General features: G+C 37.6%; 1 protein-coding gene across 11 annotated transcripts; it reads right to left on the reverse strand.

Annotated features, from left to right (window-relative positions):
* Positions 1-10119: 10119 nt before the first annotated feature.
* NRIP1 (nuclear receptor interacting protein 1) lies at positions 10120-109475 on the reverse strand. Of its 11 annotated transcripts, none has more exons than XM_032630551.1 (4): positions 106425-109475; positions 86556-86635; positions 61594-61717; positions 10120-17394 (listed from the first exon to the last, which is right to left on the reverse strand). In XM_032630551.1, the coding sequence occupies exon 4, from the start codon at positions 17043-17045 to the stop codon at positions 13578-13580; it is 3468 nt and encodes a 1155-aa protein (XP_032486442.1). In that variant the 5' UTR covers positions 17046-17394; positions 61594-61717; positions 86556-86635; positions 106425-109475; the 3' UTR covers positions 10120-13577. The 11 variants fall into 11 exon arrangements, with proteins under 11 accessions (XP_032486442.1, XP_032486439.1, XP_032486438.1 ...); XM_032630548.1 differs by having other exon boundaries at positions 106287-109475; XM_032630547.1 differs by lacking the exon at positions 106425-109475 and adding an exon at positions 105427-105640.
* Positions 109476-144179: the final 34704 nt, after the last annotated feature.

The raw sequence follows: 144179 nt of genomic DNA on the forward strand, positions 1-144179 counted from the left end.
CCTGTTGCCTATAGGCTCAAATAGCGCAGGTAGGGACTGGCTATCTCTTGATCTTTACCACGTGATGCTGAGACAAGATGCGTGAGAAAAAATGAAGCAGGGCTGACTTTCCCAAGGACATTAGTTTCCATAAGAAAGAGGAGAAGTTTCTGGGGATGGACTAGTAAAGGAGTAAGTACTTAGTTCTAAGAGCTGATCATAAATAACTAAAGGATTTTCATAAAGTGGGTGCTAGTAACCCAAATTCCCAGCAAATCTGGGAAAAGAAGGGTGTCTAGTTAGCTAAAGGAATCAAGAGCAATTAAATGAATTTGAAATGACCTCAACCAAAATTGTCTTCTCAGTTGAAATTTGTTTCAAGATGTGTTTAGGTTCAAATGGAATATCCAACTTTGGAAAGAGAAGAAAAGCTTTAATCACATAAACAAACTAAAACAATAAAACCAATAAATGTATATGGATATAGTTATGGTGTCTGGTTCTGACACCACGACTGAACATCTCTCTATTGTTATACTGAGCTTACGTGAGACGCACTCATCGTCATTGGTTTTGAATCCTTCAGTGTCAGTGGTGCCAACTCTCCAGCATGTACTAGACTTCACGCTCAACTCCATCATCTTCCTTAGAGTAACCCTGTAGAGCTTGTGGCAAACCTAAGCTTTTTCCTTAGTATTAGTAGATATCATTTGAATCCTTAAGTTTTGTTAATTTTAGCTTCTAGTCCATAGTGTGAAGAGGAAAGGCAAACATTAAAATATAATCAAATTAAATTTAGTGATCAAAAGAACATTGTTCTATGCTCAGGCAAATTCTATATTAAAAGTAGATATTACTGAATGTTCACCAATGCTTCTGGTTCTTCTTTTTCCAGGTATACCACGTACATAGTTAAACTTCCTACCATCTTGAAGCTAAGCAGACCAGTGCTTTGGTTGGTGTAATGTGAGGAGGTGTTGAGTCTTTTAACTTTGGTGCTCAATTCGCCATGTTCTTTTCTCTCTGCCAAGGCAACCAGTGACACTCCCAGACAGTGGAGGCACCATCACCCTGGATGAGCGTGACCATAAGCAGAGCCCGCTGCCAACTCAAGTTGGACATGTAGCAAGAATATGAAATAAACCTTTGTGGTTTTCAGTCACTGAGAGTTTAGGGTTGTTTGATACTGCAACATAACGTAGCTTAACCTGGTTGGTACATCCAGTGAAACTGATAGGCTTGGAATTGATGATTAAGCATTTTTTAAGCGCAGGAGTTGTGGGAAATTTGAATTATTGGGAAGGTCAGCTCTGCCCTCTTAAAACACACATCAAAAAAGAAAAAGGAAGAAAGAAAAATGAAAGAAAAAAATATAAAAATATATCAGAAATAATAAAAATCCCCCCAAGTTTAAAAAAATTTAATAAAAGAAAAAACTTGAAAAACGTCCACATAAAAGCCCTCACAGCAGCTCTATTCATAACTGTCGAAACCTGAAAGCCACCAAGATGTCCTTCAATAGGTAAATGGATAAACAAAATGTGATATATATACATACAATAGAATATCATTCAGTGATTAAATGAACTTAAGCTACAAAGGGACATAAACCTTAAAATTGTATTGCTAAGTGAAAGAAGCCAATCTGAAAAGACTACATACTATATGGTTCCAGTTATATGACATTTTGGAAAGGGAAAAACTATGGAGACAAAGTGATCAGTGGTTGCCAGGCCCTGGAAAGAGGTGGGAGTGGGCGCAGGAGTGCATGGGAGGGATGAATAGGTAGAATTTAGGGAATTTTTAGGGCAGTGAAACTGTGATGATACTCAAATTGTGGGTACTTGTGATTATACATTTGTCAAAACCCATAGAGTATATAATACAAAGAGTGAACTTTGTATTAAAAATACAAAGTCTACAAAGAATGAACTTTATATTAAAAATACAAAGTCCTATACAAAGTCCAATATAAACCAAGGACTTCAATTAAAATAATGTATCAATATTGGTTCATCAATTGTAACAAATGAACGGCACTAATACAAGATGTTAATAATAAGGGAAACAGAGGGGGTAGCAGTGTGGAGGTATATGGGGGAGCTCTGTTCTTTCTGCTCAATTTTTCTATAAACCTGAAACTGCTCAAAAAATCAATTTAAAAAAAAGCGTAAGAAAAAAAACCAAAGAATAATTTTCCTGAGTTAAATACCAAAGAGCATTTAAATGATTACAAATTGAATATGAAAGTGGTGGCCGTTTGTTGCATTGAGTTTGGTCTGTTGGGTTCAACTGTGGAGCATTTGATGGCAGGAAGAGTTATGAATCGGAATATTATCCAAGGGAGGACGTGAAAAAAAATTAAATGAAATTCTCGGAAAAAAGAAAATAGATTTAAGTAAATTATGTTTAATAGGAGGTAAGAAAAGAGTCTTTCAAAATAGCAGGGGATTTAGTCCTCAGGGCCAGAAATGTGTCATCCTATGGGTAGAAATAATGCTGCAGTACAACATTGCTTAAGTAGGTTACCCTGGAGGAATGCGGCTTTGAGTCCATTTATTTGTTGATGAGAAATAAGGTAAGTAAGAGGGACCCACTTTGGGAATGGCAGCCTGAGGGGCTCTGCAAACCCGTTCTCCAGCAAAACAACGTAACTGGTAAAATTATTTTTAAAAAATACTCTGAAAATTTTCCTAAAGGAACACATCAAATGAGGAACATTAGGTAAGAAAATCTCTTAAATCTTGCTAAGAACATTTGATTCATGACCTAACCTACTCCTTCTCCCTCACCGCAGCTTTGTGTGATGGAAGATCCACTCAAGCTGGGTGTGGCCGAGAAAATGAGGGTCCCTCTCTCCAGCTCCAGTTAAGGGTGTCAATATCTCCTTGGAAGGGCCAGGTGACCAGCATTTCTCATCCTCCGCAAAACTCTGGGTTACACAGGCTACTGTCGACTGAAAAACAATGCATAACCTAAACATTGAAAATTATGTTTTATTCAGTGGACTTCCTGGGGACTCAAGCCCAGGAAGCAAGCAGCCTCTCAGCTCTGAGGAACTGCTCCGAAGAGGTAAGGGATGAGCCAGGATATATAGGAGTTTTTGCAAAAAAAAAAACACCAGGGAGTCAGAACATCAAAAGATTACTTACTATTAATTAAAGAAAAACCAGACATCTCAAGTTAATGCATTCAGTGTTTTTCTATGTACCTGAAGATGCAAGAATCTGGGGTCATTGACATCATTCCTTTGATATGCACCTGACTATCTAGGCCCAGCATCCTGTTTTTCTCCATCCTGAATCCCCTCAGGGTACACAGTCAGCTGCAGTGGCTGCTGGTTTGATGGCTGTAACATCCTTTGTTTACTGATATGGCAGGTGACATTTTTTGTCAACACTACCTTCCAGGTGAGTGCCACCGAAAGTCAAGGGCTTTCTTCCTCTACCGAGCTTCTTCTCTAAGGGCAGACAATCTATCTTAAATGTGGCAGGGAAGAATAAGGGGCTGTAATTGCCCTAGGCCCAGCTCATTCATAGGGTAGAGCTTCCCCACTGGGAGTGGCGAACTGAGAAGACCCAAAGCTATCATGCTCACCCAGCATCCAATTCGTAAAAACAGGGATGTTACTCAGAGAGAAACAGGCCACTATCTGTCTTTAGCAATGTCACAGTGGCTCAGAAATTTTGACCAGGGGTTGAGACAAGCCATAAAAACAGAGAGCTCTGAAGCTCTCCCTTCATTTAGAACAGAGTGTGAGAAACTTCAAGCCTAAAATATTCTTGAAAACAACAAAGATCTTCGTAGTAAGCAATTGAGAGGAGGCTGTTAGCTCTATGAGAATAGTAAGCTAAACCACAGGTCAGCTAGTTTACCAGAGGGAATCAGGAAAAGAGACAGCTAAGAAGAGCCCTCTGGGAACGGAACAAATCTCAAAGACCTGCCTCAAAAACCACACTTGCAAAAGGGCCCAAATGTAATTGGGTCAGACAGTGGAGGTATTTATGGCCAGGGCATTGTCAAAAAAAAAAAAAAATAGTAATATATATATATATATATATATATATACACACATATACATATACACACACACACACACATACATACAGAGAGAGAGAGTAATGAGAGGACAATTAGTGGAGCCTAACAGCTGGGTGTGACACCAAAAGAGGCAGACAGCAGAGAGATCAGGGAAAGAGCCAACTAGGACCCTGCTAAAACCAACGTCATCCCAGGGTGACTCTGTTGGAAAACATCAAAGAAGACCTAAATATGTGGGAAGACACTCTATGTTCACAGATTGGAAGATTTAATTTTGTTAAAACGGCAATACCCCGTAAATGATCTGCACAGATTCAACACAATCCCTATCAAAATCTCAGCTACCATTTTTGCAGAAATTGACAGTTTTATCCTAAGAGTCATATGTAAATGTAAGAAACCAACAACAGCCAGAATAATCTTGAAAAAGAAAAACAGATTTAGAAGACTGACACTCCCTGATTTCAAAAATGCCTACAAAACTCTAGTGATCAAGATGGTGTGGTATTGGCATAGGATAATCACATAAAACAGTGGAAGAGGACTGAGAGTCCAGAAATGAACCCCTACATTTACAGTCAATTGACTTCATACCCTCATACTTCATGGGTGGCAATATCCAAACCAAATGTTGATTGGCTGTCCATCCTGCTTTTCATGAGTGACTACAACAACAAAGTTCACAGCAAAAATATTCATAATAGCTAAAAAAGAAAACCACCCAAATGTCCATCAACTGATAAAATTACATATACATACAATAGGAAATTATTCAGCAATAAAAGAGGAAAGTACTGATACATGCTATAACATGGATGAACCTTGAAAACACTAAGCTAAGGTGAATAAAGCCATTCAGAAAAGGTCACGTATTGTACGATACCACTTATGTGAAACGTCCAGAACATCTAACTCTGTAGACAGAAACGATATTAGTTATCTAGTGACTCCATGAATATACTAAAAATCATTGAATTGTACACTTTAAATGGGTAAATTGTACAGTATATCAATTACATCTCCTTAAATCTATTCCATTAAAAAGAAAAAGAAAAAGAAAAAAAGGGAGAACGAGAGAGAGAAAGAGAGGAAAGAGAAAAAGGAAGGAAGGGAGGAAGGAAATAAGGAAGCAAGCAAGCAATCTGCTAAGTTGGATGATGTGTTTGAGCTCTGGCCTGTATTCCTGCTTCAGTAAGATTTCACTTGGTGATGATCAGAAACAGCCTCTAAGTACTATATGGTCCCATTAATCTAGTGGCATCAATGTCACTGTTATTTTTGAAAGTTGCACTTTGACTATTCACTTTGAAAGCTGCACTTTGGCTTCTGGGAACCTTTCTTGCACTACTATCAGTTAACAATTTGGAGCAAAACTGAGTCCTGGAATACAGCTTTTAGCATGATCACCTCACCCTTAATCCTGTTTTGCTCATTAAGGCCAGTTGGATAAATACGCATGATGCTTTGATGGTTGTTAGGTTGCTGTCTGGTTTGGTTTTAGGGGAAATGTTAAGTTCATAAGCTTCTTATCACTCTTTTCCCTGGTCTCATATCCCAGTCCTGCAAGTCTACAACCTTACCCAAGTATGAAGAGATGCTGGGGGAGAAAAAATAAAACCAAAAACAATGCAAAAAATCCCCACCTGATTTTAAGTATCCAGACTCACAAGAAACTCCTTACCTTTGATGAGAGGATGAGTATGATTATTTTCTATTAATATGGTTAAGATTAGAAGCCTTCTTGATTCGCTTAAGCTAGAATGGAGCTCATAGGAAGAGAACAGCTTAGGGAGCGGGACCCCTCTTCCTTAGAAAACTAGGGACACTGTGCTTCCAACTTCTCTGTCCTCTAAATATGTCTAGCTCTTTCCACTATCTCTCTAATTACATAAAACATCCACTTAAAAATGTCCCCTTTGAGACAGAGGTTTCCATCTGTTTCTTCCCCATGGCCTAATATCAGGTAGAAATCATGAGTCATCAGTCCTTGGCTAGGGAAAGGGGACTATTTCATCTCCACTGAAAGCCAATCTTCTCCTCCTGAATATGCTCTATATTTGGATTTTCCACTGCCATTTGGACATATGATAAGAGCAATTTCATCTAAGACTTTATTCTTTCTCTTGGGGTTCGGGAACACGAAATGTGGTTTCTCTGGACAAATAAAATGCAGCAGTTAAAAAAAGTTTATTAATTTTCTGTTATCAGAATGAAAGGACATTAACATCTCTCAGTCCACCTCCACACATACGAAAGAGATGAGCTTCTGCTGTCACAGTGATTTAGCACACCTTTCTTAAGCACCTGCTGCTTCACCGAACATTTGTATTACTTTTCTGATACTCTTAGAACCTGTTGACGTGGCTTTCTAGGTAATTTGCCACTGTCAAAGCCCTCTGACGAATGTGAACACGTGTGCTAGTGGACTAGTTCGTATGTGGCACTGGTCTCTTGCATTTCCACAACTGTAGGGACTCAGATTTCCTTGAGGATCTGAAATAGCCTAATGCTAAATCCAGATCCTACCCTGGTGAGGGTCTTACCATCAAGGAGTTAGTTGCACCACACCCACCAAGAGAGCATGTTCTGCCTGGGTTTGATTCTCGATAGTTCAGGAGAGGGTAGCCCTGTGCATCACGAACTTATTCACGATTGGCAGGAGAGGCCACGGATTCTTCCCTCAGGCCTATCTCAGTGTGGTGTTTGGAAGCTTCCCTGCTAAAGGCAAAAATTCTAAGATGCTCACTGCCGTTTGTAAGAAGATATGGTACAACAGGTAATTAGACCTACATTGGCAAAAACCCTAAAGTTCCCGTCCCATTCTCCAGAACCGGCTCCTCTTGTTAGGAATTTCTCAGCTGATAGCATCTTTGCAGATTAGAGAGGACAGAAGAAAGAATGCCTGGCTTGGCCTACAGAGATCGTGAGCCCTAGGGCTAGAGGTAGCCTGGGAGACTGAGCATTGCTTCAGGGAAATGGATGCATCCCAACCTTGTAAATTACTTTGTTTCCCAGCCCAGGGAGGGGGAGGCAGCCTTTCAGTTTTTGTGTGGGGAGAAATCAACCTTCTTTCATTCTTTGACTGGTCACACATTTACTGAGTTAACTGTTACATATCAGGATTTGGACACACTTCTCACTTCTTGCCTTTAGAAGGAATACAAAGTATGTTGTTAACCACTCTAATGAGTGAAATTAAAAGAGGTCCACACAAAGCATTACGGGACTGCAGAGGGCTGAGGAACACACTGCCTGAAGGAACTACAGTGGGTTCTTTGAGCGGGCAATATTTGTTAGGTTTTGAAGATAAATACAAATTTACAAGGCTGCAGATGGGGAGGAGAGGGCAAAAGAAGGAGGTATTTTAGGCAGAGAGTGTCACATGATTGAAGGTGATGCCAAGAAGGCATCTTCTTGATGCCAGGAAGGCAGATGTGCTCAGGAAACTGAATTCCTACTGGGAAGGTTTTGAACACTAGAATGATTGGTGGCGATGGGCAGAAAGGTGTTAGATGGTGGGAGAATGAGTTGAAAATGTGAAAATGCAGGCAGGGCCACAAGTCCAAGGGCACTCTACCAGATGCAGCAAGGCCAGCTAGCACATCCAACTGGGTGCTGTGAGTCTTATAAGGATTTGCAGCTTATGGAAAGATTAGCTACAATGGCTGCTAGGGGCAACCTGGGAGAAATCTATAGTTTTCTAATTATAGTGAAGTCATCTCACTGTTCTATCCTTAAATTACCATTTCAAATCAATTAGTTAAGGGAAAATACAATCTCAGAAAACATACCAACACCAAAGCTCTACTCTGGGGCCCCGCTGGTGCAGCTTTCAAAAGCTAAGGGCTGGGCTTCCCTGGTGGCGCAGTGGTTGAGAGTCCGCCTGCCGATGCAGGGGACACGGGTTCGTGCCCCGGTCTGGGAAGATCCCACATGCCGCGGAGCGGCTGGGCCTCTGAGCCATGGCCACTGAGCCTGCGCGTCCGGAGCCTGTGCTCCGCAACGGGAGAGGCCACGACAGTGAGAGGCCTGCATACCGCAAAACAAACAAACAAACAAAACCACCGGCTATGAAACCCATACAATGTTAGGCCATTTCCTTTTCCAGATGTGCTCGGAGGTGAATGCGTATCAGCAAAAAAGAGCAAAATGAACAGTCCAAAAGGATTGTAAACTTTTCTTAAAGCTCAGAGCATCTACCCAATGACGTTTGGTAAAAGCAAAGGCTAGACGGTAGAAGGCTGTCTAGGTCTTTGTCGGTAAAAAGGCTGTAAAAGGACTGTTTGGAACGGCTGAAAAATCCTCTTCTGACTACAGAAGTGTACTATTGGTATTTTAAAATTTGGCTATCATGCTGGAAGGGTTTATGTATTTACCTTTAGACACTCAAATGAGGGCATCATAAGTGCAGCAGCACTTCTCCAGGACTGAAGTTTATGGGATTTGAATTTTATTTCCAATTATTCTGTTACCAACTAAAGAGTACATTAACTCTGGCTTTTTAGAGCAAGGGTCTTTAATTTGCCTACGAGGACGGCATCTTTAAAATGTTTTAAGTATTATCATGCCAACCATTTAGAGAAATGTAGCAGTAAATTAACGCTAAAAGGTGCCAACAGATTCCTCCACCAACCCTTACAAGGTGCTAGAGTCAGATACTTCTTAAGTTTGATGGAATAAATGAAAAATGTCATGCTTAACATTTAAAATCTATTTTCTGTAAACAAATAGGTCACAGTTTAGTGACAGTAGTGGTAGGAGAAAAGTTGTTCAAAATTATTTCTTTGTAAAGGAGTTTTCCACATTAACAAACTTGAAACAGAACTTGGCACAGAGTGGGTGATCATAATCTGATTAGATTATGAAAGACTTTCCATATTAAAGTCATTGGCGCTAACATAGTCAAGAGGAGTTACTAACTGGGGTGGTTTTCTTCTTAAAAATCCCTCAATTTATTACATGATGAGCTCGTTATGCCTTTTTACCGTATAAATCAATAAACAAAACAAAATGTGGCTGTGCATCTCTGGTTCCGATGACAGTGTCTGTACAGACGGCAAAGCATAACTTTTCGACATTTTAATCATGTAGAACAGCTGTATGTATTTCTATTACCTGGATATTTTTTTAGACAGTGTTTATAAACTTGTTCGGGAGAAGGTGCAAAATTTTCAGATTTTAATAGGCCTATGTTAGTGTCAGAAAACAGAAACTGATCTTCGGGAAAATGCCTTCCTCTTAAATTACTATTAATATATTTGTAAAAATAATGCCCTCCCCACCCCAGATCATCAGTTCACAAGTATAGTTCTTTTTCCTTTTTCTAAATAAATTGGTCTCTATTACTTATTACATGAGGACATTGCTTATTATTCTCAACTCTCATTACCTATACACATACAGTATACATACACGTGTGCAAGCGCACACATTCATTTTTGCAAAACGTTTGGAGACTTTTTAAAAAAATAAATTTAGGGCTTCCCTGTGGCGCAGCGGTTGAGAGTCTGCCTGCCGATGCAGGGGACACGGGTTCGTGCCCCGGTCCGGGAGGATCCCACATGCCGTGGAGCGGCTGGGCCCGTGAGCCGTGGCCGCTGAGCCTGCGCTCTGCAACGGGAGAGGCCGCAACAGTGAGAGGCCCGCGTACCGCAAAAAAAAAAAAAAAAAAAACAACCACCAAAAAACACCCCAAAATGAACACCCGTTGAAACTTGGATAAAAACCTAATAAAATCCTATCTTAAAACAAGTTTATATCAAATCAACTTTATTTTTGAACACTGTACAAACTTCTTCCCACTTCAAAAATCCATGATGACCATCCAGTTACACACCAAGCAATAGCATCAAGGCTGGGCAGAAGAGGCTATATAGGCTGATTGTCTTTCTGAGCTATGCTTCAATTGCCCTGTCTCTAGATATACTAACTCGCAGGCCACCTTCTTTTTTTTCCCTTTATTTTTCTGAGAAGGGCAAAGCATTCTTGAAGACTTGTTATTTTCATGACCAGAGACTTTTATGCTTATGGAAAACCTGAAAATCGGAGACAGCCCAGAAAATAACAATCATTTCAAACCAGAGACAATGCATTTTTTTTCCTCATTTATTCAAATTCACTGCAGGAAGTAAACACTAAAAGATTAAAAAACACAACAAAAAGTTCACACTGCAGTATGTACAGTTTCATGACATCACATGAAGAAATTAAATTTCTAATAAAAATGACAAATTATATTACTGAGCATATCGCATCAAAATTGGTTGTGTAAACCCCAGAATTCATACCATGAATGGTAATGTGCCTGTACTCCAGTACACTGGAATACTCCTGGTATATTATTATGCTTCCAATGGGATTAAAAAATTCATGAAAGTAGTTGTGTGAATTCTTTATGTTGAGAAGTGGTTGACTTGATTTAAAAAGTTTTAAGACCCTTGGATTCAAAGCACATTCTTTCACAAAGCTTAAACCACGGAAGTCATGTCCAGAAATGGAATACTGTTATGTTGGGATGAGTATCTGATCTGACTGCTTAAGACATTTTGCCAAATGCACAGATGCACAGGGTCCCCCATGCACTTTTCATGCAGCAGGTAATCACAACTTAAATAAAAGGCTTACTCTATACATTTGTCCAGACTTGCAACTGTATACACACATGCACAATTTTTAAACCTGTCCGATTATATTTACACTTATACATGGAATATACAGAAACCAAAGAGATTAAAAGGCTTTTCTGTTGTATTAGAACAATACAAAATATGTATTTTTCATTAAGGAAATCACTATTTACATCACCTTTAAAAACCAATTTTAACATCTTCATGTAACAAGTCAATATATATATATATACATATTATATATATATATATATATATATATAAAATATATACTCTCACCAGTTTACTCTTCTGTAAGATGCAGCAGAGAATAAACAGGTAATGCTACCTTACTGATGTCAATGAGAGCTGTAGTACCCTTTCACAAATGACTTTATTAGGAAGAAATTGTCTAGATGTCTAAAATAGTCCTTGAAAATGTGTATATGTGCATCCTTGTATCTACATATGCATAAATGAACTGCATTTATGGATGTAGGCCCTTTCTCACCGCTCTTCTTTAAAATCATACTAAACTCAAATTGGGGACACTCTAGTAAATCAGAACAGGTTTCTTTGTGGTCATGTTTATTTATATATGACATACCTTCGTTTCTTTGACTGCTGACAACAGTAACAACAACAACAAAACAAATGACCAACCAAAGAAACAAACAAAAAAAGCAAAGCTGGCCCTTGACGTTCTTTTTCCTGACCTAAGTTTCGCCCCCTTGTAAAAGCCCATTTTCCCCTAACCAAGGGGGAATATCAATATTTTTTTCTAGCATACTTCTAAGGCTCCAGACCTTTCACAATGGCAGAAAAAAATGACTTGGTTAAAAGCTTATTTATACAGTGTAGACAATAAGATTGTCACAGAATAAAGATGGGATGGAGTTGGATATCTTCACTGGCCAGTGGAATTTTCATGATGTAGCATAATATTCGCTCCTATTATTTTATAATATATCCAGTAACTATTTACAAATTATTTTGAGAAAAAAATAATCATTTAGGGTTTTAGATCATATTAGGAAATAACGCCCATTTTTAATATAAAAATCTTAGAAACAACCTCAAGTAGAACAATTTCAAATAGATTTCCTTCTAATTAACAGTCGATTGTATAACAATTTTTTGATAGGTCAGTTGCTAACTCAGCTCACAATTAAACCCAAAAATATCTGGTGAAAGAATTGTGGATTGTAAAAACTGAACTGAAAAGCATGGACTTGTTTCAAGATAGAAACCCCATGCGGCTCGATAATACATTAAGTTCTTCCAAGAAAACATCAATGTTTACTTTTAATCACTATTTTAAAATAACAGATCCGATGGAGTGACTGTGTACAAATCTGTCATGTGTATGTGCCCTTTGTACTTTTTTGTTTAGTCAATCTGAGTCTAGTGCCCTTCTTGGGTTTGAAATAAATGTTTTCATCTTTGTCAGCACTGTTCTTAGGACAATGGTTTTAATAGAAGTTAAGGATGTATTCAGGAGGAGTTGCCAAACCATCCTGGAATCACCTGAGTTTGGTAAGTGGCCCTGTTATTCCATCCCTAAGGCTAATTAAGTAGATGTTACTCATTAGAACACACAAATAATCACAGATTTTCCTGAGATGTTGAGCCAAATATGAAAGTTGTCCCCTCCACCCGATTTTTTTTTTGTCATAAAAAGTATTCTGAACCCGATTTCCAAAGACATAGCAGTAATATATGAAGTATAATATTGCAAATTTTGAGTTGATGTGTGACTGTACTGGGGAAAATACAGGCATCAAATAGTTTGTTCACAATCCTGTGTTGAGAGAAGTCATAGGCAATGGTTTCGATTTTCAAAATTCAAATTTCAGTGTGCAGAAGAAACACCTAGGGAGTATTATTAAGATGCAGAAGGAAGATTCCCAGGTCCACTTAGCAGAGATTCTTGTTCTGTAGATCTGAGATGCTGCCTAGGAATCTGCATTTTAAAACAAGTGCTCCAGATGATTCTAATGCAGGTGGTCTGAGTCCAACTTTAAGAAACCCTGGTCATAAGACTCACAGGTACCACAGAAACGGTGAGAAGTAGCTTTTACAAGAGATGGTGAAAACTGTCCAAAGAAAAGCCATTTTGCTTGTTAAAAACAACTTCTTATTTCAACTATTCAGGAAACCACCTGAAGATACATGTTAACTTTCCTATTCTGTAAAAGGAGGAATATGAATTTAGTAAAGTAGTTAAAATACAAAAATGGAAATCTGTCTTTTTTTTAAAGATCTATCAAACTTCCATCAATTGTAATCAATGTTTACTAAGTAGTACAAGGTTTAAAGAAATACAGTATATTGAAAAGGATTGGGGTGGGGCAGACACATTGAGGAACCACAAAACCCCTTCCAAGAATTAAAAATAAATGTGTTTTCTTTCTTTTTTTTTTTTTTTAGCAAAAGTGAAAAATGTAATCATATTTTTTTCTAATTTGTTTTTGAACTGAAAAAATGAATTAGTATTAGGTTTTTTGATTCAATAATTATCCTTTAAGGAGTTATTATTTAACAATTTGGACTTTAAAAAAACGTGTTATGTATGCTGACTTCTGAAAAGCAAAATAAAGTACCCTAATAAAGGCAGCAATGCATTAATCCACTGTGGGTGGAGATTCACATTTTAATTTATGCCTATTATTTACGATTAAAAAAGAATATCATTCATGGGCTACTCACAGTTGTTGTCTGATGCATAAGAAGGTGTTAAACAACCAATTGCTAGTTCAGCAGCTTCCTCATGACATCTAATGTAAAGCAAGAAGTAGTATGCATATTTAAACATCACAGTAACCAATTCTTTTCAAAATGAAAAAGTTTCAGTTACACCATGCTTTTCTCAAATCATGCGCTTATTTATACAGATCTCAAGTTCATACTAGTTAGTTTTAAAAAGATCCAAAGATGGATGGCAGGTACATTTTATTCTGATTCTTTTTTTATTGTTAGCACGTTTCCCAGAAGTCCATAAACTTCTCCATTTGCACTGTGTGGGCGAGAGGCATTATTTCCCATATGGCTATTGTAAGTGCTTCTCAAATTAAAGAAAGAAGCTTTAGTTTCTGCAGCAGGAAGTAACTCCTCTTTGATTGTAACCTGTGAGATACTTTCAGCAGATGAAGGCTCCCTCCAAATGTCCTTGTCCTGTGTTTCTCGACTGGTAACAGAACTGCCTCCTTTCTGGAGCATGTAATACAGTATTGGGTTAGTTTTGGTCAGTCTCGGAGAGTCTTTCTCATACTCATTCTTATCCACATCTGTGATAACCCACTTGATGGGTCCCTTCTCACTGGGCACGGAACACCCATTCACAAGCCCAGATTCTGGTCTAGACCCTGCGCAGCCCAGGTGCTCAGGGAAAGGAGGGCTCACAGGAGGCTTTCCTACACCGGGGTATGGAAATGTCCTGTGGCCCATGCAGCTGTTGGGCTGAGCTGCACTGTACATCAGTCCGTTCAAAGAAGAAATGCTGAATTCAGGCTTGCTATTGGTCACAGTGCTTCTGTGTCCTTTTTTTTTACTGTCGATGACAGAATTACTCCTGTGCTGAGACAAATCTCTCACACAGTTTTCTGAGAGAAGCAGCTGTTTCAGAACGTTGAAGCTTTTGCTCTCTCTGGCCCAATTCCTGTGTTCGCTGTCACTCGCTGAACCGTGGCTGGCAGGATATTTAAACTCAAGATCATTTCTGCTAAGCTTCAGCTCTTGCTGGTTAAGCAAGGACCCATACAGCACCTTCGGAGCACTGGGACTGTTTGCAGCATCGACTATGTTATTTCTCATCTTTTTAAATGGATTTTCTAACGGCTCAGTGTGAAGCTTCCTTTTTTTAGGGACCATGCAAAGATTCTTTGAGTCTACAAGTGTCAGTTCACTATTTCTGTGACTGCTGTCCAGGTCATCAGCCGGGTGACTCTCTTGGTTTTGTCTCAGCAGTCGACTTAGCAGACCGTTCTTAGAGAAAGAAAAATCCTGAGGTGAGACCGGCTCCGATTTGAAGTCCTTGGACGCTGGTAAGACAGCTGTGCTTCCCTGCAAGGCAGGAGCCACGCCTAAGAAGGGGGCACCCTGAGCATCGTGGCTCAAGGGCACATTTGTGGTATGCGTATGCAAGTCATCGCAAGGCTCAGATTTTATTTTCACCATCAATATTTGTTCACTTAAAGCTCTATCTGTATGTTCCTGAGTACTTTCATCTCTTAAGGGCATCTTCTCTTTCTTTTCGGGCTTCCCTTTGTTGGGGTTTCCCAGCAGCAACTGGAGGACGGTGCGCCTTTCAAGCAGATTTTCTATTTCAGAACCAGAAAGTCCTGGTTCAGGACCTGTTGCGTGACTGCCGAATGCTTTATTTTCTTCAACTGCATTTGTTTTATTTGAGAGCAGAGGGCTATTTAGTCTATCAGTCATACCTGTAGGCTTCTCTGTGTTTACACTCAGCAGCTGTTTACTGGGTCTCTGCTCTTCCCCTGACACAGAAGACTGCATTCCACATTGCGCTAAATTTTGTAACAGTTTACTGGCACTGAAAGTGGCAGAGTTTTGTGTGCCTTCATTTTGGACTGGTTTCTCCCCTTGCGATTCTTTGCTTTTTGTAAGGTCCATCAGGTGGTTTGATGTGGTATTCGTTGGCTTTTCAGACTGAGGGCCACAGGCATACAGTGGGGAATTCCATTTGATGACCAGAGAGTGTTGGGAAAGGTTGATGGGAGACTCGGCTTTGGTGGATGCAAGTAATGGTGGAGTGCTCACTGGAGTAGTCCTGCTGGTACTAGGGCTTTCTATGACAGAAGTCCGCGTGTAATTATGTGTGCTGAACTTTGTCCCATCACTGTGTGGTTCCTGAGGGCTGTTGTTTCTTTCTACGTTTTCTTCATTCTTATGGCCAAGTAGCAACTGAAGCAGGGTTACTTTCTGGTGCGAATTTAGCTTAGAATTCTTTGAGGTATCTTGATCTTCTTTGATATCTACTTCGGGGACTTTGGGATCCCAAGTGTTTAGCAAGGATTGAGTTAAGTTATCCAGAGAAACAGGCTGGTCAGGTTCTGGTTTTTCGATTCGGTGTTTGCAAGACAAGTCTATGGGAACACAGTTGGAATATGAACTTTCATCACCACTGCTATCATCTGTAAAACTAGGATTGTTATCTGAGTATTCATCAATAGTTGTAGGTGTACTGCTCTCCTCAAAAAGGCTTCCTTTCTCACTATGACTGTGTCCGTTCATTGGCTTAGGTATGGTCTGGCTTTTAAGGAGATGTAAAAGCAAACTGTTATTAGCAGCTTGTTTTGCATTGCTTCTTTCCAGTGAGTTCTTATAGCCTGCATTTTTGGGGGAAGAAGGAACAATACCCATCGGAGTCTGAAATGTACTTTTGCTAGCCATTAGTTTGTTTGATGATGTTCTTGCCTGACCATTAAGATGGCTTGACATTCCTTTTGAGAACTGGAAACTGCCCACATCCTTTTGGCCATTTTCTTGTAATCTGGCCATAGCAGCAAGTCTTTCACTTGCCGCCTGATTTGCATTTTGTGTCTTTAAAGCGTGTTCTCGAGAATACTGCTGTAAATGGGCTTCGCTTGAAAGGAGTAATGCTAACTGGCTACAAGCAACACTTGGCTTGGGTGAAGTGGCAGGACTAGCCCTTTTTTCCACCATGCTCGCGACAGCCTGTAACCTCGCAGCACATGACAAGGGTTCACTCATGACCTTCGTGCCACTCTGTCCAACGTGATGAGGTGACTCTACGAACCTATCTCTGATGAGGTTTTTAGTTGCGTCAGGGAGACTGGTATCGGGCTTTTGATCTTTAGCTTTACTTTTCTTCAGCAAAGTTTTTAAGTGACTTGATGCGACACCGTAGCACCTTAAATCCTTCTCCACTTTTAAAGAATTATGACTGAGGGCGTACCCTTGCTCCTTGAGGCTCTGCCTGATCTGCTGTGACAGAGCAACGGTCTGCAGCCTAGAGCTGAACGACTGAAGCAAAGAGGCCAGTACCGTGTTATCCTGTTTGCCTTTAGGCACACTGTCAGCCATGCCAGCCAGCAAAGCTTCCTTCTTTACGTTTAAATTTACGATGGAATCAGACAGCCTCTTCCGCTTCGCTGCATTCCAGTCCTCAGAAGACTGCAAGAGTCTGGCTTTTTTGAGATGCAGCATGCCAGATCCCTGATATGTATGTGTATTGAGAACTGGACCATTACTCTGACAGGTGGGAAATGCATTACCAGAAATGTTAAAGTTCTGATCTTCTTCATTACAGCCAGCAGACTTTTTGTCGATGGCAGTACCTGATCCCTCTGCTGCCTGATGCATTAGTAATCCTTCTAGGTAAGTTAAAACAATAGAATCCTGGTGCACATCAGAGCCAAGCTCTTCTCCATGAGTCATGTTCAATAGAAGTGTTCACAAAGGCTTGGTTTCTATTCACTTTGAAGAATGGTTTTCTGTGGGTGAGTGAGATGTAACTTCAATTAGTGAATGTCGGTTTCTCACCTTCCATAGTAATTAGACAGAGGTGTACTGTTCCGTTCCGACCGGGATTGGTCTGCTGGTTGGCAATGACGAGACAAAAGGCAGGCAGGCTCCCAATGCAGCCTGACTGCAGAGTTGATAACTCCCAAGCAAGAAGCAGCAGCAGAATTCCTCAACACACAGGTCTGCAGCAGCAAGCAGATAGAATCCTTAGTGAATATACTGCTCCTCCTTTTGTTCCACAATAAATGCAAATATCAGTGTTCTATAAAATAAATAAATAAAAATAGTTAAGGAGGTGAAGCATTAGAATTATGCTGTGATACCTGTAAGCAGAAAAATACAGCACTTGTCAGTTTCTAAGTGTATATGTACAATATACATATATATGCATTGTAGTCACTTCTTCAGTAATTTATGTTACTGTTATTCCTATTAAATTGGAAACCTCTACTGGAAATCCTATGGATTAATCCATATTGTTAAAATGATCCAATCAGAAGAGAAAATACTTTAATGTTACATAACTGTCTTCAAAAGTCCACCAAGTTTCTGAATTTTCATAAACACCTTTCTGCAAAGTGATGTGAATGCTAAGTCTTTTCTGTAGCACCACAGCTCTATGAGGGGCTAGAACGAGCTTCCTTATGTTATGAAGAGCTTAGGAAGGAACAAGAGAAGTATCGAAAAAGGAAAAGAGATCCACGTGACATGGACTCAATCTAACGAGTGTGATGTGAGGTTGAGGCCGACACAACGGATTCACTTCTGGTATCATCCCCCAAACATCAGACATCCCATAAGTAACCTGGAGCATTTCCGTTTTCAAAGACTTGGAAGCCCTAACAAGTATAAGATTCTTTTGTAGGCCTGTGCAAATTGTGAGTCTTAGTGGTACAAACGTTTACATATCATCACAAGCTTATTCACCCCTAGTTCTTACCACAACTTATTAAAAACAGAAGAGTGATCCTTCAGATGCTCATTCAGGTCTATCAAAGGCTTAACGTATCTGTTTTAAAATCCCCACACATGTGCTCCATGAAGAATTTTTAAAATGAGGTCTATTCCTAGCAGATGCAGAATACAGGTTACAGGTGAATCTATAGCCGTAAGTTTCTAGAATGTTCCTAATATATAATAAAATACTCCTCCTCCCTACCCATGCTATCTCTTTGTGTGTGACACTGTTATCAATAAGGATAAAATGTTACATGTGATTTAAAAGATTTTTTTAGAAGACTTAAAAATTAAAGTCATTATTTAAAAAAAATGTATTAGGGTACCTGCACCAATTTTTAGTTTAGAAAATGTGGTTACTGTAACACATAAAAGTATAACTATGTGTTTACACTAAGCTATCACATCATCCTGTAGAAGAGTGGGCAAGAAACAAATTTACAATAGACCTGAAGGAAAGAGGAATAATCGTTCTCAGAAAATTCTAAGTTAAAGTGGTTATTTTTCATTAATTTCTTTGAAAAGAAAATTCTATAAACAGCATCAATTACATGAACAAGAAGAAAAAGAGCTTTGCATAGAAACCTGTTTTTTTAAAACTTTTTAAGGTTAAAATTGTTTGATTTAAAGCTAGTATTATTAACCTGACTCATTTTCTTTCACTGGAAAGGCAACCAACCACATTATTTTTGAATCACCGACAGTTGGCTTACTTGATTTTACATACATATTACTTAAGAATGCTGCCAAGTGTGAACACTACCTGAGTACGGTCAGTTACAAATACCTAAATGTCAACACACATTTAAAAATTAGGCTTTTTTGGAGATTTGCAAGCAATATATTTAACAACTGGAATATTTTACAAAATACTGTGATTCATTAGCTTGTCAGTGGATCTACTGGTTTATTTATTTATTTTTTTTAATTTTTTTGCGGTACGCAGGCCTCTCACCGTTGTGGCCTCTCCCGTTGCGGAGCACAGGCTCTGGATGCGCAGGCTCAGCGGCCATGGCTCATGGGCCCAGCCGTTCCGCGGCATGTGGGATCTTCCCAGACCAGGCCACGAACCCGTGTCCCCTGCATCGGCAGGCCGACTCTCAACTACTGCGCCACCAGGGAAGCCCCCTACTGGTTTATTTTTAACTTCAACAATGATTTTAAATATTAGAGCTTGTATACATGTCTATTTAAAAATATTCCATACTCTCTTCATAAACAAAATAAGGAAGAGACTTGACTTGTACAGCAAACACTTGTTAAAGTGATTTCTGCGGAAAGGGAAAAAGAATTATCCAAAATATTTGGTTTATGGAAGGTAAGAAGGACCAAAGGGAGTAAAAGTACTGAGGGGGCAGAAAAAAAAAAGAATAGGAAAAAGAATTCAAATGAAGGTCTCACAAATTTTGCAACTCTCATGAGGTTTAGAAGGAAAAATTCATCTTAGAAACTAAAATACATTAATAGCCTGTCTTTAAACATTAGGTTCGTAGGCATGATAGGCAAAATGAAGAAAGATTTCTTTAATGAACACTAAAAATACATATATATATATATATATATGTGTGTGTGTGTGTGTGTGTGTGTGTGTGCGTGTGTGAATGGGAAAAAAATAAAACCTACCCAGTGATAAATTAAAAGCTGACTGAACAATGTCTATTTCAACTTAGCTGTCATTTTTATAGGGTGATTCCATAAAATTTTTAGAAAAAGATTTTCTGGTTTTAACAAAAAATTTAGTGTAACATTTATTATACCAAGAAATGACTTAATTTTGATTTTGGAATTATCAGTCTAAATCAAAATCAGCTCTTTATAATTTTAATGAATTCATTTAACCCTCAGTATACCAAGAAAAACAGTCATCACCATTTACCATCTGGGTCCAATGAACATTTCATCACTACTTAGGTCAACTTATGAATAAGTTACAGAAGAATAAAGAGATAATGTAAAACAACTTTGTTAGAATTTTTAATAAGAATTTACACATGGCAAACCCAGTTCTTAATTCTATATTTTCCTGGTTTTGAAGGATAACATATCTGAAATGGGCAAGGCACTTGGGAACTGATAGCTCAACTACTGTCATGCACGAACCTGGAAACACCCTGTAAATACCAATTCCAGATTTCAAATACATGTCTAAAAGGTTCTAGCTTAATCATCACTTCTGAGTCTTCTTCTTGTACTTGTAGAATTCAAAATGTGTTACTTTGGAAAACTTGGACAGCTCAAAATTATACTGAGGAAAGAGGGACAGAAATCTTCCTTGTTATGTAATTGCAAAATATTTTTTTTATTTTTTAGATTTATTAATACCAATTACAGTGATCAATCCAAAGAATTATGTCATTTTCATGTCATCTACTTCCTTCCAATCTCTTGTCACACACCAGCCGTGTGTATTCGTACACTTCTGTTTCAAAAAATGTGGGTGTGTCAACATCATAAAAGAACCAAGATAGGGCAGGCAAGGTTCTTGTCACAAAATACTGAATGAAGTCCTTCCTAATAAGCAACTAACTGGAGGAAAACACTGTTATTTCCTTTTTGTCTTTAGGACTATATTGTTATGGTAACTATGTGAAGTGATGGATATGTCAACTAACCTCACTTTGGTAATCATGTGCATATCAAATCATCACATTACACACCTTATAAAATATGGTATGTCAATTATATCTCAATTAAGCTGGGGTGAAAAAGAACTACCTCTTCACTCATTGATCCTTGAGTTTGAGAAAATTCATCTTGGATACTGTCATCTGAAGACAACAGTCCGAGATGTTGCTTATACACTCAATGTCACCATCATGAATCATGTATAGAATGGTACTATCAGTCTCTTCACACTCATCCAGTGACTCATCTAATTGAAGCATCTTCCTATGCCAACTTTCTTCTCTTTAACATTAGGGATGGAAAATAAAAAATACTGAATTCTCAACTATACTTACTACAAATTTAAAACAAAATAGAAAGACTACAAAGATAATCTCTGAACATTTTTTTACACTCTTGAAAGATAATACAGTATTAACAGGCTATGCTATTAGAAAACTGAAGATGATACAATAATGATGACATATTTCACTACTGCATCATCTTTCTAGGCACTTTCATTAACTTCCTTTGGCTTATAATCTTAGTCTTTATATCATACAGTCGGAAGTAAATGATGAATTAATTTCCAAAATGATAAAAGGGCAAAATGATTAAAGATACAGGAAAAATAAGATCACTAAGATTCCATAATGTATGTTTGAGTTATAAAAAGTTCCAATGGATACACATGGTAATAACAAGATATAATTTTTTTTCCTATTGAAAACACATTCATTGAAACATTAAAAAAGAATAAAAGTCATATAACACAATCCTTCCTACCAAACAAACAACTTCAAACTAAAACTGGGTTCAAAGAACCCTGACTGTATACCAAGGGTTAATGCATTTCAAGATCATTTAATAAAATTCATGTATAACCATTTTACAGTGTTAAAATTATAAATGAAATCCTTTTATTAATATAAAATTGTTTATAAGCATAAAAATATCTTTAAATTTAATAAAATTGAGATTTTATTGGTCCACTAGCATGCAGCGAAAAGAATTATTGTTGTGGCAGGACAGAATTATTAAAAATAAAAATAAAATCAAACTAAACCATAAATGAATTTCAAGCAGTCTTGGCCATATGCATAGATAGATTTTGGCAAAGATCCAAGTTTCAATATGCAGACTAGTTTAATGAAATATCTAGTAAAATGCTTGAATTCAAAGTACGTTTTTCTAAAAAGCTACATTTAAAAAAAAGAACTTGAAAAATAAGACTCAACATAATGTAACTTTTTTCTTAGCGCTTTAGTTCATAAAAGACAGTTGTAAATAATTTGCATATTAACAATTCCTAACTAGGCGTTATACTGATTCTCTAAAGCAAAATATTTCCATTGCACTCTTTTACATTTTCTATTTGGAAATGGTTTATTAATAAGCAAAGGGAAAATTCACTGAATATTTAAACACTTTTATAAATGGTAAAGTCCAAGTAAAAAGATTTTACTTGGATAAATGAAGGACGCATCTAATAGGATTCTTATACGTGGGACTACTTTTGGTTGAAAGTACATGAGAAAGGTCTTTCTCTGGCTGTATTTAAGGAAAGGATTCAGTATCTCACTAGTAATCAAATTCTCCATTAAAAACACATTTCAATGATTAAACATCTATGAAGTCACTTTGCATGCTATTTAAATGACGTCTAATGAACACTTCACGACTTCCAATTGTTTCCATGAAATCTCCAATTTCTTCTGCATTATCAAGTAACACCTGTTTGAGTATTGAATTCAAAGGTATTTCTGCAATGCCACTTTAATGAGCATTTGGATTCTTGGCTCTGGGGTTCCTTAAAATGCAGAAGGAACTGAGAGGCTACTCCTATTGGACAATATTACCTAAGTTTCACTGTAGAGTACTTTGGGGATGCAATTTTATGCACAAGGAAAGACAAACATTAAGATGTTTCAGTAAGCATTAGAAGAAAAATATGTAAGTACTAAGAAGATTCAAAAGTCCTAATTATTGAAACTTTTACTTAAGCAATACAAATCCAGGTAAATGATTCAGAGAACTCTTGGTGGTCTCCAAGGTGAGACTTTGAAAGAAAGTTTTAGGAGCTGAACAGGAAAAACAAAACAAAACCCAAGAAAAATGTATCAAGAAGATGTAACACCAAACATTTTATGCAAATAGATGAGATTAGCTTTCTAAACCAAGGGCCGATGAAAAGTTAGAATATATAAAACCCAACACTTAATGTCATAGAACAATAAAGGAAAGTAAAATTTCAGATAATGGTCCTGGACTTCACTGAAAAGTGAAGAATATAGTGAATCCTCTATTATAAATTAAAAGTTAGTTTTTGAAAGAAAGTTAAGAAAAATAATAAAAGAAATGTTCAATTGTTGCCATTTTACAGCTGGGAATAATAATGGGCATCGTAAAGGAGGAGGCCTCGTATTTCATTTATTAGAATATACTTCTAATTTTTTGAAAAATAAATCAGAATTAGTGTATGTCCTTCCATATAATTTAAATTCCAAGACAATTTTCGTTGTAGCATTATCTATCAAAAGATGTTCAACCTGATGGGTGTCAAGAAAATACTTACCTGGAAACATTTTGCTCAACTGAGGGCCTTAACATTTAAAATTAGACCACAAGAGCTTCTGGCCCTGTCCCAGGGGTTCTCATTTTAGGTGTAAATACTCTTCAGAGATTGGTAACAGAAGCTACTGACACTGTAGTGAGTAAAACAGCTGCCCAGATTGCTCTCCATTGCAACCTGAGGGACTTACATATTTTTGCCCAAGGGCAAATTTGCTCCTACCTTCCAGGCCCATCAGCTTTAACTTGCTGTCAGCTGCTTCCACAGGAGTAAAATAGTGTCACTCACTTTCCCTATTAAGAGACTCACTAGGAGACGTTAGTGCTTGACTGACTTGAGTGTTCAACAGAAGGACATATGTATCTGAGGACCTCTTCAACTCTAAAATTTTATTTCTATGATTCCAAGTAATGTATCAAACTGTAGTTGATAAAAATGACAAGCATTTTCACCAGTAAGATGACAAGGTGTCATAAAAGTTGTGGAAATAGCCCTGACCAGTATGTTCTATCGTCTTTTCAGTGAATTCTAGGGGAAGGAAATGATTTTGAAACAGCCATACACCCTACCCATTCAATCCCCCAGTTGTTTATCTTCACTACTTTCTTTACTGGGGCACAGAATTTCAAACAGATGTTTATTTAAAAGCTAAATATGAGCTTATATTCAAACTGGAGCTTCTGCTTATCTCTCAATGACTATATACTGAATAAAATGCAATAGTAAAGATTTAAGACCCTTGATGACATAGACAAACGCATGAGAGAGGTAAAAAACATTATCCTGGAGACAGAAACATGTATCCCCTATAAATGATACAGTGAAATAAAGAAGATCTTCTTTGTTCTGAATTATTCTCAGAAGGCTTATGTCTATGAATCAGATTCAGTAAGTCCACTATCCATTTTATTCTGCCTGTGTAGTTTACATAAAAATTTAATTTATAATCAAAGTTAAGAGTATAAAGTTTGAGATTGTACATTAAAAAAGCTCACAGAATCAAAGGAGCTAGAGACAGAGCTTAACTGCCAAACAATTTCTACTCCAAAATGGAACACCTTCATGGATGCTGTGCTGCATTATCTTGAAAACACAGAAACTAGAATATTTTTAAATAAAATTAAATTCTAAGTGTAATTTTTAAAAATCCAGGAAGAGAATTATTATATGATAAAGAATACCTGTGATACTCAGCATTAACATTAATGTCTGTTCACTGCCTTCAGTTAAACAATAGTTTCTCTGAAGAAACACAAAATAACTATTAACAAATTATTTGGTGGCACGTAAGTGTGGAAAAAAGGGTTTAAAATATAAAACTAACAGGGTAGAGCTTCTCCTTACCTTTTCCAATAGCCCTTCAAAGTAACTGGTGCTTTCTATCAGATTTGAAAAGCATAATAATTTCCAATGTCTATCAAAATATGAAATATAATGGAAAATGGTGCTTTCTTCTCCTGGAATTGTTTAAGTGTTTATAGTATGTGTGTGTATATATATAGATATATACATATCTCTATATCTATATACACGTTACATATATATGTGTATGTATATATGTGTGCGTGTATGTGTATGTATATATATATGTGTATATATATATATACACAAATATATATATATGAACATCCTTTGAGACTGGAGCATAAATCCTATTAAACTCAACTATAGTTTCCCTAGCCCTAAGATGGATTTGACATACAGACATAAACACAAGGTCAAGGTCATAGATCAGTAAGAAAGATTACCAACAAAACTGATGTAACAGCTGGCATTGATCCTGGGGCTTTTAGTACACTTACCAGACACTCTGCATTTACTCACAGGGGTACACTCTGTTTTAAAAATGTTCCCCATCTTTGAAGACAAGATCCTTATGTGCTTTTTGTTATAAAGTATGTTCTACTAAAAATGTTGTACTGGATCACAGAGTAAGAAAAGAGAGTAGTGTATGTATGTTTCAGAATCATGAGTTTTTACATGTGTGTATGTATATGTGTAGGTATTCTTGGGTATTTATTTATTCATTTGTTATAACTGATCCTTGCCACGTGACAACTTTGAAACTGATTTTACAGGTTCCTGAATCGACCATGCTCCCCGACACCTCTAAGCCTTTGTACCAGCTAAAATGCAAACTGTCTTATTTCTCAACGTCTTGGGTCACTTCTTCCCTAATACACAGATCTAATTGCTAAAAATTGGTTCAACCAGAAAAACTTTCTGGTTGAACCAATTTTTAGCAATTAGAAAAACAATCTGTCCATAGTCTTCCATGATAATTTCCAAATTATACATACATGAAGGAACTTTGGTTATCAACAGCAGGAATGGAAGTGACTCTTAATGGAGTATATTACTGGACAGTATAATTATCTAACAAAACCATGCCTTTTGTTTCAGCTGCTCAAACAAGATAATTTATCTTAAATTACATTTATGAAACCAAGAGTTATGTGATGAATGTTCTTACTGAAGCATTCTGACCAAGAAATTATTTTTAAGAATGCATAATGCTGTTGGGGTAAATTTATAATATAAAAGCTTTCCTTGTTAAATTAAGCATCACCTGCTGTAACTTGATTAACTTGCAAATTATGATACATGAACATGTAAATGTTCTTGATTATCAGTTTTTTATTTTGCAAAATTATTTTTGATGAATTAAGTAGGTTGGAATGAAAATACCAGAATTATCCTATCCTAGAAGGTCTGCTAGTTTCTCAATAACAAAGGAAAAAGGAAAAAAAAAATCAAATTAAATACCACTGAAAATGGAACTTCCTTTACCAGGCAGAAGCAGACCAAGGGTATATCAAAATTACCAGTAATGGACACCCATTTGTACATCAAACTTTGATCACAAAATCTATTGACATATTTTCTAGTTTAAAACAAACAGAATTCCTTGTAAAATATACTATATTAAAGTCTATTTAGAGGAATCACTTACCAATGAATAAATATGTTCTGGGTGAAAGTGCCGCCTTGCTGTGTGAACTCTGACTTGATTTTCCAGAAATAATAAAAACATTATGACACCACGCTTGCCCATAATGGCCCAGAACACAAGGCTTTCTAGATTGAGGGCTTTAGCCAGTCTGTGGCAGAGAAGTATCGCTGCAGACACAATCCACGGACAGAGAGACATTGTGGTGATATGTGTAAAGGGAAGAAAGAGGCCAATGAACTTAACAGGCTCCCACCCCAGGGGATCAGTGAGCAAAACAACAAGAATACGCACAATGTACCCGGAGAATTTCTATGTCTTTAAATACTGACAGGTAACGTTAATAATAACAGGTAACGTGCTAAAATACGTTCTTCAACTACGGAGATAAAGCTACTGGCACACCGTCAGTAGGCTATTTATTTTAAGTGGTTTCATTTTGACTGAGAAACTACCACCCATACCTTTCCACAACGTCTCTCTTGCTCATCAGTACACAGAAGCAAACGTCTGAAGTAATAATCTTAGGAGCTATGGCCAGTGGCTGACAACCTGAGACCTGCTACCCAGGTGTCAGGCACGTTCAGTCCATGAGCAGGGACAGTCTGCATGGCCCTGGCCATGGCACCTGACACTCAGCTATAGACTGGAGTGTGGGTAGTGAGGAGGCTTTAGAAGAGGCTCCTACGAGCTGGAGAAGAAGCAGGAAGACCAGTCTAGGTCACATAGGTCTGTGCCTTCCTGACTTCACTTACTGGACCAAAAATATTTCAGAAACAATTACTACTATCTACTATAAGCATTATTTAATAAAATTATTTTAACAGCAAAAAATGAAATACTTTAGCTTTGTGAGAATCTCTATCATATACATCATTTTTCTTGTTTTCTTTCTTTTTATTCTGGTGGAGATAGAATGATGACACATGGGCTGGCACGTATATACCATACTGAAACTTCTCTGTTCAGTACTTTGTTCAACTCCAGTATCAATTATTTAAATTCTTATGTCAGTATTTCCTCTATTTATATTTTGCTTTATTGGTTTGGTAGTTATCACGCTTTCAATTGTAGCACTTAATATAAAATGAATAATTTGTTTCATATTTAAATTCTTGCCATTACCCATGAGGAGATGAGTAAGACGTAACGGTGGGAAAAATAATTGTGATGCAGAAAAAAAAGAAAAGAATCTTCTGCTCAGTGCCCTTCCCTACCTCTTCACCCACACAATCCCTACCACCATCATCATTTGATGAAATATATCAGAATTAAAAGATGTTCCACTTACCCACAATCAAGCTAAAGGAATAAGATATCTTTTCTATTCTGTAAGTCTCAGCTGAGGGCTATACCCCCCTCCCTCCTCCATGGGCAGCCTTCCCTGAACTATACAGGCTGAGGGCAGTTTCTCATCTCTGGGACTCCACAGCACTCAGTAGATCTTTCAATCATCTCATCACAAAACTGTAGTTTGCATTGTTTATGCACGGCCCTCAACTAGAATGTAAACTCCTTCTGGGCAAGGATTACGTCTTTGTCACCGTACATCCCAGCACCTGGCAGAGACAGCATTTCCAGTAGAACATGCAACAAGTCAAACTCCTTGAGCCTCAGACTATAAAACATGGGGTGTACCATAATTCTAAGGTACCTTAAGATTTGAAACGATGTAATAATGGTAGTTATAATGTTTGGTTTCAAATTCAAGACATCATCCCCCTCTCTGAATATAAATTAACCAAAAAAATTAAAAAATTAAAGAGCAATAAAGTACTTTATTCTATGAAGGAAGTTCCGTGGGTTTGGAGAACATATGTGACTAGTATTCTGCTAGAAAAATACAAGATTTAAATATTTATGAGGGTCTTTAACATCTGTTCATAAAAAAATGATCATATTCATTCAGTTTCCTTTAACCAGTGTCTTCCTGGCTAAGGTTTGTAAGACATAACATGCCCACAGACTACAGACAAGAATGAGCAAATGTTTTAAAATTCTGGTATCATAAAGCTTTTCACCATTTTCCCCTCTCAAACTACTCACTTCACAGGAAGTTGAATAAAATCTATTTACACTAAAATATTTCATTGTTAAATTTTCTTACAATGGAGACGTATTTAAGAAATGAAGTATCACATTGAAAGATTTAATCCCTAAAATCAGACAAATCAAACTCTTCCTAAAAAAGAGCTATAATGAAATGGGGAAAGAAAGCCTTTATGAATTAACTTTGTATCACATATTAACCACAAATGAGAAATTATTTCTCTTTGTCCATTTGAAAAATCAATCACTGAAGTATATAATACTTATATACCAAACAACTTGAACCCTTTAAATTGTGCAATAAAGATGAACTCAAATTGGTCAAAGCTATTCTTAGGACGATCTTTTTCATTTGAACCTGTATTTGCTGAAGAGCTTCAAGCATGAGCTTTTACTGTGGCTGGCTAAATAAAAACAATATCCTGCCATAAAGTGATTCAATTAGAATATGTGAAAGTGATCAAATTACTTTAAAAAGACTATACCTGAAAATCTAAAAACCAATTCAACAAAAACAAACATTATCCAAGCAGGTCTGGAATACTGATGCAAGAAGAGTCAACATGTCATTGCCCCGCCTCTCCTACTTCTTCCACATCTGCATGCTGCTCTTAGCAGCAATGTAAAATCAAGGCAATTCACTCCTTTGACCTGTACTGAAGGGGTAAGCTTCAGGTCCCCACTTGCTTCATGGTAGGGTATCAAACCTAAATGACGTTTCTCAGGTCTGTGGAGGCTAAGAAGTCATGTAGGTCCAGAAAATATCTAACTTTGATGTAGATGGATACAAGTTTGAAAACACATTTTTCTAAAATGTACAATAAGATACTCTTTAATATATATTAAAAACAAAATATATCATACTATACTCCAAAAGCTATTTAGGCATTTGTTTTAAAGTAATTACACTATCAATTCAAACTTCCTTGTCTATCATAAAATATTGTAGGGTTTTTGGGCAGACACTTTATTCACTTGGACTAATGACTTGTTTTTAAAGCTAAACTGACAAATATTCTAGCCTCCATAATACTGGGAATACAAATTTATGGAAGTTGTATAACAATGGCAGAGCAGCTAATTTTTATGAAGAGAAACCTATTTTCCTATGATGGCTCTACCACTAGCTATCATTTTCCTAACAGCAAATAGATTCTACAAACATAATGAATGAGACCAATTTAAAAGTTAGGAGACAGTTGAAAGGTCATCTGCCTAGTCAGTCATCCCATCCAATGCTTAAACACCTTTAATAATCTATTTGCTAACACTGGTTGTCTAGTTTACTTCTGAAAACTTCTAGCGACCATGGATTGTATTCCAAAGTGGTATCTTTTGGAGTCAGATGGCTCTGGGTTCAGTTTCTGGCTCTTCCATTTGCCAGCTGTTTGACCTCCTCGGGCAAGTTTAACTACTCTTGAAAGTTTTATTTTTAAGTGTGAAAAAACCAATACCTATTTCACAGAGCCACTGTAAGGAATAAATCTGACAATGCTCATCCAGTGCTCAGCACGGTGCCTGGGCACAACGCAGGTACTCAACAAGGATTTTCCATTATTCAGAGAACTCATTCCGTATTTGCACAACTGCAACAGTATGATATTCTTCCCTGCCCTGGGCTATAATCTGTCTCCTTTACTCTGATCATTAGTCCTTTGCGGGGCCACAGAAAACAAGGCTAATCCTTCAATTATCCTTCAAACATTAGAAACATTATTCCACTGACTAAGTCCATCACCTTGTTAAGGTCTAGATAAGACAGTTAAATTCCACTGTTGAAGGAGTCTAGCAAAGGACAAACAAAGGAAGACACATGCACCTGGGTGCCAGTCTGCAAAGATGCAATTCTTTATAAATTCTTGACTGGCCAAAGTAGAGTATAAATGTTCCTGGGAGTTCTCCACCACAGGCTGTTGACTCCTACTGAGTTTACTATACATTAAAAAAGCCCTGCTTCTCCCCAAGTGCTTTAAGCCATACCTCCTCCTCAAATGAAATGCCAACATATGTTTTCTTTGATTTTTCTCCTGGGGTTGGTTAATATTATATTACCTTCATTTGCATTTTAACAAACAAGCAACTGAGTGATCGGTTAATTGGCCAATAAGTGGCTCATCCAAAATTAATTTACGGAGACTTCCCTGGTGGCGCAGTGGTTAAGAATCTGCCTGCCAATGCAGGGGACACAGGTTCGAGCCTTGGTCCGGGAAGATCCCACATGCCGCGGAGCAACTAAGCCCGTGCGCCACAACTACTGAGCCTGAGCTCTAGAGCTCGTGAGCCACAACTACTGAAGCCCGCACGCCTAGAGCCCATGCTCGGCAAGAAGAGAAGCCACCGCAATGAGAAGCCTACATGCCACAATGAAGACTAGCCCCCGCAGCCAAAAATAAGTAAATAAATTTATTAAAAAAAAATTAATTTAGGGTCTTCTGAGTTCCAGCTTTCCCTATTAAATCGCCACAGACTATAACAATGGTGAATTTGAAAGCATTTGGTAAAGCAAATGACTCTGTAGCACCTGGAGAACTTTGGATTACTTTTCCTACTCTAAAATCTGTGTCTGTTGTTGTCTCTTGTTTTTATTAGAAAGGCCACAAAGCACAGTAGTTAAGAGAACACTCTTTGGATTCCTCACTCTGCCATTTGTCAAGTGGGTGACTCTAGTCAAGTTACCTATCCATTCTGGGGCTCCGTTTCTTTAGCTGTAAAATTAGAATCATAATAGTACCTACCTCATCAAGATGTTCTATTACACGAAATATGCCTGGCATTTTCTAAGCATTAGATTAACGTTACGTTATTCTATGGACGGAGCTCCAGACTAGAGGACTTTCTCAAAAAAACTTTCTTCACTTTCACCCCACATAAAGCTCCTTGAGAGGTGGGACTGTCTTTGGCATTTGTATCTCCATGCCTGATATTTTCTGTTAAGTGCTTGAACATATTCTATATATATCCTGTAAAACTAAAAAAATACTTTGGATCTGTAATTTAGTAACCTAGCTAATTAATTCCTTAATTTTGTAAGACATGTTTACTTAAACCAAAGAGTCATTCATTTCATGCACAAAAGATACCTATCATTTTTCCTTCCCTAGACTTTTCTTCATAAGGAACCAGGGGAATGGACTATGTTGGGAATGTGACTAAACTGGACCAATCCGTTTCCTCTCTTGGGATATGTAATGCAAAGTGACTGAAAACCTTCATTTTGGGGTTGCTTTAATAGGCCACATTTCACAGATTAGTATACAGAGGAGTCAGGATGCTGAGAGAAAAGAACGAAGTAGGTGCAGAGAGAGAAGCAGAGATGAGGAAGGCAAAAAGGAAGAGAGAGAGAGAAGAGACAGCAAGGAGTTGATGAATGGTTTTCCAGTTTCAAGAAAGTGCAATGCACTCCTATCACTGGGTTCCTGAAGAGCCTGCTACATGCCTCTAATAAATCTCCCTGTACTTGAGCTTTGTTGAGTAGGCTTCTGTTCTATGCAATTGCAGCATCCCTAAGATACGGCAGTAGTACTATGTAAGAAAAACTACACCTTTAAATCCGTGGTTTAAAGACCTCTGCACATATCAACGCTCCTTTCCCTCACTTTTCCTACAGTACCTCTACCTCATGTATGGTCTACCTCCAACACGTATCTCCGATTTTCAAATGGGGACAGCCAATGACAAAAAGAGGTAAATAAGATGTTCAAGGTCACACTGAGAGTTTGTAGGGACAGAGCTGATAAAAGAATTTCAGATTTTTTATGCCCAGGGGCCTGAACTAACCAACAAACCAGCTGCCTCCCTTGATGGAACTAAAGTATGCCAATTATCCAAACTGTGTAGGAAACACTGACCAAAACAGGGGTTAATTGGACATTGGTTGTTTTAGTTCCATAAGCAGCTCTTTCCCTGAGCTATCCTGGGAGTGAATAACATACCTTTTGCAGGGATGGGAAGGAGGCCAGCACAGGCCATCTGGCTGAACGTGTCCTTTCGTCAAGTTATCCCTGCAGCGGTGTGAAACTTACTGATGTTGAAGAACTTTACAGTTTAATTTGTTTTATCATTTTCCCTACTCCATTGAATTTAAAAGTAGATAAGTCTTTATTTTCATATGAGCCAAGCAGTTTAACTGACTCTGAAGTTACTGAATCTACATGAGTGTATATATTCATGAACAATTCACTTAGACCATGGCCACTAGTAAAGAAATGAAGACTCATTTTTCTTTTCACATGAAAAGTAGAGCAAAATATTGATCCTCCTCTCAATCAAGGAAAAGAAGGAACCATGAAAGAACACAGGCAGACTATTTCCTTGTCCATTTTCCTGACTTCCTCCCCTTTGTCATTTTTGCTAAGATGACAACAAATCTGGACTATTCAATTCAAGAGCGCTTCCTAAGACCTCAGAGTCAGAACCCATCAATTGGTTTCAACTCATGACTCTAGTACCACTAGCCAAGGGCATAGTCAAGAGCTGTTCCAGCCCTGAAACATGTACTTTTTTTCCTCCATCCCTTCTTTCTTCCTGCCTTCTTCTACCCCTCCCAACCTCTCAAATGGTCTACTTTCTCTAATTCTTCTTTCCATCTTTTAATTCCCAAGTGTTAAATTAATTCTACCTGACTTACTCATGGTGCTGCTGGCGTTCAGAACTACAAAGGCTCCCGATACTGACGTGAAGACCATATTCCCTATGTTGGGAAATGTGTATGAGGTGGGATGGGGTGGGTTATTAATACTTAATAATGCAAGTATTAATGTCCAACTGTGGGTCAGACCAGGGTTGTCCAAGCCCTAAATGATGAGCCCTGAGCAACCTGCAAGGCCTTGAGAATGAATGGATGAAAAACAGGCAAGCTTAGGGGGAATGCCTTAATCTAATACACAGCCTAGGTACTATGCCTATTAGCTAGAAGACGGTAAGGGTCCATGCCAGGGAGCTATAGCACGAACCAGATAAGAGGTAATAAAATCTTAAGGGAGATGCTGGTATTCAAGCTGTATGTATGAGCTGACTGGAAAGTGAATTCTTAAAGTGGAACCTAGCACAAAGGCAGGTGGATGGGTTATACTGAAGTTGGCAAGGAAATAAAGACCAGATGGTTCTTGCTCAGAGGGCCAAACAGTAAAATATCACATAAGGGGGCTCTTGGTTCAGCCACCTCTACCATCTCTAGCAAAACATGCCCATAAACGGTCATGGCATCTAACAGCGAGCAGCATCACACTCTTATAGTGCCCGCAGTCAAAGTTCATTAGTGAAGGTGGGTGGGTGGGAAGCAGGGTTACCCTGGGTCAGGCAAGGCCAGGTTATACCTAGGGATTCCAGGTACTTCTTTAATTTCATTTGCTGCTGTAAACTACGGGGTTTCCACCTGTCTCCAATTCTTCTTAAATAAACTTTGGTGGGGCCCTAGATAACAGCCTTGGCCCCAGATGTTTCAACAACAATTGCCCAAAGGTAGGAGTCAGAAATAACAACTACTCCATGGTGGAATAAACAAGAAGAAGAGGCAGAAGGTTCCACTGCTACAGTTCTCCAACTATGTCTCACTCAATTTCTTCCTGTATATCAGGTAAAATGCTTCTTCCTTTCAACAGGACCTGTGTGGGATCAACACAGGGAAGACACTGAATCCGGCCAGACGGACCAACTCCTGGAACTCTGGGGCTATGAGAGACAGTGAAGAAAGAAAAAGTGACCAAGTGTTGTCATCTTTTTGGGCCTCACTTTACTCATTTAAAAGCACTAGGCTCAACAAGATCCTCTTTAAGATTCTACTGCATCTCCCCGGCTCTAGTTATTTTAGCTCCATATTTTGAAGTCCTTGAGAATGTTCTCAATACAGCTAAGAATAATCACTTTGCCTTTCTTTTTCTTCTGCATCATTTAGGACTGATGCTCCTTTCGGGGCTAAGTATGTGTTTCCACTCTAGATAGAATAAAATGCTTTCTTTCATCCTCCCTCTTACCCACAGAAGGGAGATGTTTATACGTGTTACTCCAATTTTTTTGCAGTCGAGCTTTAGAGACAATTTCATGGATATCAGAAGGAAATAAAAAGACTTGCATAAATGATACCAATTTTCAAAAAGTAAACAGAATAAAGAAACTAATGTGCTCTTTTATGAGAAGAAAGAAGTCAGAAGAAACATGGCCTTGTTCCATTTACTTTCCTCCACAGCAATCTTAGAGCCCAGGCATATGACAAGAATTTGCCCATATACTCCCAGCATTAAAGTAGAAGATGACTACAAATGTTGTCCATTTATATCTGAGATGGTCAGAAATCTCATCCAGAATTAAAAGGCGGTTTTTCCTTTAAGACTTTCTGCCACTGCTCTGACCACTGTTTTCGCCTCTACTCTGAATACTCAAGGAACTCAGCCTATTTTTAAATAAATTACAGAGGCAAGGATATCACTTAAACAATTTAACCTACAAATTAAGTTTGACTGAGTTTTGTGGTTTTTGATATAGTAATAGAAATGGTTTATAAGTTTCTGTATTATACTTACATAAGAGAATACCATTCAAACTTTCCAAACCAAAAAACGTAGTATTCCCCCCCCCCCCCCCAAATCTAACTGTAAACACAAGTTTGCTACAAAACTATCACTGAAGTTGATTTACCAGGTAAGGTGTCTCCTCCGCCTACCCCCTCACAAGTACATACACTGCAGGAATACTCAGAAGAGTGACACAAAGGGGAGAGAAAAAAACTCTTTCAATCTATTAAAAATATCTACAGTGTACTAAAAAAAAAAAGTCCCCAAATTTGTCAATATTTTTGTTCTAAATATATTATTCAGTAGCATAAACACTGTGCAGTAGAAACGGCTGGAACACATGTTCAGAGTAAAAGGGCTACGTCGAGTTCTGTATAACCAGCAAAATGGAAGAACAAAATTATACACTGAAAACTGCATAATGGAACAAAACTAAGTGAGGACGTGCCTTGAATCTCTACTATATAATCAAGAAAAATGGTCATCAGATAGTTGATACCAGTCAAATCTTATTTGTAAAAATTATGTCTGAGAAGGGATAGAAATGGTTAAACCTTCTTAAAAATCTCTGTTCAATAATCGCTTTTTACTTATTTAGAAAGAATTCCAATAGGAAGAGCACTTCTACGATTAGAGAGGGTAAGTTTTGCAGCATTAAGTATTTAGACCTGTGTGTTATCAGTGATGGACCCGGGGACAAAAGACGACTGGAAAAAACCAACTAAAATCGAGAACAGTAACAACAAAAAAAATCAGGACTCAGAAACTCAACTTCATAAACTATTTTACAGTCCTATATTGGCTACTGACAGGACTAGACACCATTCCAATCCACCAGCTGTCAATCTTAACAATTGAAGATGAAGAAACTCTTAGAGTCAAATTTTCCACAGCTTACTTCTGAAAGACCTTCTTTTATACCTTCCAACAATATGTATAATAAAAAATTCCTTCCAGTTTTCATTTCTAAAAGATACCATGAGCTTTAAAAACAAAAACACTGGGGCTCATCCACTAGCTCTGTAACTAGGTAAATCGGTTTGAGTCTCAGTTTAATGTGTATGATACCAACTTATCTAATAGGACAGTTGTGAAAATTAGATAACATATATAAAACATCCAATAAAGCAAGTCCTCAAGAAATGCTACCTTTTCCCTCTTTATGCTCCTTATATCTCTAATAGATATTGCTAATAATTTACATAAATGCTTTTTTAAATGATAGCTTACTCTTTTTTTCTTTCTTTATTTATTTTTGGCTGCATTGGGTCTTCGTTCCATTCTATGAATCTAACGACACTAACTTGTCCATTTCACTATTACTGGACGTTTAAGCAGTTTCTAACAGTTTGTATTATGAATAGCATTGCTGTGAACAACTTGTTCACATTTCTGAGTTTTTTTTTAGGATAAGGACTCACTAGGTCAGAAAGTATAATACTCTTTTTTTCTAATTTTGAAAAATTTTTTGCTGCGTTGGGTCTTTGCTGCTGCGTGTAGGCTTTCTCTAGTTGCAGCGAGCGGCGGCTACTCTTTGCTGCGACGCACGGGCTTCTCATTGCGTGGCTTCTATTGTTGTGGAGCACGGGCTCTAGGCGCGCGGGCTTCAGTAGTTGTAGTGCACGGGCTCAGCAGCTGTGGCTCGTGGGCCCTAGAGTGCAGGCTCAGTAGCTGCGACGCATGGGCTTTGCTGCTCCGCGGCATGTGGGATCTTCTGGGACCAGGGCTCGAACCCACGTCCCCTGCATTGGCAGGTGGATTCCTAACCACGGTACCACCAGGGAAGTCCTACAGAATTGTTTTAATATAATTTTATACTAATTAGGCAAAATCTATCCTTTCCAAAATTAAACAGTATAATGGAAACTAAAGTAGTACCACATTGCAAATGTTTTGGATACTCTGGTATATTAAACTATCTTTTTGTAAAATAGTACTACAAACCAAGAATCTGCCATTTCTAATTCCTAGCTACCAGAATCTGCAATTTAAAGTAGACCCATACATAGGTATTTTACTATGACTTAATACTTTAAAATATGTGACACTGTTAGTGATAACATACCTATTGATTCCACTATCCCACTGTTTATAAGATCACGCATTCAAAGCTAACTGCCACAAAAACAGAAATATAGGTCAATGGAACAGGATAGAAAGCCCAGAGATAAACGCACACACATATGGTCACCTTACTTTTGATAAAGGAGGCAAGAATATACAATGGAGAAAAGACAACCTCTTCAATAAGTGGTGCTGGGAAAACTGGACAGCTACACGTAAAAGAATGAAATCAGAACACTCCCTAACACCATACATGAAAATAAACTCAAAATGGATTAAAGACCTAAGTGTAAGGCCAGACACTATAAAACTCTTAGAGGAACACATAGGCAGAACACTCTATGACATAAATCACAGCAAGATCCTTTTTGACCCACCTCCTAGAGAAATGGAAATAAAACCAAAAATAAACAAATGAGATCTAATGAAATTTAAAAGCTTTTGCATAACAAAGGAAACCATAAACAAGATGAAAAGACAACCCTCAGAATGGGAGAAAATTTGCAAATGAAGCAACTGACAAAGGATTAATCTCCAAAATACACAAGCAGCTCATGCAGCTCAACATCAAAAAAACAAACAACCCAACCTAAAACTGGGCAGAGAATAACTGAGGCAGAAGATAGGATAAGTGAACTGGAAGAAAAAATAGTGGAAATAACTACTGCAGAGCAGAATAAAGAAAAAAGAATGAAAAGAAATGAGTACAGCGTCAGAGACCTCTGGGACAACATTAAACGCACCAACATTCGAATTATAGGGGTCCCAGAAGAAGAAGAGAAAAAGAAAGGGACTGAGAAAATATTTGAAGAGATTATAGTTGAAAACGTCCCTAACATGGGAAAGGAAATAGTTAATCAAGTCCAGGAAGCACAGAGAGTCCCATACAGGATAAATCCAAGGAGAAACACGCCAAGACACATATTAATCAAACTATCAAAAATTAAATACAAAGAAAACGTATTAAAAGCAGCAAGGGAAAAAAAAACAAACAACAGAAAAGGGAATCCCCATAAGGTTAACATACACCACGATCAAGTGGGGTTTATTCCAGGAATGCAAGGATCCTTCAATATACACAAATCAATCAACGTGATACACCATATTAACAAATTGAAGGATAAAAACCATATGATCATCTCAATAGATGCAGAGAAAGCTTTCGACAAAATTCAACACCTATTTATGATAAAAAACCTGCTGAAAGTAGGCATAGAGGGAACTTTCCTCAGCATAATAAAGGCCATATACAACAAACCCACAGCCAACATCGACCTCAATGGTGAAAAACTGAAACCATTTCCACTAAGATCAGGAATAAGACAAGGCTGCCCACTCTCACCACTCTTATTCAACATAGTTTTGGAAGTTTTAGCCACAGCAATCAGAGAAGAAAAGGAAATAAACGGAATCCAAATCGGAAAAGAAGTAAAGCTGTCACTGTCTGCTATGACATGATACTATACATAGAGAATCCTAAAGATGCTACCAGAAAACTACTACAGCTAATCAATGAATTTGGTAAAGTAGCAGGATACAAAATGAATGCACAGAAATCTCTGGCATTCCTATACACTAATGATGAAAAATCTGAAAGTGAAATCAAGAAAACCCTCCCATTTACCAGTGCAACATAGAGAATAAAATTTCTAGGGATAAACCTACCTAAAGAGACAGAAGACCTGTATGCAGAAAATTATAAGACACTGATGAAAGAAATTAAAGATGATACAAATAGATGGAGAGATATACCATGTTCTTGGATTGATAGAATCAACATTATGAAAATGACTCTAGCACCCAAAGCAATCTACGGATTCAATGCAATCCCTATCAAACTATCACTGGCATTTTTCACAGAACTAGAACAAAAAATTTCACAATTTGTATGGAAACACAAAAGACCCCGAATAGCCAAAGCAATCTTGAGAACGAAAAACTGAGCTGGAGGAATCAGGCTCCCTGACTTCATACTACACTACAAAGCTACAGTAATCAAGACAGTATGGTACTGGCACAAAAACAGAAAGATAGATTAATGGAACAGGATAGAAAGCCCAGAGATAAACGCACAAACATATGGTCACCTTGTCTTTGATAAAGGAGGCAGGAATGTACAGTGGAGAAAGGACAGCCTCTTCAATAAGTGGTGCTGGGAAAACTGGACAGGCGGATGTAAAAGTATGAGATTAGAACACTCCCTAACACCATACACAAAAATAAGCTCAAAATGGATTAAAGACCTAAATGTAAGGCCAGAAACTATCAAACTCTTAGAGGAAAACATAGGCAGAACACTCTATGACATAATCACAGCAAGATCCTTTTTGACCCACCTCCTAGAGAAATGGAAATAAAAACAAAAATAAACAAATGGGACCTAATGAAACTTCAAAGCTTTTGCACAGCAAAGGAAACCATACACAAGACCAAAAGACAACCCTCAGAATGGGAGAAAATATTTGCAAATGAAGCAACTGACAAAGGATTAATCTCCAAAATTTACAAGCAGCTCATGCAGCTCAATAACAAAAAAACAAACAACCCAATCCAAAAATGGGCAGAAGAGCTAAACAGACATTCCTCCAAAGAAGATATACAGACTGCCAACAAACACATGAAAGAATGCTCAATGTCATTAATCATTAGATAAACGCAACTCAAAACTACAATGAGATATCATCTCACACCAGTCAGAATGGCCATCATCAAAAAATCTAGAGACAATAAATGCTGGAGAGGGTGTGGCGAAAAGGGAACACTCTTGCACTGCTGGTGGGAATGTGAATTGGTACAGCCACTATGGAGAACAGTATGGAGGTTCCTTAAAAAACTACAAATAGAACTACCATAGGACCCAGCAATCCCACTACTGGGCATATACCCTGAGAAAACCATAATTCAAAAAGAGTCATGTACCAAAATGTTCATTGCAGCTCTATTTATAATAGCCAGGAGATGGAAGCAACCTAAGTGTCCATCATCGGATGAATGGATAAAGAAGACATGGCATATATATACAATGGAATATTACTCAGCCATAAAAAGAAACGAAATTGAGTTATTTGTAATGAGGTGGATGGACCTAGAGTCTGTCATACAGAGTGAAGTAAGTCAGAAGGAGAAAGACAAATACCGTATGCTAACACATATATATGGAATCTAAGGAAAAAAAATGTCATGAAGAACCTACAGGTAAGACGGGAATAAAGACACAGACCTACTAGAGAATGGACTTGAGGACAGGGGGAGGGGGAAGGGTAAGTGGTGACAAAGTGAGAGGGTGACATGGACATATATACACTACTAAACGTAAAATAGATAGCTAGTGGGAAGCAGCCACATAGCACAGGGAAATCAGCTCGGTGCTTTGTGACCTCCTAGAGGGGTGGGATAGGGAGGGTGGGAGGGAGATGCAAGAGGTAAGAGATATGGGAACATACGTATAACTGATTCACTTTGTTATAAAGCAGAAACTAACACACCATTGTAAAGCAATTATACTCCAATAAAGATGTTAAAAATAAATAAAAATGGGCAGAAAACCTAAACAGACATTTCTCCAAAGAAGATGTACAGATTGCCAACAAACACATGAAGGGATGCTCAACATCACTATCATTAGAGAAATGCAAATGAAAACTACAATGAGGTATGACCTCACACTAGTCAGAATGGCCATCATCAAAAAATCTACAAACAATATATGCTGGAGAGGGTGTGGAGAAAAGGGAATCCTCTTGCACTGTTGGTGGGAATGTAAATTGATACAGACACTATGGAGAACAGTATGGAGGTTCCTTAAAAACGTAAAAGTAGAACTACCATATGACCCAGCAATCCCACTACTGGGCATATACCCTGAGGAAACCACAATTCAAAAAGAGTCATGTACCACAGTGTTCATTGCAGCTCTATTTACAGTAGCCAGGACATGGAAACAACCTAAGTGTCCATCGACAGATGAACGGATAAAGAAGATATGGCACAGATATACAATGGAATATTACTCAGCCATAAAAAGAAATGAAATTGAGTTATTTGTAGTGAGGTGGATGGACCTAGAGTCTGTTATACAGAGTGAAGTAAGTCAGAAAGAGAAAAACAAATACCATATGCTAACACATATATATGGAATCTAAAAAAAAAAAAAAAAAAAAGGTTCCGTAGGACAGGAATAAAGACACAGACATAGAGAACGGACTTGAGCACACGGGGAGGCCGAAGGGTAAGCTGGGACGAAGTGAGAGAGTGGCATGGACTTACATTTAGTACCAAATATAAAATAGATAGCTAGTGGGAAGCAGCCACATAGCACAGGGAGATCAGCTCGGTGTTTTGTGACCACCTAGAGAGGTGGGATAGGGAGGGTGGGAGGGAGACGCAAGAGGGAGGAGATATGGGGATATATGTATATGTATAGCTGATTCACTTTGTTATAAAGCAGAAACTAATACGCCATTGTAAAGCAATTATACGCCAATACAGATGTTTAAAAGAGTAAAATAAAATAAAATATTTTGAAGTTAAAAAAAAAAAGGCAACTGCCAGATTTTTATGCTGCACAGTGAGCTTCCCTGAGTGTTACCTAATCTTTCTTTTTCTTATCTTCATTAACTAGAAGAAATAAACCTATTAGTTTACCAAAAAGTATCAGTCTTGTCAGTGATAAGAGACAAATCAATTTCAATTCTGTTAAAGACATATGATTTTTAAAAATCTTAAAACATTTTCACGTGAATTTCAAGTCTTTTGATTTTTATAGTGAAAAATATTGTTGATAGTGTAAATGGTCATTAACAGGGATACTGTGAAGATACTTAACTTCAAAGACGCCTAAAATACATTAAGCTAAGAGTTCAGGTTTTGAATCTTTGTTCACCTACTAACTTAATTTTTCTGAGATTCTGGAGATAATGTTACCTAATTAATAGGGCTATAAAAAAGATTTAATGAACTAAGACATGCAAAGCACATAGCATTGTGTGTGGTGTCCCCTAAGTATTCATAAGTGGAAGCAGACTCTATAGCAAATAAATTTCTTTCTAAGGTACAAAACCAAAAACAGCTCAGAAAAAAAAAAAAAAAAAGAAAAAACTGAACTATACTGCTATGTCTTGCATTTTTCTGTAGTATGAAAAATAATCCAGAACTTGTATCATCAGAGTAGTATAAATAACAGTAAAGAGCCAAAGATTAAGCATTATTCCAATTTTATACAAATTAAAAAGTGGTACTACAATTACAGCTTCTGAGAGAAATAAAACATGGCACATCTAATTCACATTCATGCACAAAAGTACATACATACACACACACTACATAAGGAGCATTCTGATAAGAGGCTATCACAACATGTACCTGAGAGATCTAAGTTTCAGCCTACAGCCTGTCACTTACTACCCTATAACCTTGGCCCCTTTCTTAATTACTCTAAGTCTCTCAAGTTTCTTCACTTACAAAAGAGAGACAACAAGCTGTATCACAGAGAACAGTTGGGAGGGTTAAAGGCTATACAGTCCTGCGGGACCTGTGATGTCCATAGCTTCTATCAAGTTACCAAACGATTACTCGAACCACAAAATATTAAGAAATGTCACAGGTTTGTCAAAAAGTTTAAAAACCTTTAAAGCTATAAATGATTTTAAAGTATTACTATTTCCATGAATTCCAGTGTTTCAGAAGCCTGGTAGGAATTTAATTTTGTAAGAATTTTAATATTCCATGAACACTGGACGAAAGAGAATTCCTACACATGTAAACCCTAAACCAAATACCTGCACCCATAGCTTAGGAAACTCCATCAAGGGCTTCCCTGGTGGCACAATGGTTACGAATCCGTCTGCCAGTGCAGGGGACATGGGTTTGAGCGCTGGTCCGGGAAGATCCCACATGCTGTGGAGCAACTAAGCCTGTGCGCCACAACTACTGAGCCTGCACTCCGGAGCCCGCGAGCCACAACTACTGAAGCCCATGAGCCTAGAGCCCGTGCTCCGCAACAAGAGAAGCCACCGCAATGAGAAGCCCGCACACCGCAACGAAGAGTAGCCCCTGCTCGCCGCAACTACAGGAAGCCTGCACACAGAAACGAAGACCCAACACAGCCAAAAACAAATAAATAAAATGGATATATATTAAAAAAAAAAAAAAGAAACTCCATCAAATAAGACTGAAAAACTCACTGATGATTAGAGATACTATTTTTTATATAACATTATCTGACAACTGTTGTGTTAACTGGTTTAGCGGTGTGTATGTGTGTGTGTGTGTGTGTGTGTGTGTGTACACTACTGCATTAGCTTCCGAACTGAGTCCCCTCCAAAACATTCTCCACACTGTAGCCAATGCTCTTCATAAAAGATAAATCCCTTTGACTAAAAACTCATTATGGTTTCCTGTCTCACTTCGAGTAGTCTAAATTCCTCTCTACAGTCTACAAGGTCCTGCATAATCTGGCTCCAGAGAATCTAACGAACTTTATCTCATGTCATTTAGCCCCTTGCTCATTATACCCTAGTCAGGCGCTGTCCAGCAAAACGTAATGAGAACTACAAATGTAATTTTAAATTATCTAGTAGTCGTATTTTTTTTAAGTTTAAAAGAAAGGTAAAATTAATTTGAATATATTTTATTTAACCCAATATATCTAAAATATTATGGTATCAGTATGAAACCAACAGAAAATTCTTAAAATGTTTTACATCTTTTTTGTGTCATACTACGTCTTCTAAATTGCTGGGTAGTTTACACTTAGAGCACATCTCAATTCGGACAGGCCACGTGTGGCTCCAGGCTACTAGACTGGAGAGCATAACCCTAACTACACAGACTTCCTTCGATCCCAAAACAGACAGTTCTTCCCGGCCCTCCAGCCAGTGGGGTGCACGTGTGGGTCCTGATTCCCGGAAGGCTCTTCCTACAGCTGCTGCTTTGCCTCCCTCACACAGTTCACCTGAAATGTTACTTCCCAAGACAAGCCTTTCCCAACGGCCTCCGTAAGTGGGTCTCCCCATGTATTCCCTAGCAGAGCACCCAGGAGATCAATCGTCTTAGGACTTCTCTCATTCTGTAATACTTTTTGCTTGTTTTTGTTTTTTTAATGCTTGTTTACTGCTTGTCTTCTACTGTTACACCGTACTTACTGCTCCAGGAGGACAAGGATTAGTTTTATTCTATTTGCTACAGGCACAGTTGAGACACTGAATTTCTGCTGAATAAGTGGATGTCTATACGTATTCTTAGTTTCTCTCTGACAGCTTAATTCTATACATAATACTAAAAAGCAACTGGAAGCATAGGAAATATTTATACAATTACTTAAATTTATCATGTAAGCCAAGTAAAGATGATTACAAGGTATAACTTTAAGAAATCCTTCTGATTTTCAATTAATATGCTCTTATAAAGATCAAAAGAAATAATCACTTCACTTAAAATTACAAGTACGATATAATGAAAAAGTAAAATCTTATTTAAGCTGAGATCAAATCGTAAGAAATTTCTAATATTCCTCTATTCTGTGCAGTCCAGAGAAAAGTACTGTGTTAATTGTTGTTTATTTGGCTTTCACATTTGTTAAACTCAGATCACCCCAGTGTCCTAAGGATCTGCAAAAGTCTATAATTGCTAAATAATTTCTATAATTAAAGGAAGAAAAGTCTAGAAACTATGAGTGGCACTTGAAGAAAATGAAAACTTTTTAGCTAAGATTTAAACAAATTAAACTTTACCTTATCTGCTCTGGGTTCTCATTTTCCAAATTATTTTCTATAATTCTAAAGTGAGGTCCATGATTCACTTAGACATTTTATACTGTTAGATGGAAAGGTGGTCACTGAAAATTACGCACAGGTTTTGATACATATTTTAATAAAGTCAATACTACAAATAAAAATCACATAACTGATCAAGGCAAAGAATATGTAGTTTGTGAGAGGGAATCATATTATTAAAGTTACAGACCCTTTTTTTTTTTTAGTTTGAAATATGAGACTAAATTAACAGGTAAAAAATAGGAATAAGAGTTTAAACTCGGCTTCACCACGCTGCATATAAAAGATGAAAAGACTGTATTATTCATTTTGAGATACCCGAACAGCTCTACTTCATCATATTATGGTTACCTAGACAAGTCCTCTTATTAACAGTGGTATAAAGCATACATCCACAGAGGGCATGACTATCTTATACTCAGACACGCACACCTACAAATAAATAATTATCAGATATATATAATGGTCCAGGCACTACACATTGTCTTCTCATTTAATCTTCATACTAACCTAGCGAGGTTGATATTATAATAATCCCCATTTTGAAGAGAAGCAAAGTGAAGTTTAGAGAGGTTAAATAGTTTGCCTGCAAACCTTGCTCTGTCCAATTGTTGAACCAAAAAGCTAGGTGTGAATTTTAATCTACTAATAGGAAGGCAAGGCTTGGAAACAGTTTACTGCCGTCCGTACGACTTATACGCTTCATGTAAACTTAATTTGGAGAATGACCCAAGTCCCTAAACCACACCTCCACTGCCCACTGGTCTCCCCACTGCCCCTATGCTTGGTCAAATTTGGTTTTCTGACAGCGTCTCTAGTTCTTTGTTCATTTCTCCATTGGAAATAAAACCAGCCCAGCTGGATGAAGGCAAGTCTAGTCTTGTCAGGCCCTGCTTTTTGGATGGACCCTCTCCGTCTTTAACTTGGATACCCATCTGACATGTACTGCCAGGACCTACTGTATTTGCAAACCAAACTCTACCCCCTGGAGTCTAATAATCTTTCCATGAGCAATCTGAATTAGAATACTTCTTGAATTTGGCAGTTCAACGTTTAATTATGTTTGCAGGGGGCCATGCCTGGCTAGTACCTACCCCTCCTTGGAGGTCCCTACCGGGCAAGAGTCTCACTTGGCTGCCCACTTTCTCTGCTCAGCCTGATTACACTATTAAAGAAAACCCTGCTGTAAAATAGTAAATATTAATGGATTATAGTGTAATCATTTGAGATTGTAAATAAATTCACAAATGTATTCTAATACAGATACTATCACTGTATACATTTTCCTAGTTTTTAATATATTTCTTAAGTGATATGCAATATTTTTGTCATTTTTCTGGAGTAAGAGTACACTGGTAGAAAAAGAAAAAAAGAGAAAAGGAAGGGTACACTGGATCCACACTCACGGCGAGCAATCAGTAATTGTGTGTGTGTATAATTCATAACCAAATAGACTGTAAATTAAACTGAAAGTATATCATTTTAAATATATATAGTGATATACATAAACATATATATAATGATTTAATGTCCGTTTGCTTTAACTTACAGTCCATTTGGTTATGAATTAAAATTACTGTGGCTATAGGTATAGGATTTGGCTAGTATCAACATAACAATTATTATTTTAGAAGGATAAAATCAGGCAGAGTTGACAGCATATGAAAAAATGATCACTTTTTATAAAACTAGGCAATTTGTATTTTGGCCCCAGCTCAGCTACTAAGTAGTTTTATAACAGTGACCAAGTACCAACCTTTCTAAAGGCCAATTTTCTCATGTGTTAAATATACTCTTTATATTAACTGATCTTAAGGCTCTACCACTCAAAAACTCTGGTCTAAGCCTAGCTAATGTTGAACACCTAACAATAAAAACATTTGCTCATTAACTGAGCTGAGAGAAGTTATCACCCACATATTTAAAGTTGTCCTCAAGAATGACTTTCATTTCATGGCTTAAAGTATTAGTAACAGTCATAATAACAAGCCAAACGTTTATTTCCTCCAAAGATCTAAATCTCTCTTACTAAAGTTTCAGTGCAGTTTTCTTGGATATTTAAAATAATTTGTTGATATTGGTTAGTAAGCATAATGTATCTAGACTCACAGACTGAATCTAAGAAGACACAGATTTCACTGCTTTAAAAATTCAACATCACAGCAGGCCAGTATATGAGGAAAAAGAATGGATGCAGGGCTTCCCTGGTGGCGCAGTGGTTGAGTCCGCCTGCCGATGCAGGGGACACGGGTTCCGTGCCCCGGTCCGGGAAGATCCCACATACCGCGGAGCGGCTGGGCCCGTGAGCCGTGGCGCGAACCTGCGCGTCCGGAGCCTGTGCTCCGCAGCGGGAGAGGCCACAACAATGAGAGGCCCGCGTACCGCCAAAAAAAAAAGAATGGACACAAAGTGAGGCGAAGAAGGATTCTAAGCGTGTCTGTCTACACGTGCTTGTCTGTGTTCAGAGGAAGAACAATTTGAGGCACAGTCACTTGAACTACTCTGACTGAAAAAACAATTCTGCAAACACAGTTCCTACTCTGGTTCTGAAACACTGAATTCCCATTCCTTCAACACCTAGAATGCTTTCAGAAGGGAAGCAGATGCTAAAAACTACTACCATGAGAACAGTGGAAATGTAAATAGACAAGAGTAAAAACAAAGTGTGTGTGTGGGGGGGGAGAGTGGTTGAGTGTCCTTTATTCATTTGACTAACAAATATTTATTGATCAGATACTAGGTGCCAGGTACAGTGTCAAGCACTATGGCTATTTTGGTAAATAAAGAACACAGCTTTTGTCTGTAAAAGACAATCAAATAAAGAACACAGCTTTTGTCTGTAAAAAACAATCTCCCACTCCATCAAAAAGAAGAAGTACAACCACCACCACAAGAAAAGAAAACAAACATAAATTTCCTCTACTTGGTAGTTCCTCCATCATCTTCCCATTCTGAGTTGTTTATATATTAAATATACACATTCCATGTACTTCTTTTGTAAGGGTGAAAGATAACAGGATTTTCAAAATTTGTAAGATAATTACAAAATTAAAAACGAAAATTTTAACTAGAAAGAGTTCAGAACATCTTTTATGCTGGAAAAGAAAATATTCTGATTCTTAGTTCTATGGTTTATTTTTTCCTCTACATTTTCTCAATCCACATTTTTTCAAAAAAAAACTTCCCACAAAACTAAGTATGTAAGAGTACAATACTAATAATTTTGATGGCTGATATTCAACTGAAAACATTTAATAGTCTTAATTTTGTCACTGAGTTAAAAAGTTCTTAAAAACATCTCTTTTCCTTAATAGATAACATGACCTCAAATAGTTAATTTTAATCAACGTTTTATGTCAGAAAACCGTATTTTGTTAACTTCACAAATGCTTATAATCATCAAAGTAGTCTAGATAACCATTTAGAAATTTAGCTAATTTCATGTTTTTCATCTTTATAATGAAAATAGTGATATTCATTCCTTATTTCTCAAGATTACTGGTAAAATTAAAGAACTTGTTGAATAAAAAAACAAACAAAAACAAACAGCAACAACAAAAGAAAACAAATGCTTAAAAATGTTTCTCCATTCACACATTTTTCTACAAAAGTACCTGGGAATAGTCGAGACCAATATCCATGGCCTCTGATTACACCAATCTTCCGTATCAGAATGTTTTTACAATGTATAATTAGTATATGCAGAACAATTACTCACACATTTAAATGGGAGTGAAATGTAATCTAAAAAATGTAAAGCTATATACTGATTTTAAGAACATAAAAGGAAACAATGGAAAACAACTTTAATTCCATCAGTAAACTATTTTGCTTGCTCTCTCTCCTAAATCAAGTGCTCTGATTGTAATCGAAGGATCAGGACAGGGACAGAGGAGGCAAAGGGCACTTGCAGTTCACACAGGGCAGGAGACTTGGACAAGAGGAATTTCTCCTCTACCCTCACAGTACAGATTTTCACATAACCTGAAGAGTGCACCTACGACAACATCTCAAGAGTGCCTGAAAATGGCAAGGGGTCAAACCCCAATCATAGGTGCTTCAATCATTTTGTGAAATATTAAAACGTTTATTCAGTTCATATTAAGAAATCCCAAATTTTACACCGTAAGTCTCTATCTGAAGAACGTTCACAGAATTAATATATAAAAAAAAAAAACTGGAAGAAATATTGCAATTTCCTTTCCCACAGCAGAATCAAACAGTACGATATTTATACAACAAAACTAGTGAAAGAATAAACTAAATACATTTCTTAATTTCTTTAATGTAGCTTAAGGTGGTATAGTGGCTACCTTATTTTTTTCTTTTTTTAATGAAAATCTCTTTCCTATTCTCTGCATCACGTTATGTAGGACCTTTAACAACATAACGTACTGGAAAATAATTAAAAATCATTTCCTAAACTAATTAGGTTCATAACCACCTCCCTGACTTCTCCCATTCATCTTGTGCTTAAAATTTTACATTACTAGCTTGAATTTCATCTCTGCCTGACACGTTTCAAGCAGTGAAACAGATTAGTGCCTCAGAACACTTTATAGTGTTTTGTTATCAATCAGGTTACGTTCCCAGCGATGCTTTCAGCAAAATGAGCTTATTCGAATGAACTCTCATGGTCTGAAGTAAATAAAGCTGTAACCCACTGCTCTTGCATACTTTCCATTCATTTACTTCCTTTTTTTAAACTTAGACTTATAGCACGTGCCATAGAAAGAGCGCGTGTTAAATATTCCTGGAGTGTCACAATATGTAATACAATAAAACAGATTACAACCCTACCTTTCTTTCACAGCAGTGGTGCCAAGCACAGGTACACCGGAGCAATCAATTTGTTCTGCAGACAGTAAGGCTTTCACAGAATACTAATGGAAAATCTCTTTTCTTTCTCCTTTGCCTTGACTCCCCAATGCCCAGGTCCCGACCAATACAAGGAAGAGGGCGGTATGTCTTCTGCTGAGATAACCACAACTACTAATCAAGTCTACGTGTACAAGGGCACAGGATTAAACCTCCACCAAGCTTGAGTCAGAGTTTGAGAGCAGCTAAACACATGCACAGCACGGTCAAAATTAAACACACACACACACACTCATACACCATGCACAAACCATGAAAATACAGATGTGTCTACTTCAGTGAACTAATTCATCACACTTTTACCACTGATAGTTTTTTACCTCAGGGGCATAAAATTATTTCCCGTAGAACTGAGGGCTTAGATTCAATGGTACCCAACAACAATTTTTTTTTTTCCAGAAAACAAGAATCACGAACAATATTTTTTGCATTAAACTGTTCACTGTTTTTAAAAGAAGGCATTTTTCTAAATTGGACTATCCAATACAGTTTACATGGACTTACTCTTTCAAGTATTAATATAGGGTTAATAGACTCAGCAAGGATTCTTAAGAGTTTGCACTTAAAAAAGGGTATTATAATAGCTCAAATCCACTTATCCAAGAAAAACATGTATATTACCAATAGTGAAAAGATATCTAAAAGATCTTCATTTATCTTTTAGTTTTTACATTAAATATAATCCCATGGTATTTAAAAAATATTTTCAGGTCTCAAAAAATTACTTAAAAAACATCTTTAGCATTTTATAATTATGACAGCATGGTGGTATTTATGATCTCATTAATGCAGAGTTTTGAGGTTCCTTTCAATTAAGCATTTTCACTTGGCTTACTTTTCTTTTTATTCAAAATATGAAAAGGTATGCCAATCATTGAGTAGGGTGATGACAGAAGTTGTTAAATATTTTTTAAGAATATAACAATGCCTCATTTTTATGTGCCTGCCTTAATTTTCAAGTAACTCTTGAAAAGTACAGATAGTCAAAGGACTGCAAACTAAACAATAATTAAGAACAAAACACTCTGGATGACTGGAGAAAATTATGAGGAGGCTTTCTAAACCAGCTCTATTTTCATGTAAACAACTGCTTTAAACTGCTAAAATACATGTGTTTTATTCTGCCCTCTTCCTTTTTCTAAAAAAAAAAAAAACAAAAAAAATCAGCAGAACAATTAAGAAATACTAAGCCTTCTATGAAGTATTGCAATAATGTTTAACCGAGACTGATGCATTTGTCCTTGACACACTGACCATGTCATCAGGCTACTGTCATGTGATATCATGTCATTTCCCCACCTGGCTAGTGACCTTGTCCTCTAAATGACCTAAAGCTTCCCTCAAGTAGCATGAGGCCCCTCCCCGCTGCCTCAGCAAGGTCGTATGGGTCAGCGTGTCCTCATCTATAATCCACCACCATTTGTCAGCAGGGAGGCTGGAGAAGGCAGGCTTGCTACAAGGGGAGAATGCCCAATTAGGCAGCTGTCACACAAAGCATAGGCTGCAAAATTATCCCCTGTCAAAAGAAAGAGCAGCTGCGGGTGCCAGTTACAGCAACCTTTCAACCCTTTAGGTACTGGAAACTACACAGAAGTAAATGAAGAACAATTAGCGATAACAAATCGATGAATTAGGACAGTAAATTAGAAATTACTAGCAGGTGAGCTTGGGTCATACATGACATAAGGGCATACCGGACTCCATGCAAGGGCAGGGATGCACAGAATCTCACTACCCATTTCCTTGCATGTCGATTTCCCCTCCAGCATTTTTTTCTGGCAAACCTAAAATCCTTTAAAATAGCCATAAGCTAAAAGTGTATATACCTTTTTACTTTTCATGGAGGACCCAAATACACTGCTTCTTGACAGGAGAAAATCTTCCAGAATATTAAATCTAGTCAATTCTAAACTGTTCTTCTAATACAATCCATCAGGCCATCTCCTGAAACTTAGTTATTTGTTGGCCACAAAGTCCAAAATACCAGTTCAAATAATCACACTTAAAATATCATATCCACCTTCCTGAAGTATGTGCCCTGGATCTACTCTGGTCACACGTACAGGGAAACATCTTCTTTAAGAAAGCAACAACCAAATTCTGAGAAAACGTATGTTAATATCATAATGTTGAAGTAAAGTTTCTCTACACGATGTGAGATGTGATTTTGTGTATAAAGGAATAACTGCAAGATGTGCTTTTATGTATGATACACACAGAAAAGTATCAACTATAAAATTACCTTCTCTGATTATTCTGCTCTAATCCTATAGAGGTGATATGCATTAAGTCTCAAGCTTAGAAAGCCAATTTACTTGGACTCTTTCCAACTAATGTCTGGTACTTAGCACTCACAGGTAACAAAGGAGCAACAAAATGGGGAAACAGGTCCCACAGAGGAGAGGGAGGCCAATACGGCTATTAAGTGTTTATGGACATGGTTTCACTGTGCCTCAAAAAAGTCACGTTATGTTCACAAACAACTTTCTTAAAGTCCATTTTAAACTAAAGCTGCTTTTCTTCCCCCTTAGGAAGAACACGTGTGTCTTTTTACACCAGTTCTTTGAAAGTTGAGAAACCTGAACGATATGTGCTATATTTTCTAAAGACTCAGGGCAAAGTGATTTACTATAATCCCAAATCACAAATGTAAAAGTGAGGCAGAGAAGGTGAGGTGACAAAGAAGCATTTTATTCAACCCTCCCCAACACATTATAAATAAATCACAGTTGCCAGCAGAAAACGTTTCTGATTCCTACTTCCTAAACCAAACCATTTAATAAAATTTCCAGGAGATAAATATTGTGGGGAGAAAACTTCTCCATTAAAAGTTTATCCAAGAATTTGATTTATAAATTATGTTTCACCCTGTTAAAAAATGGCCATTTATAAATTTTCTTAAGTTTAGAACGCAACCTTCTAAAAGTCAGACTAAGGAATTCAAAGTAATGGCATACAGACAGGAATGAAGGAGTTAATGCCTTTAGAATTCAGCTTTCATCATACACGGGTGACTATCTCTTTAAATAATTTAAATCCTCTCCATCAACTACAAAGCTGTTTTGAAGCCATTTAGCTTTGTTCTTTACATGTGTTCTAATTAAGAAATGACCTTGTCATCACACACACCAGAAATCCAGGATTATTTCCTACAGCAAAAATTCACAGAGCCCCCAGAAAAAGAAAAAGAGGGGGAAAAAAAAAAAAGACTTCTTCCTCAGTTCCTCACTAAAGGAAGTTGTTGCCTGGCTGAACGCTGAAGCAGTTTCACCGCATAATTTTTTGTTGTTGTTGAATGTCACAGGGCGGGTTAGTGTGACCTTGAGCTGCATCAGCAGCACAGCAAGGGTCGAGATGCCTGCAGGCGCCCTTGTACTGGATTTGCAAGACAAAAACCTTCAAACTGGCTGAAGGACATCTTAAATCTCTTCAAAGGTTTTCCGAACTAATCTGGGCTGCTCTTAGCAGGATCTGTGCCAGTGTGAGAAGCAAAATTAAAAACAAGGTCTTTGACAGGATGTTGTCTCCTCTTAACCCTTTCCCAAGCAAAACAGAACAAATCACAAGCATTCTGGAGACACAGTTTACCTAGAAGCATTCTTTCATAACAGATTATGTAAGCAAGCAATCACAACGGATGAGGCCGCTATTAGTCCTTAAAACTAAACCCTCCCATTGAATTCGGGCGGAATTTTTTTCTGGCTCATATTTTTGTGTAGTGAATGGAAGACGTAAAAGATTCTATCTGTTATCTTTTAGATTTGCAGCAAGTGATAGGTTAACATTAAGAGAGTATATTTCCATCAACATTAATGTCTTGCATTTCTTTTAAAAGAATAAGCTTTTAGCTGGTTAAGTCATAAACGTCATGCATGTTGCATACAGCTTACTAAAATTAAAACAGGGGAAAAAATTACGTGATATGTTTACTAAATTCCTTATTCCTAGCATGATGAATACACTGGTAAGAGGGGGGAAAATCAGAATAGTGAAAGTGAACATACGTAAAACAAGATAAGGCAATCTCAGTCTTATTATAAGCAATCAGCAGGACACTTTTTATTGTAATGTTACAGTATTTCCAATGCAGGCCAAAAGAGAGGGTATTAATACCAGCAGAGGGTGTGAGTCCTCCCTGCAATACCCTTAAAGTTTAATTTAGTAGCTACAGCTCTCAAGAAATAATCTAGGGGAACAAACAGCTATAATATTTAAAACGCAATAACTTAAAATCAGTGTATCTCCACCTTATGATATGTTAGTTTCTCATCATCAGAGAGAAGACATGTCATAATTAGTTGTAAAGAGTATTTAGTGTAAGGTGTACCATGTATTAAGGTCCAAAAGATTGCAAATTATACCCATTTAAAAAAAAACAGACTGAGTTCAAGATTATGCTGAGTGGCAAGCAAACTCACTTGAGTTCAGGTATGCCTTCCCAAATGGCATACAAATGGGGTAGGAAGGAACACCCAGTAGGTATATGAGAGTGAACAGTACATGTGAATTTTTCTTTAGTCACTGTGCAAAAGAAGACAGAGTTTATGTGCTAAATGCTACGGCCCAAGTTTGTAAAAAGTGCTCTAGGAACAGAGTGGTCTGTAACTAAGTTTTCAGCTTATCTGTGTCTGTGCCCTAGGTGGTGGTCAATGATGGTTAAAAAAATGAGTAGGCAGAAGAGAATGGCAGTCACTCTAGGTTACAAAAACAGCACCTAAAGGCAGGGTATTGCTGAGTGTGATACAGGAAGCGGTGGTCCAATGTGACTAGAGATTAGGCTGAAAACGCAATCAGGACGAAGGACTTTGAATCAAGGTCATGCCAAGGAGCTGGCCTTTATCTAGTGAGCAGTAGAAGGTTTACCGGCAATGGTATGACTAAATGCATGTTAAAAGACAAAAACAAAAACAGAAGCTGTAGAGTTGCTGATGGCTTAGAGGGGAAAAGTAATTGAAGCAAATGAGTGCAAAGAAGAAAACACAGTCAAAATAAGGCAGGGGAAGGAGAGTTGAAGAAAAAGACAACTCTGAAAAACAATGAAGCCTGGTTTAAATATTTAGTAAGCAATTTACATCACATAAATAGTGTTATAAAACAGGGTATTTTTAATAGCACATTCATTAAAGCAAAAAAGGAAGAAAAAAATTATGGTGACTCAAGCCCAGGTTTGTAAAACACTGTGGTAACATGACATAACGAATTTTCAAGAAAACTTAAGAACTCTTGAGGAGGTATTCAACAAAGAGTCAGAATCAGAATCCTGTTGGAGATGTGAATTTTGTATATTTCAAATGGCAATCTTCATTAAGAATCGGGTAAGGATTCTGCTGAGAAGGCGGCCACATGTACTTTTTCAGAACAGTGTGGTGGCACAGCTCCCTTGGCTATAAGAGGGAGAGGCCTGGCTTAAACCATAAGGTCGTTGTTGGAGCTCAGAGTTTCATCAACACTAATGAAAATAAAATTAACTAAGCAAACATTTACTGACTGCCTACTATGTTTAGGACACAGAATTAAAAAATAAAAAGTCCCCAACATTCTATCAGCTTTGTGCTTCTAGTTTATCACTCATAATGATAAATCCCCAAATTACGGCTCACACCATGACACCACACAATAAAAAGATGATGCATAAACAGAATATTGAACTGTCAGTGAATTAACAAGAGCCTGAATGAGCAGCCATCTTGGTGTTCCCATGCAGCTGACAGGTACACACAATGCATTCCCAAAACTCTCCGGGGAAGAACCAGTAAGTACCCTTTTAATTTGAAGAGAGTCATCAAATAGTGTAAGAGACTAACTGTCCTGCTAAGACCTCAGAAAGAACTTAACGGAGTATCAGCCAAGGTAAGAGGGTAGGGAGTAAAAAAGAACAGGAGTCACTAGGGCCAAGTAACTGTCTACCAAAAAGCAGACAGCACTTTCGGAAAAGGAGAGCCAGCATCAGGGATCAGGCTGAGGCAAATGGAGGGGAAGGTCAAACAAAGGAGACCAGAAGAAAAGATTTCCAAGGGAAGACTTCTAACTCACCCGAAAAAGATACAAACTTTACTTTGTGAAATAATTAAGAAAATGACCAAATCTCCAAACCCTCTGGAGTACAGAGAATCATCACAGAAGAAGTATTTGGAGGTTCACAAGTCATAAAAAGGGTTAGCACTTAAAAGCCAGGGTACTCACAATTTTCACTGCAGCACTATTTACAATAGCCAGGACGTGGAAGCAGCCTAAATGCCCATTGACAGATGAATGGATAAAGAAGATGTGGTACATATATATAATGGGATATTACTCAGCCATAAAAAGAAACAAAATTGAGTTATCTGCAGTGAGGTGGATGGACCTAGAGTCTGTCATACAGAGTGAAGCAAGTCAGAAAGAGAAAAACAAATACTGTATGCTAACACATATATATGGAATTAAAAAAAAAAAAAAAAGGTTCTCATGAACCTAGGGGCAGGACAGGAATAAAGACACAGATGTAGAGAATGGACTTGAGGACACGGGGAGGGGGAAGGGTAAGCTGGGACAAAGTGAGAGAGTGGCATGGACATATATACACTACCAAACGTGAAATAGATAGCTAGTGGGAAGCAGCCGCATGGCACAGGGAGATCAGCTTGCTGCTTTGTGACCACCTAGAGGGTTGGGATAGGGAGGGTGGGAGGGAGATGCAAGAGGGAGGGGATACGGGGATATACCTATGCATATAGCTGATTCACTTTGTTATACAGCAGAAACTAACACACTACTGTAAAGCAATTATACTCCAATAAAGATGTTAAAAGATAAATTAATTAAAAAAAAAAAAAGCCAGGGTACTGACAGGGCATAACTAGGAATGATCTTACTGAGTATCCACAAATAAAATTACTTCTCCTTGAGTAAGCATCTCCTTCTTACAGCTGCCAAGCCAACCCTGGTAATAGGTTCCAGCACATTCTATGTCTAGACATTAATAGAAGAGTGGGTAACATGATAGACCATGCAGACATATAAAAAAAAAAGGCAATTTATTAATACTAACCCACAAACACAAAAGCTAGGTTAAAACATTACTGAAAGAAAAATACAGATATTCTGTTGGCAATTAAAGTGAATTCCTGTAAAGCAGCAGTTCTCAAGGTGTGGTCCAGGGACTCCAAGGGTACCCATGATCCATTCAGGAAGAACGTGAGGTCAATACTATTTTCATAACACTAAACTGTTATCTGCTTTCTTGTCTCTTTCTCTCATAACTCTACAGTGGAGTTGTCTGGGGCTACAGGATGTATGGCACTGTGTTGATGGCTACTGGAGTGCATCCTTGTGTACTTCTGTGTTTTAAAATTTTTCTCAGTTTCAATTTTTAATATGGTAAATATCGGCTGATATGACCCTCATAAACAAAAACTCTCTGGGGTTCTCAATATTTTAAGAGTATGAAAGGGTCCTGAGACAAGAAGTTTGAGAACTGCTGCTGGGCCACAACAGTAAAGAAGTGCTTCTTGAGAAATACAATCTTGGTTTTACTCTTCAAATGAAATCTCTACTTCCTGATTCTCAAGAACTTACATTATAACTATGACAGATAAACATTGCTCTCTGTGCAGAAATGCTTCCAAAACTCTGGTGGGAAAAGAAAAGCATGACCTTTTAAAAAGCCTACAGGGGATATGAAATATCTCCCATCTTTCCATAGTCAGTGCTATTCTGAATTTACACGAAGTAACGACTCCACAGATATTTATAAAGAAGCTGCTGTGTGTTGAGAGCTAAGGAGAGAAGGATAATTAAGCGATAAACTAGCCTTTTGTGGACCCAATCTTGTCAGGAAAAAATATAATCAGTGACATAATGAGATAGTACTATAAGAGAAGGTATGAACAAAGTGGAAAAAAGCACGGAAGGGCAAATTCTTGGGAAGAAGATGGGGTGAGAAGGCAGGCAACACTTTTTTTAGTGAAGGCACTCCACAGAGGTGGCATGTAAACTGGCTCTAACAAAGGTGAGGCTTTGCCAATTTGAAAAGAAGCGAAAAGCATCCTTTAGGCAGTGGGAGGAGCATCAGTCCCAGCAGGGAAGCACAGCAGTACACAGTATGCTCTAGAAACTTTAGGTAATCCACTTTAAGAACACAAATTACAAGTAATTAGAAACTTTTATACAATTTGACAAAGTAATCTGACGTCTTTTGAATTTAATGATGAAAGAATTGGATGTATAATTTGTATGTTTGTTTCTTAATTTCCCATCTGCCATAGATAGAAGCTTCTTAAAAACACAATAAAAGTGATTTACTAAAATAATGAAGCAAAAACAACAAAACAAAAACTCGCCCATCACCACAAATATTTCGAGAAGCTTAGTGGACAGGCTGCAAGATGGCAGGAATGAGGGAGTAGCAATAGCGGGAGATAAAAGCTTCAAGCTAGAAGCTTGCATAGATTGTACTATCTATTAAGTAAATGCAAAAAAGAAAATAAATAGGGTTTGAAAATTACTAGTAGGTCTCTAATCTAGAATGGGGAGAGTCTAATTAACTGAATAAAGTACATAATAAGCTCTACTGTTAGAATCACACCAATTTCAGATGTGCAAACCACAGGCCACGTGGTTCAAGGGCAAAGGTACCAGAGAATCAAGGAAAATTATCAGGTTCAACACGGTTAATTTAAGTAAAAAAAGACTACGGTCTGTGTAAGAAGAGAAAGTGAATTGACACTTTAATCAACACATTTTAAAATTATTTTAATTACTTCATTTGAAACATTTCATGGGAGAGGGAAAAAAACCTTGGTTGACCCAGAGGCTTGGTATAGTGGGAATCTTCCTCCCAAAATAATGTTAGTTATGTCAATTAAGGTATTAAGTAAAAGACTTATGGAAAATCAATTCTTCAAAGACATCAAATTCAGAAAAATGTTAATTATATGAATGTTTCCCATTGTAATGGTAAATTAGGATTGATTAAAGAAGGTCTGTTATTTTTCTATGGTCATTATGCTACTGGGATCGTTGAATTATTTTGATCAAAGGAGTAACACAGCAAATTGGAGTCTGGGGAAGATCTAGCACCTGTGAGAGACTGAAGCAAGGACATCAGTATGGAGGCTTAGCAGCATAAGAGCTCCAGATGAGAAAGGAACTCTGAACCAAGATGCTGGTCATGGGAAAGGAAACTAAAGAGTGGGTGGAAGCTATGTCGGAAACTAACGATGCTTCATTTGAGCCGAACACCCAAATTTTCTTGCCCAGGTTGTCCAGGAATCCAGGGAAACATCAGTGAGATAGCCAAGCTAGTTTACGGCAATCAACCCCAACCCCAGTGACTCACCCAGATTCTGGACTGATCTTGCTTTCACCAGTACCATGTCCTCATTGAAAACTTTGTATAGAAGTTTAAACACCTTTTTTAAAGTATTATTTGTTAAATTAAAAACCTTACTTTGAGGAGTGTTATATAAAGTTTGGGGAAGACTTTCCATGTTGACAATTAGCCTCACTTCCAACCTGGTAACCCAATCTGTTAGAACTCACCAGCCCACATTTTCATCTCTTCATATAGATACTATATAGGACATAAAAGTTTTAACACTTAAGACATCTGTTGAAATAGTCACCAACAACTTAACTGAACTAGGGAAAATTGTACAAAAAAGCACTCAGAATCTCAGTGAGAAATCATGAGCTATAACAAAAAAAAACTCCACTTAGAAAATGAGTATATTCAAGTGTTTTAAACTAAACTGATTTATGGTCAACTACCTAATTCTACCCAAGATATTAACTTTTGTATTATCAATATTTATCAAAATTAGCTAATAAATGTTACACACTGAGGTGAACAGAGCACAGAAAGCACATGGAGTCCTCTAAAGTACAATAAAGGGTGATTTTATTTTGTGACTTAGATGGGATGACTATTTCTTTCAAAAGGGGGAGCTATCAAGTGAGTAAGGGAATCTTGGTCTAAGATACTAAGAAGCTTTATAAACACTTCATGTTTCATATGGTTTGCAATATTCAATTAATCAAATCCTTTTCCTTTTTTCCCAGTCGTCCTCTTTGGCCTCTCATTCAGGACATCACTATACCTAAAAATATAACACGACTGGTTTCAAAGTGGAGCTGTATGACAAACAAACTATAGTAAAACCTTATGAAATATATTAGTCCAGAGTCTTCAACTGTACTCTGTCGTATACTAGCTATACGACAGAGTACTGGACTCTATATCTGAAGGACAGTATCTCTGTCCAAGAGGACTAGATACTCCTTTTGGAGACTGACAGTCCACCGGCTAATGTAAGTCCTAGTGAACAGGTATTATATACTATGATGCAACATCTCCCAAACTTATTTGACCACGGGTTCCTCATTCAAAAGGAAAAACTGTTTAACAAAACACACTTTCAAAAAAACACACTTAACATATTCACTTTTAAAATCTTGAAATGTAAATGATATAGATAATCACTAATAATTCAACTTTAATTGCTTTCAAAGTTGTTCATTGTGTATTCTAAATAATCCATCTTCTATCTGGAAGAAAGATCTAGATTTGATCATTTTTCAAGGACAATTTATTGGCTATGTATATTTACCATCTGGCTATCTACAATTTATTTACCAACTGTCAAAAGTGGTTGGTGCTTACCACAAAACAAGAGTGATGAAAATTAAGAACAACAAACAAGATATAATTATATCTTGCTGGTCACAAGAGTATGCATAATTATAATTTTCATTTTAACAGAATTAGAAGTTGACAATTGGGGTTCAATATCAACTATGTTTCAACAAATATAAAAGCAGATTTCAGACTATCAGACATTACCACATAATTATACCTGAATGAAAGAACTTTTAATATTTATAAATAAAAGTTAGGTAGATTTAAAATCTCAATTTAGAGGAAAAAATAATATGTGATAATGTGAAAAATGACTAGCAACCAATAATTACTAATAGTTTTGTAGCATTTTTATTTAATAAGTATAATGTTTTAAAGATTTCCTTGCTGAAATTACAAGAAAGAATAAGCAGAGTAATTAAAATGAGAAGTAGAATGATTAAAATAAAAACTTCATCACTAGATTTTCTGAACATAATCACAACAGTGAAGGAAAAGGAGTTAGTATTATCACTGTGCCAACCATATTATGCTTACAGGTAGAGGACAAATCTGGTTCAAAGTTGCCATCCCCCTTTTGAAACATCATGGCCCACTAAAACACCATGAATTTAGGATAGTCTATCTGCTATCTCTCTTCCAAACAACTAATTATGAGCACAATAATCAATCACTGTGGCTTTTCCCAGTTTACTTGTGGTTCTTCTGCCCACGCGTGAGCAGCATAAGGTCCAAGAGCTTAAGACCTGACCGATTCATTTAGGTTGTAGCTATACCAGAAAACAAGCAAGTTAATCCAAGTAGAATTAGCCACTCACTCATCTCTTTCTGTTGCATTGCCCACCTACTTATGATAATTTAATCAGATTTTTAAATCATTTCTCAGAAATGCTGATATAGTATCATTTGCCTTGTAAGAGGTAACCATTTTTGCCTTGTAAGAGGTAACCATAATTCAAAAAGTAATCACTGACTTATACTATAATAAGCCCACAATAACCAAATATCCTTCTATTTTTCCTCCAAACAATAATTAACTTTTTTATCTGAAATCAGATTGCTATTTTCGGTTTTCTATTAACTATCCATTTTCCCTTGTTTTTGGTAAAAACAAATTAAGCATCATCAACATAAATGCTATTCTTTCAAACATCTTAATCCCTCTCTCCAGAAGTAATCTACACCTGTGAATTCTCAAGAATATTGCTTGTGTTTTTCTCATGGCATTTAACCTCTTTCCGCTGTTTGATTTTATTTACCTATCTATATTTATTCTTTCCCTGTAAGTTCCTTAGCTATGAGAGTGTAACCTATTCACTTAAAAAAACAAACAAACAAAAAACACTGCCTAATGAAGTAATTTGCACAGATAAAGCACAAAATACAAATCTGGTGATTATAAGCTAATTGGTAACTAAGAAAGGACTGTCTGAAATATATTAAAGTCACGATGATTAAGCCTTATGAACTCAGGAAAAATATTCTCACCATCCGTCTCCAAGGATTGAGTCTCTGCTTTCTGAGAAAGGAAATTGAGAAGGCTGTTGAAAAGTAGCTCTGATGCCATTTGGAGTCTTCAGATTCCCCACTCCTCCTTCAATCTAGTGTGTATCTTAAGAAGAGGAAACAGATAGTCTGGCATCAATTCCACACCAGATTCTGGAATATCTTTTGTGAAGTTCTGTAAACTTTTCTCAGTATCTTTTCTTGTTCAAGTTCAATACAGAAAGAGTCATTTGACAGAAAAATATGGGCTGTTTATGAAATATAAATTGATCACTAAAGGAAAGCAAAAGGTTTTTGGTTTCTAGATAATACATTTACTTGATAAAAGTAGATGCTTCAAGAAAACAAACTGTGAAAAAGGTTTATAGTTGCTAGGATGCACTTATTAACCTTGGTTAATTTCAATTTTCTATCAAACTAATTCAGTTAAGTTACATATAAAAATTCTAAATCCTCCCAAGGATATATTTCCAAAATTTTTTTAAAAAGGAAGAAAAAAAATAGCTAGTTTCTTTCATATTAAGCTTTGCCTGTTTCAAAATACTACCTATGTAACCTTCTCAGCACAAAATTTGGTAATAAATATCAAATGTTTTATGTCCATAGAAAGACTTGTACACCAATGTCCAAAGCAGTTTTATTTTTCATAGCCAAAAACTGGAAACAACTCAAATGCCCATCAACAGGTGAATGAATTATGGTATATCCATACAATGGAATATTTACTATTCAGCAACAAAAAAGGATATATTATTGATATAAACAACAACATGGATGAATTTCAAAACAATTATGCTGATGCAAGAACCCAGACAAAAAGGGATACATAGTGTGTGACTCCATTTGCATAAAAATGTAATAAATGCAAATTAATCTACAGGGAGAGTATAAACAGATCAGTGGTTGCCTGGGGATAGCAGGGTGGAAAGGTACAAGAAGAAGGGATTACAAAAGAGTATTATCTTAATTGTGGTGCTGATTTCATGGGCATACGTACACACATGTCAAAAGTTATCAAACTGTGTGCCTTAAATATATGCAGTTTATTATATGTCAATTACATCTCAATGAAGCAAAAAGAAATCATATTTCTTAAAATGTTGTATACCCCTTGCTGTAGCAATTCCAAGTGTAGGATTTATCCTAATTGGAAAAAAAAATAGAGGATATGTACAAATATCTAGCTATAAGCATATCAATATGTACTACATAGCCATTAAAATGTTATATAAGGTAATTAAGTTTCATGGAATAATATACTATATTATATATTAAGTGATAAAAACGGGAAACATGCTCAGCATAACTGAATCTTTGTTTTAAAATTATACAAAAATAGATATAGTAATTATTTTTGCAGAACTGATTTTTTCTTTTCCTTTTTCCTGATTTATATTTTCTAGTTTCTTTACAATAAGTGCATATTACTTTTGTAAATAAACAAAACAAATTAAAGGATGAAAATAGCAACAGCCTACCACTGTCCACTCCCTAGTATATGGATAAAACGAACACTCCTAGGATGTAGTGCACATTACAGATTTCTGGGTTATCATGTCACCCTCACCAGCGACCTAACAAACAATAGTGAGAAAAGGGCAGGTCTGACAGGATGAACTGGCGTCACAATTAGTAAGCTATATGCTTTACCAGTTACAAAGCACTTCATGGACATGACCTCACTGAATCTTCATAACTCAGTGAAACAAGCAGAGAAGGCATTACCCCATTTTATGAAGGAGAAACAAACAGTGTGCAGGGCTGGTTAAGTGTCATGCCCCAAATTATAGATCCTGGACTCAAATTGAACCTTGACTACAAATCCTGATAGGAATTCTGAGAGAGTAGGGAAAAATCACTTCTGATAATCTATAACTACAAGGCAGTACTTTACCCGTGAACTTAAAAATAACCATATTTACAATCAATTTAGTATTTCTATTAGAATGCGCCAGGGGCCTTGGAAATGTCCTAAATTCCCAGTCCCCAATCTCAGAATCTATACCCAAGACAACCCCATCTTGCCCCTTGTCAACATTATAATTGTTCAATTTTTAGTCACATTTCTTTCCTGCTTGAAAAAAACATGTATTACCTTTTGTTTTCAAGCTGGAAAAGAAAGTAACCATAACTATATTTATGGATGATGGGAGGAGTAACCTACAAGTTGACGTCAAAAGGTCTAACTTAATTTACTTTAAAATACCACCTTTTGGGGCTTCCCTGGTGGCGCAGTGGTTGAGAATTTGCCTGCCAATGCAGGGGACACGGGTTCGAGCCCTGGTCTGGGAAGATCCCACATGCCGCGGAGCAACTAGGCCCGTGAGCCGCAACTACTGAGCCTGCGCGTCTGGAGCCTGTGCTCCGCAACAAGAGAGGCCACGATAGGGAGAGGCCCGCGCACCGCGATGAAGAGTGGCCCCCACTTGCCACAACTAGAGAAAGCCCTCGCACAGAAACGAAGACCCAACACAGCCAAATTAATTGATTAAAATCAAAAAGTTGCAAAATGTAATTTTAAAAAAAAAATAAATAATAAAATAAAATACCACCTTTCTGGCTGTATCTTATTTGGCACATGAGCAGACAAGAAATAGTCTCTAAACAAGCATATTCACCAAAGGAAACGACCAATTCCTGACAAGAGTAAAAGTAAATACCTTCAGAGGAGCTGGTTGGTATCTGCTGACAGAGCCTTGAAGCATAAGGAACCCTTCCTGCTACCACTCTTACCAGCACTCCCTCGGCAGTGAGAAACTTAAACAAAAGGTAATGACAGCTCTCATATACTGGGCAGTTACTATTAACAAACACTGCACTAAACCGTTTATATACAACCCTATGAGATGATGATTATAATCCTCATTTTATAGATGAGGAAACTGAGTTTAAGTTACCCCAAATCACAAAACTAGTCAGAACTTAAAGTGGAATTCAAACTCTGGTATATTTTACTTGAAAACAAGACAGGGCCTTGGCAGTTCTCTGGAACATAATCCCTGACTTTTTTCTAGTACTACTCACTTACCATAGTCTCAATTTGGGTAGTGCAAAACACCTGGCAATAGTACATAAAGTTCACGAGTCTACATTTTTCCATGTAGAGAGGAAAAAATATTCAGTGCCCACAGTTTATGTCTGATACTTTGCCACATTCTAGAATTGTTTTAATGGTTGGTCTCTATTAAAGCATTATTATAACCCTTTTGAGCTAAACATATGACCACAGGAAGGATAAATTATAAGAATACTTAAATAAAAATTAGCAAAAGATAATATAAAATAAACCACTATCACAGATTATTAGTAAATGGAAAAATTAGCCTTAAATCCAAATCAATGAAATATGCCAGGTGTGTTGTAAATCATGTAGGAAGGAAGCATGTCTATGAATAATAAAACATTCAAATAACTTTCTTATAATTATACTGTGGAATATTATGTAATCATTAAAAGATATGTTTCCAAAGAATATTTAATGACATGATACAAGGATCAGAATATGACTGCCAAGAAAGCAAGATACTAAACTATGTATTTGATATTAGAACAAATTATAGGGGCAAGGCACTGTGCTAGGTATTGGAATTACAAAGTGAACAGGACAAGTGCAAACCCTAGTGCTGAACTACTTACTCTCCACTTTATTCTTTGTGTGACTTTAAGGCCTCCAGGTTTTTTAGATGCCAGCTTTTCCTCATCTCCTCACAGTAGCTTTTCCTCACCATTTTATACAAAGTAGCTTCTTCTCTCTCTCTCTCTCTTTTGTTTAAACTCGTTATTTTGTTTTCTGTTTCCTTCCTTTCTTTTTTGTCTGTGTCTATTGAGATAATCATGCAGTTTTGTCCTACATTCTTTGGATAAGGTATATTACATTAGTTGATTATTTCAAAGTGAAATAATCTTTCCTTTCTGGGACACATGCCTAAAACTGATACCATACTTCTGGTGAAAGACTGAATGCTTTCCCCCTCTAACACTGGGGAAAAGGCAAGGACGACCGGCTCTAGCCACTACTATTCAACACTGTACCAGAGATTCTACTCAGTGCAATCAGGCAAGAAACATAAAGACATACAGATTGGAAAAGATAAAAAACTCTTTATTTGCAGGCAACATGATCCTGTACGTAGATTATCCTAAGGAAGCAAATAAAACAAAACAAACAAAAAAGCTATTAAAATTAAGAAAGTTTTGAAAGATTGCAGAATACAAGATCCATGTATAAAAAGTAATTGCATTTTTATATACTAGCAAAAAACAATCCGAAAATGAAATTTTAAAAGTTCCCCTCACTCACAATAGTAGCAAAAAATAAAAGACATGAATAAATTTAATTTAAAAATGCAAAAGCCATACACTTAAAATCCAAAACACTGTTAAGAGACATTAAAGGTCTAAATAACCAAAGATCCATTCCATGTTCATGGACTGGAAGACTCAGTATTGTTAAGATCTATCAAAATCCCATCATGCTGTTTTTTGTAGAAATTGATCCTAAAATATATATGATAGTCTAAAGAACCTAAAATATCCAAACGATATTGAAAAGGCAGATTAAAGTTGCAGGACTTCACCTAATTTCAAAACTTACATAAAGCTCTAATAACCAACACAGTGTGATACTGGCATAGAGATAGACATTTGGATAATGAAACAGAATAGATAGCCCAGAATAAATTCTCACATTCATGGTCATTTGATTTTCAACAAATGTGCTATGGCAATTCAATGGGGAAAAAAGTCTTTTTAATAAATGGTGCAGGAACAGCTGGATATTCACATGCAAAAATAAACTGATAAATAAGTATAAACATTTACCTCACAACATACAAAAATAGTAACCCAAAATAGACCATAGTTCAAACTGTAAGAACTAAAACTACAAAACTTCTAGAAGAAAGCATAAGGGAAAAAAAAAAAATCTCGTGAGCTTAGGTCAGGGAAAGATTTCTTAAATATGACAAGAAAAGCTCAATCCATTAAAAAAATGGACTTCATCAAATTCTCCAAAAGACACAATTTAGATAAAAGACAAGTCCCATAATGGGAGAAAATATCTGCAAATATTTTCTCTATATATTCTTTATCATGTATACATGATAAAGAAACGGTATCCAGCATATTAAAAGCCTTAGCCCTCAAGAATAAGATGATAAATCAATTTTAAAAAACAGGCTAAAGATTTGAAGACTTCACCAAAGATACATGAATGTTTAGTAAATACACAGAAAGATGCTCATCATCATGACCTATCAGAGAAATGCAAATACACCTATGAGATTTCATTATATACACCCACTAGAATAGATACATATTTTTTTTAAAAGACTGAATAATTCAAAGGTTAGGGAGGATAGGGAGAAACTGAAACCTTCACACATTGCTGATGAGACATAAAATAAAATAGCATAGCCTCTTTGGAAAAGTTTGGCAGCTCCTTAAAAAGTTAAACATAGAGTTACTATATAACCCAGAATTCTTACTCCTAGGTATAAACAGAAGGGAAAACTTATGTCCACACAAAAACCTATATATGCATGCTTACAACAACATTATTCATAACAGCCAGAAATTAGATGCAACCTATGTGTCTATCAACCAATGAATAACAAAAATGTGGTAACATTCAATACAACGGAATATTATTCAGCCATAAAAAGGAATGAACTACTGATATATGCTACAATATAGATGAATCTTGCAAATTACTATGCTTAGTGAAAGAAGCCGGCTACCAAAAAACATGTGTTATATGATTCCATCTATGTGAAATGTCCAGAAGAGGCGAATTCAGAGACAGGAAGTAGATCAGTAATCACCTAGGGCTGAAGATGGAGGAGGATAGGAGTGACTGCCAACGGGTATGGGATGCCTTTTAGGTTCATGAAAACGTTCAAAAATTCAATGGTGGTGTTGGCTGCATACCCGTGTGGCTATAAAGAACACTTTAAATGGGTAAATTTTATGGTATGTAAATTATCTCAATAAAGCTGTAAAAAAACCACGATGATTAGCTAGAAATTATTAAAATATCAAAAGTAATTTCAGAGTAGAAACCTGGACTTCTAATCTGACTTATTTGCTTTTGAGCATGTCTGACATTTCATCTGAACAGGTTTTAGTATTCAATTAATTGTAACTAAATATAAATCACATGCGAAAATCAACTGTGTTTCTACACACCAGTAACAAACAGAAAATAACATTTAAAAAACATCCAACAAGAAAATGTGTCTAAAGAACAAAAGTAACTTGTAAATACTGCAAATTCTATACGGAGAAAATATTGGAAGACATTATTAAATGCAACCTAAATAAATGGGATGACATACCATGTTCCTGATAGAAAGACTCAATACTATAACGTGGTAATTCTCCTCAAACTGAACCAATACATTGAACGCAATGCCAATCGAAATCCAAAGGTTTTATAAGATGATTCTAAAATTTACAACGGGACAGCAAAAGCTCGTAAGAGACAAGCCATCCAATAAGAAAAAGCATACTGTACAGAATGTGCTCTGCCTATATGGAGACTTATTTTAAAGCTTTACCCCATTAAGTTAGTGTGCTCCTGGAAAAGAGACAAACTGACCACTGGAGAAGAAACAGACCTTCACACATAAGGAAAATGATGTTTAATAAAAGTTGCACTGCAGATCACTGAAGTAAGGAGGAATTATTCAATAGTGGTGAAACAACTGGTTATCCATTTGGGGGGAGAAAAAGAAATTGGATCTCTACTATATGATATATAAAAAATACATTCCAGAGGAATTCAAGTTTTAAGGAGAGAAATCAAGTCTCTAACATTTTTAAAACAAAATATAAGAGATACCTTTATGAACTCAGAGTAGCGAAGGTTTTCTCAGGACATAGAAAGGGGTGACTATAAAGCATATGATTAATAACTTCAACTGCATCGTACTTAAAAACTTCCATTCATCAACAAATACAACAAAGAAAAGGATAAACTACAATACCACAAAGCACGTTGCCAAAAAAGATTTTGGTATCCAGAATGTATGTGTGTGCGTGTGTGTGTGTGTGTGTGTGTGTGTGTGTGTGTGTGGTATAACATTTTAATTAAAAATGCAAAGGGGCATCCCTAATAAGGGGAGTCAGAGCCCAAGCAGGATGAGGCAAGTGTCCGTGGTGGAGGGAGGGGACAATGTGGCGTGGGAGTCCACACCCAAGCTCTGGAAGGGTGGTTTAGGGTGAGCAGAACCCTGCATGGCAGTGGTCCAATGATGGGTGTCAACGCCTGATCAGGGTGCCCATAAAGAGACGCACGATGCACCGTGCTGTACAATGTAGGACTCCAAGTCGGGTGAGGAGGGCTTCCACACCAGTGGCTTTGAAGCTCAAATAGAATCGTGGGGTGGTGGAGGGAGACTGATCAAATAAGTAAGTAAATTTAGGATAACAATAGGCAAGTTTCCCACTGTTAGAGAGGAGGTACAAAAAAGGGAAAAAATGTGGTTTAACTCTATAATATGGGAATGAAACTGGAGGTAGCAGTATGGTCGAGGAATGACATGTCAAAAGGACACAGAAGCCAACTTGAAGGGGATCCCACCGGCTAACTCAGGGTAAGATGATCATCAAAATAAATAACAACAGTAATGCATTATAGCTCATTGAATAAAACACAGAATCATGTGCTCACAGTGATACAAATAAATTAATTAATTAAATGAGAGTCTGACCAGGACGGGGATATTTACAGTTCCAAAGCACCTTCACACAAAATAATTACTAATTACAGAGGAAAAATGAGTAATTTCACAGTAGAGAAACCTGGCCAACATCCTCTGAATCAAGTAATCCAAGTGAACTTCAACAGTAATAGGTCAAAATGAAACCAGGTGCCACCTTACAAGATGAGAAGACAGTGTAACATCTGTGATATTCCTGCCAAATATTCATAACCTACATCTACTCATAAGGTAACAGCAGACAAACCTAAAGGAAGAGACATTCTATGAAATAACTGGCCTACATAGTCTTCAAAAGTGCCAAGGTCTTACAAGTCAAACAAAGGCTGAAGAATGGTTTCAGATTGGAAAAAAAGACTAAAGAGATGTGACAAGTAAAATGCAAGGCGTGATTCTAAATTGGAACCTTTTACTATAAAGGACATTATTGGGACGACTTCTGAAAAGTGAATGAGACCTGAGGATTAGATGGTAGCAATGCATCAGTGTTAATTTCTTGATTTTAATGGTTTTTATTGTGGTTTTTAGGATAATGTTCTTGTTTGCAGGAAATACACACTCATTTATTTAGGGGCGATGGAGCATCAAATCAAATCTTCAGGGGAAAAAAAATGTATCTTTACTGTACTTGCAACTTCTCTGTGTGTTATTTTAAAATTTTAAATTTAAAAAAATAACTGCATTTAATGTACGATCTTAAGTACATAATGGACAAAAGACATGAACAAGCATTTTGTGTAAGAAAAATACCAATGTTGAGTATCACATGAAAAGATGTTCAACCTCATCAGCAATCACAGAAAAGCAAATTAAGACCATAATAAGATGCTATTTTGCAGCCACTAAATAAGGAGAAGTTAAGAAGCCTGACAATTCTGAGTTTTGGCAATGATTTGGCTCAACAGGGGGTTCTGATACATTGCTAGTGGAAGGTAAAAGACTTCCAAAGACTTCAGAAAACAATTTGGCATTATTTCATACAGTTGAACATTCTCTATGCTTCTACTCTTAGGTATTTCTCCTCAAGTCTTGCACATGTACACCAGTACACATACAAATGATTGCTGATACACAGACACATCTGTATCAATGTATAGATACAGCAAAATAGATATATCAAAAATGAGTAAAACGAGCAAACAAAAACCCAACAACAATAACCCAGATGTCCACCAACAGGACAGAAAATAAATTCATACAATGGAATATTACTCAGCAGTGAAATAAATGAACTACAATTACATTCAACAATATAAATAAATGTCCAAGAAACAATGAATGGAAAAAAAAAGTCTCAGAAGACTACACACAGTATGCTACCAATTTTACAAAACTTAAAAAAAAGTAGAATTAAACAGCATATTATTTAAGAAACCATGTGATAATAAAAATAAAGTAAATGATTAACACAAAATTGAAGAGTAGCTGGGGGTCAGGGTAAGGGTAAAGGTATAGGCAAGGAGAGGCACATGATCCCATGCTGGTTGGTGGGTTCTCGGGAGATCACTTTGATATGGTGCTTCATAATTTAAATATATTCCTTGTTTATATCATTCATGTTTACATAATAAAAAAGTAAGCTGCTATAAGTTTTACTTTGACAAGAATCTTGTTTAGGTAAGCATCTTAATCATTTGCACACATGAACAAATGCTAACTGCTGGGCAATAGATTTTGCAAACTCTCCTTTTTTAAAAAAAACAAAAGCAAAGGAGAATATAAAGAAATACACTCTAAAGAACTTGAAAGCAAATTTGTAGATTACAAACTTATAGCTTGGTCAATCAAAGAATGAGTCTAATTCATATCTACCATCAATTTGGTCGCAAATGAAACTAACATAAGTGCTTGCTTCATTACTGTAAATTTGCAGAACTCTCTCTTGAGAGATGGTCATTTTGCAAAAATTACTTAACACGAGAAATAGGTAAACTGAAGTAATTCAGTACACTTCATGTTCTGAACAAATAGATTTCCCCTCTAAATATACACATTTTCCCTCACTGGTCATATAGGCCAAAGGTCATATATTCACCATGATTGGCCAAAAGTGTAATGAGAAAAGCCTAATCCATTTTAAAGAGCAGTATTTCTTTGCTCAATAAATAATTTCGTGTATTTATTACACAGTACTTTTTTCTGACAAAACAATTATAATTCGTTTTCTCAACAACCTCACATTATGGATAGGGCACATTTTATCAAGCGATGCCTATTACTTCATGTCCCATATTTTTTTAAAGTTTTTAAATAAATTAGAAATGATAATGTTCTAAATCAAATTTTCTACCTAAATATTTCTTGAGCACCTATAATACGAAAGGTACTTTACAAGGTGCTTCTCAGCATTTTATGTGATGCACGCAGATTGAAAACCGTAGCTATGTGCGGCATCCTTGTTAAATGTAAGTGCAATAACCTGGTTAAAAGACATCTTGGACTAATTCCTCTTCAAAAGAAAAGCCGTTCACATGGATAAACTCGCCTAAGGTATACTGTACTGATCTTTCTCCGGACTTGGATCACTACTGAATAGTATGCCTGTGCATTAGCTATAGGCTGCACAATACTGAGGAAGTTGGGGTGTGGGAGGATAACCTGGACAGTTAACAGCAGAACGTCTTTAGAAGGATCACTTATTGCCATCATGTTCAGAGTAAACAGACATACTCTAAATCCGTATCATTGGTCCTTGTGGTGTATTTCTTTTTTTCATGTGTATTTTTAACATGATTTGGGGCTTCAAAACTGAGGTACTGACTCAAGGAATAAATATATTTAATAGGCAATTTTTGAAACTAAAATATAGTAGGCACTAAATAAATGCTCAGTGTATAAATGTTTCTTTGAATACTCTATTTTAAAATTAGTTCCAGTGTTTCCCTGTATTTGTTCAATGGAACGTAAAATAGTCCTGCCCCCGCATAACACTTTTATTTCCCCCTTTTGTATTCTCTCCTTATTGCTGTTGTTTGAATATATATACATTTTTGAAGCCTTTTCCTGTTATTAATGGCCAAAGTCATCCTTTTAAAAAATATATATTGATCTGTCTTCAAGAAATATATATATACGTAATTGTTTATTGGACATCTCAAATTTAATATGTCAGTAACTGAGTTCTTGTTCTTCCTAATCTCAGATAATATCAACTCCATTCTAATTGTTCAGGCCTCAAACCCTGGCTGTCATCCTAGAGGCCTCTCCTCTTCTCACACCTCACATCCAACTCCTCAGCACATTCTGTGGGCTTTCCATTAGAAATATTCAGAATCCAACTATTTCTTACTGCTCCCATCCTAGTCACCACCATTTCTCCTCGATTATTACAAAAGCTTCCTACCTGGTTTCCTTGCTTCTGTTTTTAACGCCCCTTTGGTCCATTTAACACAACGGCCAAAGTGATTATGTAAGAATGTTACACTGGATCACTCCTCTGCTCAAAACTGTCTAGTGGCTTCCCCCTCTGACCTCACTTCCTGTGATCCTTCCTTATTCACCCCACTCCAGCCACAGGGCGTTTAACTAGAACACTCTTCTCCCCAGAGAGCTGCATCATCAGCTCCCACGCCAACTCAACCTTTACTCAAGGCATCTTCTGGGTGAGACTTCCCTGGACATAATCTGAAATTGCACACACACACCCCATCCCAGACCTTCCATGTTCCCTTCTCTAATTTTAAGTTAGCACTTGTTAATAAGAGGTCATGAAATTGAATTGCTTTATATTTTTGTCTATCTCACCAATAAAATGTAAGCTCCAAGGGGGCAGCAGTTTTTTCCCCTTCTGTTCACTGCTCTATCCTCAGAGCCTCCCCCTTTCTTACTGGCTGGCAGAACACTCACCCTCTTACCCTTAGAAGGTGAATATTGATTAGGTCAAGCTGCTTAAGGCAAGTATGTTTACTCTGCCAGAAAGGGGTTTAGGCACAGGCCTATGATACAATTATGGCCAATGAAGTTTACTAGAAAATGTTTCTCCCCACTTCAAAAAAAAAGTGGCATGGAAAAATAGCTATCTTGCAACCATGAAGAGTGACATTGTCAAAACACTCAAGATGGCAGAGAAGAAATATGGAAAATACCTCGTGGGTCCTTGATAACGTTATTATGACAATTAATTAACGACCAGTAATCTAAACTTCCTGTTGAGTGAGACATAATATACTCCTTACTGTTTAAGCTATTTTAGTAAGGTCTTCTATTACTTATATCTTAATCAACACAGAAACATTTTTCAAATATTCAGTTTCCCGAAATGTGTTAAGTCGAGCTACAGTGAAGATGGACGTGGGATGTTTTCTCCCTTTTCTATGCTGCATGCCTAGAGAACATGTCATATGACAATAAACAAGATCTCTCAATGTGAATCATATTTCCTCATAGGAATGACTGTATAAACAGTGCGTTTGTTCTTAACTAAGAATTGAAAGTAAACATATCACCAAAGCAAAGGCATTCCGAATACAGAGCTTTAAAATACTTCAAATAATAAAATTATATTCAAAACCACTATATGCCTAGCCAGATTCTGCAAAACTATTAGTGCTCACCCAAAGAAAGGAAGAAAGGGAAGGAGAGAGAGAAAATTAGGTGGTAAGAAGGGAGGTGAGGAGTTCCCAAGGCCAAATAAAATCAGATGATGAATTAAATAAAATAATTATGCTTCCTTTGTGTGTGAACACACACGGGAAGGCAGCTGTGGACACCTTCATTCATTTGAGATGCACCCCTTCATCCCTGATCGGAAAAGAAGGTGGGTTGACAGTCAGTTACAGTTTGAGTCAAAGGGCTTAGAGTCATCAGGTTTTGCTTTTTAACTCAAAGCCAACCCATTAGTCGTTAACAAAGCCCAAACTACAGCTATTCAAAACTAATAACTCTTCATGTTCTCAGTATAACAACCTACCAAACCTTTTATACCTCTTCATAAAAGTCTTATCAACTGAAAATTCCTATAAGGTAAAATCCCTATACCATTGAATAACTTACTCTAGACATACTGGGCCCAAAATAGAGGATATAAAAAATTAACTTTATATAGAATACACTTAACTCTATCCTAAATATTATACCTATAATATATGGTAATTATATAATTAGCAATCTTTTATTAGCTGTCATTTTGAAAAATTATACAGCTCTAAATAAAATTATTGAAAGCTGTTGAGAAAAGCAGAGATTTCCTTTAAAATCTTCTCACCACATTTTACAACAGTAAACAAAAGCAATACAAATTATTGTGTTGGTGAAACTTCAAAAAGTAGTCATGAATCAACTTAACTGAGGGCTTTAATGCAGAAAGTACATCCGATCATCCTAGGGTTGACTATTACTGACCTCTGGTACAATCTTTGCCTCTTCCTGCTCTACCTCGTTTTTTCTTTGGGTCACTCCACATACAGGAAATGAAACAGGAAGGAAAGCAGATGCAGGAATAAAGACTGGATTAAAAGCACAAAGCCATGGAGTGACCACAAAAATGGATGCTGTCGTAGGCCATTCAGGGTGCTATAATAGAATACCATGGGCTGGTATTTTATTATAAAACAACAAAGTTATTACAGTTTTGGAGGCTGGGAAGTCCAAGAGCAAGGTGAGGGCGGATTGCCTGGGGAGAGCCTGTTTCTTGGTTCACAGACAGCCATCTTCTCACTATACCTCACACGGTAGAAGGGGAAAGGGATTTCTCTTGAGCCTTTTTATAAGCATTAATCCCGTTCATGAGGGCTCTTCCTTCATGACCTAATCACCTCCCAAAGGCCCCGCCTCCTAAAACCATCACCTTGGGTGAGTGGGTGGGAGCGCTGTTAGTATTCTAACATATGAATTTTGCGGGAGACACACATTCAGACCGTAGCAGATGCAGTGTAAACATCTATTTTTACAAAACATAAACTAGGTGCCATTTTTACTACAAGAGATTCAGAACACTGTAGTATTTTATTTTAATGTAAGTCAACTAAATGTTATACAAATAAAAAACCATTTACTCCCAAAATTCCAACATTAAACATTCAATCAAAAAAAATTAGGAACTATATTTCCCACAAGTACTCAAGGCCGTGTCCAAAAGTTATCTATCTGTGGACTAAAAAGAACAGCTAAAAATTACTACAGACCATGTGCCAGGGACTGCATTGTGCTTTCTACGGTTTAATTCCTTTAATTTTCAAAACAACCCTATAAAATTATCCCCATTTTACAGATGGGAATGCTGAGCCTTAGGAGGCAAGATTACTAGCCCAAAGCCAACAGTCACTAAGTACGTGGCAGAGTTAGGATTCACATTTGTTCAAAACCATCACACACACCACAGTGTCTCAATCCTTGTCAAATTCAATCCACTTACCTGTAAATACTGCTTTGACTTGAATATGGCTTTCTAAAGACTTTTTAAAAGCCACAAATATATTTCTATATTTTAATGACTCTCAACATGGAATGCAAGTTTTTAAAACAACTATTTGGAGGGTTAATTCCCAGCTATTATGATTAACTTTTATTAACTAGATGGCAAATAACACCAGTTATTGACAACAGTGTTAAGTCATGTATTATCTCCTTTAATTGTTACCTATAAAATAGATACTATGTAACTTTACGGATGAAGAAACTAAGGCTTAGAACAGTGGAGTGGGTTGCCCAAAGTCATACAGCAGGTGAGGAGTACACCATCATTCCGATTCAGGTCAGTGTGCCTCTACAATGCATTCCACAGACCACTGCCCAACAAAGGCTCTACCGTGGCAAACCAGTTGCCTTGGTCAACTTGTCTCCTGATCATTTCACGAAAAACTAATAGTCTATTTTTAGATCACAGTCAAATTTTCTGCACCTAGAGCTACGCTGAAGACACAAATATATATACTAGTCCTTACTGCCCCCACTAGCCTCTTTAAATAAAAATACATTTCTAGGGTAAACTAGTTTCTGTCAATTTCTATTAACAAATTCACCAAAAACGGTTGACCCTCGTTTGGAACTACATGAGTCCACTTACATGTGGATTTTTTTCAATAAATATACTGGACATTTTTTTGAGATTTGTGACAATTTGAAACAGTTTCAGACAAACCACCTAGACTAGAAATATCAAAAAATTAAGAAGGTATGTCATGAATGTATAAAATGTACGTAGATACTAGTCTATCCTTACAGAGGCATAAGGTGAGTGATATTTAACATAAAATTAATAATGTGTTTTCTGTTTTATAACTTTGCCTTCAAAGAATTACATTACTGTACAGTATGCTCCCCGAACATGAGTGTAATATGGTATACCATAAAAATTTTATAAGGATTCATTCATTAGTGTATAGGCTGGGCTGCCGTGAAACAACTGTATTGATTACACTAGTCTACCATAAAGTGACCACACCGTTCTTCTTCATTATCAACGTATGTATTGTTATGTCTGCAAATAAATATGAAATTTTCACATAATCCTTTCATGTTTGATGTCTAATGTTGTAAAGCATACAACATCTACAACGTTTTACATCATATAATATTGACGTAGCTACTGACAGACAATTCATCTTAACAGATGATGTAAACTTAGCATATGGATGAATACACACAGTACTATGCATTTTCTCTTCCTTATGTTAATAACATTTTCTTTTCCCTAGCTTACTTTATTGTAAGAGTACAGTACATAATGCATTTAACTACAAAATACGTGTTAACTGACTATTTTATCGGTAAGGCTTATGGTCAACTGTAGGCTACTAGTAGTTAAGTTTGGGGTGAGTCAAAAGTAATATGCAAATTTTCAAATGCACGGGGTGGGGGGCTGGTGACCCAACTCCTGTCTTGTTCAAGGGTCAACTGTACACTGTTTTTGTTACTACCACAGCATAAGCATCCTGAATTTTCCTTCCTGGAATAAAGCCTGTTAAACCTCTTCGCAGGAAAATCTGTATGACTTTTTAAGTATCAAAAAGCTGAGGAAATGTTGATACTTTAAAATAAATCTTGACCCAGTAAGAACTGGCGCTAGGTCTTTTATCTTCTTGCAGTCAGCAAAAGTACAAATCTATAAAAATTCAAATAGTAGGTAAGGGCATGCATTTTGAAGTACTTACACGTGGGGTGAGTTATTTCACAAACTCATACGTACTGAAAAAATGTTTTTAATCTGGATATGTGAGCAGAAATCACTTTTAAAACCTATAAATGCTATACAATGAAAGAAAAAGCAAGTCCACGTGGGGTTTTACTAACTGTTCTCTGGGGGGGAAGTTATTACTGGCTGTTACGCACCTTGCTAAAAATACAGTTCAGATGCATTCAGAAGCTGCTGTTTCTAACCCTGTATTAATCTAGATCTTTGAAAATCAAATGATGGCCAGTTTAATCACCCAGCAAAAACAAGCAACTGTGTATGTGGAGGGCAGGATTAGAGGAAGTGGAGAGAACTGGGTCAGTAGGTGGCAGATGTTAACTGGTTCAAATTTGAAAGGCATTCAAAAGTATAGACCAGAGTTTATGAAAACTCTTAAAGTGGGGGAGAAACAAAGAAAGAAAAATGCAAAATGTGTGTAAGAAAAGATCCTAATTTAGAAGGGTGTGCTACTGAGTAAACAGTGGTCATCCAAAAACTTATTTCTTTTGAAAAATATAGAATTAACAACATTGTCAATAACACGTTATCTTTCTAGAACGTTACATTGGTGACAACGAACTTTATTTCCTCATTTACTGTGTGGACTATTCCTGTGATGTAGGTTGTATCCTCCTTTTTCAGATCAAGAAACTGAGGCTCAGGTTAAGCAATTTGCAAGCAGTCCCCATGGAGAGCTATGGCTCAAATATAAATCTTAACGATTCTAAGACCAGCATTTTCCTCATCACATGTTGAACTGTGGCCATGATGGTGGCAACTCTTTAAGTGTCTGCGTAAGAGGTAAGAGAGAAATATATCCCTTGGGTTAATTATCGTTTTTAATAAAACAAAGAAAGAAAACAACTATTTCTGCCTTCTCCCAGGAGAAAATGGGAATCCTATCCCTAATAAATGTTTTCTTTTAAAATATAAGCTTATAAGCTAGTGACTAGTGATCATGTGATAAGCCTATCAGAATAAAAATCTAAATGCTGAAACCTGAACGTCTTAAATAGTTCACATAGATTTATTTCAGACAATTTTGGTGGAAAAAAAAAAGCATGATTATCTTCATTTTACATTAAAGTAACCAAGAGGAAAAGATGTTACATTATTTTGTAGAAGATTTAAGCTAAAATAATAGTATTCTGTGGTCACCAGACTAGGTTTAAATTGGATGTGACTTTGTAACAAATACTGTCATGACGTTTTCACCCTTAATAGAAACTCATGGGAGTACTTAAATAAAATGAAAATGTTATCCATTTCTTATTTCCTGAAATTACCGTGAAAATGGCAGCTTAGCATGAACTCTGTATTAATACAAAACCTCCATGCACATATTTTTAATACACTCGTCAGTGTAACTTTAATAATTTTCACTGTCAGGTTATATCTATTTCTATTAGAATAAACACAGACTTTCTTTCAGAAGTTTTGTCTGTAATATAAAGTAAAAGCAAGCCTTAAAAAAACAAAAGCAAAAAAGGCTTAATATTTTCTAAACTTTATACCCTAGGTAATAAAGTAACGGTTCTCTATACTGACTGCCTAAAAGCATCCGGGCGGCCTATAAGGTTAACTTCCCAAGCCTCTTTAGTGGTCCAAAGAATGTTATCCAAACTGCACATCATATCTTGTTACGAGTAAGGAAGATTCAGAAGCCACCACAATCATTGCCTCCTCCTCCTTACAAATTCAGTTTCTGTTACCATTTTGTGTCACCAATATCATACAGAGGACCATTAACAGGCCCACATCTTCAGGGCCTATTTTATGTGTGATGACAGCATTCGTGGTTTAAGATGCTGGTCTTATGAAACTCATCTCCCCCTGAACCTCAACCTACCTCTTCCTTTAAGCTAACTTACTGCTATCATCCAGGTATGCATGACATTCAGATTTTGTTTTTGAGGGGAAAAAAATCTCTGAAAGACAGAAACTTCTTCTATTCTAAAATACTGTTCTTAGCACCAGAACTTATCCCCAATCAAATAAAAAGCTTTTCGCAAATTCAGTCCCGTTTAAAACCTGCACTAGCCAGGTAAGCTATTTAGTTTTAAATACTCCTAGGAAATAGAACTGACAGGGATGGGGTCACCTTTAAGAAATTTATGGAAATCTGTGAAAAGATGCCCTTCAAAAAATGTATTTAACCCCAATGTAATTCAGTATGAGAAATTAAGGATCAATTTTGGAAAGTTAACAAAACTTTTAAATTCATTCATCTTTGAAACTGTTGCAGTCCAAAAAGGTAACTCATTACTTTCACCAAAGGCATCTGGATTTTTGTTCTTGTTTCAGATGAACAGTAAAGACATTTATTAGAATACACATTCAGCTAACATTAAATCAATCTTGCCATCATTCAGGTAAGGAACATTAAAACAACATTCTGTATATTTCACATTAAGTTAAGCCAAAGAAATTTATATATACAACAAAATACAGTTTGGGTATTATCACGAACACTTGTATCAAACTCTGGAACCTACAAATTTCTGATATACATGCTATCATTTCATCTTCACACAAACTCCAAAAACTACTGCACAATAAGTTTAAATAACTTGCATAATATACAATGAATACAGGATGAATTTTTAAATCCTTTGTTTGTCTCTAAAGCTCCAGGGTATACCCTGGAGTTGTTTTTTTCATCAACACTTCAATTTATCACCCTGTATCACCCTGTATATGGGAGGCATCAAGCTGTGCTTTGTAAATCACAATTTTATAAAAGATATGGTCCCTTCCCTTCAGAAGTTTACAATCTTGCTGAAAAGACCAATAAAATAATGTCATGTGAATGGTACTCATCAACTACTGAGAGAGTGCAAGAGGGCATGTGTTCCTTTCTTTAGGGTGATCATACAAATCACAGGATGGGTAGTGTTTTGGTAAAAGAGAACTAGAGACAGAAGAAGATCACAACACATCTGAGATGAAGATGGCAAAAACTGTGGCAGTTTAAGAAGTGTGCAATTAACATGCTCAAGGATTAGGCAAATGGAATATGATGCAGGAGCTGGGTAGAAACAGGACTTGGCCTTTATCTTGTGGGCAAAGGTCTTTGTGTTCAGGGTAATGATTATTTCTTCAGAAAGTTTTATTGTGCTGTAGTGTGTAGAACATATTGGATAATAAAAACTAAAAGGTAAAAGACCAGTTAGAAAGCTACTATAGTAACTGTCTAACAAGTATGAAGTACTAAAGCTTGAATTTAGAAGATGGAAGTGGAAAAAGAAAGAAATCAATCTCATAATTCTTCCTGTTCTAATAAAAATGATTATAGAAATAGTCATATACATGGTCGCCTGTTATCATGTGCTGAATATATAAAGGCATAATATAAAACCAAAACCTTGCAAATAGACTTGCAGGAAAGACTTTGCGTAAGTCATCTCATAAAGTTACCTATCCTGTAATGGAATAAACATTTATAACATCTGCTTTGAATGTATTCTAGAGTAGCAAATACCATTTCTTAATACTGCAAGTCTTTGATTACATTTTTATGCTATTTTAAAAACATTTATTGTAGATGACCCCCAAACTGAAATTTTCAAAAACTACAATTAGAAAATGTCTGTATAAAACGGAACGATAACCTATACTTTACTATATAGAAACCACTTCTTAAAAACCACAAGGTCTGCCTGATTCATACTAATTTTAAGATACCAAAATACAATGAATGTCTCTATATTTTACAGAAACACAGGATATCTCTTATAAACATATTTCTCAAACTGATTACCAATATTTTATGACGAAACGGAAAAATGCACGTATGTATACTCCAAAGATAAATTACCTGACCATAATATTACACTCTATTTGTGGAAAACCTCATATTTACATATTACTTTTAATAGGGATATACATATCAGTTTGATGAATAAACTACTTTCAATTAATTCAAATTATCAAAATGTATTATTACAAATATAACTGAAGACTTTTGTTTTCTCTTCCTTTAAATATTCCCTGCCCCAGAAAGTCCATAAAGGCAAATTTTCAGGAGTGAAAAATAGTGTATCTTCTTCATATATTCAATAAATATTTAGTCAATAAATACTTATGAGCTACTTCTAGATGTCCAGTGTTCTCTTAAACCACTTTATTGAGATATGATGTAGATACAAAAAGCTGTACATATTTAAGGTATACAACTGATGGGTTTAGAGTTAAGTATACATTTGTGAAACCATCACCATTATCAATACCATAAACACATACATCACCTTCAAAAGTTTCCTCCCGCCCTCTTTTTGTGTGATAGGAACACTTAACATTACTCTTAGCAAATTTTTAAGTATAAAATACGCTATTGCTAACTATAGGTAATATGCTGTACAGTAGACCTCTAGGATTTGAGTAATTGAAAGTTTGTACCTTTCGACCAACAGCTCTCTGTTTCCCCCTCCCACACTTCCTGGTAACCACCATTCTACTCTCTACTTCTATGAGTTTGATTCTTTTAGATTCTTCATATAAGTGGGGTCATGTAGTATTTATTCTTTTGTATCTGGCTTATTTCTCTTAGAATAATGTCCTCTACGTTCACCCATGTTGTCACAAATGACAGATTTTCTTTTTTTTTTTTAAGGTTGAATAATATTCCACTTTATGTAGATACATTTTCTTTATCCACTTATATGTGAATGGACATGTGGGCTGCTTCCATGTCTTGGCTATTGTAAATAATGCTGCAAAGAAATAAGAATGCAAATATCTCTTCAAGATCCTGATTTCACTTTCTCTGGATATATATCTAGAAGTAGGATTTCTGGCTCATATAGTAGTTTTATTTTTAAATTTTTGAGGAACCTTTATACTGTTTTCCATAGTGGCCATACCAATTGATGCCCAGAATTATTCTAGGTTCTTTCAGATATATCAGTGACAAACACAACAGAAAAAGATTCCTGCTCTCAGTGCACTTTCATTCTAGAAGGGGAAAACAATCAATAAACAATTAATTTAAAAAATTCATAGTATTTTAAAGGTGACAAGTGCTGTGGAAAATGAAAAGAGAGTGGAGATGCAGCTCCCACTCTGAGTGGAGTGGTCACCAGCACAGGCCTCATCAAGAAGATGCCGTGGCCTTATCAGCTAATGCAAGAACTTTAGTTTTACTATAACTGAGGTGAAGGGCTTTTATAAGCAGAGGATTGATTTTCTTTTTTAAAAAAAATACCATGTACTATTATAACTGGGTGTCAAAAAGTATAGTTGACTTCATTTAAAAGGGAGGAGAGAGTGCTATTAAAAAACGTGTTGGTGGGAAGGGCTATAAAAAAACTACCTTATATCAGGAACCCAAAATAACCACTAACACATGTGATTATGGCCAGTATTGCTTACTGGGCTTTACCGCTTATGACAGCCCGCCACACATGACCATTTTCACAGACTAGTAGTTCCTTATTCACATTCCAAATTCTGAACACTAAAAAGTTTAAAGCAAACCAATCTGGTAGCAAAATTTGACCCAAGTTCACTGAGACAACTGACAGCTCTTGCTACATCTCACTTGGCAAATATATACATGAAGAAACATTAACTCTCAAAATCTAGGTAAACTTTAAATATCCTCATTAATGAAAAGTCATAGGTACATCTATATGTATACATACAACCTTTCTTTAGCTGCCCTATTTTACTCAGAAGATAGTGGAGTTACATCATATGTCAATTTATCATGTTAAAAGTAAACCAGCCATGCTCAAAAAAAAAAAAAGAAAAAACAAACTAAAATTCTATCTAGCATATAACCTCGAGGAAGATGGACGATGTTGATCTGTTCTAACAGATTGTGATTTTACAGTTTAAAGATATGTATTTTTCATACAAATGTCCTGTAAACACTGGCTAACTGCTGTATCTCATGTTCAACCAAAAGCAAAACAAAAAAAACAATGTTATTTATTCCAACACTGAAGGAAACAGGCTGTTTGAGACCTAATGAAACATACTATATAAGAATCTGCATGGCATCTTTCTATTGAATTTTTTAGGATAATTTTAACTACATATGAATTAGACTAAAGCACTATCTTTAAAAAAATCCGAGATGTAACTTTATAACCATGCTGTCTGCAAGACACAGGTGGCTACTGAGTACTTTAAAACTGACTAGTCTGAACTGCGATGGGCTGTAAAGTAAAAATACACCCTGAATTTCAAAAACTTAGTATGAAAAAAAAAGAATGTAAAATATCTCATAATTTTATACTAATTAAGCAATGGAATAATAGTTTTCAGATGTTGGGATAAATAAAATATTGTACTAACTTCACTAGTTTCTTTTTCCTTTTTTTAAACATTCCTACTAGAAAACTAAAAATTTGAGCTCACATTATATTTCTATTGAACAGCTCTTCTCTATAATAAAGACTGAGAAAAAGATGAATACAAAATTTCTCAAGTACTTACATTCTAGAATGAATAATTTCACTTTAGATCACCAAACAGAGTAATACAAACACAGATAAAGGCAGCAAGAAACATCCATCAGAAACTCAAATGCATCTACGGTTTTAGATATTCAGAGAGGTATCCAAAAAATTCAACAATAAAGTAAAAGTCTTCATTATATGATATGTCTAATTTGTTTCAAAATCCATTTTCAGTATTTCCTTAGTCATAAGTATGTATAGGAGGGTTCTATGTCCTATTTCCCTTAACTAGAGTTAGGGTAGATCTAAGTTTCATGAACCAAACACATATCATAATGGAATCAGAAAACAGACAACTTAATTTTAACAGATGGGAAAATTTCATAACTCCTAAAAAACAACTTTAGAGTTTATGTAAAGTTGGAGAAAAGTCCATTGCACAATAAGAACCATCACTAGTAAAAGATACACTGATTGACATTTCCTAAATATCCTTAAAAGTGCTCCAAGTACCTATTTACTGAAGTTAGACATATATATACTCCACCACATAGCAGTTCCATTCCTGTGCATATACTTATCAGAAATGAATGCTTATTTCTATCAAAAGATAAAAAAAAAGGTCATAGCAGCCTTATTTTAACCCCAAACTGGAAAGATATTCAATGTCCATTTACTGTAGAAGGGATAAATGATGGTATAATCATACAATGGAATATATACGACTGGGTGGGGGGAGAGGGAGATGATACACACATGGATGACTCAAAGACATAATGTTAATCAAAAAAATCAGACATGAAAGAGTTCATACTACATGATTCCAATTGTATAAAGTTCAGTAACAGGCAAAACTAATCCAAGATAAAAGATGTCAAAGACTGGTTCTTCTGTTGGGTGAAGGCAGAATTGACCAGAAAAGACACCAACAAAGCTCCTGGGGTAGAGTGTAGTGTAGTTACGCAGGGTACGCTTACGTAAAAAATCTCTGAACTAGCAAGTAAGAGTGCCAATTTAACTACATGAAGTTAGACTTCTGTAAAGTGGTTTTTGTTTTTTTTTTTAAATATAAGTAACTTTTTTTAAAAAAAGGGTCTGACATATCATGAGTTATTTTCAAAAGGATTACTTAAAATCAATTCTTATTCAGAATTTACACAAGAATTTCTCTACTCAACCCTACAACTAAACTGAATTTCTTTGCCATTTTTTATTAATAAAAACTAGTCATCAGTTCAATTCTATTCAACCTACTCTTAATTTTCAGATTATCTGATAAATTTTCATAAATGGATAATTCCCAATGGCTTTAAAAAGTGTAATAATTTTCTCTATAACTAATAGTTATGAACTATTTGAATGTTTATGTCTTTATGGAATTATAATAGTTAATTCTTAGTTTAAAAAGATAACTTTAAACTCCACAAAATTCAGGGCTTCTGATCATATCCTTTCTTTCATTGATAAAGCATACATAAAAATTAAATTTAGTATTTGGGAGTTCACTAGAAGTCCTTTTACAGTCCTAATGTGTTTATTTAGATTTCTTATTTGCTTTTACCCACCCCCTCTGACAGGAAGAGGGAGAAAATGCTGTTTTGCTAATAGTGAATAACCTTGAACATACAGAGTTCAATACAATGTTCTATGGAAATATAAAAGACTATATTCATCCAATCCTAGAAACTCATAGTGCTTGACAAGCGATTATTTAAGAAAATTTGTAAAACTGATTTTTGTGTCATTTCACGTGAATATAAATCATGACTACCCAGTTAACAGAGTAATATGTACTCAAAGAAGTTGACCTATTCACTACAACTTTAACAAATATATTATCTTATTAAATGTATGTATGCATTCTTCCTTCATCTGTGTCTACTCCAAGCAAGACAGCTGCCAAGTTTTATAAAAGACAAACACAAGGCTTGGGGGGAGGTATCAAGGTGGACACCAAGATGGAAACCCTGGGGCATGGCTGAAGGGAACTGTGTTCACCACTGACCTCAGCCAGATCGGCTGGTGTATCCACACGGGGTCTTGGGGTTGTAAAGGACAGAAACACAAAGCAGGTAAGTTTCTCAACGGACAATCTTAATATCCTTCCTTCCTAGTAATACATCACATGTCCCGAGACTCAGGGTCTATGAGCAGATGAATTATTATGCTGCACAAACCTAGACATATGTGATAATGCAGAGGGAACTTAGCAGATGGATGTTCAGAGGCAGAGTCAGGTGACCTGGGTGAATATGTCCGTGGGCCCTATGAAAACACAGATGGCAGCTGGTCCCTACGCTAGACGGTAGAACTGTCATAGGCAGGAAGAACTTTAAGACTGCCTGAATGTTTAATGTATATTTCACATGGTCTTAGATAAACAGAAACTTTTTATAACTCATTTTCAAATCAAAACATTCTTTAAAATAGTACTATGCTGAAAAGGTAAAATGTAAATATCTCAGATGTTTAAAAAAGGCAAAACTGGTTCCATCTAAACCAGATTCCTTTTACTCACACAAAATTCATAATTTACCAACACTGAAATGTATCCCTCTCCTCTGTTACAAATGTCAAACAACTAGTTTATCAATATCTGAAACTTAAGAAAACTAAACAATTAAATATGGCATAATATTCTTTCTTTCCTATAACTGAAAAGGCTTAACTACATTTTAAAAAGTGGAGCAGTGAGACAAAATACAATACCTTCTGGATGTGCTTCTCCCAGATGTTAAAATAATGGATCCTGAGGATAGAGCTTAAATTGCTCACAATCCAAACACTCTCTGAAAATTAATAAAAATAAGTGTTACTTCAAGTTGCATCTTATCTCAAAGAATTTCAATAGCACGTTTCACAAACAACCCTTAACTACTGACTGAAAAACAAAATCTGAAAAAATGACAAAAAAAGATGTATTGAAAGTAAAAAAATTCCTAATTATACATGTTTTCCTTGGGCATAGCTGTTGATCACATCTGATCAAAAATACACATTACAAAATTATTTAGACCAAAACACTACTTATCTGTCTTTACACTGCATTAAAGACTATATCACCAATTCTCAAGTGTGTGAGAAGTTAATGTCAATGACCAAGAGGAATTCTGATCAAGGATTCCGGGAGAAAAAGTATTAGAATTATTTGGTAGTCAACACAAGAACTGAAACACCTCATTTTTTTTTTTTCTAGACCATTAGAAACAAAAAAATGTTAAACTTGGAATTAGAACCTTCCTAGATACAGAATGACATCGACATGTGGACAGTTTATACTTTTAAGAACAAAAGAGTGGGTGAAAAAGTTTTAGGACAGCAAGACCCAGAGTCCACACTTTAACACTGTGGTGGCCTTGGAAACTGTATATTGACCAATAGGCCAATGGACAGTGAGACCAGTTGGTGATAAGACAGGTATGGTGCAAACTCCGAGATTCCACCATAGCAGCATTCCACTCGTATCACCCACTGCATTTATGTCTGGTTTACATTTTTAGAATTCTCAATTCCTATCCCACAGCCTATGATTGGTTCTCAAGGATTATAGCTTAGCCTCCAAATAAATCCATAAACCTAAACCTTAAACTCCCCAAATAAAGTATTTTTCATTATCACTTAATTTTACCAGTGCCCTTCAGTCTCCTTAAAACCATATATAGATTACAAATTTCTTTGAGTGATGCTTCCTTAACATCCTAGGGAGGCAGGCTGTTCAACCACTCTGCCTCTGGGTCACTTTCTCTGTATCCTGCTTACTGTTATTCTCCCTGTGACTGTGAGCCCTGCATTCATCTTTGAATCCTCCAGCACCTAGCATGGTGCAAGGCATAGAGCTGATGCTGAGTGAAAGTCTGCTCTATGAATCACCGAATCTGAGAGACTTTGTCAACTAATATACCATGCTGAAGTAAAAATAATACCAGCAAAGGGAAGCAGGTAGTTATATGAGCCAACTACAATGAAGAATACTCGCCTTTTTAAAAATTTCATACTTCATACATACACACACACACACACACTCAATTCTCATTCTCGCTCCCTCTCCGTCTCCCTTCTTTCTCTCAGTTCTTCATTAGCAAGACTCTCCTGGCATCTATGTCAATACTCTCCCAACCCCTACAGACAATCAGCCAGCTGGTGGCAGGGCTCCTTTCTGCCCAGGTGAATTGGGATTCTAGCCCTGCTGTCTGAGGTCCTGCACCAATTGGCATGGTAACTGGACGTTAACACAAACCCTCTAGGCACACCATCAGCAGCTCCTAAGCTACCCTCCATCAGCAGCTGGGAATGTCACTTATATGTGTAAGTCAAAAATACCTAGAATGATAACTAAGGCAGAATATTCCTAGAATTTTATTAGTAGACAGCTGGCATTGCCTTAAAATAGAAAAAACAAACAAACGAACCCTGAAGAGACCTAGTAGTGATTTAAAAAAAAAAAAAAAAGCCTTATCATTTCCTATTAGGACACTACTTTTTCAGCAACCAAATAAAAACATTACCAAATCATTTTATGTAATAAAATTTAACCTTACTTTGACCTCCCTCATAAAGCAAACAAACCTCTCTATCCAATAAAGTTCCATCTGAACTATGTAAGATGATAAGCAATGCCTTAATTGCATTCATTTACATGACTCTGAAACTATTCTGGGCTGAAGTCACTGACTGCAAGGTCACAGAATACAAAAAAGTAAAATGTGTGCAATTTACAGAGGAGGAGGAATGATGCACTCGGGCAGTGGGGTAGACCTTCTCCCTCCCTCGTCAGGAGACACCCAAAGCTTAATGCAATCAACAGGTGCAGCCATCTCTAACATCTCTATCTGAAATATATCTTACATATTCACACTGATTTTATAAATATACATATAAAATATAATAAGAATATGTACTTGATAAGTCCACCATATATTATGGTCTTCTTATTAAAATCAATCTCCCTGAACAGAGGCAAAGGGCAATTGTATGCCTTAACAGCATTTAAAATCAAAATATGAAATAGGGCTATTACTTTTTCCATTGTTTCATAAAAATTTCTAACAACTAAAATTCAGGTTATAAAGCTGTAACAATTTTTAGGACAAGAACTGCAAACACAGGATGTTAAGTATACTAAGCTTTTCTGCTTTCATTTTTCATAACCTAAGCAAATACTCAACTAATTTGCTTAGAGGAGCAGACTTTTACGTCTCAAAGCCAATAATACCACATTAGTAAAAGTAAAGAAATACAACTGACTGACAGAAACTGACTACCATAAATTACGAGGGACAATGTGTATTCCTCAAAACCTCAGAATATATCATAACACACAAAAACAAGTTAATCCTACAAAATATTTCCCTTTAGTAAAATTCTAACACAAACTAGATGTTTTTGGCACTTGAATTTACTGGAGAAAAGGGAAGGAAATTAAAAGGTTAGGATCTAGAGACCTTTAAAAATGTCTGTAATATTAGTACAAATGTAGAGCCTCAAATATTTTTTTCGGTTTAATATAACATCACCAGGAGATTCATTTAAGAAGTTTCTGTCCATTAAATTAGATAAATCTCCCACATTTAATGTACTACCAAAGCATTTCTATACTGCTCAAGCCAAACTTTTGCAATTTAAAAATGATTTAGTGAAAAAGCAGCAATGATATTATAAAATTTATGCTTCTTCACCTTCTCTCCCTACCTAGAAGGGCAAGACTCTTTTCATGTAAATCTGTATTAGATCCCAATCATTTCAATTGATGATACTCCACAAAGAACACAAGGATGAAAATATATTTAAGTACTATATTCTTAAACAAACTCCAACACCTTGATGCCACTTTGTCCTGTTTAAATGAGAAATAAAATAAAATCTCAATTTCTCTCTATATGTTAAGCCAATTCACTTTGGAATACCTTAGTAGCAAAATAAATGTATACATGTATTTTAAAAAGTACTAGTTACTATTACGATCCACATATAACTTTCAGTGACCATATCTTCTTTAGATATTTTAATCCTTTCTAAAAGAAGTAATTCAGGCTTTAACATGATATAGATAATCTGTATAACTATGTAACAAGCAATTCATGGTTCACATATCTTGACAAGGATAAAAGTACTGGGGCCAACCAGCATCCTCTAATATTGCTTCCAGTGTTCTTGGTCACATTTTTATCTGATTTCAGATCTCAGGCTCACGGTAATTTTCTGATAAATATAACTTTTGTTATTTCTCAAACACTTCCCTCTGTCCATCCAAAAGACTGAATGCTTTATGTTCCTAAAGCTCATTAATTATGATCACAATATTTATCTAAAGTTCTATTTCATACACATAAATTATCCTTTCCTTGGATATTAGAATATGTTAAAACCAATTTTTATAATCACAGTTTAGCCTTTGTGTGTCTTTAAATGAGCTACAACCGTGAACTGAAAATGAACTATATTAATGGCATCACTCTTACAGCTCTCAAAGTTGAAGAAAGAAGTCCAAGCTTAGGTTCTGACACACTTCATTTTAACAGCATGCATCAGCCTCAGGTGAGCATAGTAAATCCTGCCCACATAGCAAGTATGCATGTGTGTGCTCCTCTTTCCATTTCCTCTTTTCTTTTCCTTACCTCTCCCTAGGAAGTCAATGAACTAAATATTACACACTGTTTAAATATATACAGTGGTACAGAGATAAATGATCTATCTTGTCCAAAAAAGAGGTACCTAAATAAAGAAATTTATCAATTCTCAATGTAAAATTAAATCCTGGACTGACAGGTTGCTCAGATAACACTCAGAAAAGAACAATATGACTCCACCTGTAAGGAACAGACCAAAAACACTCCATAAGATGAAGTGTATCTAGAGGAGTCCATATCTCCATGTGAAACACTTGCTATGGAATATGTTAATTGACAGTTCCATCTAGGAAATATTTTTCTTCCTCTCTCACCTGTTCCCCCACCCATCTTGCACTCGACTCCATAAACAGCAGTTATCCCCCATTATAAAACAGTTGACGGTTAAAAAACAATGAGCCAACGAAGAAAGTACAATATTCTATAACTGACATTTACTGCATTGGCCTTGGACTTCTAATCTTTACCAGACGGGCACACAAATCAATCCATCAGCTCATAAAGGTGTGCTTTTTTAACCTCTAAAACAGATGGGATTGGCCAGAAGGGTCTGGCATGTCAAACTGCTAATCACTGCTGCCCTTTGCACAAAATAACCCTCAAGTTGAGGCATGGTTGCACGGGAACCGACATTAGTCTGTGGGAAACCCATTTAGCTGTCACACACTCCCTGCCACTCCTGCTCTCCCTTAATTAAGCCTAATGCCTTATGCTTTGACCTTTTGTTCTAGCCTATTAACCCTATCTAGTACAAGTTCAATTATGTTAAACTAAAAACTTTGCTGTAAAATATTAAATGCCAAGCTCAAAAAATCATGAGGGACATCCTCACAGCCCTTAGTTCTATGCACCCTGTTACTCCATGCATGTGACAGTAAAACCTCACTTCTGAAGTGATACTGATTCTGATAGAGTCTAGAAGAACCACATGATCATTCTTGTTCACCCCCTTATTTTACAAACTGAGGCCAGAAAACATTAAATGACTCACCCATTTCACAGCTTCAGTTGAACCACGCTGAAACCTATCTAATCTCTAGCTCTGATCCTTTATTCTCCATCGTGTCTCTGATTTATAGTCAAACCACCCAGGACTGTGTTAAGGATACTAGTATTTTCAACACATTATTACTTTTCACCACCCACTAAAATTCACTACTACACAAATAGGCCTAAAGCAAAACAAATGAGCACGTCCACAGAGTTTTGAGGTAATATTTCCTTTCCTCCCCACACCAAAATTTTCTATCCGCTCATGACTTTTCTTCTTTTTAAAAGGAACAATGGCCATCTGAGAACTGCTAAATTCTGCAACACTCCCAAGGCATAGGTGCAAGTTCAAATTTCTTTCTTCACTGATACTTCATTTAAGTATTCAATAGAACAAATGACTGAAGCTACAGAAAGCAACTACAACTTACTACTTATCCTCAAATGGAAAAAGCTGGTTATCTTTAAAAATATCTTTTTTACACCTATATGTAAATTGATTGCTCTTCAACATTTACCAGAATCCCAAAAAATAAAATCAAAAAAGTTTAAAATTCACTGTAAAGTAAAATCAAACATAGTCCAAACTAACATGCTATCATCACAGGGGAATTTTAATTTTAGTATATAGTAATAAGTGCTATTCCCCTTTCCACTTACTTCATACAACTAGAAAAAACTGTTTTACCACTCTCACTATGACACGTGAAAACAAACATTAATAACATCAAACAAAATCTGGATTTCTACCTGTGACTCATGTGAGGAAATGCATATTAATTCCAGATTTTTGAAAGATTTAAAGTCAGATTTTAATTTTATCCTTTTATTGACTGCCCAAAGACCCATTTTTATCTACTTTCAGTATTAACCAATACTGTCATTTTTGCCGTAGCAACCTGGAACCTTACAGGTTAAGATAATATGCCATTAAGTGGAACATATAGCAATTTTCAAAAGAAACAGTGATGAACAACTTCAATGACAGAATTTACTACTTTCTAAGGGATAAAAGTAGAATGTGTACAAAAGTAAAACTCAAAGTGAATGTGCTTATGTTATTAGAATGGTACTTTCTTGGCATCATCAGAAGGAATATACACAAGAATTTACAATATGAAACATAACACAGGTGGATGAGCAGTCAAAGGGAAAACAAACACTGACAGCAAGAACAACTAGCAGCAAACTAATGATTCAGAGTGTCAGTCACCTTTTTTTCTGCAAAGGATATGTTTTTTTTACACACACACACACACACACATACACACTTTCTTTTTTATATTCTTTTCCATTATGGTTTATCCCAGGACATTGAATATAGTTCCCTATGCCATACAGTAGGACTTTCTTGTCCATGATATTGTTAGTTTAAATGAGATATCATGCCTTAATTACAAAAGTCAGCTCATAAAAATAGAAATTAAGTTTGGGTCTCAGACGCTGAGGAATTTAACAGTGGGAAAGTTATACTAGTGCATAGAATCCACATACTCTACAACATATTGACTGACACAAAGGAACAACTGAAAGGAAAGAGCAGCTCAGCACTGATGCAAACACAAAGTAGAATATACCACATTAATAGTGAATGTGCTCATTTTTCTACTCTTTTACTTTGGACAGTAGTCCATTAGCCTGTATATCTTCTTTTACTATGATTTATGTGGTTCACTGCTATTTACTTGTGAATAGAAAAATATGTGAGCCCTGAGAGGTGTTTTTTCTGTTTACAAAAAGCATCTATTTCTAAGCATGCATAAAGTTTAGTAAAAACTTTTGTCTTCACAAGCAAGAAACTGGGTTAAAGTCATTTTAAGAGCATCTGTTAAATCTCAGTACTGTATATGTATGTCCCAGATAATCTACACATTTTCTTTAGCATTTGAAAATTAATTGCTGGTCTATAAATTTCTGAGCTCTATTTTAAAATAATTTTCTTTTCCAACTTAGCATTATTAATCAAGTTGAATGTGACAATGTTCTAACAGTCAGAAAATTCACCTCTAGTGAAGAGCAAATCCTAATTTTAAAAAATAACAAAAGGGCTTCATATACTACTTAAGGCCTATAATTTACTAGGTTTTGAATCATCAAGTCCTTCCTGATTCTAACTTTTAAGATTACTGAACGCCAAAATTAATGCTAAACATGAGATTCTGAGATGCCTCCAGTGTCCCAAGCAGTCAAATTCAATGCAATTAAATGTGCTGAGCTGGTGGATCCTTATAACTACTGCAAGTAAGGCCAAGGAAATTGCCCATAAGGCTCTAGAAATATTGTTTCATTTCTTTAAAAAAATTAAATGTTGCCCCCCCAAATTTCTCTGAACACGCATTCCAATATGTTATAAATTGTGTATTTTATTTTTTACTTTTTTTTTTTTTTTTTGCGGTACGCGGGCCTCTCACTGTTGTGGCCTCTCCCGTTGCGGAGCACAGGCTCCCGACGCGCAGGCTCAGCGGCCATGGCTCACGGGCCCAGCCGCTCCGCGGCATGTGGGATCTTCCCGGACCGGGGCACAAACCCGTGTCCCCCGCATCGGCAGGTGGACTCTCAACCACTCCGCCACCAGGGAAGCCCTAAATTGTGTATTTTTGAAGAAACTTAGTATTACAGAACAATGTCAAGTAATTATAATGTCACCAACAGTTAGTTTCACTTTTTCCTTCATAATAAATATGCCTGGAAAGAAGATGATAAATTTCAAGGAAGAAATATTATTTCTTATAGAAGTTCTAATTTAAATAGACCAAAGAAAAAATGTAGAACAGCAGCTATTATGCATAAGTTAGTCATAATATTTAGCAGTTTTTAATGTATAAATACACAAAGGCCCCATTCCTAACCCCCAAAAAAGCCAGATTTCACCAATAGTTGGGATTGGTACAGTTCAATTCAACAAATGTTTTAACAACCTTCTGTATGCCAGGCACCTACAGCACCAACAATACACTGATGAATAAGCTCCTATTCATGCAACTTACCCTCTCTTGAGGAGGACAGACATTAAACAAGTGCGAGACTATCACAATCAGGGGTACAAGGAACTGTGAGAGACAAATCTGATCTTGTTAGAGGTTTGGAGACTGTACTGAGCACCTACACTCTCTTGTCCACTGTCCCATGAGTGAGAATATTCCTTTCCCATTTGCTTCACCAAGGGGAGGAATGTGGTCAGTCTGTGGCCCACATCAACGGCTACCATTAGGTTTCTTCTCTCTTGCTCTCTTTCTAGAGGGGTGGACCTCGGTGCACTTGATTCAGGGCACTGATCACCCCTGGTCTACACAGTGCCCTCGCATCCGATATGCTACCTTCTCAAAGGAGAATATAGAGTGGGGCCCATAACCTTTGTATTATGTTCCCAACTGAACCAACAGACCCAACCACCTCCACTAATGGTTTTAGAGTATTACTCTTCGGTAGTAAGCGCAGCTGGCCTGTGATCGTTCTGGTCACACTAGTCAACTAAAGTCACCTGGCTCTATTAATCGACAAATAAACGTTCCCCTACTGAATTTTAAATAGAACTCAAAAATGTATATGAGGGCTTCCCTGGTGGCGCAGTGGTTGAGAGTCCGCCTGCCGATGCAGGGGACGCGGGTTCGTGCCCCGGTCTGGGAGGATCCCACATGCCGCGGAGCGGCTGGGCCCGTGAGCCATGGCCGCTGGGCCTGCGCGTCCGGAGCCTGTGCTCCGCGACGGGAGAGGCCACAGCAGTGAGAGGCCCGCGTACCGCAAAAATAAAATAAAATAAAATAAAATAAAGAGTAAGCTGTCTATATATTAAAAAAAAAAAAAAAAAAAAATGTATATGACACGTAGAGACAAAGCTAATGCATGAACAGATGCACACCTGTACTGTAAAGCTTCTCTTCTTAAATTCTCACCCTAGAAAACACACCCCAAGTTCTAGACTATCAAATGAATCACAAGACTGTCCTGAAGACCATATTTTAATAGCATGAGAAGGAAACAGGCTACAAAAAACAAGGATAAGGGCTTCCCTGGTGGCGCAGTGGTGGAGAGTCCGCCTGCCGATGCAGGGGACACGGGTTTGTGCCCTGGTCCGGGAAAATCCCACATGGCGCGGAGCGGCTGGGCCCGTGAGCCATGGCCGCTGAGCCTGCGCGTCCAGTGCCTGTGCTCCGCAACGGGAGAGGCCACAACAGTGAGAGGCCCGCGTACCACAAAAAAAAAAAAAAAAAAAAAAAAAGGATGATACGGTCCGTCTGGCTCACTCCACTCCTTAAGACCCAGTCCTGATTATCAGAGGTCCTCCCTTGGGGTTAGCTTAGCTTTAGTATACTGCTGGATCCATCACCAAAGGTTATTAACTATTCCTTGACACCTGGTACAGAAAGCCCCTCTTTCTGAGATTGCTTTAGCAAAAATAAACAAACACACAAAAGAGTGTGAAATAAATCAAGACTTGATTTCTCACCCTGGGTTTAGCCAGTTGCCAGCTGTTGGTTTTAAATTCTTAGGTGCTCAGTGTGTCCTCCTCCGTAAGATGCAGACAAAAAATGTTTTGGGGGCTTCCCTGGTGGCGCAGTGGTTGGGAGTCCACCTGCCGATGCGGGGGACGCGGGTTCGTGCCCCGGTCCGGGGGGATCCCACGTGCTGCGGGGCGGCTGGGCCCGTGGGCCATGGCCGCTGGGCCTGTGCTGCCGGAGCCTGTGCTCCGCAATGGGGGAGGCCGCGGAGGTGAGAGGCCTGTGTACCGCAAAAAAAAAAAAAAAAAAAAAAAAAATGTTTTGGAAATTTTAAATTAACAACAATGTCAAAAATGTTGGAAGATGAGCAATCATGTACCCTACTGTGCCACATGGATACCTAGCCATTAAAAAGAAAAGAACAAGTGAGAAATTACGAGAACAAAAGGGAAAACAGGGGAAAAAGGAAACAAAAATAGAGGAGGATCAAGAGAAAAGAAAAAGGTGTGTAAGTGAAATAGTAGCACTTATCACTATTTGATTCACAGTCCACACCAACTACCTATCCTATGTGCTCTTCTGTTAAGTAAGATGCCTCTATACACCGACTTGCTTGAAAATGAGGAAGTAGGACAAGGTACCTCTAAAACAAGCACTTAAACCCAGAAATTCCATAGCTTCTATCAAATTTCCTTCCAACCTGGTATCTAAGGATTCTATGAAAGTACTTCAGTTTGTGAAAGCCCAAGCAAAAGAAGAAGAAGAAGAAGAAAAAAAAAAACAACAGAAGAAAACATAACGTTGATTCAGGTCAGTCAAGGATTACCAAGACAGGTAAGAGTAGCATTTTACTAACAGACTGAACAATGCATTGCTTTGAGTTCTGCTTCAATAATACCAAACATCCAGATATTGGGAAAGAACCAGGTGGTGAATAATAAACACCTTCCATCTTCAATCCTTGACCTCATGCAGATTCAGTCTATTTCAATTAACTTTTTTAAAAGGTATGGATGTGTTAGGGAAATAATATAAATACATATCTGAACTCCAGAAAAAATTTTTTACCCAGATTGTTCACTTACACAGTTTCTCTCTTATTTGGCCAGATACAATATAGTTTCTTAATAAAAGAATGTTCCTTTGCAGCTTTTATACAAACCCTTTTGTTTATCTAACATTTATTTGGCATTTCAAAATCCAAAGAACACTAGAAAATACTATGTATATGAGCATTATTACTCATCCTTGTGTCTCCAATACGGTTTCAATTTGACTACCTTTTAGTGTAGAGGGACTACTCAGCTTGAGTCTTTTGGTTCAAAGTTCCATAAATTTTAAATGAGGAAAGTAAAAAGAGGTGGAGAGGTTTATAACTGCAGTTCTCACGCTCCAACAATAAAAGAATATGCCTGATGTGTACTTTAAAATACATGATGTGCTGCAAACCTCCCTAACTCCAAAATTTCTTTCCTGACCATGGTCTACTCCCAAAATGAAGCCAAATACTCCTCATCTCTTGATTTCTGCATCCTTCTGATAAATTCACAAATGCATTGTCAATTTCCTCTTCGTATTACAGACTAGTTCATTAGCATAGCACAGTCTTTAAAATAAAATTACTGGGGGTGAACATAGGACAATAAAAATAAAAATCATGTTAAGAACCGTAACAGTCAAGAGATTTAACTTTTCAACCAGGAAAAGCTATGGCTCTGAATTTGCTACAACTGCTCCTTGAAGTGCACAAACATAATTTGCCTTGGGAACACTTGGATTAAGACCATGACAAGCTTTTTAAATGAATTATATCAAGAAACATAGTTGCTTTCTCTGCCTCAAAGAACACTGTAGCAATTCTGAGGTCCACTTCACAGGAGCCAAGAACCTTCACGGCTGCCCTTGGTGACTACATCTTCCTTATGCAAGTGCAGGAGCAGGACATCAGCTCTGAGAACTCACAGCAACTGCGGCAGAAACATTGCTTGGAAACAGGGTGCCTTCCCAGTGGGACTGATCTTTGAGAAGCCAGGCGGGGTGAATGCTGCTTGAGTCCTGCGGCTCTCAGGTTGGGGGTAGGTTTTTTGTTTTTTTTTTTTAAATCATTTTCTAAAAATCAGAGAGAGACTGGTTTTCTCTTCAAAAGATGGCATATTCTCGTGGAAAAGCAAATTATTATCAATGAAATTAGCTGTGTGACCTCAGGCAAGTTACTCAGGCATCTCTCAGACTAGGTCTATGTAAAGTAGAGAAAATGATACCTATATGTCACAGGGGAACTGTAAAGCAGCCAGCACCATGTCTGGCACAAAGCAGGTATCCCCAAATCCACTTCCTTTCCCTACTCCTCCCCGCAATAAAAAAGGAAAAGGCAAAAGACAGGTAACTAAATAACCTTTTTATATTTCAAGTATTGACCCATCATCTCTACTCCTTTCAAAACTATAACCTTGAAATCTTTACTGTTTACTGTCAACAACAGCATATATTGATATAGTCAGAATTTCAGAATTTAGAAATGAAATCTAACCTCCCTGTTCTACAGATTCTACACATGCTGCCCAGAGACATAAAAGGCCTTTCCTTTCATCAGCATCATACATTGATTTAGTAGCAGAACCTAAGCTAGAAAAATATGTGTGGAATAACAAAACAGAAACACTTTTTTAAAATATGCTTTTCAAAAATCAGACCTGAGCCTATATGACCCATTGTGTAAATATTCCCTTTAGGGGAAAAACTGCAATTGTGGTTAGTTTCATTTTGAGGGTATTTCTTATATCTCATTTGTAAGTGTTTCACATGTTTTCAAATACTTTTTCTTGCTGTTCTCCACCTTCTTCTGTCCTCCTTCCTTCCCTTAATTTGTTTCTTTTCCAGGGTATAAATCTACCACTCTACGTAGATTACTATAAATTCATAAATTCGGGAATCAAAAAAGAATTCTTAAAAAATATGCTTTTTAAAAACCAGCTATAATCCCTTAAACATTTCATATCTCTCTATTTCTAGGTAAATTCCTTAAGACAGAAGTCTCTTTTAAACTTCTAATCCTCAAACTTTGACTGCGTTCTGCTATATGTCAGGCTCTCTTAACCACATTATGTCATTAAATCTCCACAATTATAGTAATATTCTAAGATTGCTTATAAACATAATTTCCTTTCTTACTATTGCAATGCTAAATTATCATCTTTTTTTAACGCAGTAACATATTTAACATGTTCACATGTTATGTACAGTACAGGCAAATTCAACAATTGAAAGCACACAACTACAAGAAGCTAGCTTAGCCGCTACATGACTTAGCGTTTCTCTTACCTAAAGCTAATCACCTTACTTTTACCTAGTACCCTCACATAGCTGGTAAAGAAGGTAGAAGTAAAATAATCAAAGCAGACTGCAAAAAACCCCACAAGTTCCAAACTCCTTAGCTCCTGAGCTATCCTCAATCCATCAGCAAATTACAGATCTGAAAACAAGGAGTAGCCCTATCATTTAACAGGAGACTGAAAAACGACTTTCTTAATTAGAAGTCCAAGGCTGAGAGACTCCTTTCCACCAAAGCTCTGAATAAACACCAACATCAGGTCAATCAGAGCTGTCCTGGTCCCAGTGGGATCTTAAGCTGATGACTCAAATTCCCAGCAAGCTTCTAGTTTAATTTCTTGAAACTCTAGGCTTAGTCACACAGTGACCTGGAATTTAAGGCAAATAAGGGTCTCTTCCATCCTTAAAGATATTTTTGCTGAATGACACAAAGTTAAAGAGGGAAGATGGGTTTAGAGCTTTTTAGAGTTTTTACTCCCCGAGGTGTACCAAGTTAAAAAACTGGAGACAGTGAACCATGCTAGCTTTGAATTTCAAACACAACTATTAACCCTGTCAGAGAAGCAAGTCCATTTCCAAGTTTTAACAAAATGCCTTTTTTTTTAACCCCAGCACTATTTATTGAAAGAGGAAGGAAAGAAGAATGAAAGGGAGGGAGGGAGGTGGGGAGGGAGGGAGGGAGGTGGGGAGGGAGGTAGGGAGGGAGGTGGGGAGGGAGGTAGGGAGGGAGGTGGGGAGGGAGGTAGGGAGGGAGGTGGGGAGGGAGGGAGGGAGGTGGGGAGGGAGGGAGGGAGGTGGGGAGGATAGATGGATGTCACAAGCACCTTCCTAGACAAAGTTTCAACATATTCTGGAGTTCTTCTTGAATTTATTTCAATCAAAAAACATATAAATTATAATTTCTTTAACAGGTAATTATCCATACAATATCTTCAATAACTATCTTGTTTAGCTTTAAAAAAAATCTTAGTACTACTAAGTAAATACAGTGGAGTACTTTTCTTCCATAACTTCAAAGAGTAATTTTTTTCTACATTTCTGAGTTGCCAGTCTTCTAAATTCTTCAAATCCGCTTCTCATTATATTACTCCTAGAGTTCTAGGCTAAATGTTATCTCTAGCTTGGTTCAAGGTGCTAATTTTAACAAAATCCTAATAACAATGGTAAACTGTATCATCTTTACTTTTTCCTCATTCTTGTTCTCAACGTTTTATGAATTTAAGAAAAATTATCTGTTTCAGGTGTAATGATATCTTAAAATGCCATGTTTTATTTGTAGCATTTGCAAGGTAGTGTAGGGATCAATTTGAATTCTAAGTTTCATAATGCAGAGTATGTAATATAACAGTGACAACAATTAGTATATCATCCTACTTATCTCAATACCTATACTTATTAGGAAAAATTAAAATTACTCTTCATACCTGTAGCAAAACAATAGGAAATTTCTATTGTAAATAAACTCTAATTTTTAGAATCCTAAATATTCAATTTGAACATTAAATTTCAAGGAACTAAAAACAACAGATGGGTATCTGTATTACAGTTTGCAAAAAAACCCTGCTAAGATTTCAGAGGTCTCTTTGGTCCCAACTTTCCCCCTACCCTTGAATCACAAGGTAATGTGCTTAAAGAAAGCATTCTTTCTGGGGTTATTTACATGAAGTTATCTTTATGAGAAATCTTATGAAAGAGTTCTCCAGTTCACCACCCAAACCTCAGCACTCTGTTTTCCATGTTCGATAAGACCCTTGGAAAACACTACATCTCAAAAGAATAAAGAAAAGGTGGTCTATTTTTAATTCATTTCCTTCCAAATAAACTATTACTCCCTAACTCCTGGTTCTATGCTGGTACCCAATTTTGACCTTCCAGTTTAGATATATTTAAGAGACATTCAAAAACAGTGTACACATGCACAAGTGGGGAACCTGTCATTTCTCCCCCTCAAACCACCACTATTTTTATAATATTGATGACCTCATAAAAGGAACTCCATTACCATCAGCAATTCATGTCCCTGCTTCAGCACCAGATGCAACCAGGATATGGAAACAAGATCTCTCTCCTCCATTTACTTTTTATTCATTCCAACCCCTGGATATAACCCTCAGTTCCATTCCATTGGCCTGCTTCACCATCTGACACGCTTGATTTTTACCTTCTCAAGTCTTAGCGACCATCCTGGTGTCATATTTCCCTAATTGTTGTGTTAATCTAAATATTACAGAATGAGTTTGCTCATTTTCCCCCAAGACAGTCCCCTCAAAAAACTGCAACTTAAGGAAATGCATCTTGAACAGTTTAATTCTCAGATTCAAACTCATTATCCTGAAAGCCCTCCACCCCTCCCTGCCCCATATTCTGTTCAGAGTGTTTCTTTGACTTTTCAATAGTAATCAAAAGTTGCTTTTCATAAAAACATTTCTCTAGTTGGAAGACGGGTACAAAGGGTTTTGTTAGAACAGTAAATGCTTTTTTCTCTAGTCTTCATCCATGTTAACGGTAAATCACTATGAAACCAACCAAAACAAAACCCACCCTCACTGTGTGTAGCCACGTGAAGGGGCATATGGAAAAAGCTTAAGAGTAAAGAACCTTCATCCCATCACAGCCAAGAAGGGAAGCTACAAATGAAGGCAGTTTTCATGGAAGAAAACATCCACAGATGTAGAAGTTACTTATTTTAGAAAAGGGGACAAGACAGCAAGAGAGCAATAAGGAGAGAGAGAGGTGGGGTATAGACAAACAAACTGGAATGCCTCTTCTCTGTTCACCTACACTTTAAAACCTGACTGTATCCGGCAATCTAAAGTTTGAAAAGCAAAACTAAACCTATCACAATTTAAAGTGAACAATTTTCTCTTGATAAAAATTAGCTGTTTTGAACTTATTTGGGGCAGAATTATTTTTTTTAACCTTATACACAAAGCAATCATTGCTTTTTCAAAACACTTAAAAATGACCTGTTAAGTTTCTTACAATCGTAAAATTTTAAAACTGAATACCTAATCCATTTAACATCGTATATCCTAAGCCACTCTGATGTAAAATTACTTCTATGCCACTGTCTTCTAGTACTGGTTTGCAATGGAATCTGTACAATTAATAATAACCTTCTTCCTTCTCATCTTTCTAGAAAGCCAAGAATGACATATCTCCTTATCTCCCTATTTGTGCCATTAGATTGACATATTTTGCCTCACCTGTCACCTTCCATAAAACTCTGCTTTCAGATGAGTTAATTCATTTTTTAGTTGTCCTCAATGTTCTAAAATAGTGATGTTTGACAGAATTAATACAGTGCTCTAGTTCTCTCTGTTCAACTGGTATTTAATTAAAGATCTTGGAGGCATCTTTGTCTCCAGTTACACTGCTTCAAGAAGGAATGTTACTTCCTACCCGGACAATGTGCTAAACCACATGGCAACAGAGCTGCCTTCCTAAGGTCTCCCATTTAACAGATTGTTTTACTGTGTTTAAGCTACTAGCAAGACAGATTACCACTTTATTTAATGTTGATTTTACTTTTCACATCTCTGAACCACAACTCTACTATAGCCTACATTCTCTCTTACCTTTAAAGTGGCCAGCATTTCTGAACTTGTAATGCTCCCTTATATTTTTATTTGATCATTGCTTTTGTTTTACCTGGACCTCAAAAAGTCCTAATGGTATTTAATTTGTAAGATTTCTTGAATCTCTGGTAACCATGCAGAGAATCTTTAAGCAATGAGAGCTACCTGGAGCACAAGCAGAAACTTTCTTGCTTTAAATTCTTTTGAATTAGAGTCTTTAAGCAGTGAGAGCTACCTAGAGCACAAGCAGAAAATTTCTTGTTTTAGACTCTTTTGAATTAATATCTTTTGGCGAATAGCCCACTCAACTTAATATGTCATAATTTTCAATTGTAAAGGTAGCATGGATAATTTAAATTGGCACTTACTATTTATTACACAAATAACTGTTCTCTTGGAATGCGTTTTGAAAGCTAGCATTTCTCAATAATTCTTTGGCTATATCGGAACCACAAGAGACATGTCAATTTAAGCAAACTTCAGGAGCAATAAACTAACAAACAAGACTCTAGGTGGTGGTATAGGTTATTTTTTTATCATGATGTTTTGCTCTTAAAAAACTGCAAGAGTCAGAGGAGCCTTTAGCCTCTTTTACAGACACCTTTTTATTGCAACCTTACAATATTTTAGGGTGTTAAATTAGTAAAAGTTTAGAGACACATTCAGGAAATGGGTCCAGACATTAAAACTGGTTTTCAACTACCTCAAAGGCACTGTAGAGAGCGCACTGGAGTAAAACCAACAGTGAGTAGTCCTCTTTTTTGTTTGTTTTTAATACGTATTTTCCTCATGCTCCTAGGGCACTTTCAGGGCTAAGTATGCAAAGAGGTCTTTCCCCACCAGAGTGTATGAAACAGGCTAAAGTAACAATCCTACAGCCTGCAGGATAGGGGCTTGCTCCATTGACTGAAACTTCTTTGTCTCTAGGAACTAATTCCAGGCAGAAAAAAGTTAGCACTGGTGACGAAGCCACTACTCTCTGAACCAGCTAAACTCAAACCACATTACCAAACTGCTGGGCAAAACCAGAGCAACTTACTTCGAAACTGAAAAGCACTTCAAAATACTCCAGGCAGCAACCCACACTTAGGTGCCAGGCAGATGAAGCAGCATTTGTTTAAAAAGTCCACTTATTTCAGTGTCTCTTCAACAAAGGTGCCAAACTAGTGATTAAACATTGAATAATCACATCAGGAAGATGCCACCCACTTGCTAAACCCATGATTCACTAACAAGCAGGTTCAATGCAATTCATAACTTTAAAGAAATGAAGTACCAAAGCTCTTTGCTTCACAAATACCACTCTCCCCCCCCCCCCCCAATGTAAACAGCAATCATCATCTATAAACGGACAACCATTTTCACTTTGAACACCTATGGATGGTCTCTCTTCCTCTAGAAACAGTTTTTCCCGCACAATCTCACATTTAATCATTTACATTACCGGAGACAAACTCCAACTCAGTTCCACCAACTGAGTGAAAAATCCTTGTGGCTAAGAACGTCTTAATTCTTTTCCGAAATAAAAATGCTTTATTAAAAAATTTAAAACGCAAAACTACTTATCATTCTGTTCTTCTACTATCTTCAAAACCCAATTGCAATCCCTAACGAGATAGAAGGTAGAAACTCCTGTAATGCTTCAGAGATCAACATGTGTCACAGACTCCCAGCTTGTTCGCCTCTAAGACACAGTTGATTCCTTTGTTCCTTCAGACTGAACACCAACTCTTGATTAAAATTTGGAAACTACTTTGGAAAGGATATGACGGTTTGTAGAATATTTCCAGGCAAACCCTTCATAAAACAACAACATGCACTAGTAGTATTAGAGGACACAGATATAAGAGTGAAAAACAAGCCTCCAGAAGCCTCCCAGGACCTGCACGGAGCTCACCCTAGATGTGAGCCCGGTTTCTGGCTCAGGGGTAAAGTGATGGTTGAGGCCTCGGGTCGAAGAGGCCTCTCCCTCGGGAGGGGAAGGACAAGTACCGACGGGCTGGGCTGGACCCGGGGGTCCTCCGGGGGTCGGGAGCGCGGTCCCTTTTCTTACCCACTTTCCCCGGCCCGGGATCCGCGAGCACAGAGCTGGGAGGCACCCGAGTGAGAGGCGGGGAGCTGCGTCCGGCGCCGCCCAGGACGCCCGGGGCAGCAGGAGCGGCGCGGCGAGAAGCGCCCGGGGCTCGGGGCCGAGGGGCAGACGAGAGGGGCGCGACTCCGGCCCACGCCCCCCCCCCCTGCCCCGGCCCGGCTCAGGGGCCACCCGGAGGCCGCCCCCCGGCCCAGGACTGGCACGGACGCGCCAGTGAGCCGGGGGCCAACTCCACAACTTGGCGGCCCCGCTGCCCGGGCCCCCCGAGTTCCCGGGGAGATTCGGACCCAGCAGGAGAGGCGGAATTTCCCCGGAAACCACCCCCCCGACACCATCTCGTCCCGCCACCGAGCCCACCCCGCCGTCTGCGTCCGCTACCGCCGCCTGCGGCGCCGGCCCCGCCGCCCCGACGCCCCCGAGGCCCTACCGGCCAACGCCAACGCCGCCGCGGGCCGCGCTTCCCGGCCGTTTCCGGCGGCGCGGGCGGCCGCTCCTCCGAGCCCCCCAGCCGCGGCCGCCACTCACCCGAGGCCGCCGCGGTTCCGAGCCCGGGGCTCCGGCAGGCTCACTCCGCGAAGGCGCCCCGCCGCCCCGTCCTCCCTCGGCGCCCCAGCGAGCTCTTGCCTCCGACCGGCACTGCCGAGCGCAGCGGCTGACGCGAGGCCACGGGCGGGCGGGCGGGCGTGCGGGCGCGCGGGCGGGCGTGGGGCCGGGTCGTCCCTGCGCCTCGGCCACCGCCTCCTCCTCCGCCGCCGCCGCCGCCGCCTCCCGAGTTCGGGGCTCTGCTGCAATGTCTGCGAGGCTGACTTTGAGCGCCTCGCTCGCCGCCCGCCCGCAGCCGCGCTCCTCCCTCCGCTGCTGAGTCCGCCGCGGCCCAGTCCCTCCCCTCGCCGCTCCACGCCATTCAGCTCTTCAGCCAAGTTTCTTAACCCTTTATTCCCCTTCCTTCCCATTGTCACCGGGGCGGGAGGAAGGCGCCCGGGTCCCGGAGGCTCGCGGGAGCTGAGGGGCCCCCTCGGTTGGCTGGTTTTCCTTCTCGCCCGCCCTCCGGTCGGCCGGGCGGGGACTGCGGGGCCCCGAGGCGGCGGGAGGATCGCGGCGGCGGGGAGAGGTGGGTGCTCCACGCGCCCGCGCCGTCCCCCGCGGCTCCCGGCTCTGTCCAGCCGCTGCCACGGCCGAAGGCGCCCGGACAGCTCCTCCCGGGGCCCCGGGGGGAACCGATCTCGAGACACAGGCCAAAGGCTCGTGTTGGAGGGCACAGACCGGGGGCCGGGACTCCCCGGGTCCCCTCCTGGGTGCCGGCGCCCTAGGCGTCCCCCTCCTCCCATTTCGCCCACGACACGCGTCCCCTTGGCTCCTTCTCGCCCACCCCCAACTTGCACCACCTTGTAATCTGTGTGTCTTGCTTTGATCTTGGGGGGCACGGGCACTAACTGCGGGTCACTTTGACCCCACGCCCAGCACGTAGGAGGCAGCCAGGGATAAATGCGGAGTGAGTCCGAGAGGAAAACTGGGAAGGAGACCTGAGGAGCGCCCCATTCAGCTCCTCGGACGGCGGAGGACCCGGGAGCAGGGTTTATCTTCAGCTGCTTTGTCACTGCGAAGTCTCCAGCGGAGTCAGTTCTCGAATCTACACCATCCCCGGGAAGAATCTGACCCTACAAGACAAGGCAGAAGGCACCGGGCTGCCACTTCTCGGGCAGCTCTCCGCGGTTCAGGCACCGAGTAAGAAATAACAATTACATCACGAGGCCGGGGCGGCAGCGCCGAGGAGCCTCCCGGTTTCCTGCAGCCTGATCTCGCTGAACCCGCCTCTAAACTGGGGGGCATACGGATTGGTGAAGAGAGAAAGTGGAGGGAGGAGAGAGTCATCCGAAACCATCATTTCCCCCTTCTCCCTGTATTTGCTGTTTTAAAATCTTGTCCTCGACGCTCCCCAAACATCTAACTAGAACTATTAACACCCCCTCAACACCTCCGCAGATGTCAGGTTTCTTTTTGACTTTAGCATCTAGCATTTAGTAACTCGCCATGAAAAGAAAAAAAAAAAAAAATTACCAGGGGAAATGAGGACCGTTGCTGAAATTGTTTTTGCTTGCTACGAAAACGCTAAAGTACAGCTTAGCCTCACTGTGAACTCCGAAATGGCATGCCTGTGTTCAAACACTTATTACACAAAACAAGTGAGTGGATGAGACACTCCATTCTTACGTGTAGGTTTTCAGACCCTTAAGAATTCGATAGCATTTGAAAATAGAGTTGCTAGTGCACTTAAAAAAAGAAAAAAGAACTATCCAAGTCGTAAAAAGTATTCTATGCCTGTTATGTAATGGCTGTGTTGTGCGTGTAAAATGTCATTTAACCTTTAAAAACATGAATAAGAGTTTGGGGTTACCTTCACAATCTTAAAAAAGAAAGCATTTTTTCAAATTAATGCTTAATAATCCAGCCCCTAGCACAGTGCTGGGCACATGGTAGGAAGATTTTGCTTCATGGTGATAGTGCATTTTAGAACAATTATTTTACATCACCCTAGTGATTCAACTGTGCAATCTGTTGCCATCTTATATAGTTTAAACCTCATATGATAGCTTATTATTTGTATGTAGCACCGTTTTAAATCTGTTTCAGGCAACTTAGTAAAGTCAGCTATTCTGTAGTGCAACATATATCCAGGATTGGTGCAAAGCAACTGTTCCAGTTAAGTGATGGTCAGCATAATTGGAGCGTGGCCCTTTAAGGAGTCAAACTTCTTTTTTTTAAATCGTTTTTAACTGTTGTTAAAGATTTTCTGAAATGTATTATAAATATTTCTGTTTTCTTAAGCAGTTTGTTTGGCTTTTTCTGGAGAATTCAGGGTTAATTTTATTTAAAGTATTCATTATAGTAGGTGTTAGTGGATTTAACAAATACATCAAGTTCCTGTTCTCTATCAGGCTTCTTCCTAGGTGTTAGGGATGCTCCCAGGAGGTGTATAAGCCACAAATCGTTGCCCTGAAGGACTCCAGGATACTATGACCGATTAACTCTGCCTTTTGTAGTTTCTCTCTCTCCCCCTTCCCTAACTGACAATCTGTTGACTTTTCTCTCTTTTGCCAGCGAGCCTGTCTCCAACATTCTCCTCCTCTTCTGATTGGCAGCTTCTAGTCTGGTGCAGACTGAGAATCCAGATAGCCTCACTTGTCACAATTCAGTCTAAAGTAAAACTAAATAGGTCCCGTGTAAGGAACTGATGTGCTTACCAAGGAGAAAGGCACATGAACTTTAGTGCATAGACTTTGTGACAGATATTTGGACTACTCAAATGTTGCTTAGAAAAGCATTCTTTTTGCTTCTTAGGTGGGTTTTAGATCATTGTGGTTGGTAGATAAACAACCTCCAAGTAAGTAAGATTACACAGTTAATACAACAAGCCGAATACTGGTCCTGCCCCTTTTAGCACTAGTGTTAAAAAGTCTACTGCAGTATGTTAGATGACTTAATAAAGCTGCTCACCTCGTTATTCATCTGTCTTCTCAACCCCACAGAAATCCAGTGATTGGAATCCTGAACTCTTTTTGATAGTACATTAGTGTTAAGTAAGTTGCACACCTTTCGTGGGATTCATTTTTACTTAATCATTCTAATTGTGTTGGGGTTATTTTGTTGTTCTTTGTTTTTAAAAAATCAGTACCTCAGTTTCCTGACTAAGAGAGTCATTGCAAGGATACTGGGGCATATATGTAATATAAGAATACCTATTCAGTAATTGTATTTTGAAGACAACTCTCATTTTAACTGATTGTGATGTGAAAAAGATGCCCTTGAGCTTTTATACTTAAACACAAAATTATTTTTATGAACTCAGGTTCCTATGGGATCAGATACGTATAGTTCAGGCTCAATATGTTTATCCACCACAAAGAAGTAGTCTGGGAGAGGCATGCTTATGATGTACTCCCTGAATCTCTCCCATTATAGCATTTTTCACACCAGTTGGTGACTGGGTGTTTACTTATCTATATCCCATTCTAAATGCAGGCACTCTGGGCACAGGGTCTGTATCCTCTGGTTCACATATGGACACTTCCAGCACCTATCCCTGTGCACAGCAAACAGTAGACGGTAGATATCCAGTAGATATTGGGCAAGATACTGTCATGAGTCCCGAGAAAAGTCTTTGTTTCTACTTGGGGTACAGGTGTGGGGTAAGGGAGCTCAGAGAAAATTTTACAAAGAAAAGAATGCTTCAACTGTCTATTAAACGGTTAGAATTTACCAAGTAGCCAAGTGGGAAACAGGTTCTCAGGAGAGGGAAAAGACTGTTTAACAGTGGTGAGGTGTGAAGAAAACAAAAATATACATTGAGAAGTATTGAACTCACCTTATACACTATGAACTAGTGACTAATGAACTATGACAGCTGACAGAAATATATACAGATGGAATTCCAGTGTAGTTACGCTGTTATAGTCCCTCAGCCTCTAGAGGAGCACTGTCCAATAAAAATATAAAGCAAGCCACAAATGTGATCTACAGATGTACTTTTAAATTTTCTAGTAGCCACATTTTAGAAATACAAAGAAGCAGGTAAAATTAATTTTAGTAATATATTTAACTCAATGTATCAAAAATATTTCAATGTATACACAACATAAAAAATATTCAATAAATATTTTACATTCTTTCATTCACACTAAGTTTTCAAAATCCAGTGTGGTTTTTACACTAGGTTTTTTTACTCCTAGTGTAAAAACTCCTAGGTTTTTACACTAGCCATGTGTAGCTAGTGGCTACCGTGTGGGGCAATGCAGCTCTCTAGAGGGCAAATGAAATCTTTAATAGTACAGTCAAATGAAATTTTCTTAAGATGAAAATCTGAATCTTATGAAGTCTATAATTTTGTGTTGATTACTGGTGTTTAGCTCTGCTATGTTATAGAGACCACTTTCTTCTGTCTAGGCTTTTGTGCCAATTAGAGAATCAGTGAAGTTTACATTTTATGTACTGTGTCTCCATTAACCATACTGTGGTTACAATTACTTTTATTTCTGTTAACTCTGGTGGTGGACTGTAAATGTAAACTGGCCATACAGCATTAAAAAACACTATAAATTTGGGGTTGAATAAACTTTTTTTAAAAAGTCTTCCTTAGATCACAGAACTACTTCTATGCTAGTTACTGTCAAGCATCTTCCTGGCTATAGAAGCCCAGGGTTTTGCTCTCCAGTTCTTCCATGCCCACTTACTTAGGGAGTATAAAATCCACCCTAGCCTTTGTTTGAGGCAGTCACCCGTCTGAAGCTGCAGCAATAAGCATGTGCTATAGCACCCTGAGTACCGAGAAAGGTCTGAAGAGCTAAGATGAAGATGTTTAGACACCCTGTCTGCAGGTTACTGTGTAGTTTTCCCTAATGAGATCGGAGCCCTTTTACTTTCTGTGGAGCATGAGTGCCAAGGACTGGCAAAACCAGGGCACTCAATTTATTCACTAAAACGAATCCTGAAAACTGGATCTTAAAAAACAAAAACAACCCGAAAATGTTTGCATGGAAGCAGCTGAAAGTGTGCAAGGAAAAGGCAGATACTTTAATGAAAGGCAAATGTGGACGATGCCTTCTCATTCTCCAAAAAAGAAAATGTCTAGTATAGTTAAGGTGTCCAAAAAGCCAAGAAATCCCAGTGAAGCTAAGGAAAACCTGTCAGTTTTGATGATATGTCAGCTTAATATGTATGTGTAAATATTACATGGAATACTATCCTTTTATGTAGAAATGGGTTATGTAGATCTCATTAAGCAGCCTGTCATAAATGACTACAACATTTCAGGATTTCACAAACATACATCTGTATAATAAATCAACTGGGTAAAACATGATCCTATTAATTTTTAGAGATTTTACTCAGATAACCTTCAACTAAAGCCAAATACATACAGTCAGCCCTCCATATCTGCCGATTTCACATCCACAGATTTAATCAACCATGGATGGAAAATATTCTTTAAAAAAAAAATCCAGAAAGTTTCAAAAAGCAGAACTTCAACTTGCCGCTTGCCTACAACTATTTACACAGCATTTAACATTGTGTTTACAACTATTTACATAGTATTTACATTGTATTATCTGTTGTAAGTAATCTAGAGATTATCTAAAGTATAAGAGAGGATGTTCCTAGGTTATATGTAAACACTACTGCCATTTTATATAAGAGACTTGAGCATCTGAGGATTTTGGTTTTAGGGGGGGTTCCTGGAACCAATCCCCTGCAGATACCAAGGGATGACTGTGTCTGTTTTCCTAAATTATTAAGGATTCTGTGGGGAAGAAAGCTATAAAGAAAACATGATGTATGCTTGCCATTTGTGCAATTGTTTGACTCTCAAAAGACATAGACATAGACTCTGACAAATTTGTTTCATATTTGTTTAGTTTAAGAAACATAAAATTCTTATATAGTTTATCTTTCCACAAAACCAAATTAAAATTACCTTCGCCCTCAAACACACACACACACACACACACACACACACACACACACACACACACACAAGATTTCACACAATACAATGGGGAAAGAATAGTCTTTTTAATAAGTGTGGCTGGGACACTGGATGTCAACATAGAAGAAAAGGAAATCTGACCATTTCTTTGAACCATACACAAAAATTAACTCAAAATGGATCATAGACCTAAATGTAAGAACTAAACTATAAAACTCTAAGAAGGAAATATAGCAATAAATCTCCACAACCTTTGTTAGGCAAAGCCTTCTTAGGCATGACACCAAAAGCACAAGTGACAAAAGGAAAAAGAAGTATATTAGACTTAAATCAAATTAAAATCTTTTGTGCTTCAATGTACACTATCAAGAAAATTCAGGGGCAACCCACAGAAGAGGCAAAAAATTTGCAAATCATATATATATCTGATAAGAGACTTCTATCTAGAATATGTAAATAACTTACAACTCAACAATAAAAAGACTAGTACCCATTTTTTTTAATGAGCAAAGGATATGAATAGACATTTCTCCAAAGAAGATATACATTAAGGACATGGGAAGATGCTCCATATCATTAACCATCAGGGAAAGGCAAATCAAAACCACAATTCAATACCTCTTCACACTCACTAAGAATAGCTATAATCAAAGAAAACAAAAAACAAAATAGTTAAGAACAAGCATTGACGAGGATACAGAATAATTGGAACCCTCGGACACTACTGGTGAACATTTTAAATGTTGCAACCACTTTGGAAGAAAGTCTGGCCATTCCTCAAAAGGTCAAACATAGAGTTGCCTATGATCCAGCAATTCTACTCCTAATTATATACCCTTGAATATTGAAAACTTCTCCACACAAAAACTTGTACATTAATGTTTACACCAGTGCCCTTCATAATATCAAGAAAAGGGAAAAAACCCAAATATCTATCAATTAATGAATGCATAAACAAAATGTGGTATAGCCTTATAATGAAATACTACTCAGGAATAAAAAGGGAATGAACTGCTGATACATGTTACAACATGAATGAACTTGAAAAGATTATGCTGAGTAACAAAAGACCACATGCCGTATGTTTCCATTTATATGAAATATCCATAATATGCAAACTTATAGAGTACAGTAGTGATTACCTAGGGCTGGGGAGGGGTTTGGAAAGAAATGGGGATTAACTGCTAATAGGATTTCTCTTTGGAGTGATAAAAGTGTTCTAAAATTGATTGTGATGATGTTTGCATAACTCTGTGGATACACTAAAAACCACTGAATTTTACACTTTAAATGTGTAAGCTGTATGGTATGTGAATTATATCTAAATAAAGTTGTTATGTATTTTTTAAAAAACAAAATAAACAATAAAAAACCTTTCTAGCTTCTCCTTTTGAAAAAAAAAAAAGAATTTTGACCTGTATCGATATATAGTCTGTAAATGTTTTAAAATATGCTAAAATTCAAAATTATTTTTGCTCAATAATATATATATATATACACATATATATGTGTGTATGTGTATATATATATCCAGAAAATTACATGTTGGATATTAACTTTGGCTGCTTTATAATTCTTAAATGACACAGTACAGTAAGCATGAAGGATAGTTTCGTCAGGACGGCCCAAGTGTCAGTAATTTAGTGTACACACTGTACTAAATGAGAGAGAGAGAGAGAGAGAGAGAGAGAGAGAGAGTGAGAGAGAGTGTGTGTGTGTGTGTGTGTGTGTGGTCTTCCATCAATGCCAATATAGAATTCCAGAGGTGACCTAGGAAAAGAATTCTGGATAAACAGCATATACCACTCATGTCCCAGAAAGGCTTATACCAGATACAAAGCTCAATAATTTACAGTAGTAACTACTCCTACAAAGCTAAATGATTTATCCTGTTAGGTAGTTCAGTGTATTATATTTCCTAAAAGCCACATATCGAAGAAATCTAATTCCAATTTCCATCAGCTAGTAACTGCTTTTGGTTGCTAGTAACAGAAACAAGAACTAAAATTGACCTAACCAGTGTAGAAGTTGATTTTTCTCCAATGTAAAAAAAGGTCACAAATGCATTTTGGGATCTATTTTGATGATACCATCATTATTAGAATGATTGCACCCAGATTGCTTCTATTCTCTCATTGTTAGCTCTTAGCTTTCATCCTGAAGTTCGCCTCATGACGTTAGTTGCCTACTGGAGTTCCAGTCATCAAATCTGCATTCCAGGCAGGAAGAATGTCAGTGACCTACCACCTTTTAAAGGAATTTTCCTGAAAGGAGCATCCAACAACTCCTGCTGACATCTAATTGGGTGTAACCAGAGGGAGTGTGAGGTATATAGTATTTTAGCTAAAAATAATACTCAAATAAAATCAGGATTTGGTCTCTAAGGAAAAAGATGAGACTAGATATTGAGCGCGTATATTAGTTGTCCCATGCTAAATAACAAATCATCACAAAAATTAATAGCTTAGAACAAGAAACACTATAATCTCAAAAGTTTCTGGTAGGTAAAGAATTCAGAAAGAGCTTAGCTGGATTGTTCTGACACAAGATCTCTCCCGTGGTTGCAGTCAGGATATTGGCAGAGTCTGCAGTCATCTGAAGGCTCACCTGGAGGTGGAGGACCCAATTTCAAGAAGACTCCCTCACAAGGCTGTTGGCAGGAGACCTCAGGTCCTCACACGGCTATTGGCTGGAGGCCTCAGGTCCTTGCCACACAAACCTCTCCAAAAGCAGCTTGAGTATCCTGATGATATGGCTGCTACCTACCCCCAGAGCAAGCTATCCAGGAGAAAGCAATGATGAGGTCACAGTGTCCTTTATGACCTGGTTTCCTAATTGACACAGGATACTTTCACTTTTTTCTATTAATTAGAAGTGAGTCACTAAGTTAATTCCACCTGTAAGGGGAAAGTCATCTTAAAGGGAAACATATCAAATAATTTGTGGATGTAGTTTAGAACCTCCAGGTTAGGCTATTAACAATTTTCTGGCATGGTCTGCCTCTTTGGTTTTCCAAACCAACATGCACACCTTTGTTTTCATAAATAGATAGTCTCACTGCCTCTCCAATGGATCAAGACCTAAGTCTCTTTCTGTTACTGTTGTTTCGATAACTGATATGCAGCCCTCTCTAAGAGGCCCAGATGGGGCTCTTGTAGGCTGGTAACCAATTAACTAAGGCATGTTTTCAGCTACCAGCACACATAAGATTTCAGTGATGGAGAAGAAATGGATCATTGCAATAAGCCTGTCCATTTGGTGACATTAGTTACCATTCCATTATAATTATCAAAACCTACTGAGCAGGAATAACCAGGACCCTCTGCCTCAGCATTTCAGGAAGTTCCTTTGTTGGCCAAACTGGAAACTCCTGGTTCTTTCTCATGAATGTTCTCCTTCATACCTTGTCCTCTATTGCTCCTGGATCTGCCCCTGGGAGGTTCATCCTTGTCAATTTTCCTCAACAAATATATCCAAGGTGGGCACGATGAGAAGGATGCCCTTTTTGGAGACTTCATGAAATTTGAAATATTGGGGCACAGGAATTGTTGTAAAGTTTTAACAGTCACAGACTGTTGCAGACCAAGTCTGGTGTTTCTTTGGGAAGATAATTCCTTCAAACACTTAGCAGACCTGATTTGTTTCGATTCTATTCCATGTACAAACTACCATGACCAAAAGACTTGCCCAGACATGGTTTTGAACCTGCAAAATTCTCATCTTTTATTTACTGGGTTCTGTTCTCTGCCCATCCCCCTGGCCCTTAAATTAATGGTGGCTACCTTGAGAGCATCTGAAATAATAGGCTTAGATGGGGAAGCAATACAGCTCATCATCTCTTGCCAGCAATATCACTTCTGCTTTATGACAAACTAAGAGCCTTACCTCCTGCTAAGACTGTAGTTTCAGGGCTACAGCTTAAAACTTCTTCAAGTTCAGATACAAAAGCAGATGAGTTGTTCAACATTGCAAGCTCTAAATCACTGGACTCTCCATCAGTGTAGTTAGTGGGCATGGGCAGAGAATGCCTCTCTTAGCAAATCTTTGCTTCTTTCCACCTCTACTGAGTTCATCTAGTTCTTAAGATTTTGCTAAAGATAGCAAAAATGAACCACCACCTACCAATACTATGAATTTGTTCTACTATTTCCCTGAACATTATAGCCTCAGTCAGCAAACATCCTGCTTTTTAAGGTAAGCAAGTGACAGATCAACCAAATATTTGGCCACCACATTAAACTTAGACCCTCACCACTTACTCCCAACTGCTTCTACTGAATCAGTATTACTTGTACTTTTCAGCATCTCATTTCTGGTATCAATTACTACATAGGTCATGGTCCCTGGTTTCAGGAAACAAAATTAAATTTTGCTAGGTTAAGCAAAAAAAGGTTTATTATAATGTAATAGATAATTTACAACATCTTTTCTGGGCCCCAGGAACCAGGTTTAGAGGATACATAGGAGAAATGTCCAGCTGTACAATGGGATGGCCAAATGGATACTCCACTCATCATCTGTCACTTAACACTAATGAAGATACAGGCTAAATCCTAGCTCCTCCATCATAGTTCTGTAGAAGAACCAAACTCCTCAACCCCTTTACTTGCCAGAACAGCCCCATAGTTCTGTCTCATGATGTTCATATCTACCTTTCTTGTCTTATACAGGTGCATCTGGTTGGTGGAAACCAAGTCATATGTGAAACTCTGGCTTCACCTGAGTCTGAGAAATGTCTATAACATTCACCTTTCTGGTCTCTAGTAACCAGAAAGCCATGCTAGAAAGAGAGAGAGTGGTGTTTAGTGTGTTATTCTGCAGTATTTACTAGAGGTGAAAGGATTTTTTCTGAGTTTTAATTATAGTTTAATTAATAAACAAATTTGAGGGAAATCGTAACAGCATTTATAATAAAATTAATAAACAGCATGAATTAAGTTGACCCAGTATGCTTCCCATTTGCTCTAAGGTTCTTTTCTTGTTTTGCTGTTGTATGTTGGCCTACCTTTCTATTTTAAAGCCAGTAATAACATTTCAAAAATGTTTGATATATATGCCCTTATACAGATGAATCAGTAACTGCTCGGTTCTACTCCCACCCTCTTTCATTCTAATCAGGTGGACCTCTTGGTTCCAAGTGGGGCACTAGCAAAGCTTATATGAATGCCTGAGGAACAGGACTGTTTGGTTGTAAGAAAAAAAGTTATCTGGAGCTGAAAGTGGGTCAAAATCAAGAGAGAATGTGAAGTCAAGTATCCAGCAGAGTGCAAGACCCAAAGTTTCTAAAGCACATGAAGTATCTTAGGTTGTAACATGAGCAGTAATTCATCCAAGGATCATTATATTTGGGTACATTTTGCATTAATCATATTTCATAGTATTCTAGCTCTTGGAAAGTTGGTCAACCACAGTAGCCAGTATACAATATCATGATGATGTTAGGATGCAGAAAATGTGCTCACTCTTGGAAAAAGTGTTTTTGGTTTTAAGGAAGAAAAGCCTATTCAATTAACTTGAGAAAAAAGGAAGTTCCAAGGGGTAACGTATATGGAATCCAAGAAAGTGTTGTCCCACTAGTTCCCAGGAGACCATTGCCCTTGATCCTGGTGCTCCACCAAAAATGTGCCTTCGTTTTCCACTTGTTCAGACTGTCTATTGGTTCAGTTCTCCAAAGAGAAAGGTTGATTACCTATAGACCAGCCAGTGGACCACTCCTTTCATGGACAAGTCTATCAGCCCTGGTCTATCAGCCTGAGCCAATGAATGGAGGTGAGGGAAAGTTCACTTAGTACAAAGGATTGACTTTCCCAAGACTGTGAATAGGGCTGATAAAACTAGAAGGGTAAGATGGGGTGTAGTAGATCAATAAACCAAGGTTTCTAGTAAGGTCATTATCTTTTACACTGTGAAAATTGACTTCTAATATTGTAACAGCATGTTAATCTTATTTGCAAACTGCTTACAAATTAATGTGTGTGATTCTTACATACAAAATATATTAAACTATTCATACTTTCACCAATAATTTACTGATTGCCTACTAGGTACCCTGTGTTACACTATATCAAGTTCTCTTGATACCAAATGAACAAACCAGCGTTACTAGTTTTGTGACATCCATAGAAGGAGACAGCTAATATTTAGTTTGATACATTCTTTAATAAAGATATGGTTAAGATACGTGTTATGGAGGAAGGAGGTGTTGGTTCATATTTTGGGTGTTCAAGGAAAGGCTTCTTCCTTTGAGAAGTCACTATTGAACTCGATCGTGAGTGATGAACTTACCAGCATAGTTTTTCTTTTCCTATATGGTCATCCCTGATTCGCTTTGATAAAGCTGCTTTACTCTAACGTCCTGTCATCAAGTCATTTTTTACAGATGTTGTTACCCTTCCAGGAAGCTTCACTGATTGTCAATGTGTCGGTATTTAGGGCTAGAATGGTACTTGATCCATTAGAAGCAGATTCAGATTCCTCCCATGGGGTAAAATTTATTTTTCTAATGCCAGACGGCTTTCATGCACCTCAGAACTTTTCAGGTCTCTTTGTAGTAGTAGTTGTTGTTGTTTCCATGGTCTCTTCCTTGGTATCAAGGTCAGCCTTAAACAAAGCTGTAACATGTGTCAACCTTACCTTTGTTACCAATAAACGCCTTTTTCTAACTCATTTTAGTACAACTTCATAGTTACATTGTATATTTATGTACCAACTTTCTTTCTCACACACCATCAACTGTAGTATGTACTACTAAGAAAGAAGACTGCAATCAGATAATGACATAACGCTTTCTTATAACATGAAATTTTAATCTTATATTTTTTTGGAAGAACCGTTTTAAACTTGTTTATACATAGATTTTAAAAATCTTTGTATCACTCTTATGTATAGATAGAAGTGAAATATAAGTAAAATACATTCTTTAAGATATTCCTAAAATGTTTTCACATTGAATCTGTCTCCAAAGAATCACTTTTTGACTCAGTCATCGATGTCTATGTGTTGTATTTTTAAAATGCAGTTTAGTCGTTTTTGTCATCAGGAAGCCTTGGAGATGCAGCATTTCTTAAAAGAGTGCTCCACTACTATCTCTGCTTTTTTTCCCCCAAATTGCTGACCTCCATTGGGCATGTTTTGATGTAGATACACTGGCAAATGACACCCACAGACAGTGACTGTGAGATACATCCCAATGTCAAAGATGTTAAAACATCAAATGATGACTCAATGGTATGTGGCATAGAATCAAAGACAGATGATGTTACTTGATAACTTCCAAAATGTTATTGATTACATCTGTCTCTTGAAGATCATCATAATTATGTAAGTTAAGTCAGGTAGGCATTACTTCACATTTTACAAGTGAAGTACTGGATGTCCCTCAAATTTAAATAACTTGCCCCAATGACAGAAGACTAATAAGGAGTAGAGTTGGTAATATGTTTGGTAGAACTGAGACATTTTATTCATAAACCAAGTCTCTTTTCACCACTTCATGCTACTTATCATCATGCTTCTTGGATATTCATAGACCTACCCCCTGATTCTCAACCTGTCACTTATCTTTAACCATCAAAAATTTAATCCAATGGTTTACAAACTATGTTCTAGAAAAATGCTGATGTATCAAGACTTTCTGCTTTTCAAAATCAAATAAAGATCATCTTTTCCGAACTTGCATGGGAAAAAATCAGCTGTCAGATCATTCTCTAAATAAAATTTTTCTGATTTTTTTTTGTTGTTGTTAAACCTAGTTTCTGCTACCAGTTAACCATACTCGAATCTTGTTTCATAGGGTATTGAATTTGCACAAAACATATAGCCATTTTTAGTTTACTGTAGCAACATTTCAGGTTGTTATGAAAAAAGCTTTGCCACGACGTTTCATTTCTTGAACAAATATGAAAACCTTTGATTTCATTCATTCTCCTAGAAGCCTGCTCTCTTCCAGGGACATAGATATACCAATGGCTCAGATACACTAATGCCTGTTAATAAGTTGGCTGGTTATTATGTTGAACTCCTTAGAGGAGCTTTTAGAAAATTCACAAGGAATGAATTGAAGAGTGGGAATTTGAGACACTTCATAGGCCAATGAAGGTTTTTTGGTTCTTTTTTGTTTTTTTGGGTTTTTTTGCTAGTTCAGGCATTTTCAAATTTCTTCAGTTACATGATGTGAACAAGACATTCTAATTTTTAGGACAGACTTACCTGTGATCAACACTTTTCTTCCAGCCCCTTTAGAGGAGAGTAGCTCAATCCTGCATCAAAGAACCAAATTTACAGGTTCTTTCTGCCCAGGAAAAAGCTGATGCACTTAATTAATCTTTCCAGGAAGCCAGGTTGACTCTCACTGCTTCAACGCATTGTATGTTTAAAGCATGTAGAATTTAATCCTGTTTGAATGATGTGTGAAAGAGAATTGACATAAAATAGCGAGAAATCTCTGAAGTGAACCGAGCTACATAATTTGGGCAGGTGCATTCTTAATATCACTTTTAAAGGAACTTGAAATATATTCGATGGTGGAAGAAATTTTAGTATAGGTTTGAAAACTATCAAACAGCATCTGTTGCCTTCTCCATTTTGATTAAAACATGCTCGCAGGGAAAATAGTGGTTTGTCTGTTAAGTCAAACAGTAATGAAACATTTGCTACAATAATCTCTTTAATTTGGATGACATTTGGCAATAAAGTGCACTCATTGGATCATTAGCCTGTATTTTGATCCTTCAGAGTTAACTGAGCCCAGCTAAGTCTAATATGGTAATGGGCTCTTTGTTAAAACCTAGGCATATGCTTTTCTCATGCTCTATTGTGTTCTACTCTGGTAAAGAGAGATAAGAAATGTTATTGTGATGGCATTAAAGGTTTCTCGTGGACATATCTGAACACCATGAGCCTGAACTGTCTCATTTAGTCATGTCCTGTTTCCACATATCATATGGATCAAAGGCACCATGATTATAAAGCTCAGGTGAGTAATGAGGGTTATAGGTATTAATCAAGTCATCACAAAAAGAGTTGGTAATTAATATTCAAATACAGTGTATACGCTTTTTGAATTAGCCTATGGTAGTGAAAATGAAAACACGAAACTTCTTGCATGTGAAACAAAATAAATCCAGTAACAAATACCAGTAGAAATAATTCATATTATCACTGTATACAATTATTTTATAGAAATTAGGCTAATTGTTTTAGAATTCGCATTAGCTCTTATTTCTAAATCATTGTTTTAAATGTAATGTGTGTGTGTTTGTCTATTCATATTCACACACATCATCCCCCAATACACACGCACACAAAAACGTATTATGATGGATTTTGTGTTAACATCTACCACTTGCAGTAAATTAGGCACGTAACAAAAACAAAACAAAAAGCTATCCTTTCAGCTTCTTCTAGCCCCCTGCAAAACCAGAAGGGTCATTCACACAGGTATACTTGAAAGAACTGACCTGTCTATGCCCTTCCAGAAGATATAAGTGGCTGGATCATTGTGTTGAAAGTCTTCATTGGTTTTGGGGTTTTGTACTGTTAAAAGAACAGCGAAGTGATGACCTTTTTAGTGGCTTATGCCATTACCGTAGGCTGAGATGGTCTTTCTTTTATATTTTCTATCAAAAGACAGAGTCAGCTCAAATACCACACTATACGTAAAATTTTTCCTTCTCTATAAGGTGCTTCTTATACTTCTTTGTTAGTACTTACTTCATCCAGGCTTGGATATGGTCGAATTTCCAAATGCCCCATACCCTGTTAGACTGTGAGCTCCTGGAACTCAGGGAGCAGCTAGAAACAATGTCAGTGGGGACAGCATTGGAGTTGGTGTAACGGAGATGACATGACACATGGCAGGGGTGACAGGAGCCGAGACAGAGGAAACGTTGCCAGCAGCCGTGACAGTGGTCAGTGGTGAGGAAGCAGAGAAGATGTAATGGAAGTGGAACCAGAGGAGAGGTCAGTGAGATTGGCCTCAGCTATGTCCATCAGGAACAGACTCAGATGCTGGAGTATTATTTCCATGCCTCTTCCCGCATCATGGCTCTTCCCACCTAGAATTACATTTTTGATAACAGCGTGTGATTGCATATTTTCAGAACACATTCTTTTATGTTGTAGAGGTGTTACTAAACTTCATCACTTAACATTGTTTCTCTGGATGAACGCTTTATCATCTCTAACTGGATGCCAGAAACATAGCTTCCCAAGGATCTTCTAGGCAGAGGGTCAGCGAATGGAGCAGATTGGTGTCAGACAATTAACTTGTCAGAGATCATCCTATACACCAGTTAGTTGTTGAGAATCTATTTCTTCTTGGCCAAGTATTCCCAGGGATTAGCACAGTGCCTGACACATATTTAGACCTTGATAAATATTTGTTAAATGAGTGACTAATAATAAATCTGGGGTTTATGGGTATCAGACATGGTGCAAAATACTCCACAAATATTGTGTCCTTTATAGTAGATCCTATTATTTCTATTTTATAGATGAATAAACTGAAACTTGAGAGATTAAATAACTTGTTCAAAGTTACACAGCTAGTAAGTGGTGAAATTGGGATTTGAACCAAAGAAACCTATACCCAATATAACACACTACTTCCCTATGCCTAGAGCATGTGCAAATGAATCATTGAATGTTCCACATAAGAGACCATCGTTATTCTCTAGGTTAATGGTGCTCCAAGAGTACAAAATTGCTTAATGCAAGTGCAAAGGCTCAGGGCACTGCCCATCCTTATAAAAAGTTTGCTTATGAAACCACAACTAATTTTTGCTTATTTTTTACATGAAATTAGATGGAATGCTCTATCAAAATTTTCCAACTTTATTTTTAAACTTAACACATCTACATGATAAAAAGAAACTTAAGATGACAACTACTTCAGCAAAGAATTGATAAGCGAAAGACCAGATGCTACATATTTTTCAACTGCAAAAATATCACGGGAAGCCAGCTGTATCTTCTAAAATTTCATGATGTCATCATATGGCTTCGGGATCTATTTAGGTGGTTCATAATCTTATTAGCTTATCTCTGTTTCCAGTCATGATCTAGGCTTTAATTGCATAGGTTTGTTTATAACATTGCTAGAATTAGAGTTCTGGTCTCATATTTCATGCAAGAAGCATCTGCCAGGATGGTGCACAAAAATTGCCACCCTGCATAGTACCTAGTGACCCACTGCAAACTGATGTCACTGTCCCATTTTTCTGAAGTGGTCTTTGCTTCCTGGCATCGAGCTATCACACAAGTGACTCAGAGTTTTGATCTTGTTCAACTTTACCAGAAGTCCAAGTCTGGGATGATGATTTCAAAGTGTGATGGAAGAAAAGTGTTTCAGTTCAGCAACTTTCAATGTCACAGTGAAATTTACCATGTTTTCCAGGCATCAGTTACACTGCCAGATTCAGGGAGATTTCAATTGTATTAGGGATGGAAATAACTTTGCATTTACCACACTTCTACTCTAAATTTCACTATCCCATCTTCCCATCCCCCCCAACTCTATTCACTTTTTTATTCAGTCTCAAAACCACATTTTTTCACAGGTCAATATTTTTCTATTAAAAAATTTTAGGTAAGCCAGTGCCAGATATTTCCTGAGATTCCACACTGGGGTGGAATTTTCAAAATTTTTGAATGTAAAAATGCTAGCATTTATTATCACACATTAGAAGAGTCTGCTTCTCATGGACCCACCAGAGCTGGGTTGTCTTCCTAGGGAATGTATGGGCAAGTTAGCTCTATAAGACCTGATCCCTACCTGTATATACTGGTTAGTTAGACAATAATGAGACCATCTTTCTCTCCCTCAGTAAATTATATGAATAAAACATATTATTTAGGACCCTTCTGTACAATGAAAACTCAATTCAAAAATGCTGTAAAGGAGAAGGAGCTCGAATTGATTAGCTCATGTAACTGGAAAGTCCAGGAGTAGGAATGGGTTCAGGTGGGGTTGGTTTATGCAAGACCCAATGCCCTGTGGCTCTTGATTTCTCTCAGTTCTCTTGGCAGGATGCAACCATCCACTCCCAGTGTGTCTGCTTCATTCTCATCTTCATTCACAGACATAAGGTGGTGAAAATATCTCTTGACTTTCTATTCCCCAAGTTCCTAGTCCAGTAGAAAAGGACAAATACAATTCCTCAAAAGAACAATATAAATTGTCTCAAATCTGTGTTACTGGCTTTGATTGACCCCACCTGGGCCATGGGATCACTGGGAACAAATTACTGCTTCCAGGAAAATATGATGCTTTGATTGGCCAGTCCTGGATCACTTGCCACATCTGGAGTCGAGGTAGCACTTTCCCCTCAGGGACCTTAATAACTGAGACTGGAGAGGAACAGAGCCCCAAAAAGATAAACTGAAAACAGTTATCAAAATAGGATGAACGGATATTGGGCACCTACTAAACCACATGTGTCCACTATGGTACCATTGCAGTTATCCATTCTACTTCTTCCTATCTTTGCATATTTTTCATTTCTCTTTCTTCTCCCAGTTCTTTTAGCAAGCATATTAAACAGTCGGTCTCTGGTTTGGGGGGAATTGTTTGCTTCTGAGCAATCATCTTACATCTGGGCTTTCTGTATTCATTCTTTTTTTTTTTTTTTTTTTAATTTATTTATTTATTTTTGGCTGTGTTGGGTCTTCGTTTATGTGCGATGGCTTTCTCCAGTTGCGGCGAGTGGGGGCTACTCTTCATCGCATTGCGCGGACCTCTCACTGTCGCGGCCTCTCTTGTTGCGGAGCACAAGCTCCAGATGCGCAGGCTCAGTAGTTGTGGCTCACGGGCCTCGTTGCTCCGTGGCATGTGGGATCTCCCCAGATCAGGGCTCGAACCCGTGTCCCCTGCATTGGCAGGCAGCTTCTCAACCACTGCGCCACCAGGGAAGCCCCTGTATTCATTCTTGAGTCATGCACACACCACTTGACTTTGTTTTATGTATTATTACGTTTTGTTGTTGTTGTTTTCTTCGGTTTCTATTCTGAAACATCGCGTGTCAATACCTGTTATCGTATTTGTTTCTTCACTTTTTATTCCTCAGATTTGGGGATAAACGTTGGAATGTTGAATGAGTGGCCAGTAAGCATCCAAGTGGTCTTTTATGCAGGTAATATTTTTTTGGTAGCAAAAGAAGAAAAAAACAGTGCTTTGTCATAATTAGAGTTCATAAATGTGAAAGAATTAAAAGTAAAAAGAACAAATAAATTGAAATGGTTGAAACATCTCATTTTAATCATTAAACTCAACATTTTCCTCCTAAAACCTTTCATATGTACAATTAACAATAACAAATAAATTGATTGGAATTTTGCCTCCCCTTTATGACTATGCCCACTGGAGCTGTTAATGAGCAGGAAAATGATTAAGAGGCAGGTGGCAGAGGAGCTAAGGATGTGAATCAAATAGCACAAGCTCAACAGTGAGGGCTAAATAGTTGATACCTGGGTAGAGACAATACACAAACAGAGGACACGGATATACAGAGCAGAATACTGTTGTTACTAATGGTCTCAGGGTACCAGCTACCAGACAGCAAGAATGACTTTTTATATTCAGTTCTTACAATGATACAATACGTGTTTTTGAGCCAGCAGATTCTAAAATGAATTCTCCTGGAGGCCCTTGTATATATCATTTTCATTCAGTAAAATAGCCATGAGATAACGATAGAATGGGTACTAAAGTGTGTCACATCTTTACTTCAACAAAACCATCATATATTCCTATTGACTTATTAGTAGGCTGCAATGTTTAAAGCTGATAATATCTGTGTAAGGAACTAAATTCAAAAGATAGACAAAGTATACAGGAAAAGTAAGTTTCTCTCCATCCCTCAGCTCTCCAGTTCCTCTCCAGTAAAACCCACTATTACCAGTTTCTTCTGTATTCTACTACAGACAATTTAAGCATCTGCAAACACAGGTACCACTACAAACATAAATGTATTATTATACATGCATTTATAAACACATTATTATGCACCTTACCTTTTCACTTATTAATATACGTTAAAATTTTCGAATGGTTCAATTACTTACAAAGATGTTGAAGACCAAGTTTCTAATATGAATTCTACTATTTAGAAAAATAGTATTATACCTGCCATGATAGTAGGCATGAAATAACTAGACCAAAATACCTTGACCAATAAACGTATGGAAAGAAATGCAAAATAAGAATCAAATGGGAAAGTTCTTTTTCCTATTGAATAAGCAAATAACAATAACAACCATAAAATAGTAATAATAAAGCCTATAATGGCTACAGTCAATTGCTGAAGCCAGGAACCTGGGAATACTTTCTGATTTCTTTCTCTACTTCAACCACATTTAGTCTTTCACTAAGGCCTGCCTTATCCTCTAAGATAAACATATTAAACCTCTTCAGAGGATATAGTCAAGTTGTAAACAGATTCCTGACCCATAGAAACCATAAGATAATAAATATTTGTTGTTTTAAACCACTATGGATTGGGGGTAATTTGTTACACATAGATATATAACCAATATACATCTAATAGCATCTTGTTTTTATAGTCATGGTACTTTTTAAACTTTGTAATTGATTATTGTGATATTTATTTAATGTTTATTCTCCCCCTTTTAAGTGGCATAACCAGAAGAACAAGGTCCTTGTTTGTTTGTTCCCCAAAGTATCTGTAGCATTTATCACAGTTCATGAAATTTATTTGTTGAATAAAAGAATGAATAAATGCACTGATATTCCACCATGTGGTTGATGGGAGAGCATAAACTGGTATATGCTTGTCTTCTGTAGGAAAGTTTACCACTTTATATCAAAGGTCTTAACTATGAAAACTCTTTGACCCTGTGTTCTAATGTTAGGAATTTATCCTGGAATATAAATGTTTCTAATAGCAAAATAGTGTAAATAACACTAATAGCAAATAGTGTTTCTAATAGCAAAATAGTGTAAATAACTTGTGTCTAACAATAGAGGATTAAATTATGGCACATCCTCTATGTCCATTAAAAATCACATGTAGAAAAATAGTTTTCAACATGGAGCCTATTCACTATATGTCACCAAGTGATGTAAACAAGTTACAAATCAGATATATAATAATAGCTCATGTTTACTGAGTGTTTAGAGTGTGCCAGTCACTGTGATACACACCTCTCATGTATGATCTCATATGGGCATATATATATGTAGAATTAGTGTGTGTGTGTGTGTGTAATAGACCTGGAAAACATCTGGAAGGGTATACCACTAAAACGCTTACACTGATTATCTCTGAAAGCAAAGGTGGGATCCTTACTTTTGCTTTTTGTTTCTTTCCTTCATTTCTCTATAATGAGAAGGAAGTTAAGGCCAAAAACGCCAAAGCGACAATTGCCAAATGATAAGGGTCGCAGATACCAAAGCTAGAAAATGGAGCCAGGTAGACAAAGAGCGGAGCGATAGATCAGGGTTTAGGCTGGGATCCAGGACATGCCTAAAATAAGGAGCAATTGTTAATAGTACTGCTGGGATAGGCTGCCACTTTCCTAGGATAATAAGGATCTTGTAAAGTTTGGGAAAGACCTTGGGTAGTACCTTGGTTAGGCTCTGACACGATCAAGCATCTGTGTTCTGTCCAGACTGAACCGTCTTGGTCCGTTGCAGTTTGGTCTGGATGGGCAGAAAGTTCCCAGGTCAGAGGGGTTTTCAGCGAGGAGTCTGTTTTACTAATTCTGCTGGATTGTGTGACCTGGTATCTGCTTGGTGCCAACTGCCCAAGACATTTAGACATTGTTCAGGTTGAAGCGTTTAAAAACATAGCCCGTGTCACCTATCTACTCTGGTTGCCTCGGCTTTTCTAGGGTGCTGTGTTTAGATGCCTTGTCATCACTGGCCTGGAGAACTGCCTCAAATTTGGCATCCATTGCCAGAATTTTCTGTCCCATATGCAGTGTTGATTTCAGGCAGGACCAGGTTTCTGGAGATGTGGGCACTGAGATTTCACTTGCCAGGATACTCTTGTAGCATTAGCTGCACCGATGGTGGAAAGTTAGGTGGTGTTAGGATAAGGGTCAGAGCTTTCAACTGTTGGAATGCTGAAGGCTCAGCCATGGGCCAGATCCCCCATTTCAGCTCCTGAGGAGGTCTTTAGTTGGATGTTCAGAGTGAAAACGTGGGGCATGCACCACTGTTTATGTCTGGAAAATCACAGGAACTATTGTACACTCTTTTTTTTTTTTTTTTTTTTTGGCGGTACGCGGGCCTCTCACTGTTGTGGCCTCTCCCGTTGCGGAGCACAGGCTCTGGACGTGCAGGCTCAGCGGCCATGGCTCACGGGCCCAGCCGCTCCGCTGCATGTGGGATCCTTCCGGACCGGGGCACGAACTCGTGTCCCCTGCATCGGCAGGCGGACTCGCAACCACTGCGCCACCAGGGAAGCCCCTATTGGACATTCTTGATTGTCTTTTCCTTCCATGATGAGTGATATTTGTGTTGTTCTAAGAATTCTATTTCCAAACTTCTCAATATGCTACTGGTATTAGTGCAGAGATGGTATTGTTCACATTACGTTTAGAACATTCTTAATCAGGAGCTGGTGGGAAGGATCTCAATGATATATATCAAGATGTCAACACTTATAATTTGGTTTGGCCCAGAATCCATAGAATCAACTGTTGGTACACTTAGTGGGAATCACAGTGCCTTCAAAAGTTTAGAAAACTCTCTTCCATTTGCCATCCTCCCACGTCAAGGATTCAGCTTTCAGACTTCGGAGTCAGATGATGTCAGATGACCCAACTCCATAGAGCTGGTTTAAGTATAGGTAAGGATCCCAAAATGAAATCTCATTAAGGCTACGGCAGATGTTGGTGTATGAGTGGAAACCCCAGACTTCTTTTCCAAAAGGGGTGCCATGGGGTTTAATGAGCCTTAAATACATGTCTCTATCTACGTGACTTTGAATATATACCCAGCGAAGGCACTTGCTGAGCAGAAATTTGCATGATGGGCAGAAGCAGCTGCACAGAATAGTCTCCCATGGCTAGATTGTGCTACCAGATTTCCCAACTTGGAGTTCCCATGGCACTGCCTAGTCACATGGGAATAGATTTGTTTTAGGGATCGCTGGTCCACTGGATCAGTGTGTAGAAAAAGCAGCTTTTTGATGTCTCTGAGTCTATCAAGGATCAGAATTGGACGTGGCTCCCTTCTAGCTTTAATTCCAAGAGTTACAGAACATTTGCCTCCCGTCTTTTTGTATGGTGTTATGAGGGTATGAAACAAGACCTGGCCTGCTTCCGTCTTCAGTGGGTTGGGTGACACTGGGATTGAGCACCTGCACACAAATTTGCCCGTTATCACAGTTTTATCCCTTCCTGCCTAGGCAGTGAGTGCAGCCTACAGGCACTCTTTAACTTTTAAATTCTGTCCTCTAGTGCCACAGTCCCTAAGGACCAGGCATGAAGATTGGCTCCAACTTCAAGTAGCTTGCTTGGAAAATGGGAAGGAGAGGGAAAGGGTAGGTCAGCAAGGTTCCCTGGGTCTTGAAGAGACTGGGTACTGATGCTCAGACAGGACTGGCAGAGATATTTAACGAAATTGTCCATTTAAGGATTTTTTATATCAACCAAGGGGCTGCTTGTTAAGCCATTCAGTAAGAATGGCTTGTTAAGCTTGTTAAGATTTGTTAAGTCTTTCAACCCATTCAGGAGAAAATATCATTCATTTAGTCCATACGTGCCATTTACACTGGTCAACAGATGTTCTGGATTATTTATTTTAATATGTGTACAAACTGGAAGCAAAGAACCATATGTAAAAGCAAATCTTTTTTTAGTAAATGTACTTTTTTTTTCATAAACACAATTGGTAGCTAAAAATTTTATTTGTGAAGCAATTAAAAATTAAATGATTGTTCCATTGTAGATCAGTGTATCAGAATCAGACCTGAAACTAAATCTCCAAATACTTAATACTGAGACTTCTACCTGGCTAGATTATTCACCACCATATAGCGTAAATTTGTTTTATTGATCTAAGTAAGATGAAAAGAGATGAGATTTCCTGGGAAAAGTATGGGCTATTTCTTTAGTATCAATATTTATATTTGACACCTGTCAAGTCAAACCCGCACCTGTTTTTAGTCATTCCAAACTACTAAAAACTATTGTTTTATGTTATCATTTTGGAATGCAAAACCATCGATCTTTCTGGAAAAATTACAATAAAGCGTGTTTGCTCACCCTTCCTCATGACCCAGCTCTATTCATCTTGGGGGAAAAAAGTTCTCTATAAAAAAGATCTAGGTCATTATCAAGAAAAATGTTTCTTCAAAGCTCTATTGATTGCCAAAAAAACTATTACTGTGAAAAGAGAAATCTTCAACTACTCCTAAAATAATTGACTGGACGTGTGTTATGTGTGACCCAATGGCACTAAGAAGAATTTCATTTAATCAACAAAATAGATCTTTCACATAAAAATTGGCCTCCTATAATGACATACAATAATCACCAATTTTATAGTGGACTCCATTATTAAAAAAGCCATTCTAAAAGCAATTGGATTTTAAGTGGTCTCTTTTTTTTACATCATCAGATTCACCTGCTGTCCAGACTAAATCGTCTTGGTCAGCTGCAGTATGGGCTGGATGGGCAGAAGGTCCCCAGGTCAGAGGAGCTCTCAGAGAGGCATCTGTTCCACTAAGCCCTGCTGGTTTGTGTGACATGGCACTGCTTGGTGCCGACTGCCCAGGATTAAGACAGGGTGCAACTCGAACAAAAAGGATGACTGCATGCAACTATTTGGAAGAGATTTTTTAAAAAAATAGATTGAGATTTAGGAACCTTTGGCTACAATCCAAGCAGGTCACTTTTTTTTTTTTTTTTTTTTGCCTTTGTTTTCTTATCTAAAAAAATGAGGAGGGAATTAAATTGGATAATGTCTAACTCCCTTTTCACCCCTAAGATGCTACGATTTTGGTAATGCACGTTAATGCCTGTTAATGTCAGTGGATGACAATGTGTTTATGCGTGTCCATCTGTGGAGACATTTTTATTTTCCACCAAGGTGAGATTCCTTTTTCAGCCTGTTTCATTTTATGAATAACTCTTTCCTCTCAGTCTTAGCTTAGTCTTTCACTTCAAGTTATCAGAAATTGAAATTTTGTGAGCAAAACTTATTTCAACAGCAATAAAAGTAAAGGAATGTAGAATAATCAGTCCTCTCCTGTTCAGAGGACACTCTTTGAGAACATGGCAGTACTGACCCAGCTGAGATTTCTTGTGGTTTGGGAAGAAAGGAAGAAAGGAGGGATGCTATATGCTCTGAAGGGACTGGCAGTCTACAGCCACTCAGAAGTGAAAAAATGAAATTGAAACCACAAAAGCTGGCAGAATGAGTACTATGAAAACACATTGTCTGCCATCAAGCATTAGAAATAGTCAGTTGAAAATAATTAGAATAATTGATGTATTGAAAAATCAGGATTATCCATTATTGTTCCCAAGCATATTTGAATAATGTTTACAAAACATGCGTTTAACTTGATTTTTATCATTATCTTGACCCTGAAATTGCTTCTGTGTTTATATGTGGCTATTAGATCAATTACTTTTACTTTCATCTCTTTTTTTCCCCATCTTGATGATTCAGTTTGGTTCAGTTGATCGTGTTGGTAACTTATTCAACCTGATTCAGTGAAAAGACCATTGAAGTCATGAAATCAACCTGTTTTATTGTACAAAGAGGTCTTCCTTCATACAAACCCAGGACAAAGGTTCACTTTGCATCTTTGCATCTAAATTTATCAAAATTTCTCTGGCTTTCATGACAGAAGACCATGGAACTCTCAGGTAAGCTGGTTTCTTCACAGATTGCCAAAGGAATGCAAAATTGCCTTTACTATTGAATTAAGTTCGACCTATCTCTAACTTCACTTCTTTCTTACACACACACACACACACACACACACACACACACTATATAAAGAAATACTTGTACAACGTTCTAGAAAATTTGGGAAAATTAAAGAAAACCAAAATTAACCGTAATCCTATTACTCCAAAACCATAAACATTTTTGTTCGCTTTTTATCCTAGTCTTGTTTCTAAGACAAACACGAACACTCACACATACAAACACAAACAAAATGGGTCCTATCTCTTATCTATCTATCCATCTATGTCTATCTCTTTACAATTGAGGATATGTATGTACATACATATGGATCATACTATATACGCAGCTTATCATTTTTCCTTTTCTATTCCTTTTCAAACATTTCAACAATGTGTAAAGGGCATGTCCCTGTATTTATCAATATTAAGTGGTCTTCAGAAGCATGATTTTATAGCCTCAAAATATTTCATCAAAATATTGACCGTATTTTATTTACATATTTATTTATTATTGAACTTAACATTTTAATTCAGAATTTATTTCATTCTTTAGGACTGCTCCAGATTTGCATTTCTGATAAGTCTGCTGCCCTAACCAGCTACTTCTGTCCTGATCTTCATATTTATTATGTCTATGGCTCTATTGTCTTCACCATAGTCATCTGGTCAGGACCAGAGTCAAGGGGCTTCCTATATCATTTCATTTTGATGACATTACATATCAGTAAGAAAACAACTCTTCTAAACAAGTAGTTCCTTTCTCTTTGGTGTTCAACTTACTATCTTCAACTGTGTAAAAGAGAAGAAATATGATTGATCCAAAGAAGGGAAAAAGAATTAGCAGTTTCCCTTGACTCTTCCCTGGCTTATAGAAGGAACTACACAAATTCAAGACTGTGGTTACCTCTGAGGAGGGAGGGAGGGAGGGAAGGGAATAAATAGAATGAGCGGTGGTATAAAGGGACTTCAATACGTCTGTAACATTCTAGCTCTTGAAAAAAAAACAATACTGGAAGCACATTCAGCAAAATATCACTATCTGTTATATTTGAGTGATGAGCAGAAGAGTATTTGATATATAAACCTCCGTGCTTTTCTGTATGTTTCAAATGTTCCATAATTTTAAAACTCCTTAAAAATATTTTGTGAAGTTCTGTTGTAAAATGTCATCCAGGGGAGACTAAAGTGCTTGTTTTGGGATGGGGGTGGGTTGGGAGGTGAGGACTGAGAAGCCTTGGCTAGTGGATGCTGGGGGAGGTGGGGAAGTCTGACTGATGGTCACAGGAAAGTACCCTTGAAGGGAGGGGGCAACTGCCCAGGAGGACTGAGTAGGTGGCTAGCCACCGATGCTGGGAGGGTACTGTTTGAGTGTCTAGCCTCTGGCAGTGCCGTACTCCCTTGAAGTAGAACTTCCTGTTGTCTGGTCACACCGTATGACAAGTGTTCCTCTTCTCAGGACTGGAGAGGACTTATGCTCTGACACTCCACTTGTCACAAGCCAGGTGTGAATCACAGAGACTTTACTTGGTCCTGTATGATTATCCCATATGGACATCTCCCACAGTGGCCCAGGATGGCCAGAAATAGAAGGGCCTGTCATTGAATGCAAATATGGTTGGAAAGTATATACATCCACCCCATCCCCCAGTTCCCCCCCATTCCTTCCCCAACTCCCTTTGCACCGTAACGTACTATTCTTAAACCTGTTACCACTGAGACACATGTCCTCCAAAGGTAGCAAAGAATCAAATACAAGAGCTATTCGTTGGCAAAAAGAAGTTGTCTATCTTAAGCACAGTGTTGGCAATGATAGCGAAACTGGAATTTTTCTCACTCTTAGTGGGATTGCAAATGGGAGCTATTTGCCAATATGTGTCATGAGCCTTAAAAGCACTATACCTTCTGGACTTCCCTGGTGGCGCAGTGGTTAAGAAACCACCTGCCAATGCAGGGGACACGGGTTCGAGCCCTGGTCCGGGGAAGATCCCACATGCCGCGGAGCAACTAAACCCATGTGCCACAACTACTGAGCCTGCACTCTAGAGCCTGCGAGCCACAACTATTGAGCCTGTGTGCCACAGCTACTGAAGCCCCCACAGCTACTGAAGCCCGCACACCTAGTGCTCTGCAACAAGAGAAGCCACTGCAATGAGAAGCCTGTGCACCACAAGGAAGAGTAACCCCCACTTGCCATAACTAGAGAAAGCCTGTGCACAGCAATGAAGACCCAATGCAGCCAAAAATAAATTAATTAATTAATTAATTTTAAAAAAGGTATTATACTTTCTGACCTAGTGATTCCTCACCCTAAAAAAAAATCAGAAATGTGAACAAGTTGTTTGCAGCAGTGCTGTTCATAATACAAACTGTTAGAAACTGCTTAAATATCTACTAATAGTGAAATGGACAAATTAGTGTCATTAGATTCATACAATGGAACATTCTACAACCATTAAAAATAATAGAATAAAAATCATTCACTAAAAATGATTTAAAATCATAGTAAGGAAGCATATTTGTTTGCAAGAGAAAAATATTCTTAATTTTGTTCAAGGAAAAGAACAGGATACAATATGGTATATACATATTAGTTCTAATTTTATAAAATATGTATGCATTTTTATATATACAAATGACAGAGGAAATATGTTAAAATGTTATTACCTAATGATTTTAACTCATTCTTCATTCGTTTCTATTTTGCAAATGTCCTACAATAAACACATTTTAATTTCTATAATAAGGAATAAACTTTAGAAAAAAATTTTGGAAACTAAAATCAGAAAGATATTCTGCATTCTTCAACTCACTTTTATAATAGTCATTTCGTGTAGGGAGAGAATTGGTCTAGGAGTCAAAAGACTAGAACTTATCTTTCTTGTAACATTTGTTTCATGTGTCTCTCTGGTCCCCAGATTTACCACCTGTAAAACTGGGTGATAAAACAAATCTCAGCTAGTGAGTTTGTATGCTGAGTCGATGCTCAGCATTTGAGGCCTCAAAATCTGTCCCCTTTTTTTGTTTTTAGTTTTCTTTCCTTTCGGTCCCTCATAGCAGCCTGTTGGTTCACCCCTCTCCTGTGAACCTCACTAATGCTCCCATCCCCGCAAACCCTCCTCTCATTCCATGTAAAAAGCACTGCCTCCTCTTCCTGCATTCACCCCGTGCACTTACCCCTGCTGTTGTTCCCATCATCCCCTAGGCTGTGAGCACCTTGAGGTTAGTTCTAATGTTGTATTCACCTTTATCTCATTAGTGCCCAGCACAAAGCCTGACACATGTCAATAAATATGCGTCTAGTGAAAGAATAAAGGAGAATATGTATTGTGAAAGCAATCTGCAAACTGCAAAGCGCCCTACTTCATACATGCAAAGGTCTTAACATTAAGTGTCCATTAGCAAAACAATACAATATGTGGGAATTGAATAACAAACTCAAGATTATAATGACCATTTGTATATTCGACCAAATATTCTGGAGGTTTTAAAAAGAAGGAGAAATTTTCCTAGCCTAAACCACAAGGAAAAGACAAAGCAAACTTGATATTTTTGAGCTGCAATTAAAAAGAAACCCACTAGGATCCACTAGGAAGAACACATCATGGGAAGCACTTAGAAAAAATGAGCAATATCGATACTTAGTGAGAAAAGCTTAGCTGATGCCGCTCTCATAATATCATGGCCGTTAAATACGCTCATAATTCAGGAGTGCAAATTAGAGTAAGCCACAGAGTGGGGTCACTGGTGGCAGTCTAGTGTTATGAAAGCTAATATAACACGGGGATGTGGTGGCATTCACCACTAAGCCTAAAACGCTGTGGTGGTCAGCAAACCATCTAGAAGCTCAGACCAAGCCGGGCCCACAGAAGGCTTTGTTCCATTTGGGGCTTTATATTTTCCAAGTGATTGGGAAAGTTGGAAATGAACCAGAGAAGAGCAACAAAAATAATTAGTGTTGGCAAATGGACCTACGGGGAACAAAAGGGAAAAGAACTTGGAATTATTTGAGCTGGAGAAAAAATTGCTGCAGGGTGACCTCATAATCATTTTCAAATGATGAAAGGGTGTTATAAGGATAATAGGTGTTGGGAATGGAGGGTAGCAATGAATTATCCTCCTCTTCACTTCTGGTTTCCAAATTTCCATAACCAAATTGAGAACAGACACAGCAATCAGGTGAGGATTCAAGGATAGAATGAGCTTTACTACCCTAAACTGTCATGGTTTTTTGTATTGGAGGATGGAACTTGGGCCCGAGCCCCAAGTAAGGTGTTCTAACACTTTGTTGACCACTCAACTTCCACAACTCAACTTCACAAATCTAAACTCAAGACACAATCAAGGACCGAGTTGGGACTAAAAGCAAGACAATTAACCCACAGGTTCATGGGTGCCTATAGTCTATCTCACATACAGTTCAAGGGAAAGAGAGAACCAAGAGAATAGGTTACACAAGAGTGGTGATTTTGGCCCGATTTCACCAAGAAGAAAAGCTGTAACAAAGACAGAGATAGGAAATGTCTTCCTCTAGTGCTTTGTCCCAGGAGGAGAGCTCGAGTGTTCTTCACCTCAGAAACAGTGAGGAGCTGAGTAACAAGAATTATCTTTCCCCCTCAACAATAGGACCCAGGGATTTTTTCCCCATTTTTTCATAGAGACCCACTTACCAAAAGGAAGTTTTCTCTTAAAATCAAGAAGAATGCTGAATGTTTCTGAAAGAATGACAGAGCTCTCTGAAGGACAGTTTAAAAGTTTCTCTGGAGATCTGGCTGTTGTAATCATTTGATCAACATTATTCAAGGTGTGTTTCTTGGTAACAGTGGTTTCATGGGGTGTTAACAGGGAGGGATTACATGGAAAATGTTCTGTGATCAAATCCATTTGAGAAACACTAGATTAAACCAAGTTAAATCATATTTTTTACTGAAGGTCCTAATAAAGCTTTTAATAGTATAATATTTGTGGTGAATCTCCCGTTTTCCAGAATCTTTCTTCATCTCCTTTTTTTTTTTTTTTTTTTGGGCAGAGTACATAGCTTGGCTTGTGTTTCATGAAATGTGCTTTGGAAAATGTAGCCGTAGATGGTTTCACTGACTTAACCTGGAGACAGACAAAACATTTGAACCTCGTCTACCAGCCTCTTCTAGCTCTACTATTTCATGACTAAGTTTGGTGCAGTGATTCATCTTATTGCAAACTGTAATCACAGCATTTCGCCATGTGTAAACCTAGCAGTGAGTGGTGCAACTTTTTAATGGAGACGAGACTTGGACTAGACCCGGCTGACTACCTCTCCTTGGTAGACAACGCGGCTTTGGGTCAACACTGTATATGGAGACACACAGCACCCCGATTCATTTGCGAATGTTTTCTTTGTTTATCTGTATTTAGCAGCAATGAGATGTGGCTCAGATGGCTGCAGTAGGGCGCTAATGAGCTTAACTATAATACTGGACAGTGTGACTTTATTTCACTGCCATTGACAGTTGTATTAGGGGGACTTCCCTGGCAGTCCAGTGGTTAAGACTTCGCCTTCCAATGCAGGGGGTGTGGGTTCGATCCCTGGCTGGAGAGCGGCCAAAAGGCCAAAATATAAAACAGAAGCAATATTGTAACAAATTCAATAAAGACTTTAAAAATGGTCTACATCAAAAAAAAAAAAAAAAAATCTAAAAAAACCCCCAAAACAACAAAAAACAATTGTATTAGGCCTTGATTTAGGAGGGACCCAGCAAGAGCTTGGCTAGAACAGGGAAAATTCTTGGTTGCTTCTGCACCGCAAATCGTGGTGTGCCTTTCCCTATAGTAACATCATACCACTCTAGAGAAGAAAAAAAAACTTCTCCTCCCAAGGAAAGGATATGATTAACCCCAAAGGGCCTGTGGGATCTTTTGTTTTGTTATACATAAGAGACTTGTGACAATTTTCAGATTCTGAAAATGTTCCCTTGAAAGTTTTCTGTTCTTCTGGATAATGAAGTGGCCTCTGAAACAACATACTCCATTCAGTTTGGTGCTTTGGCAGGAAGTGGCTGACAGAAATTGCTTCCATAGGCAGGAAAACCCGCTGAGGCTGCACGACCGTGGTGGAAGGAGGGCTCCCTCAGCTGCTTTCAGGGTTTTGCAGCTCGGTTGGTTAGTCCAGAGGATGGTAATTAAATGATCCCTTCAAGGGAAAGAAGTGCTTCAAGAAAAGCCAGATTTATGAGTAAATTAGGAGAGCTCCACAATTCGGGGGCCACATGCTATGTGTCGCCTGGAGTGCAGACTGTTCCCTGACTCAGAGGCATACCTGAGCCCGTCCGAGAAAACTCAGCCTTATTTTATTTCTTGAGCAGAGCTCCAAGTTTCTGACAAGTTGCTCCACTGTCAGCATATGTGTGTACCGCCTTTTATGAGAGCTCACTGAGAATGAGAGGGCAGATTATATTTCCAGCTCTGATGTACTTGTCCTGGCTATATTGTTCGGAGCTGCCATTTAGACAGAAGATTTATCAACCACTTTGTCAGTTCTGTTAGTAAGGAACTGTATATGAGGCCTGTCTTGGATGAAGTGATGAGAACGAGGCATCTGATAGACAAATGAAAAGTCAAATACGATCCCAAGGATAGGTAAAAGCTGGCCACACATTGCTAGGAGCCAGGATAGCCAGATCTGCACTCAGAAGTTTGCCGGAACAAACAGAGCTAAATATACACATATTTCTGTTTTCTATGAACCCTCAAGCCTTCATCTACTTTGCTGAGAACCCTAATGCTTTCAAACAAAGCTATAGTCCTGAAGCATAATCCATGTCTATGTAAATACTAGACCTTCTACACAACTAGAATTCGTCTGGTTACCAATGACCTGGAATAAATGAAAGGAACTGGGTCGTGCAATGTCTTCTTCGCACGACATTTGCAAATAGTGGCAACGAAGACCACCAGCTCAGGCTGGGAATATTTCAAGGAAGTATTTATAGCTTATTCTAGGACTTTAGGGAAAGAAATGATTTTTTTTTAATGTGGTACTATAAATAGATAAATAAAAACTATCACAAATAATCCTTTTCTTCATCTAAAGACTTATAATCTATTCATGACAATTGGTACATAGCGATATTCTCCAAAGCCAAGGAGCACATAAATCATTTTCACCCAAAGAAATTGTCCCAGTAGGAGGGTTTTCAAGACTCTCAGAGAAAGTAAACATGGTTAAAGAGACAGCAGTTGGCCAACTCTGCCCTATGTAAGGAGAGATGAGAAAACAGGGTAACGTCAGGAAGGACAAACATGCGTATCACAGTATCATTTGGGCTCTTCAAATTACCATTGCTGTGATTTTTAATGGTTATATAAAATAAAGACAGCCTAGAGAAAAATGGGCAAAGGGGACAAGTAGGCATTTTACACCTAAGTGGCCAGTAAATACAGGGAAAAGTATATGTTTTGTCAACCTAAGTCGTTACCAGGGAAATGGCAAATAAATTAACAATGAGCTATCACTACTTGCGATTGTCTTATGTCCAGTTGCCTGTTGGGTTGTAGGGAAAAGGACATCCTGACACATTGCTGTAGACATGTGCACTGTCCATGCTATCTTGGGATGCATTTTGGCAATATCTATTAACATCAAACATATGTCTGTGTATGCTTACCCATTTACTCTTATGGATCAACAATCCGACTCTGAGACACTAGTCTATAAAAGTAAAAGCACCAGTATATAAAGATGTCTATTGCATCATTGTCTGTGATAGCAACAGAACTGGAAACAAACTGAATACTCATAAGTACGGCTATGATTGGATAACTTGTGGTATGTTTTTAGTAGGGTTTTATTGCATAACCGTTAAGAAGAAATGCGTTAACTTTATCCCAGTTGCCTTTGAAAGATTTCAACAATATGTGGCTAGGTGGGAAAAGCAACATGCGGAAAAGTATATGGAATATAAATTCATTTGGTATATGATTGATTAGGAGAAACGTGGAAGGAAGGAGGAAGCAAAAAGAAAAAGAATAGAGGTAAATAACGTATACAAGTAAAGTTGTTGATGGAATTTTAAAAAATCATATGACAATGATCATTTTAAAATAATATCATATAGTAGTTATTTATAAACAGAGATGTTAGATGATGGTCACTGAAACGTTAATGAGCTTCTGAGAGCTGGAACTTCAGGTAAATTTTAGTCTTTTCCTTACACATTTCTGTACTTTTTGTTAACAATGAGCGTGTATTATTTTTATCAGAAGAATAAATATATGTTTTCAATTAGCTAAAAACTTTAACATAAAACCTCACTATTGTTTCTATAAAATGTTTCATACAGATTAGCATGAATTCTGCAAGTGACTAATATAGGCAGTGGGAGAGAAACATGGAGAAAGAAGCATTTGAGCCAAAATGTGCATTCTTTTTATTTCCTGCACTCTGGATCTATTCAAATCTCATCTCCTGCCGAGGGATTCAGTGCAGAACTAAAATATGATGACTTACTTGGCAACAGCAAAAAAAAGAGCATTTACTCAAATGCAATAAAGATAAGCAATAAGTTTCAGTGATGCATATAGTATGTTCTCTGCTCGCCTGCTTGTTCTTTCTCCTCTCAGCAGAAGTTCAACTGAAAATAAGCTCAAACAGCAATTTGCCAAATTAGCTAGTCACCTCACTTGTGACCAAATCGCATCCTACAGAGAGATGCTGATCCACAAGCTTTCGCCTCCTGCAATATATGTGATTTGAAGAGACATCATGTAGCAAGTGAAGGGGTAGCCTAAACAGTTTGAATTATTTGGAAATGAGATGCAGGAATATTTGTGCGTGATATTCACACATAATTCCCAAATTAGCTCTCCCCAAACTACCCACCTCCCAAAGATGCCAGTGCAAAAATTATACATTTTCTCTTTCTCTTGTCCTTTCCCAACCTCAGAAGAAGGTAACTGCTTAGTGAAAACCTAAAAAGCCACCTATGGGAAGAAAAACAAAGAAGAGACTACAAGTTTGATAAAGCAGTGGTGGGAACATCAAGAATTTGATGTTTTTATGTGGGTAAGTCAATCTTTATCCAGAGAGGCTACGGGTACTTATTGTTTGGTTTCCTCTCTTCCTGATTGGCCCCTGCCTTTAGTACCGTGAACAACTCTGAACCAATCTTTAGGCACAGAAGGTGTGTGGTGTGTGGCCTGGGGTATTCTGATTGGCTAATATAAAGCAAGAGCCAACCCTCTGGAGGAAGAGAGAGTGTGGGGTGAACTGACCCATTGGGAAGATGGGCAGTTATACAAAAGAAAAAAATGCTAGGCAAACCAAAAGTATCAGCTGTTCACTATGTTGAGATGCTCTTGAGCGGGAATATCCCAGGTGCCATCCTGGGACACTTTTTTTCTACTCTGTCTTTTAACATATTTGACCAGTTTAAGCAATATGTAAATTCGAAAGAATTGATTCTCTCCATAGGGATCCAGAGTGAAGATTTTACCTCCAAAACTTACTTTGAGAAATTCTTTCTTTTTTTCTTTTTTTTTAAATCAGTGTACTTGTTTTATTTTTTTAAATTTTAAAAATATTTATTTAGTTTTTGGCCGTTGGGTCTTCGTTGCTGCATGTGAGCTTTCTCTAGTTGTGGTGAGCGGGGCTACTCTTCGTTGCGGTGCGCAGGCTTCTCATTGTGGTGGCTTCTCTTTTGTGAAGCATGGGCTTCTAGGCACGTGGACTTCAGTAGCTGTGGCATGTGGGCTCAGTAGTTGCGGCTCTTGGGCTCTAGAGTGCCACAGGCTCAGTAGTTGTGGTGCATGGGCCTAGTTGCTCTGCGGCATGTGGGATCTTCCCAGACCAGGGCTTGAACCCATGTCCCCTGCATTGGCAGGTGGATTCTTAACCACTGCACCACCAGGGAAGTCCCGAAAAATTATTTCTAGAAGTAACTTCTTTTTGTTTTTCTTGTGGCACAAACTATCTACCTTGAGAAAAGTTGACACTTGATTCTTTACAGTAAATCATTTTTGTATGCTATTAGGAAAATCAAAATGTTACCCTTTAGTACTTCAAATTATTGATGAAAATTCTCCCACAAGATTTCTCTCCAAGCAAATGCAGAAATGTCCTTTATTTTGGAAATACACCCTAACAATTAGAACAGGAATCCCTTCTGGAAGTCAAGCCAGTCCTTAGACTGCCTGTATTAGTGTTCTACTGCAGTGGAACAAATTACCACAATCTTAACAGCTTCTAACAACACCCACTTATTATCTCAGAGTAGTCAAGGTCAGCAGACCAGGTAGACTCAGCTGGGCTCCCTGTTCAGAGTCTCCCAAGGCTGAAATCAAGGTGTTGGCCTGGCTGGGTTGTATTATGGAGACTCTGGGAAAGAATGCACTTCCAAGTTTATTCAAGTTGTCGGCAGAATCTAGTTCCCGTGGTTGGAGGACTGAGGTCACCATTTCTTTGCTGGCTGTCAGCAGGGAGCCGCTCTTATTGTTTAGAGATCACCCTGCATTCCACCTTGGGTGGCCCCCTCCATCTCAGAGCCAGCAATGGGGCACTGAGTTCTTCTCGTGCTATGAATCTTTCCAGTCTCCTCTTCTGCCACCAGTTGGAGAAAGCTCTCTGCTTTTAGGGGCTCATGTGATTCAATCAGGCCCACCTGGATAATTACCCATTCCTGGAGTCTATTGTAGCATATAACATAACATAATCATGGGAGTGATATTTCATCAAATCCATAGATCCTGGGGATTAATGATTAAGGCAAGACATCTTTGGGGATCATTTTAGAAATTCTGCCTACAACCTTGTCACCTCCTCCTCCTGCCTTCCTCTCCCCCCACCCCAACCAACATTTTATTCAGTGCTTGTTATGTGCCTGACAGTTGCTGGGCTACGCACTTTATATGAGTTATTTTATTTAACATTTACAATATCTCTATGAGGTGGGTACTATAGTCAGCTCCATGTTTGGATAAGGAGATGAGCTTAGGCAGCCAGGTTCCTTGCTCAAGGCTGCAAGCCAGCAAGTGGTGGTACTAACATATGACCCAGGCCTGAATCTGGGACTTCATTCTTCAGCTGTCTCTATAGTTTGTCTGATCTCCCAATAGTAACTTTTTAAAATAACAGATGATAAACTCACCTAAAACTATCTAAGTTTCAAAATCTTATTTAGTTAACATTTTTATATGTTATGAATTATTTCATGTGGATAATATATACTAGACTCATGTTGTAAACAAATCATTTTAATTTTCAAAAGTAAGTATAATTTACCATATTTTAAATGTAAAAGAGAAGTTCCTGTCATTTTCATGACCTGCACTTTGAATTGTGTTGCTAGTGGAAATGGGTATTTGGACACAGCCAAGGTCACAACTGGCAGATTATCTGTGTGTGCATATTATTAACGGCACCACTTCTGACTTCTGGGTAGAAAGTTCAGAGAAAAGGGGCCGCTCTGGGCGGATGAAATGGAAAAAAGCACCCTATCTTCTGGGCTGACACTTGTGTAGTGAAATGTGGATTGCCTTTCACCACCACCCACACCCTTGGCAGGCTGCTCCAGGCACATACAGCTTGAACAAACATAGGCTGAGGCCCAGTCGGAGCCGGGCACAATCTCCAAGCCCCACCTTGCAAAGAGCAGCATCCATTTACAAAACTTCTGCATGCATTATGCAATCTCTTGCTGTGGGCCTAAGTTCCTGGCCTGTGCAGGCTCAAATATCTGTCCAGCTCCTTCCATTACATCAAATACTGAGGAGACTGGCCCAAGATACCAATGGACATGTTCTACAAATTACACTGAAGCTAATGAAATGAATTTATGGCTATCAGTTTAAAAAGGCTTTGGCACTGTATCTTTGATTAGACTATTCACATTAATCTTTTCCATTTTATGATTTAGCTATAGAAACACAGAAAAGGGGAAAAAAGTCAGAAAAATATCTTTGGGGTATTTCTAAATTGACCAGTCTACAATTTATAACTAAGTCTAAGAGTTAAAACCCAAAAGACAGGAATAAAGGATTTATCGTGTATACAAGTCAACAGTTATAAACACTGTCATTCAAAAGCTGGCCTGTTTTCTCGCATTTAATGTAGAATTTATGAATTCCCATAAACTGTTCATATTTCACTTAGCACTCTTTTGAGCTTTTAGTACTAAGACATTTGTGTTAATGTAGCACGACAGTGTCAGGATTTCCAAAGTGAGAGGCTGAATTACTCATTGTCTTGAAAGGAACTATTTTTTTTCCCCACTTTTATGGCATAAGCAGTAATGAACACCACCAACAAAAGAAAAACCTTAAAAAAGTTATTGCATCAGAAAAAACGTCTCTTCAACACTCACAGTATGTGATTTTCATTTACAGTGCTTTGCTTCTAATCTCTCACTTTAATATAACAGTCAAACGTTTGGAATATGAGTCCCCAGGGACCTGGGTCAAAGTCCAGCCCAACAGATTGGTACTTTTGCCCACAGGGCAGCAATAAAAACTCAGTGACTTGTTGTAACCTCCAGTACTTAAACCTATTTAAAGGTCTGATGTATCTGTTTGAGTTAAATTTTTTTCCAAATTAAACTTTCAGTGACACAAAAATTTCCAATTTGATTTCTAAATTCTGTTCATTTTGGAATTGCTGTTTAGAAGCAAGTGGTTCATTATCTCTCTTTTGATTAAATAATAAAAAAAAATACCATAGCGCTCACCGTAGATGACACTGTCAGCCAGAGCTCTTTCAATGCTTAATCATGAAACAGATCCAACATTTAAACAATACCAAAGATTCATTCACTGAAACAGAGGCCATACAACCTAGTATTCTAGGGTGAAAAAGCACAATGTTGATTAATCAGCCACCTTAGTTGGGAGGAATTTGTATCTTACACTTGAAAAATAAACTCTCATCATGGGTTTATTTTTTAAG

Source organism: Phocoena sinus, chromosome 4 (assembly GCF_008692025.1).
Source record: "Phocoena sinus isolate mPhoSin1 chromosome 4, mPhoSin1.pri, whole genome shotgun sequence".
NCBI classification, from domain to species: domain Eukaryota; kingdom Metazoa; phylum Chordata; class Mammalia; order Artiodactyla; family Phocoenidae; genus Phocoena; species Phocoena sinus.

Coding starts and splice junctions, on each gene's coding strand:
- NRIP1 (XM_032630553.1), bottom strand. CDS start 17,045: ATGACTCATGGAGAAGAGCTTGGCTCTGATGTGCACCAGGATTCTATT.